Below are 115,373 nucleotides of genomic sequence, written 5' to 3'. Positions count from 1 at the left end.
AACTGAGCCGATCTAGGCATCTCAGAAACTGGTGATTTTGTGTTAATTTGTGAGTTCGTAATAATGTACGAGTTGAAGATGACTCAATGTAAAAGAATACATGATATATCGTTGAAGTCGACGGCAGATCTGTGGACAAAAGTATTGTTTCGTTCATAACTTCTGATCCGCAGTCCACAAATACGGTAGTTCGAACATATCACTTCCAATCCATTGATTCATCTAGTTGGCCAGTCCGATGAAGCATCGATGCAGCAGTTCGTATTGACGACTGAAATGGCTAGTGCCGCCCCTAAGCAGAAGCTGCCTGGGTAGTAGGGGGAGAGGAGAGTCTGCAAAAGCTCCCCCCCGCCCCTCCCCGACATGATCCCAAGAAGAGAGCTTGCTCACTGAGATCACGTGCAAAACCTTTACAAGCAATCAGAGGGCGGGATAGTACCAGCCTCGCCCCAGGCTCCTCCTTCTTCTTCCCTCGAGAAAGGACCCTGGTTGCGGCTGGTCACTTGTCTCTTTACTGAAATTAAATCCCCAGGGAGGGTGGGTCTTTGATAAAGTTTTGTCGTTGTGACAATGGAAAACTATTCAGAGGAGGGAGAATTATTATTATTATTATTATTATTATTATTATTATTATTATTATTATTATTATTATTTCTTTTGTTGTTTATTCTATCAAGCTCGTCACCTCCGCCGTTGGGATCAGTCTGCCGTCAATATTTTGTATTTGATTAAGCTAATCCTGGATTAAAGTTAAATTTGATTGGAGTTTAATTACTAATCAATAAAGATTCTCACAAAAGAGTTTTGTCCCTCAGTTTTAACTTAGACTTTTCTTAACCTTCAGCTTGAAATTAGCCTTTTAAACCATTTTAAACAAGCGAGACTGGCGGAAAACCTCGATTAACTTTCCCTGGGGAGCATGGCTCAAAGAGCTGTTATTCAGTGACTTGTGTCAGGAGTGAATGTGGTAGATTAAAGTTCCTTACGAATTCGCTTCAGTTTTTGTTCAATTTGTATAGAACGCAAAACTGCACGCGTGACTGCAGCTTCGGACGGCCGTGGAGCAAAATTGAGAATGTTTTGTCATTTGGTAAAACTGTACATTAGTCAGAAAATTCTCACCACAATCTCCATCCAAAGGGTAGGCGAAAAACGTGATTAAGATGTTGTTTTCAGAACGCTTGTTTGTTTATTTGTTTCTTCGAAAAATAAATAAATTCCTGTTTCCCGCGTTATCGCAAAAACGCTTTCTGATTGGTTGATCCCAACACTTGGTCTCAATCTTCCGTCTTCTTCTCTCCTCCCAGTCAAAATGGCGGACGAACTGTACGAGTGATCTCCAATCTGTCCTTCTTTCGCGACAAAAATACTTGTGTGGAAGAAATGAAAAAAAGCTAAGCAATCAGATAAAATTTCGGTGTATTGGACCGATCTCTAAATATCTGTTAAGATATTAAAATCATGCAGAGGCGACCTAGAAATCCTGGATTTGGTCGACAACCTGCTCAAGCGAAAGAAGGCGATGTTTCGGAAGCTCTTCTTCGCCAAGCTCGTAAATCAGGGCAGTTGAATCTTTCTAACCGTGGACTTACAAAAGTACCGGACAAGGTGTGGAGAGTGAATGTGGACGTGCCGCCTGAGGCAAGGAGCGTGTCTCTAGATTGTGATGAAGGCGATAAGTGGTGGGAAATAGTGGACCTTACAAAACTCATATTGGCTTCTAACAAGTTAACCGAGATTTCAGCGGAAATCATCCAGTTTCCTGCTTTGGCTGTTTTGGATGTAAGTATTTGTAAAATGCTGTTCACAGTGGCGGATGTGGTCCCCACCTTATTTTCAAAGACAAGGCTCTGAGGACCAATTAATTTTTTTTTTTTTTTGTAATATCTTCATGCATAAGGTTTGATCCGCCTCTGATAAAATTCCAAATGTAAGTGTTCCCCCCCCCCCCCATTGCCAATCAGTTCAAAACTATACCACCTCCCACCCCCATGCATTTGTGTTTTCAGCAAGACTAGTGACTTCCAAAATAGAATTTATTTGGAGGAATTTCGATTTTAAGGCAAAAAATGCAAGTTTATGCCTTCATTTGCACTTTTGAAGTTTGAGCTTGCCCAAATTCCCCAGGGTCACAAAGTTGTTCCACAGCCAACCCATAAGTGCTCAAATGTCAATCCTCAAGGACACATTTTCCAGCTTCTGTCAATCACCATTCATTCTAGATGCGGGAAAAGATGTATCAGTGACACCCTCCAAAATGGTTTTTGAAATCCTGTCCTTGAAAAACTCTTTGACTCCCACAAAGCAGGAGAAAAATCCCAGTCGCTTATTCCACCAGACGAAGAGAAACATGTAAATCTTGTTCAAATTCCCCACCCCTTCTGGGCAAAGAGCAAATTCCTCACCCTCCAGTATGGTGCATGGTCAAATGCCTAGGGGAGGGGATGGAGGGGGGATGTTGAAGGTTCAAATATTAATAGACAAGGGCCGCGTTCTTCAAAGCCTTGTTAAACTAATCCTAGGTTAACATAAACTTTGATTCAAGTTCAATGACTAATTGATAAAGATTCCTCCAAAAGATTTTTATCCCTTAGTTTTGACTTAGACTTTTCTTTACTGTTAGCTTGAAATTAGCTCTTGAAGACATTTAAAATACATGTCGGTTAATGTTTAATCGGGGATTAGCGTTTATCAGCTTTCGAACAACCGCGTCAGGCACTTTAACCCAGTTTCCCATTTTCTGTAGCATAAAGTGACAAGGAGTGGATAGGCTGCTAGTCCATCACAGGGCTACCTCAAGTCCTCTTTTTGTTTGTGACTTTTTTTAGCCTTGTTTCTTTGTGCATGTGTTTTTTTTTTTTTTTTAGTATCCATTGAAAAAACTGAGTAGACACAAACAACACAGAATTAATGTTGGTCCCAGAGGGGGCTTTGCCCCGATGTCCAAACCCCTACCATTTTACTTATCATTTTTGACAGAAAACCTAAACCTTTCCTTTTCCTCTCATGGAAAATGCTACCCCTTTCACATAACTACAGTATAAAATGACAGCATTGCTTTTTGGTTGGTCCATTCAAGATATTTTGAAAGGCTCTTTTAAACACCTAAATGACAATTTTCCCTACCCTTTTCTATTCTTTGGCTCATGAAATCCCTACCCTCTTACAGGTACCCCCTTTGGGCAGCGCCTCCCTGTGTAATCTATTATGGAGAGTACCCTCCCCCCCTTCCTGGATTTTCCTACCTGAAGAAAAATTAATATGTAAATATACTGACCAACCTACATGTATCATTGAACTACCAACTTTCTTAGCGCCACTGTGACTCTACTTTGTTACAACCAGTTGGGGAAAAAACTTTCATCCTTTGATCTAAGGTTTTACCCAAGAATAGACAAAGAAAAAAAAAGTGGGGAACACTGCACTCTAGCACAAAAAATAGTTACGATAAGAGAAAACCATCTGTTAGTTACTTAAAGTAATTTTTTTTCAATTCATTGTTGAACATTTATTTCAGATCCATGACAATGTTTTAACTTCTTTGCCTGAAGAAATTGGGAAGCTAATGAATCTTAAAAGACTCAACTTGAGGTAAACTTTTATGTACAACATTAACTAAAGTGATAATTGTAAAAATGGTATAATTTTTATTTTCAACAGTAGCAGCTTACTGGTTGCTACTGAAAACGTTAATTGGTACACTTGAACATAAAGTAGGTACTAGGTAAAAAAAGTTGTGTATTTAAGTGTCAAGAAGTGTTTATGATCAATATTTTTTTTTGCTATTATCTGGTATGTTTTAAAGCTTTGTGTATTGTATATAGTGTTTTAAATTGCTGCTTTTATCTATTATTCTGTTGTTAAGCAGTGTCCCCGATATATGATTGTAGTAGATCTATGGTCATCTGGAAGATTTGACACTTAAATAGTTACAGCTGTAGTTGAATTTGATTGATTGATTGATTGATCGATTGATTGATCGATTGATTGATTGATTGATTGATTGATTGATTGATTGATTGACTGATTGATTAATTGACTGACTGACTGACTGACTGATTGATTGATTGATTGATTGATTGATTGATTGATTGATTGATTGATTGACTGACTGGCTCATTGATTGATTGGTTGATTGATTAATTGACTGACTGACAGACTGATTGATTGATTGATTGATTGATTGATTGATTGATTGATTGACTGACTGATTGACCGACTGACTCATTGATTGATTGATTAATTGATTGATTGATTAATTGATTGATTAATTGACTGACTGACTGACTGATTGATTGATTAATTGGTTGGTTGTTTGATGGATAGATTGATTGATTGATTGATTGATTGATTGATTGATTGATTGATTGATTGATTGATTGATTGCCCTTGTTGCTTTATAGCCATAATAAACTGTCGTCTCTTCCAAGTTCGTTGGGTTGCCTCAGCAGCTTATCTTCTTTGAAGCTGGATCATAACAGTCTCACAAATCTTGGAACTGAACTGGGGCAAATGAAGCAATTGGAAGAAATGGTGAATAAATAAACTTTATTACTCTACAAGAGGTTACATTCTACAGCTCCACTAAAGGAAAAGTCACAAGAAAAATTCAAGATAGGTGAAATGACCTGGGGAGCAGGGATGGGGCAGTGGTGAGAGCACTCGCCTCCCACCAACGTGGCCAGGGTTCGATTCCTGGACTTGCCATCATATGTGGGTTGAGTTTGTTGTTGGTTCTCTTCCTTGCTCCGAGAGGTTTTTCTCTGGATATTCCAGTTTTCCCATCTCCTCAAAAACCGACGTTTCCAAATTCCAATTCAATCTGTCCCCATGCTGTAAAGCATATTTGATCTTGTCATGGAAATATGCCCTATACAAATTGACAAATTTATTTATTTAAAATTTATTTATTACAAAAGAAGGCTTGCAAGTGACAATAAGTTGTTTTCATTATCAGATCCTCTAAATTATTCTATACCGTCTACAAATATTCCTGCAAGAAGCAAAATTGGTCAAAATTAACACAGTAAAGAGTTGGCAAATGAACAGTTATGAATTGTTGGAGACATATGGGCCTATCAACCCTAATTTATTTGAGTCTTTTCTGCTAACAGCAAGCCAGTTAACTGCATGCCATTTTCACACAATTTAAATTGAGTATGTTAATCACTTGATTACTATGTTATAGGATTTATCACACAATTCGCTCAGCAATCTTCCAGCTTCTCTGGGTAGCTGTCAAAGTCTACGGAATTTGAACTTGTCTCAAAACACCTTGGAATCGCTTCCTTCTGAGATAGGGCGCTTGGGAGGTAAGTAATCACATAAGGACAGTGCATTGTGAGAATGTACGAGAAACTCAGGTTTCTTTTTAACCCTTTAAACCCTAAGAGTGCCAATAATGGCACATAATGCCATAACTCTTTCAATATTTGGCAGATTTCTATGAATGTTTGATACCAAGATGGTCTTGGGAAGATCTACTTATTAAAATGATGAAAACTTTACCCCCTCCCATATGTGATATGGTTGACCACCCCCATACCTTTTCAACTTTTCCCCCCTAGAAGTTGTGGGTCTTAAAGCATCTCTTACATTAATGAACACGTTGAGAACTGCAAAATAAGCTATAGTTTAGGGGTGTACCTAATATACACAAGGATTGGGATGTTTTTGAACTTTTAATTTTTTCGTTTTAAGGCCATTTATCTCAAAGCCATTAACTTTTCTCATTCATAATTATAATCAGTTATGAAATACAATCATTAGTAGCTGTAAATAGTATATCATTCATGGACATTGAGTTTGTAGTCCTGCATCTGGTGAAAATGTCGTTTTGCTTTAGGAGTTAAAGGGTTAAGGGATGGTACCTACTAAATATAGAAGGTATTTTGGGGTAGTTTATATCTATACCGGAAAAGCAGATCTTATCTAGGGCTTATTGGGATATAAAAAGAAAATTGCCCGGGGGTTAACCACAAATCTCGCAAAGATAATTAAGATTCAGTTTGGGAAAAAATGTCCTGTATTGTTCTGTATTTTAAAGCTTTTAAGAATGATGGTTGTTTAATTATCTCTGAAATGCGCATGATTACACCCAATTTTCCTTTTTGGATTCAAGTTGTGGCCCTCTGCTAAGATATTTTGCTTTTCTCACACACTTGACTCTGAAGATGACTTTCACTCAGGTTGTTGAAACATCAGTCAATGTCACCGCAAACAGTCTTTCTCAGGGCTACATTCACCCGGATGATCATAATTTACCTAGTTACGACATGACTCCTGGGTTCAAATCTTTTTTTAATCTCTCAGTTAGTAGTCGCAGTGTGATTGGAAAGTAGTTCCTTTCCCGCCCTACTAACCTCGTTTTCCTTGTCTGTACTGCAAGTTATAGATCCTCGTTTTTTCCCATTGATTTATGGCCTGCTTGCTTTGCGCTTGGGCCATCAATCAACAGAAAAAAACACGGTCTGTAACTTACAGTATGGACCTCAAACTCGGTTAGTAAGAGGTATTTATCGTCATAAACTGCGTAACATTACCTCTGTCCTTAAGCAGGTAGGGAAAAAGAAATTTTTTTCTAGCTATAACGACAAAATTTGAACTCAAAGGGAAAATAGCATCAGCTGTTTACCTCAAATGATTTGGTAATTAATTCATAATATCTTAACATTGGCCTTTTCAGCTCTGCCAACTTAAATTTCATGTTTTTGAAAATAGATATTGAATAAATAAAATAGGAATTTACAATGAAAACTCCACAGGGAGGCTCTCTATCCACTGCTTCCTGGTCAAAAAGAAAATGACTTTCAAGAAATATTGATAAACCAGTGAAATTGACTAAAATGTATTCAAAACCAATAAGAGAACACTTTAAAATTTCCTATGGGAATATTTCAGTTTTTTTTTTGTTTAATAAAAATCATGGTAACAAGAATGGATATCATATTCAATAAATCTCCCCATTTGTTTTCAGCGTTAAGAGATTTAAACCTGAGCAATAACAAGTTTTCTGAACTTCCTAAAGGTAAGTCTGTACCTGTTAAAACTCATTAAAATTCACCATGACTTATCTCCTCCTACTTTATCGTTCACTGTAAGGGTCTGGACAAACAATGCAACATTGCAAGCAACATTGTGCATAAAGAACTGCTGCATGTAATGGAGAACTCATCAGTGTATGTTGCATGCATTAATTACAAAGTAGAATGACCCATTATTATCTTGCTGAATTGTTTCAGGATGAGATGCAAGTGCGGATCCAGACCAGTTTCCACCATTTTATGAAAAACAGTCAGATTTTTGACAGTAAATAGGTAGTTTTAGAATAAAACAAAATTCCCAGATTTAAGTATGCAAAATGCTTGTCAGGATGACTTGAAAACCCTGGGATGACACTATTAAGGGGAGCATGCCCCTGGACCCCCCTAGAACCTTGCGCCTTTGGCATTTGCATTATCGGAAGACGGTCACACTATTTCTTGGATCCAACCTGCGATAGAACGTTGTTGTTGGTTTTCTGAGTGGTATGAATAATTATTGAAGGGCTCCATGGAAAAAAGGGCGTAAGTGACGATCTTGCTTGAAAAAACTAAGTGCTCAAAAATTGCTGAAATTTAGCTATACAGACCACTAAGATGGTCTGCTCACAATGTGACACCATTGTGAAAATGGCCCACCAATTCAATACATGGTCATCCGAACCATTTGCAGGTGTCCAGCAAAGACAGCACCTTCTCTTCTGCTGTCTTAAGACTGTGAGTGTTGGTCCAAACCTGTGATCTCTAGCACAGCATTCAGGTGTTGTACCCAACAATTTCTGACCTACATTTTAACTGGGAAGCTCTTGTTGAGAATAGTTTGGCTCACTGAAATTCTTGTAGCATGCATTTAAAGCTTTTCATTCTCTTTTCAGATCTTGGAAGGCTAAGTAATCTTGAAAGGTTGGATTGTCGTCACAATCAGCTTACCAATGTGCCCATACTGACTTCTTGTCAATCACTCAAGGTTTGTGCATCACTCATCAGTAGTTTTTGTTTTAATTTTTAATAACTGTTTTGTTTTGTTCATTTTGTCTTCTTCTTTATATGCATTTTACTACACTTTTCCTAACCAAACAACGTTAATGAGCAAATCAATGGCAGTTTCTCTTATATCTTATAAATTGTTTAATCTTACAGGTCTATAATCTTATAGATTCAAATGCTTTTTATTATTTATTCAAATATTTTTATCAAATTTGCTTTTATTGATATTGTATTTCGTAAATTGTTGTACATTGTAAGAGCATTGAGATTTTAATGTAGTGCGCTAGAAATAAATTACTATTATTGTTATTAATCAAGTGGAACCACGAGCCATAGGCAAGTGGTTTCACTGCCAATTTTTGAGCATTTTACCGACGGCATCATTTTAATGTCTATAAGACCATATACATTGTACCATAGAAACCTACTGTCTATTTGATTTTTTACAATAACATGGAAAAAATACAAACAGAATTGGCTTTATGTCCCTCAAGAAATTGCATGCATTACATATGATGTCATTTTAATTGTCTGTAGTCTAAAAGACAATAGCTATGGGCCAATCAATGTGTGAGAATTTTGACCGTTATTGTAAAAAGTCCAATGGTCAGATTCTCTAGAGCTCACTGAGAGCTGGAGTTTTTCTTGGTTCCAGAACTCTGGAGCTGGAATTAAGACTCCAGAATTCTACTGGATTCTGCCTGGAATCCATCATGGACCTGAACTCCAGTGAAATTCTGGTCCATTTTTACTTGGCATCCAAGTTTCCAATGAACATCAGAAATGGCAGCTAATGGCTCACGGAAGAAAAAAACTGTCGGTTTTTGCCTAGAAAAATTCCTGAGAATTTGAATTGAGTCAGAACTAACACATCACATCATAATCTTGCATTTTCATGTAATAGCTAGGAAAATCTCATCTCACCTTTGGTGATCATTTGCTTTATTCTCCTGACCTGTATGTTTGATTGAGTAGTGATATTGTAAGGAGAATTTAAATATGGTCACTATGATTGGAGTTTAAAAGGCTTAAATGCTGATTTAACGTTACACCCGGTCTACATCAACAGGAGCTGTATCTGGGCAACAACAAGATGACCAGGATAAATGGAGAGAGTTTTGCTTACATCAGTTCTCTGTCGATATTTGATTTCAGAGACAACAGAATCAACAGGTAAGGAAATTTTTAAATATGTGAATATGAATATATGAAAACAAATATTTGAACTGCAGGTGAAAGGTTAAATAGAAGAAAGACCCTTGAAATTATTTATGCAACTTAAGCAGGTACAACAAGAAAGCCATAAAATTCTGGCTTGAATGGGATCCTGAAACACTTCAAGCCTGAATTTTTTTCAGGTTTTCTTTTTGCAGCTGCTTAAGTTGCATAAATAACTACAAGGTTTTTTTTTCTATTTGAAATCTATTATTTCATTCATATATCATTTCTTTTGATTCATAATTTGGAGAATAAAAAGATCTTTGCTCTAGCAATAGCTTAAGTTTTATAAGCTAGGCTCCTCCTCATCCTTTCTATAGTCCAGGCCCCAGTTGTTCAAAGGCGGATATCTTTATCCAGTGGATAAGTCACTATCCAGGGGTGCAAATGTACTCTAAACATCACTTCTGGCAAGTTTTCCACACAACCCCATACTTAATATAGACAAACTTTATACACAAATTATAGGGCTATAGGGAAATTCTTGCACACATTTAAATTTGCTGCATAGCGGCCTATCCAGTGGATAATATTATCTCTTCTTTGAACAATCGGGGCCTGGTATTTTATAGTGCTGTCAGAAGGGTGTCAGGCTTTCCACTTTTTGAGCAAAGTCATTGAAAATTTAGAAAATAATATGGAATAGATGCTCCTTGGATGCCCAGTTTTGAATTTCTGGTAAAAAAAATCTCTTACTGACATTAAGTATTTTTGTAAACTTTATTTGTAGCCTTCCAGATGAGATCACAGTCCTGAAAAAACTAGAAAGGCTTGATTTGGCAAACAATGATATTTCTGGGTGAGTACTGTGAAGGTCAATGAGTTGGTGATGTCATTAGTGGGCCACACTTCAACATGTCTGATCTCCTTGTTTTGGCAACCAGCTCAGGGTTCGTACGGGCCATAGAAAACCTGGAAAGTCATGGATTTAATTGTGGGTCATGGAAAATATTGCTACCTTTTCATGTTTTTAAATTTTCATCTTCGTGCTTTTTTATTCTCTAAAAGAATGCTTTCTTAGTGTTTTTTCCATAAACATAATTTTCAATGATTTTCCATTAGAAAGAGATTTTCACTCAGTAGAAATAAACACTGCACATTTTGACACTGTAAAATGCAAACACTCTGTCATGGAAAACTTAAAAAACATCATGGAATTTTAAAAGCCCAAAAGGGTATGAATCCTGCAGCTTTATAAATTTCCATTAAAATCAAACACTATACAACTTATTTAGGATGCCTTCCAGGCTGGAGCAAGTTGCTATTTTTGTAAAAGTTAATGAATTTGCCGGCTACATGTTTTGAAAATGTAGCCTTAGTCTTGTTTCTTCAGCCACTATAGCACAAGATTAATTTTAGTAGGATAGACATCTATTTGTTTTTATGGATACAAATACAATGAATGAACATTGTATCAAATAGAAGAAAGATCCTTGTGGTAACTACGCAACTTAAGCAGTTGCAAAGAAAAGCCTAAAAAAAAATTCAGGCTTGAACAGGATTTGAACCCATGACCTCTGCGATGCAGGTGCAGTGCTCTACCAACTGAGCCTGGGAACTGGTCATATTGTGAGTACATGTAATTTTAAAATGAATGTTGTGCGGTGCAGCACTAATGGCACAAATGGTGAATCAAGTAATTAACGATATGATCTGTAATGAAAGTTAAAGTATCAAGCTGAAGCCATAAATTTCCAGCTGAGCATTAGTCCCAGGAAGGAAATGGGAAACCACTGGAGGCAAAGGAAAAAAAATTTCAGACCTTGATGGGAATCAAACCCAGTGACAAAACCTTTGCTTCTTTTTCAGTCTTCCATATACAATGGGCACCATGGAAAATCTAAAATCTTTAGTGCTGGATGGAAACCCCTTGAGGAGCTTACGTAGAGATGTCGTTATGGTAAGGTACACAACTGACTGGCATTTATTGATCTAGCTACACTGTAAAATTAGTTTCATGGCTAGAATGCATACTGCAAAATCAGATTTTTCTGTACTTGTAATTTTAAAGTACCTGCTGTCTTTTTAAGTTATGTAATGTATCAGACACCCCTTGCACTTGGGAAAACAAGTTACATACATGAATAGTTAGCAAAAGTGAAGTTGTTCTGATTACTTACAAAGTAACACAGTCTTAGAAAATAAATACAGATGTCTAGGGGATCTGCATTGATAGCAGTTTTTTTCAAACTGATGCAGTTATCCTGGATAAAAATGCTATTATTATTATTATTATTATTATTATTATTATTATTATTGTTATTATTATTATTATTATAGTTATTGTTATTATTATTGTTATTGTTATTGTTATTGTTATTATTATTATTATTATTATTATTGTTATTATTATTAGTTAACAAAATTGTACTTGAAAATAGCTCTGTTGTGTTTGAAAATGAAGTCTCTTTTTTATAAATACCTGACTTGTAGATAGCAATTTTGCTTGGAAAATTTTAATGAAGAGATTATTATTTATTGTTATTATTATTATTATTATTATTATTATTAAAACTTTTAATAATAATGTGATAACTTTATTATTTACAAGAATAAAATCTACTAGATACAGTTTGATTCTATTAAAACCTGAGTGATTTTACAGTTTGCTGTCATAAAATTGTAAAATATCAACAGCTCATATATAAAAGCTTATTCATATGGGTTTGGTTCAGAAGATATTATTATTATTATTATTATTATTATTATTATTATTATTATTATTATTATTATTATTATCATTATTATTATTATTATAATTATGCGCAGTAAAACTATCTGTATGCACAGTATAGGAAGCACCACAGGGCGCGTAGCGTAACCTGTGAGCCAAGCGAAACTTAAAATATCACATAAATAAATCAATTAAATATGTATACATATATGAAAAATATAAAATATATAAAAATATATAAAAGCCATAGTCTAAAAATATAAATTATATAAAAATATCTAAAAGTCATAGTTTATATAAAAATGTATAAAAGTCATCGCTGGTCTATTCATGGCTGGTCTATCAATCTTGGTATAATAAAACATCATGTTACTACTTTGAAAGTTCTTGCAATCTTCAGCGTCGCCGATAAAACCGCCTTCTGCATTTTCTCTAGGACTTGAGTAGTCTTCCGCCCAACCAGTGATCGCACACCAATCTCTGTCTCTTCCGACCAGCCGCCTAGCACATTTATTATTATTATTATTATTATTATTATTTTTATTATTGTTATTGTTATTGTTATTGTTATTGTTATTGTTATTATTATTATTATTATTATTATTATAACTTAGAGTATCAGTTCTGAATATGGTGCCTGCCTTTGGAGAGATTAAAATGAAGCCAGTTTAAACAAGGCAAGTTAATGACAGGTGCACATCTATTACATCTATTCATCATTAAGAACTCTCTTGTCACACAAATAAATGAAACTACTGGATTTTCTGTACTCAAGTAGCTATTGTTTGTGTCTGTTTGTTCATTTTGTTTTTGTGACTGTAGAAAGGGACTCAGGCTATTTTGAAACATCTCCGAAGTAGAATACCACGTAAGTAACGCCGTGAAATTGATGTTTGCGCCATTTTATTTACTTGCAAGTGGTAGTCTAGGAAACAAGTATATAATAAATTTTTTGTCTTTTATCAGAAATATGAAACATTTTAAACCTCCAATAAGCAGAAACATTTTGTACAAACTCTCAGTTGTAGCCCCGACCATGCACAAATACTACAACTACATGTAAAAAAAAAAACAAGCGGTTAGGTTTATTTCATTGTTAGGAAAGTCCCAATATCGAATCAATATATTCCTCTATACAGTGTACATAAAATCAGCCATGCTTATTTATTGAATTTGTTTGATAATTTATTGCTGATTGGATTTAATTGAAGCACACAGTGTTTTTGTTTTGTTGTGGTGATCCTTACAAAATGCAACAAAAGCACTTACTGGTTTGGAACAAAAATGACTACATTTTTTGCATTTCCATAAGTGGGCAACCCTCTTAAGCAGACATTCATGCATGGTCCTGTTGTTCACTCACATAAAGTTTGACTTGGGCCTTAATTTTCTTTCAGAGGAAGAGAAGCTGGACACCACAGATGCACCAGTGATGTCATTACCAGTCAGTTCAGCTGTGCCAACTGCTTCAAGTGGACTGGATGTACACACTATCACCAGCACAAGGACACTCAATTGCAGGTCAGATTTTGTAGATTAATATTATTTGTGTACTTCCCTTGGGTCGTGGGGATGGAAACTGGGGGAAAGGGGATGGCAACTGGGGGAAAGGGGATGGCAACTGGGAAAGATGGGGGTGGGAACTGGGGGAAGAGGATGGGAACTGGGAAAGATGGGGGTGGGAACTGGGGGCAAAGGGATGGGAACTGAGAGAGAGAGAAGTGGGAACTGGGGGAAGGGGATGGGAACTGGGGGGAAGGGGATGGGAACTGAGAGAGATGGGGATGGCAACTGGTGGGAAGAGGATGGGAACTGGGAGAGATGGGGATGGCAACTGGGGGGAAGGGGATGGGAACTGAGAGAGATGGGGATGGGAATTGGAGAAAGGGATGGGAACTGGGAGAGATGGGGATGGGAACTGGGAGAGAAAGGGGATGGGAACTGGGGGAAGGGGATGGCAACTGGGGGGAAGGGGATGGGAACTGAGAGAGATGGGGATGGGAATTGGAGAAAGGGATGGGAACTGGGAGAGATGGGGATGGGAACTGGGAGAGAAAGGGGATGGGAACTGGGAGAGAAGGGGATGGGAACTGGGGGAAGGGGATGGCAACTAGGAGAGAAAGGTGATGGAAACTGGGGAAAGGGATGGGAACTGGGAGAGAAAGGTAATGGCAACTGTGGGAGATTTGGATGGAAACTGGGGAAAGGGATGGGAACTGGGAGAGATGGGGATGGGAACTGGGAGAGAAAGGTGATGGCAACTGTGAGAGATTTGGATGGAAACTGGGGAAAGGGATGGGAACTGGGAGAGATGGGGATGGGAACTGGGAGAGAAAGGTGATGGCAACTGTGAGAGATTTGGATGGAAACTGGGGAAAGGGATGGGAACTGGGAGAGATGGGGATGGGAACTGGGAGAGAAAGGTGATGGCAACTGTGAGAGATTTGGATGGAAACTGGGGAAAGGGGATGGGAACTGGGGAAAGGGATGGCAACTGTGAGAGATTGGGATGGAAACTGGGGAAAGGGATGGGAACTGGGAGAGATGGGGATGGGAACTGGGAGAGAAAGGGGATGGGAACTGAGAGAGAAGGGGATGGGAACTGGGAGAGATGGGGATGGGAACTGAGAGAGAAGCGGATGGGAACTGGGGGAAGGGGATGGGAACTGGGGGGAAGGGGATGGGAACTGAGAGAGATGGGGATGGCAACTGGTGGGAAGAGGATGGGAACTGGGAGAGATGGGGATGGCAACTGGGGGGAAGGGGATGGGAACTGAGAGAGATGGGGATGGGAATTGGAGAAAGGGATGGGAACTGGGAGAGATGGGGATGGGAACTGGGAGAGACAGGGGATGGGAACTGAGAGAGAAGGGGATGGGAACTGGGAGAGATGGGGATGGGAACTGAGAGAGAAGCGGATGGGAACTGGGGGAAGGGATGGGAATTGGGAGAGAAAGGGATGGGAACTGGGAGAGAAGAGGATGGCATAACAGGCTAGAACTGGGAATAAAGTGTGTGACAAACAGAAGTCTGGAATCCCTTTCCACCCCACTCCAGATAGTTTTGTCAAGAACATTTCTGTTTATTTTTTGATACAGTAACAAAAAAGCCAGTAGTATTCCAGATGATGTGTGGGATGCTGCCATCTCAGGAGATGTTACCACTGTTAACATCAGCAAAAATGTTCTGACTGAGGTGCCAGCCAGGTGAGTAGGAAGCTCTTTAGTGCAGAACAATATCTACTGTTAGGGTAAACAGAAAAATTAACAATGTTTGGTTTATCAGCAGAGTTGATAATTAAAGGTAAATTGGTCACTGTAAACAGATTTAAGTGCTGATGTTTCAAGGGCTAATGCTTGAAACATCAGTACAGTAATAGCTCGTATATAAGAACCTGGGTTTTAAGAACCTGTTAGGCTAAAATTTTCATTTTAAGCCCCCTCCACATAAGAACTTATTTAGGCTAAAATTTTAAGTAAGGTTTTTATCAGTGGGGTTGCTGTGAAAGTGTATAGGTAGAAACTGCTGAATTAAGATCATCATCTATTTAAAAGTTACTTGACATAACTTTTTTTTTCTTTCAAGCTTAAGTAGCATGTTGTATGTCTATTGTGTTTGCCATTATACTGTAGTATGAGATGATATTTATAATATATATAGTATATTCAGATGAAATTCATATGAAAATATAAGAACCTATTTTAAGAACCTTGGTAGCCTAAATTTGCTTTAAGTACCATTTATATAAGAACCTATTTAGGCTAAATTGAAAAATTCAGGTTCTTATACGTGGGCTATTACTGTACTTGAATCTCTCTATAGTGGCCAATTTACCTTTGCTTCTGTCAAAGGGCTAATGTTCAAAATGTCAGCACTCAAATCTCTTTACAGTGGCCAATTTACCTTAGTTTAGTTATCGACTCTGTTGATAAACCAAACATTCGTAACTCTCCCCCCAACGCAGCACCACAGTTACTTTAGAAACTAACTCCCTTAAACAGAAAATAGCCTGAGCTGGGCAAGATTACCACTGAGACAGAATAGGCCATTTAGCTTTTGCCTTATTCACCACTAAAAAGCTGGTTACAGACTACTTGAGACTTGTTCTATGCATACACTTTAAGGGGCACAGTCACTGAGAGTTTGCTGTATGTTGGTCAAACCTGCTGAAATATTTGACAAAGAACCTCTTCTCTAACTTGAAATTGTTAGATTAGAGCTCTGACGAGAAAATGTGAAATGATTTCCCTAAGGAAGGACTATAATCAGGGTTAAGCGACTTCCCAGGATACAAAGCAAGAATTTGAAAACAATGGCCAGTGTTTTCAATGATCTTTTTTGTCACGAAGGGATTGACTGTTTGGCTAATAACAATAGGTCTTGTTAGAGACCATCCTAGGAGACCCAGGGGCAGATAGTTGGGTCAAAAAGAAGTCGAAGCAGCTAAGTTTACAAGAACGAAAGAGCGATCAGGGCATTCTTGTAAACTTAGCCACTTCCACTTCCTTTTGACCCAACTAACTGCTCCTGGGTCTCCGAGGATGGTTAGAGACAACCATCTGGCGTGTTTAGACAATAGACGTACACCTTTCAAAAATTCTATTTTCACTGGACCCTGATAACTCGCAGCTTGCATTGTTTTTAAGGCCTGGAAATATTGTTTTGTTGTTTGTTCTTTTGTCCTCTCAACCAACCATGTAAGATGTTGCAAACTGTGCAAGTCGCTCCTGTTTAGTCTGAAAAGAAACCCTGCTGGTATAATGCCCAAAGAAAATGTGAGCAGTGGTTTAGCTGTAATGCAGTACAATGGAATCTTAATGAAGGCTTTTTTCATTTCTCTTTTCTCTTTCCTCACAGGTTGCTCTCCTTGGGCAAATGCCTTGCAGACCTGAACATGTCAATGAACAAAATTTCCAGTCTCCCATCAGAATTTGGATGCTTCTCAAAACTTTCTTCGTTAGATTTAAGGTAAATTCATAATTTAATATTGGTGCTAATGTTGAGCTCTTTAATTCATACTGCCTCTCTCTACATCAGTATATTGAGGTCTAACAGATGTTGTTGGGTGTCCTCTGATTGACTAGCGTCCAATCACTGGGAGAACGGGGAGTGGGGGGGGGGGGGGCAATACTTCTTGTCACTTCATTCTGGGTATCCTGCGATGGACTAACATCCAATCCAGAGAGAGAGAATACTCCTAGTCACTTCATGCTGGGTAACTGTTGATAGACTAGCAACTCATCCAGCAAGGAGTAGTAATATTCCAAGTCACTTTATGCTGGGTATCCTGTGGGAGACTAGCATTCCATCCAAGGAAGCCTAACTAATGTTTTCAAGCTAAATGGCATAAAAAATTATTACCAGGCTTAAAATATTCCATCACATTTATTCCATATTTGTGCATATGTCACACATGACATTCCAATCCTATCAGTATGCAGGATATTTGTCCCATGAACCTAGTTTAACGGCCTTAGCTCCCACGAGTCTCCTGTAGCTTAGTGGTAGAGCATCCGAACTAGTAATCGGAAGATCTTAGGTTCGACTCCTGATAGGAGTATTCGGATTTTTTTTTTCCGAGTATGACTGTGTCACTTATCGAATAATATAAATAATACATCATTCTCATAGTCTGACTTGTTTCATATTTTCATATTAGTTTATCACTGTTTTACAGCATCAACCAGTTGAGTGATTTGCCTGACAGCTTCACCAGACTGACAACTTTGAGAGAAATAAACATCTCCAATAACAGGTGAGATATTCTTCAGTCTTCTTTCCGCATCACAAACTTTAACTGCGGTGTTACCATGTAGCTGGATGATTATATTTTAACACAGGTTTACTAATTAAATAACTGACTGACAGGTTGTCAGTTGTCAATTGTCTCACTGACTCACGCCCTGATTTATTGACCGACTGACTGACTGGCTGGCTGGCTGGCTGGCAATCTAACTTATTAAGAGATCCATTGGCTGACTAACCGATCGACTGACTCGATGACTGATTGAGTTAGCACTGACAACCAGTCTGTCTGTTTTGCTTCGTCGAAGGGCTTACGCTCAAAACGTGGGCACTTAAATCTCTTTACGGTTGCAAACCTTACCTTAACAAAACCAAACATCCGTTTCCACGTTCCCACCCACACTGCACCGCAGTTTCTCTAGAAACTAACCCTCTTAACTGACTGACCAACTGACTCGCTGACTGGCAGATTGACTGATTGACTGACTGACCGTCAGATTGAAATGTTGACTAATGGGCTGATTGACTGACTTGTTGACTGACCGACTTGTGGCTAACTGGCTGACAAACGAATAGCCTGACTGACTGATTGATTGACTGACTGACTGACCGACCGACCGACCGACTGACTGTCTAATTGACTGACTGACTGACTGACCGACTGATTGACTGATGAGGTGACTAGTTCACTGACTATCTAACGACGCACTGACAAACAGATGAACAGAGAGATAAATGTCATTTATGACTATGATAATCGGATAACTAACTGACTGACTGACCGACCGACCGACCAACTGGCTGACTGACTGTCTAATTGACTGACTGACTGACTGACTGACTGACTGACTGACTGACTAATTGACTGACTGACTGACTGACTGACTGACTGGTGAAATGATTAGTTCACTGACTATCCAATTACGCACTGACAAACAGATGGACAGAGATAAATGTCATTATTTCATGACTATGATAATCGGAGAGCTTTAAACATACATTCTACAACTGAAACCACTATTTCTCTAAACTTTAAAGCAGCAAATAAACAGCATTGTCTTTGGTATCAGAAAAACTACTTCTTTTTTTGAGTACTTTGCGTTATTACTTAAAGGTATATATATTGTTCTTTAACCTTGACTTTTGGTTTATTTTCTTTAGATTTAAGACTTTGCCTTCGGTCTTGTACCCGTTGAAATCCTTGGAAATCATCATAGCAAGCAGTAATCAGGTAAGGAAATCGACGCCTGTACAATTCGAATGATAGCCCTATTTAAATCATTGGTTTGATTCGAGTTGGGTTTAGTCCCGGAGTATTTCTTTGCCTCATGTTCTTGATAAGTTCAACATTACATTGAGGTCTTCTTCATTTCATGACAGAGTTTGAAATCTACCATCTTTCTTTATCACTTTTTTATTGTTTTAAGCCCACACGAGTAATTCATTCGCCTTTTCCCGCCTTCTGTTTATTCAGCATTTCGTTTTGCTGGGACCTGATAACACAAAATTAATTTTCCAACCATATAGTTTATCACTGTTGTAATAGTATCAATTTTAAATGTTTCTGTTTTCGTTTCCTTCGTAGATTCAGATAATCGAGGTTGATAAGTTACTTCCTATGTCCGCTCTTTCCACGCTGGATTTGCAAAACAACGACATCGGTCAGGTTCCTCCTCAACTTGGAAATGTTACTCAGCTAAGGTGAGATCCCGGACATCCATGTTTTCTGTAAATAAGGAAAAAATCTGGATTCTTTAAGGTGTCTCCTTCAACCTCGTACCCAGGGTCTCTCCTCTTCTTCGTGAAGAGGAGAGACCCTGGGAACGAGGTTCTGCCTCCTTTTGCTAGTCAAGAGTGGGCACATGTTCTGCGCATCAAGTAATGCTCTGACAAACGCGGGATTTTTTTTCAGCTTGGTGCCGCCTAACACAAAGACATTTCTCACCTACCTCACTCTTGCCAGCAGAGCAATAAAAAGCATTGCTTGCTTTTGTTTCCGTGGTGCGCAAAGTCAGACTTTCATAAGCGGTACAAGCTCAACAGTCTACGCAGAGCGCTTCGAATTCACAGACAAAAGCGCTGCTCAGGAGTTCAAATTTTGCAGGGAAAATTGGCTCGCCGGAAGGGCAATGACAGACCTAAGTAAGGCGTTATTCCTTCCCATGAGCGTCAATCAATCATTCCGCGTTATGCATAGAAGCAAATGTACAGTATCTTGTCAAGGTACACACATGCTAATAAATTTTCGATCTTAGACAATATTAGAACACTGCGACTATAAGACGGCGACGACTAAGAGTGCGTTCCATTTGTTAGAACTAGCCAGCTACACCGGCCAGTCTGTAAATCAAATGCGTCATTTTGAAGGAATGGTGCTGCAAAGTCTTGAAAAATAATCACTCCAAAATGGTACGCGCTATTCTGAAGAAACTCGAAAGACTAGGAAAAAGCTTATCCTTCAAATTGGTACATTCCGTTTACAAACTGAGCGATATGGCCGCCAAGTTATGACAAATGGGAAAAGCCTTAAGACAATGATGGTGATAATGACGACGACGACGATGGCTTTCGCGCTTGTTTCGCACAACATTACACCTAATATCCTAGCGCTTTACGTTCGTCGCGCTTCGGAAACACAGCTCAAGAGCAATAAGAAATTTCAATTGACTGAAAACTTATCCCTTGCCAGGTCTTTGCAGTTGGAAGGCAATGCATTCAGAAATCCCAGAGCAGCGATTCTTGCCAAAGGAACCCAGGCACTCCTGGCTTATCTCAGAGATCGTATACCCACGTGACATTTGTGGCGGACACTGCTGACCGAGGGAGAGTGGGGTGGAGTAAATGAGGTCACCCTCGCTGAGTCTTTTTCACAAAGGGCGAATGCTTTTGGACAATTCTGGTTATTCTTACTCCGGTGGAGAAAAAAAAGAACAGAATACTGATGCAGAATATTATTTCCTACAAAAGTGCAGGGAGTTCCTTCCGTTTTAAACCTACGTAGCAAGTGGTTGCTTTGGGGCTTTGTGCGTTTTCCGCTTTTTGATCGCGCAGGTATTGGACGAGAGCGAAAAAACGGAGGAGGGGGAGAGGAGAGTGTTAGGAACGCTTGCCTCTCTCCCCCCTCCCCTCCCCCCTTTCTCCGTTTTTTTCGCTGTCGTCTCAATTCCCGCGCGTTCAAACAGAGAAGAACGCACCAAACCTCACAGAAACCCTTGCTATTCTAGCTTGCTAGGTTATTATATTCTGAGTAAACCGTATCCCTTTCATTCTGCTATCGGAGGTAGAATGCGCGGAAAATTATTCTGTTCATTCCGACGAAAAAAGTATGGGTCTCGAAAAAAAGACGAATACCGTCTACAGCTATTTCAATTAAGGTTGTCGGATCAAAGTGTAAAGTTATTGTAGCCGCTGCTAATCACTCAGCTCTCTACTTTCACTTTATTTGATATTTTCACCATTGCAAAGTAACTCATCCCGACGGTGAACAAATCCGTACCAGAACGGTTCTTGAAATACAAAGATTAAATAAAAGATGTTAAAAATAATACTACAAGTAAACGACATGGAATGAGCAACTGAGAAACAATAGAAAACGAACGACTAACACAAGAACGTACCTTATCGGTGATTCTACAGAGAATTAATCAAGACGGGAAGAACGGCGAGACACAACTATACAAAACTGAAAATGATGCGCACACTGAAAACTTATGCAAAGATAACTGGCTTAAAAAGGGTAAAAGAGGAGTGACAGAAAGGCTATTTACATACATAATGATCTATAAAGGTGTGGGGGCGAAAGGTATGAAAGATGTAACACACAAATAAAACAAAAGTAGGTGAAAATTAGCAGCGCAGAAAAATAAAATAAAAAGCTATAACTCGCTGTAACAGTTATAAGACAAGACCTCAAGATTCTGTGGATTATTTTATGAATACGTTCATCAAAATCAGCTATACCGCGTCCGTCCAGTGAAGATATTCGATGGCGAGCCATTTGGATGAAAGAAATGTTAGGATATCAAGTGGTATTATTTGGTACTTACTGTGTCTCCAATTAGCAGGTATGCTAAAGTACTTTGACACAAATAAAGTTACTGTTGTTGTTGTTGTGGATGAGGCGGTAGCCTCTTTGAAGATGGCTTTAAGCTTTCATCCGACAACGTTAATTAAAAAAGCTGTATTCCGTGTATTGCTATTCTGCGAAGTGTCCCAAAAGAATGCGCCCTAAAAAACTGGCTGGCCCGGAAACATTTTCGCCCCAACTGGAATTTATGATTTAGCGGTACTGCTATTTACATTCTCGATGACGATAATGTTGATGGGATGTGATTTTAAAATAACTGAGTCTATCAAGTCGATTGTGTTTATCATTTGGACCTTTAGCTATGAAGCGTATGCGAGTTGTCTTAAGAAGCTCTTAAAATCACCACAATAGGTGAAACCACGACCGCGACTTATGAGATGGGCCTGTTGGATGATAAAGTGTTAGGCTTGTGGGATGTGCCTGAAAATGTTAGAGTCTCAGGTATGTTACGGTTTGTACGTTGGTTGGTAACTGGATCATAGCTTGACATTAAATAAGAGTTAAATGGAAAACTAATCTTGACAGTACAAAAAGAGATAATAAAAAATTGTGCAATTTTAGAACAAATTGCTTTCTACCTCCGTCCTCCGCTCGATCTCCCGCGAATTTTGTCTTTCCTTCAGGTCATTACCCATCCCCCACCCATTGAAGGGTTGGAACGCGAAGGGCGATCGTCGCTGTGGTCAAAGTATTGTGCCTCGTCCATGAATTCCTCCTCTCCTATTGGTGATTTTGTGAAGGCCATCCCAGAGCTGAGGGCGCTTTCCATTTCTCATTGAATGCGTCATTTTGAAGGGATGGTGCTGCAAAATCTTGTTAAAACATCACTCCGAAAATGGTACGCGTGCTATTTTGAAAAAATTCGAAGGACTAGGACAAACAAAGCTTATCCTTCAAATTGGTACATTCCGTTTAAGAACTCACCAGCCTGGCCGACCAGTTATGACTAATAGAAAGCGCCGTTAGGCGATTCCATCCTTGTTCGTCACCTTAAGCGAGATTCACAACGTCAATAGGCTATTGTTTAGAAGTGGGCTTTTGTTTCTGACTACTACACCAGGTGACCTAATTAACTTCTGCCGTGTGGATGAAATCCTAAAGTGTGACCATTCGATACCGTGTCTTAAAACGGGTCGATTTCTTTTTTTTTTTTCTTCGTCGTAGCCACAAATCGGTACATTAATTTATTCATTAAACTCCTCCCTCTCCTACTCGGGATGTATTATTCTGATTGTCTTCAACAAAAGCAGGCCAATCAAAATCCATTCTTGTCGCGTATTTCGCGAGGGAGGGGACCCACTCACCCCTACTTGTGTGACTTCAAAGCATCATTTGATTTGTTCATTAATCTCACATTAAATTTGTGGTGCCAAGTTGTTAACATGTAGTGGACTCAAGTGTGCTGTGTAAAACGGAAAATTAACCATTTTGAAGCGGTAAATCGAAAGAATAACTTCTAAGGAGCACTCGACCTTTAAAACGGTGGAAATTAGAGAGTTCCTGGTGAATGAATCGTGCTTTTATTTGTTTGACAGTTCTAGAACACAATGGGACTTGAGAAGAGGTCATTGATACGCTTACGTTATCGTTATGCAATTTCCGAAATTTCCGGTAGAACCTTAGTAGCGTAACACAAGGGAAACAACATAACGCAATCTTCGTGACTCAAAGTATTCCATTAGCAAGGATAGTTTTATCAATTTGCGAAACATACAGTTGGAATAAATGAATCAGACCCAGCATCACGCGTACATGCAAGTAAGGGCATCTTGTTAACATTGAATCTGTTGTGGAAATCTAAAGTGTGACCATTCAATTGAAAGTTACTAAATATAGTTTTCTTTAGCCCTGCTTGTTAAAGTTGAATGTGTTGTGGAAACCTAAAGTGTGACCATTCAATTGAAAGTTACTAAAAATAGTTTTCTTTAGCCCTGCTTGTTAAAGTTGAATGTGTTGTGGAAACCTTAAGTATGACCATTCAATTGAAAGTTACTAAAAATAGTTTTCTTTAGCCCTGCTTGTTAAAGTTGAATGTGTTGTGGAAACCTAAAGTGTGACCATTCAACTGAAAGTTACTAAAAATAGTTTTCTTTAGCCCTGCTTGTTCAAGTTGAATGTGTTGTGGAAACCTAAAGTGTGACCATTCAATTGAAAGTTACTAAAAATAGTTTTCTTTAGCCCTGCTTGTTAAAGTTAAATGTGTTGTGGAAACCTAAAGTGTGACCATTCAATTGAAAGTTACTGAAAATAGTTTTCTTTAGCCCTGCTTGTTCAAGTTAAATCTGTTGTGGAAACCTAAAGTGTGACCATTCAATTGAAAGTTACTAAAAATAGTTTTCTTTAGCCCTGCTTGTTAAAGTTAAATGTGTTGTGGAAACCTAAAGTGTGACCATTCAATTGAAAGTTACTGAAAATAGTTTTCTTTAGCCCTGCTTGTTCAAGTTAAATCTGTTGTGGAAACCTAAAGTGTGACCATTCAATTGAAAGTTACTAAAAATAGTTTTCTTTAGCCCTGCTTGTTCAATTTGAATCTGTTGTGGAAATCTAAAGTGTGACCATTCAATTGAAAGTTACTAAAAATAGTTTTCTTTAGCCCTGTTTGTTAAAGTTGAATGTGTTGTGGAAACCTAAAGTTTGAACATTCAATTGAAAGTTACTAAAAATAGTTTTCTTTAGCCTTGCTTGTTCAAGTTGAATCTGTTGTGGAAACCTAAAGTGTGACCATTCAATTGAAAGTTACTAAAAATAGTTTTCTTTGGCCCTGTTTGTTAAAGTTAAATGTGTTGTGGAAACCTAAAGTTTGACCATTCAATTGAAAGTTACTATAAATAGTTTTCTTTAGCCTTGCTTGTTCAAGTTGAATGTGTTGTGGAAACCTAAAGTGTGACCATTCAATTGAAAGTTACTGAAAATAGTTTTCTTTAGCCTTGCAGTTGCTTGTTCAAGTTAAATCTGTTGTGGAAACCTAAAGTGTGACCATTCAATTGAAAGTTACTAAAAATAGTTTTCTTTAGCCCTGCTTGTTCAATTTGAATCTGTTGTGGAAATCTAAAGTGTGACCATTCAATTGAAAGTTACTAAAAATAGTTTTCTTTAGCCTTGCTTGTTCAAGTTGAATGTGTTGTGGAAACCTAAAGTGTGACCATTCAATTGAAAGTTACTAAAAATAGTTTTCTTTAGCCCTGTTTGTTAAAGTTGAATCTGTAGTGGAAACCTAAAGTGTGACCATTCAATTGAAAGTTACTAAAAATAGTTTTCTTTAGCCCTGCTTGTTAAAGTTGAATGTGTTGTGGAAACCTAAAGTGTGACCATTCAATTGAAAGTTACTGAAAATAGTTTTCTTTAGCCCTGTTTGTTAAAGTTGAATCTGTAGTGGAAACCTAAAGTGTGACCATTCAATTGAAAGTTACTAAAAATAGTTTTCTTTAGCCCTGCTTGTTAAAGTTGAATGTGTTGTGGAAACCTAAAGTGTGACCATTCAATTGAAAGTTACTGAAAATAGTTTTCTTTAGCCCTGCTTGTTCAAGTTAAATCTGTTGTGGAAACCTAAAGTGTGACCATTCAATCTAAAGTTACTAAAAATAGTTTTCTTTAGCCCTGCTTCCTAAAGTTGAATCTGTTGTGGAAATCTAAAGTGTGACCATTCAATCTAAAGTTACTAAAAATAGTTTTCTTTAGCCCTGTTTGTTAAAGTTGAATCTGTAGTGGAAATCTAAAGTGTGACCATTCAATTGAAAGTTACTGAAAATAGTTTTCTTAAGCCCTGTTTCTTAAAGTTGAATCTGTTGTGGAAATCTAAAGTGTGACCATTCAATCTAAAGTTACTAAAAATAGTTTTCTTTAGCCCTGCTTGCTAAAGTTGAATCTGTAGTGGAAATCTAAAGGGTGACCATTCAATCTAAAGTTACTAAAAATAGTTTTCTTTAGCCCTGTTTGTTAAAGTTGAATCTGTAGTGGAAACCTAAAGTGTGACCATTCAATCTAAAGTTACTAAAAATAGTTTTCTTTAGCCCTGCTTGCTAAAGTTGAATCTGTAGTGGAAACCTAAAGTGTGACCATTCAATCTAAAGTTACTAAAAATAGTTTTCTTTAGCCCTGTTTGTTAAAGTTGAATCTGTAGTGGAAACCTAAAGTGTGACCACTCAATCTAAAGTTGCTAAAAATAGTTTTCTTTAGCCCAGCTTGCTAAAGTTGAATCTGTAGTGGAAACCTAAAGTGTGACCATTCAATCTAAAGTTACTAAAAATAGTTTTCTTTAGCCCTGCTTGCTAAAGTTGAATGTGTTGTGGAAACCTAAAGTGTGACCATTCAATTGAAAGTTACTAAAAATAGTTTTCTTTAGCCCTGTTTGTTAAAGTTGAATCTGTAGTGGAAACCTAAAGTGTGACCATTCAATCTAAAGTTACTAAAAATAGTTTTCTATAGCCCTGCCTCCTAAAGTTGAATCTGTAGTGGAAACCTAAAGTGTGACCATTCAATCTAAAGTTACTAAAAATAGTTTTCTTTAGCCCTGCTTGCTAAAGTTGAATGTGTTGTGGAAACCTAAAGTGTGACCATTCAATTGAAAGTTACTAAAAATAGTTTTCTTTAGCCCTGCTTGCTAAAGTTGAATCTGTTGTGGAAATCTAAAGTGTGACCATTCAATCTAAAGTTACTAAAAATAGTTTTCTTTAGCCCTGCTTGCTAAAGTTGAATCTGTTGTGGAAATCTAAAGTGTGACCATTTAATCTAAAGTTACTAAAAATAGTTTTCTTTAGCCCTGCTTGCTAAAGTTGAATCTGTAGTGGAAATCTAAAGTGTGACCATTCAATTGAAAGTTACTGAAAATAGTTTTCTTAAGCCCTGTTTGTTAAAGTTGAATCTGTTGTGGAAATCTAAAGTGTGACCATTCAATCTAAAGTTACTAAAAATAGTTTTCTTTAGCCCTGCTTGCTAAAGTTGAATCTGTAGTGGAAATCTAAAGTGTGACCATTCAATCTAAAGTTACTAAAAATAGTTTTCTTTAGCCCTGTTTGTTAAAGTTGAATCTGTAGTGGAAACCTAAAGTGTGACCACTCAATCTAAAGTTGCTAAAAATAGTTTTCTTTAGCCCTGCTTGCTAAAGTTGAATCTGTAGTGGAAACCTAAAGTGTGACCATTCAATCTAAAGTTACTAAAAATATTTTTCTTTAGCCCTGCTTGCTAAAGTTGAATCTGTTGTGGAAACCTAAAGTGTGACCATTCAATTGAAAGTTACTAAAAATAGTTTTCTTTAGCCCTGCTTCCTAAAGTTGAATCTGTTGTGGAAATCTAAAGTGTGACCATTGAATCTAAAGTTACTAAAAATAGTTTTCTTTAGCCCTGCTTGCTAAAGTTGAATGTGTTGTGGAAACCTAAAGTGTGACCATTCAATCTAAAGTTACTAAAAATAGTTTTCTTTAGCCCTGCTTCCTAAAGTTGAATCTGTAATGGAAACCTAAAGTGTGACCATTCAATCTAAAGTTACTAAAAATAGTTTTCTTTAGCCCTGCTTGGTAAAGTTGAATCTGTAATGGAAATCTAAAGTGTGACCATTGAATCTAAAGTCACTAAAAATAGTTTTCTTTAGCCCTGCTTGCTAAAGTTGAATCTGTAATGGAAATCTAAAGTGTGACCATTGAATCTAAAGTTACTAAAAATAGTTTTCTTTAGCCCTGCTTGCTAAAGTTGAATCTGTTGTGGAAATCTAAAGTGTGACCATTCAATCTAAAGTTACTAAAAATAGTTTTCTTTAGCCTTGCTTGCTAAAGTTGAATGTGTTGTGGAAACCTAAAGTGTGACCATTCAATCTAAAGTTACTAAAAATAGTTTTCTTTAGCCCTGCTTGCTAAAATTGAATCTGTAGTGGAAATCTAAAGTGTGACCATTCAATTGAAAGTTACTAAAAATAGTTTTCTTCAGCCCTGCTTGCTAAAGTTGAATCTGTAATGGAAATCTAAAGTGTGACCATTCAATCTAAAGTTACTAAAAATAGTTTTCTTCAGCCCTGTTTGTTAAAGTTGAATCTGTAATGGAAATCTAAAGTGTGACCATTCAATCTAAAGTTACTAAAAATAGTTTTCTTTAGCCCTGCTTGCTAAAGTTGAATCTGTAGTGGAAACCTAAAGTGTGACCATTCAATTGAAAGTTACTAAAAATGTTTTTCTTTAGCCTTGCTTGCTAAAGTTGAATGTGTTGTGGAAACCTAAAGTGTGACCATTCAATTGAAAGTTACTAAAAATAGTGGAAAAAAAAATTATTATGACAATTCAAATAGCAGCTATCGAGTAGTGTCATTCTTTGGATTTTCTGCAGACAGAGAATATTATTATGCACGAAAATGACATCATGTGTTGGAAACAAGACAATCGCGTTGTACGTTTGATGTCTGTCACAATAGAATAATAATATATGTTATTATTGATTGATTTATATTTGCGAAACAATAGAATCGTACTTGCTAATCAGTTTATAAATATTCGACTACTTGAGGCCGAGTTAACTTCAGTCGCAGACGCTCTTTTAGCTATTTAAGAGTTAACATTCGAAATACCAGCGATCGGCAGGACTTCACGGCACTGCAGTTAAGGGAAATTGAGGGTTTACAATTTCACAGTGTGAAAGGCGTTGTATCAGTTCTGAAAAATAGCAAATTTTGCAGCCTTGACTAGCCAGCCGGAAATCTGTTAGGACGGGGACAACATGCGGACAAGAGTAGCTTTCCATTTACTCAGCGTTTCAACTTTACTCGTGGCTTTCTTCGTTCAGTCAGGTAAATGTTTACAAAGGTCGGGTAGATCTAATATGAAGTAAATTAAAGAGGTCACCGATTTTTTGTGGTACTTTGAATCGCCAAAAAACATATTTGAATCGATGGAATCGTTAAGACAATGGTCCAGTTTTGTTAACAATAACCAAACTAGTGCACCGAAACTAGTATATATCATGTTTGGCGGATAGCTAGGATGGAAATGGATTGCAACTTGGAAAAATTGGCCAATTTTTCAAGTTTTTCCTGTGTATGTATATGCATGTATTTGTAATTTAGTGAAGTCGCTTAAACCTGATATCCCGTTCTTCCTCTGAGAAATCCTTTAACATTTTCGTCCTGGTGTTCTAAGAGCAATTTCATGTTAGGGAAGAGGTTCTTTGACAAATACTTCAGCATTTTTGTACCAAAATACAGCAAATTTGCCGTGACAATACATGTATTCAAACTTGTTGTCGCCACAGTTATCCCGATGCGATAGTCGTTCGGTTTGTTAAAAGCTAGTAGTCTTCACAAGTGTGCGTACAGCTTGTTCTATCACTTTTTACTTAAAGTTGTCTTGATTAACCACAAAATTAATATGTGAGTAAGGGATAATTCCTTGAAAAATAAAATGAGTAAGATTGTGCTTTACTTGCAGAAGTGATAGCGGTTGATCCAAACTTTCAACACGTGTTTAGACATTAGGCGGCCATATTAAAGCCACAGTTTCGCTTCCTGTTAATATTAGTGCTTTCTTTAACAAAAGTATAACGATTTTATATCAAAGACAAGAGATTGAAGTTATTTTTTATAGAAAATCAACACGATTCTTCATCGTTTATAAACCTGTAATATTTATGCCTCAAGCCAAGCGCGCGCGTCCTCCTGGGAAACGACATCACGTGACTGGCAGAAAAATCACGCAAATTCGCGTGGTGTGTTGTAAACAGTTCCTGACCGCTTGCCTTCGATCTCGCGTACGTCCAATGACCTAAAGTTATTGCATCATTTTCTAATAAAGTGCTACTATGATCAAATTTTTACTTCTTGAATTTTAAGGTTTATCACATAGAATTCTAGAAAAGATTAAAAACGCCGTTAACCGTTTCTAAATATCTTCATTGGTTCCGGAGATATTTAAGTTTGAAAAATGTGTAAAATATGTAAATGAGAGGACCGATGACGTCATATTCTCAACTCAATATAACATCAAGTATATAAATAGAGCTATCTCAGTCAATTTACAGCAGAGACCATTCAAACCTGGCAGGCTAATAGTTCTAAAGGTAATACACCCACGGCTGTAAAAAACTCGGTTCCCATGGCAACCCACTCTTTTCCAGTCCCCTCCAACCTGATTTCAATACTTTAGTGATTTTTAGCTTGAAAAACATTTAACAAGGCCACTAACTCGCCCTAACATATTTATACGCTTGCTGGATCATGCAGATGAGGCACCATTGGCACATATCAAAATGGAATGCCAAAGGTGGCCAGCAAAGCCTTAAGCATCAGGGAGGACTGGAACCCAGTATGTTGCCATGGTAACAAAACTGGTAACCTCATATTGTGAAGCACACCTAGAACAATGTCACTGCAAAGAATCAAGCATTTCTGATACAAATTGGCTGAGATATCTTTTTTTATAATATTTGATCAAAATTCGGTTGAGTTTATGACGTCATCATTTGGCTAATTTGCATATTTTAAAAACTTGAATATCTCTGGAACAAAAAGAGATATTTGAAAATAGTAAACAGTATGCTTTTTCTCGTACATATTACTTGTTCATGTTTTAAAATCGCTTAGATTGAAAAGACGCGAATTTCATCATAGTAGCACTTTAAATACTGCTCTAAAAAGACTCAGAAAACTAATTACATACGAAGAATAATAAACCCAAAGGTTAATTTGAATATCTTTTCGAATGGCCTTAAGGACGGTGTCTACTAATACCGAAGTATTTTTGCGCGGTTTATGGCTATACTGGAAAAGCAGATCTTAGCAAGGGCTAATGGAATCCATAAAGAAAATTGGGGGTAACCATGCATTTTTTAGAGAAAATAAGCAACAATTATTCTAAATAGCAGTAAAAGCAATGTATCGCTTTAATTTTTCCAAATTGAAGCTTTATTATCTCTGAAAAATGCATGGTTACCCCAATTTTCTTTTTGGATACTAAGGACACTTTCTAATTTCTGCTTTTTCCACATAGTTTTAAACCGTGCAAAAATATCCCTGTATTAGTAGGCACCACTCATAGGAAACCCGAGTATTTCGAGATGCGCAGAACGTATGCGCAGTAACAAAAGTAGACATTGTCCTTAATCACCTCAAAGACTGAGATAAAAGAAGATCTAAAGTTTCCATAATACTGGAAAACTAATTCCTTTCGTTTTGGGAAGGGCAAATATCTCGATAAAAATGCGAAATATAAAGGTCAGTTCGCATTTTCATAAAACCCACAACAGCTTGTCAATTTGAGGAATGAGGTTTCTGTGGCCTTTATTTTCAGCTAAAGTATCCGTTTCTGTCCGAACAAATCATATTGTTTTAGCTTATGTGATTATGGCTTTGAAAGGAAACAAAACAATCTTGGAACACAGGAGAGAACTTTTGCGTCTTGCTGAAGCCTTTCACTCCCATGGGAAATGCCATAGTTTTGGAAAACGACAACTCTGAACCCATTTACATTTAATGTAACATACCAATTTTATTGAAAGGTTTTATATCATTCTTGCAAACACAAAGGAAGTAACCGATTAGATTGAAAAGTACCAAAAACAAAAAAAATTTAAAAAAAACTTAAAACAACATGTCATTCCTCGTGTGTGTTGTGTATACCCCTAAACTATAGCTTAATTTGCAGATCTCAGTATAGTCAGGAGCCTGGTATAGAGTAGTTTCTTGTTGACTCGCTTGGTATTAAAAGTGTGATAGGAAAAACGTTTCACCAAGATCTGTTTGGTGTACAAATTTCAAACAAATTGACCCAATATTGAGTAAGTAATGACTTCTTGTGCCATATGGCACTCTCGGGAGTGAGCGGGTTTAATGTTCTCATTGGGTGCCCCTGGTAAAAGAGAAAGTGTAGGAAAGTATTTTATCCAAATCAATAAGCCATTTTACAGTTGTGTGCTAAGTGACCTGGCATTGGATTGGAAGAGAGGCTGGGGGTGACCTTGTTTTGATACAAACCTCATTGCTTTTCATATGTAGATCATGCTGTTCTAATGCTATCTAGTTGCATTTACATATGAAAAGCAGTCAGGTCTGTATCAAAACAAGGTCAACCCCAGCCTCGCTTCCAATCCAAGGCCAAGTCACTAAGCACACAATTGTAAAATGGGTTATTTCCTGTAAGGACTGTTTGTTCAAAGGTAACTTGACTGTTCGTTGGCAGCAGCAAAAGATCTCGTGCTCTGATCTCCCACGGTCAGGCAAACCTGCAGTGACTGAGACCTGGGTACGAGATTATGTCGTTACTGGTTAACATTGTTGGCCATAAAAAGTTCGCAATTTTTGAGGTTACACACAACATTTATGTTTTCATATGTCGGGAAAAGTCGCCGACCATCGTAGAAATCCGGGTCGCGTCGGGTAAAATCAAAACACTCCCGATTTTTCTTGAATTATCTTCCTGGAGTCGGTAAAATCTGGGACGGTCGGGAAGAGTGAAACCCTTGATCGTCTGCGATTTTCCGGACATAGGAAAACCAGCTGGCTTTAGTCTATTTGAAAAAGCAACGTTTTATCAACTGCAGGTTCATCTATGTTAGTGTTTGAAGCAGAAGGTATATTACATACAGTTGACCTGCACGACGTAGGAGTCATAGTGAAACAGGGGAAGGTCTCAAATTTCCCGACACTGGACATTGAGCTAGACAAGAAAGGGAAAATCTGGCCTTGTTTACATAACGGCGTCAGCGAAGACATGTCCATTGGGATTGATGCCGATAGCTTGGCTGTAAACAATGTGGTTTTGGGGGCTTACTTAGGAGATTCGAAAGATGATGAGGACAAACTGGCTCTTTTAGCGCCGGGTTTTGAGTGGTATGAACGGTAAGTGAGAGAAATTTTTTTCATTCGAATTATTCTGACGCTTTAACACGTGCGACTGAAATAGAAACAAAATACTAAGCGTAAGCGGTTCTAGAAACGGGGGGGGGGGGGGGGGAGGCAGTGGGTTGTGCTCTCCGGTTCGCGCCTTTGACTAAGCCCCCCTTTCCTCCCCTTTCGAGCGACTGGTACGTAGGCTAGCGTTAGCGTAACAATTTCCAGTCATGTAAACAGACGATTTTGAATTCGAACCGACCTTCGCGGTGAAGTGTCTCATTATGCAGAGAAAGCAATATGGCAGAGGTTGTTTGTTGTACTGCCAACTAAGGACGGTGCTTTCTTTTGTTACTACGTATACGTTTTGTGCAACTACAGATTTTCCGAATAATTTGTGTTTCATATAGAGCGGTTTTCAATCGAGTGTCGAAAGTAATTTCGCGTTTGCTTTGGTTTTCCATTACCACGCTCTGTGATTACAAAACTCGTGCCACTTTCTCAACCAATACGAATCCAAACCAAAACCAATCGTGTTTTGGCCGCACGCGTTTTTCCCGCGCTTGGCGCCAATTGCATGTATTTGCTTCGAATTCTGATTGGCTCGTTGTGTTGTCTACATCTGTTGCGATTGGCCAGAGTAATTATTTTGGTTTTGGTTTTACTGACTGACTCAATTGGAAACCGCTCTATAAGGAGGGTGCTAAGTAATTCAAAAGGTATTTGTGCACGAGTCATGACTATGTGGGAAAAGCAGATTTTAGAAAGTGTTATTGGAATTCATGAAGAAAATTAGGGGTAACCAAACATTTTCCATTAAGAATAAAGCTTTTGGAACAGAAATGTCATTTAGTGTATTTTAAATCTTTTCGAATTATTGTTGCGTCATTGTGTCGGAAAAATGTGAAGTTATCGCAATTTTCTTTTTGGATTCCAATAACACTTGCTAAGATCTGCTCTTCCCACACAGCCATAAGCAGTGCAAAAATACGTCTGTATTAGGAGACACTGTGATATCGTTTTGTGAGCATTAAACACCGTAATAGACCATATTCGTATTCTCGGTATTGAACTGGATCGAGCTTACAATGGAGGCTCTTGCAGGGGAATATATTACAAAAACTATTTGCATGTGAAAAGATTCCCCCGCATAAGCCTCGTGTGCAAGCTAGTTCCAGTTCAATACCGAGAATACGAATACGGTCTATTGTTTCAACAGCAATATATCCTGGACGCCTAAGGGGCTCTTCATTAGCCGGGCGAGACTTGACGGCTTTGATAAGAAAGCATTCATTAGCAATGGAATCTACACCCCAAACGCCCTTGCATTCGACGTGTCGAACGAAATGTTGTACTTGGCAGGCACCGACGCAAATAACCACGGGATAATAGAGGCTGTCTCGCCGGACGGATTAGATCGTACAGTTATATTCAACCGTACGGGTTATCAACCATTCAGTTTGGATGTACATAAAGGCTTTATTTATTGGAGTGACTGGGGAAAGAACGCCATCTTGCGCATCCGCAAAAATGACGGGGGCGGAGAAGAGGTGCTTGTTGATGGTGTAGACAAGCCAGTGGGATTGAAGATTCTTCATCCATGGGTGGGACATTCAGGTAGGAAACTTGTTTGCAATTGTAAAACACATTAGAGGGCCCTAAACAGGACGGGGGGGGGGGGGGGGGGGGTAAGGAGTCCAATTTCCAAGCCCAAATTCGAGTAAAAATGAAAATCCATATATGCCTACGATTTGTGTTTCCTCTATAGGGACTAATCCTTGTAAAAACAACAATGGTGGCTGTGTGCATTTGCCGCTTCTTTCAAAGCAGAAATGTTTCTGTAAAGAGGAATTCACTCATCACTCATCTGAGATGAACAAAAAAAGGAAGACAGGCGGGAATAAAATACTCCAAGGTAACTTGTGTTCACCTACTTATCAGGGCCTAGTTGTTCAAAGCCCGATTAAGCTAATCCTGGGCTAACGTGAACTTTGATTCGAGTAACTATAGGCCTTATCACGGTTTTCGACGCCATTTTGACGAGTAGGCAAACACGTGTGAAATAACAGTGTTTGTATGGAAATCCGATGTCAAATAATTTTCAAAAAACAGCGCTTCTGAAAAATTAATGAATTGGAAACTTTTGGCACTAGGAAAGCGATTTTAAGAAAAAAAATTGGAGGAATGTAGCTGTGCCAGAAAGCGCCCAGTCGAGTTTTGAACTTTCCATACATTTGTCTGTATAGCGAACCAGCCGTGAACTGCTACTAAAAATAGTTCGCGGGAAAAAAATACAGGGAAATGTATGGAAAGTTCAAAACACGACTGGGCGTTTTCTGGCACAGCTACATCCCTCCAATTTTTTTCTTAAAATCCTTTCCCCAGTTCCAAAAGTTTCCAATTCATGATTTTTTTCAGAAGCGATGTTTTATGAAAATTATTTGACATCGGATTCCCATACAAACACTGTTATTTCAGACGTGTTTGCCTACTCGTCAAAATGGCGTCGAAAACCGTGATAAGGCCTATTACAAACTAATGGCGATGCTTCAAAAAATTTCGTTCCTCGGACCTTAATTAATTTACCACTAGTTTAAGATCAGCTTTTTTTTAATTAATGACCTAGATGAAAACCTTGGCGAATTTTTAATCATAGATTAGCGGCTTTTGAGCGACCGTCAATGAGGAACTATACTCGTTCCTCAGAGCAATAGTACGTGAACTTGTGGGCTTTTGCGAACATACTATTTATTTCCTGAAGTCTGAAGGTGTTTAGGCATACAGGCCCAGTCTATATGTTTCCATGTTTTTGATAATTTTTATATCAAAACGAAAAGTTTTTTATGCGACGAGGCCTTCTGTGAGCACGTATGCAAACAAAAACCATACGACACTCCCCCGAATCCTACCACCCCCTTCCCCCCATCTCCAAAAACATGAACGGTCCTTACTTTTTCCGTGCAATCTATTTTTTGGGGTACTGAGAAGAATTCTTAAAAATTACAAAACTTAAAACCCAGCCATTTTTAAGGATTATGACACTCATGAGCCCCTGTCCTTCCTTTCCTTACAAGGAGAGCGCGCAGCCAAGCCCTCTGATCCAAGCGCTCCACCAGTGATGATATTGTTTACTATCATAATGATTCTGCTCGCCATATTTCATGGTTTGTCGAGAAAGCACAGCGAGGATTCATCGGTCAAGGTGAGATGGCAACATGGCGAAACCGTCAATAACTAATTAGTATAATAACACACGCCCTCTGACTAGGGCTCCTTTGCTCAATAGAAGGTTAACGTGCTTCCCGTATTAATGGTTTAATAATCACACCCAGATGTCGAAACCTTTAGTAATCTACACGCACTTAAAGGTTAAATTAACCAATAATAAGTGGATACAAAGGCAGGATATACAAGCCAATAATTAGTGGATACATAGAAACAGGATATACAAACCAACAGCTAGTGGATACTGGGAAGACTAGGAAAAGGTATTAATGTGCTGCATTTGGAATTAATTCTTACCATCTGTATTTTGATACTGGCTTCTTAAATGGTTTAGAGAGCCGTTCTACTTTTCTCCAAGATTTTTACAGTGCAGCGAACTCAACCGGGGCCACCCAACATTGATCAGCCAACACAGGTCACGTTCACAACAAAGGAATCAAATTTATGCAAGGCTGGACTGCGTAGAAAACTTAACACGACAGCGACATGATAGAGACCAAACCGAGAATCAACAGAATGCGGCAACCGTGGACAGCTGTTTCGAGCTGGTTGGCTCTCGTCAGCACGGTGTAGCACAGCAAAAAGTAGACCACCAACGCGAGTCGAGTGTTCTACCAAATGCACGTGGTAGCCGATTTTGGATGGTCCCAAATTCAGACATCCGTCCACGTCATAGCGCGTGACTACGAACAATGAACAAAAGAACTGAAATATCATGTCGCTGTCGTTAAGTTAAATGAGAAAAGCAAAACTTTCCTTCACAGGTACATGGCCAAACCATGTTAAAAGGTACAGCATATCGGATCTAAAAAGATCTACGGTCCAAAACATAAAAGCAAACTATAAGCAAGGAACCGCACAACGAAAATGCTGTAGGTATACGAAGGAGTCTGGTTTTGGTAGCTTGTAAACCAATCAAAAACGAGAACATTTCTTTAAATTTCAAAGTGTCGGTTTTTTCGGTGGCCCCGGTTGAGTTCGTTGCACTGTAACCATCTGTGCAAAATAAAAGCGATGGCGATGTTGACGATAGGGCGGCCGAGTTCGAGTCCCAGAGTTGAAGCCATATGTGTGTTGAGGTTGTTGTTAGTTCTCGTCCCTGCCACGAGGGTTTCTCCTCGTAGTATCTGGTTTTCCTCACTCCACAAAGAACACCATTTTTGGAATTCCAATTCGACGAGGTAACAGTCAATCAAGAACCACTCTTAGGATTTGCCACTCAGGAAATTCCTATCATCATCATCATCATCATATACATTCCCCAAAAGTAATGACAGCACTATTTTTAGCTTTAAACACGAAGTTTTTCATTGAATTTTTGTTCTGAGTCATGGTGGGCCATTTTCTACCAATGAACATTTTCTAATTCGAGTTTTAAGTGGCGAGACACGAGTAATAATGGGTTTCTTAAAAGTCAAGTGTTCCGCGCGGTTTTGTCTTTTGTTCCTTAAATTGCTTTAGGTACAAACTAAGAATGCGCATAAAGGAACTTTGTCTCCACACGCATTCCACAATGGGAACCAAGGCCACAAAATTCGGAACAAGAGGTTCCTTTTGTAGCAAACTGGAACACAAAGTTCCTTTTTATGTTAGTCAAAAGGAAGAGATGGTTCCTTTTTTATCCTTTTAGGAACAAAAGTTCCTCTTTCAACGGTTCCGATTTCTGATCTGTTCCTTTTGGATGAAAGGAGAACAAAGGTTCCCAATGTAGCTGCTCACTTAACACAGTAAGGAACACTATGTTCCTGTTAACTGTCTGTACAGAAAGGAACAATTGTTCCTGATGGCTCCTCTATGATAAGCTGTTCGGAGCGTGTCGTTCCCTTACAGTTCAAATCGTTCTTATTCATGCCACAAAGGAACAAAAATGTTCCTAATCAAGTTGTTCTTTATTTGCAAGATGGGAGTTTATCCGGAACGGTGCTAGTTCCGTTGTTGTTTTTCAAGTCTGTCAATCTATTTGCACACCCCTTTTGTCTGTTTATCACATTTTGGAAACCCGTTTGGATAGTGGCTTGCCCAAGCATGTCCTATCGCAAACAAATCTGATATGCCACATGTTTAATGGCGTTTGGGCAAGCCCGTGTAAGTTCAGACTTGTCTCTTTGTTCCTTTTCATCATGCGTGTACCAAATACAAAAGTGACAATGCGGCAAGGGACAAAATTGATCAAGTGTGGGCCGAGATGATATTACGAATAATATCTCATTGGCGTAGTGTCTCTTGGGGAATTATTTGCAAGTCGGCTAGTATGAGCAGGTTTGTCTCTTGAGAAACAGTTGAAGTTGGTGTTTAAGATGAGCAAACGCGGAGAGGAGGTCAACTGGTCAAAATTGCCAAATGCATCGCCTAAACCCAAGAGGCTTCACTTAGAAGAAGACGATTGTGATGGCCTTTTTCATTGTCCAGTGCAATCCTGTAATCACGATGGATTTACTACGCAAAGAGGCTGCAGAAAACACGTAAAGAACAAACACCGTTGGTACTATTATTTCGACGAGAAGCCAGACAGCGCTCAAGTTAAATCGCTTCACGATCAAGAAAACAAAAATGAAGCCAATGAGAAGATTTCGCGTAAAATCAGGACAGTTGCCTCTTTTGACACGACAAGCGACATTGCTAAGAATTTTTTGTCATGGCTCACTGGCAGTGGCGGGGGCTGTAAAAGTGATCGACAAGCACAGCAAATTGTCAGCAAGTGCTTAAAGTTTCTCAAATTTTGTTGCGAAGACGAAGAAGAGCTCACGTTGGACGTTGTCGACTTTAGTTTATGTTCGCCTAATCTCCTTTTCAAGTTTGTTGACACCATGCAGGATGATTGGAAACTCGGACACGCAGGACGCATAGGCTACTTAGACGCCATTGCAGAATTGGGGGATTATCGAAAAGTGAATGGAGCATCGGAATCGGTATCAAGAGGGTTGACTTCGACAGAAATGTACTTGAAGAAGGTGCGCAAAACCGTTTCCAAAATGATGCGATTGCAGTGGACCAGCGAACTGGACATCGACGCCTTAGAAGCCAAGGGACACTGGGCCACGCTTGAAGAGCTTTTGGAAGTGGTGGGGCGTTACTTGCCGCGCTACGAGAGCGTGCTGAAATCATGCAAGGACAAACCGGGTACTGTTTTGCCACTCGATTTGTCATTTGCTACTAAATTTCTAGCCGTGTACTTGTTCATAAAGGTGAAAGGCTCGCGTCCGATGACATATCAGTATTTAACCGTGGAAATGGTGAACAAAGCCAAGACCAACGGTGGATTTATAGATCAGAAAATGTTCAAGACAGCGGGAAAATATGGCTTCGATTCTCTTTTCCTGACTGACACCAGCATGCAAGTGTTAGATGGCTACATCAACCACATTCGCCCTCTTCTCAAGCCTAACTGCGATTATGTACTAGTAACGAGAAATGGGGGACAACATAACAAGCTAGGAGAACTAATGAGTAAATTGGTCTTCGATGCAACAGGCAAGTATGTTCACCCGACTCGCTATCGCCAAATAGTCGAGACCGCAAGTTGCAGAAATCTTAGCAGCAGCGCGCAAAATACGATCTCCGAAGACCAGAAACACAGCTCCGTCGTTGCAAGGGTCCACTATCAAAAGCAGCGATCGCGCGAGGTTGCAAGCAAGGCGCACGAATTTTTGGAACGACTGCATGGGGACAAGGGTTCGGAGCTAGAAATGGACGTGCGCTCGAGGCTTTCAGACAAGTCGACGTCTTCACCAGAGCAAAACGGTACAAAAACTGATACGTCTTCAAACGACGAGGGCGAAACGATCGCAGAAACACCGCCAGGGCGTCTTGCAGGCGTCCCGAGACTAAAGCGGGAAAATGCGTTCAAAGTGACGGAATTCTCCGCGAGAAAAAAGAGTTTGATGTTCACCCCCGAGGAAGATAGTTATCTAAAAGCAGGCATTAAGCGATACGGCTACGGTCAATGGAAAGCGATTCTCAGAGATCCCGAATTACGTTTTCAAAAGGGACGAACAGCCAACTCTCTGCTGAGCCGTGCAGCGCGAAGATTTGGAGGATCACTTTCTAAGTTGCCCTACCAATAAACGTTAAGGACTCGGAATTCCAATTTCACGAGGGGCAAACACTGAACTCTTTTTAAATCATAGAACGATAAACGTGTGTGCATGCTTTAACACATGGTAGGAAATAGGAAAGAGACAAAATACAGTGTGTAGGTTAAAACGGCATCACATCAAACCGTAACATCAATTTGTGACACAAAATGCTAACTTTATTCAACTACCATTTCTGACAACGTGGAAATTTGAACTGCTCACTTCGTCTTTTCTGTGCAGTATAAGGCATATACACAGAAACTCAAGTTATGGCATTTATTATTTTATCATTTCAAAGAAATTGAATTCATTTAATGTACTAGCATTTGACTGACAGTGGCCAATTTACTCTTACTAGTTCTACTAGTTCTTACTAGTTCTTACTACTCGTTCTACTAGAATGTCACTGCTGACTCGGCCTGAAGAAGTGGGTTATCCTTCCCTTCTTTGAAACGGGAGTACTTGTCTGGGCTGGCCGTTTCCTGGAATTGCGTCCTTGCACAGGCTGGCTGCTCGTTCCCCTTGACGTCGATCTCGGTGACTGGGGAGTGATGAAAATGTCTTGCTCATCGGATTCGTACCCATCAAACGGATAAGGCATAGGCGCCCATACACTTGTGACTCGTTGGGCCTGTTGACTGGACAGCCACTTCATGTCCATTGCTCTTTTCGTTCTTTCCGCGACGACCAATTTGCTGAGGCCTGGTAGATCGTCCCGCTTGAAGTGCAACTTAAGCGCCTCCACCGTGACTCCGATCATGTACTGCAAAGCGCGTTTGACCTCCACGTCCGTTGCTGTCTCCTCCTGCTCTTGCAGCTGTCGAAGTTCCTTCTCCTTCTCCCACACCCATTCGTTCTCGAAGTATTTAGCTGCTTTCTCCTCCAACATCTTCCGTTATTCCTCTTTCTTTTTCGCGAAGTACTCGTCCCTAGAACGTTCGATTCTCGGATGGTACGGGCCTTCCACTGTCTCTAGCAAGTGCGCATCTTCTTGTCTTATCATCCCCAGCAGGATCCAGCGTTCCCTTGTTTCTTGTAGCACACGCATTCGTGCACGCTCTTCCAGGCTTTCCCGTTCTTCAACGTTGCGTTTTACTCCAGCGGCGAGTAGACCGAGTTGCCTCTCCTTGAGACTGTTGCAAGGCTGTCGTTCTCGCAGACGTGCAATGTTCTCCAGACTCTCCTCCCATTGTTGCAGATAGGTAGAACCAGTGCCTCCGTCTTCGCTCTCGCACTCTAATTCGCTGTCTTCTATGACCGTGTTCGGTTCCGCTTGTTCACTTTCTTCTTGCTCGCTTTCGCTTTCGCTTTCGTCCAGTTCGATGTTTCTAATTCGCTCCTTTTCTTCTTCACCCAAGTCGTCTTGCTCTGAACTGGTCCGCGGCATGGGAGGGGGTAACTCATCTTCTGGAGTGCGTGCAAGGCCACATGCCCAGGCAATGCAGTCCATTGCATTTTCTCTCAAGAATTCTTGTACGCCTGCTACACGCGGCGAAGTCAGGCTTTTAAAGAAAAACTTCCTTAAACGGACGTCCATGGCGTTGTTGTGCTCCACGCCGAAATCCATGTCCTTCTGACAGGTAATGAACATTGGGCACCTTATCATGGCTAGACTCGAAGTCTTGTACTTGCGGTCGTGTGCAGTTAGTCCTCCTTGGGTTAAAATTTTCCAATCGTCTGGATCCATCAATTTTGTGTGCGCCTCGTCCAGGAAAATGATCTGAGTATTTTCATCGACTAAGCTCTTGTTAAACGCTTTTTGCTTGCTTATCATTGCAATGTATCTTGCTGGGATAAGGCGAGTGATTGGGGTGAAAAGGCTTGTCTTGCCGCTGTTAGGCTCTCCTATGAGGCACATGACCTTTTCCTTGTGCTGTTTAATGCGGCAGTTGAGGAGTCGAATGTAATATTCGCAAAAGTGCGCCATTTCCAGCTCGTTGAGGCTATTCTGTAAGATTTCTTTGAAGTATCCTGGATCTGGTGTTTTATTGTGATCGTATTCGATGTACGCCCTGGGAGACTCTTTGCCAACGTCCGCGTCTTTCAAGGGATGTAAAACGAACTTTCTCTGGCTAATTGAGAAGCACCATCCTCCATTCACTTCTATCAAGTCGTAGTTGATACGCAGCTGCTTCATAAACTCGCATTCTCTATCGCCAAGGATTTCTACGAGCTTGTTCAGATGCTTGATGATGGTGTCCTTAAACTTATCATTGCTTCCCAGCAGAGAAAGGAATTTCTTCACGGAACAGCAGTGCTGATATGTGTATTTAGATTTCTTCACCTTTTTGAAAACTTCCCCACTGTACAGAGCGTAACCCAATTTTCCCATGGCTCGTTCGATGTCATTGATCGCTACCACAATCGGCGATGCGAGGGCTTTTGTGACGTTTGGGACGTTCGAGGGCAAATCGCATGCTTCTATGCCAAACACATCAAATTGGAGGCCAGAACTGACAAGAGAGGGTATTAACTTGTTTCGCAGCTTTGCAGTAAACACGCTACAAACAACTTGTAACCTGACGACACGCTCACTTGCGTGAAGTGACTCCAAGGGCTCCTCTATCAGTTGATCTTGTAACAGTTGAAGACCGTGGGAAAAAGACGCGTCCACTTTAGTCTGTATAAAGTGGTTGTTGTGATCTTTCAGCGTGGTACATAACGGTGCGCATGATTCCTCTTCACCTCCTCTTTTGCAGACTGGCAGGGCTTTAGCTGTCACTTCCATGCCTGTTTCCAATAGGGCCGAATGCAAGGGTACTGTTGATACGCGCATGCCGTTGGAGGACTGCACTGCAATCCAGTAGGTTATTGCTGGCCAATACTTTTCTTGTAATTCATCGTTCTGGTCGTCCTCTTGTTCTTGGTTGTTTGCCTTTTGCCTCTTTTCTTTATTTCGTCTCTCAAGGGCGGCGACAGAGGAGAAGAAAAATGCTACCCCTTTCATTTTCTTAATCTTTTCGTCACATTCGTCACGCTTCTGGCATATGTTTAGCCACAGATCATCATAAGACATTCCCTCATGTTTGCTGTACGACAATTTAGCCGATAGAAGCGAACAATTCCCTTGGACAGCTGGCAAGACCTTGCTAAGCAGGGCACTTCGGATTCTCTAAAATGTATACAAGGAAAACAGAAGACCAGAATCAGTACAGAATGTGACTAACGTTGACGCAATAATCTTGTAGGAAATGTATCTTCAGGCTTCGCTTATTACAAACAACACTGCCTCTCAAATAACTGGTTGAAAGGCCTAAGTAATATACCATTTCATTCCTGATTCGTTACGTTTTAGGCTGAACTTCCAAAATTCGTCCACTAAAAGAACTGAAAAAGCCACGAAGAAGGAATATCAGATCTAGTACATACCTTATTATTGAGCTGCCTCGCTGGTGCTGTGGCCATGACTGTCACCGAGTGAAAAGAGAACGAACTAGTTTTGCACTCTACTTTTATAGCATGGTAGCTAGATTGCTAAAATTCCTCGGTGTGGTCTTTGTTTTCGATAAATTCCAGCCGACAAATGCCCGAACAATTTACAGTGATTACGTAACCAGTGCAATCGAATTCTCTTCGTTTAGTTTTGTCAAACACAAACATAGTTTTGTTGAAAATTCACAAGGACAATGAGTTATTAATCAAATGTAGCATTGCCACAGTTGGCTTTAGAATTTCTTTTTTTTTCCTTTGTGCTTCAAGTGTGTTCAAGTCATAGGCATTAGTTGTACAGTCAACGCAAGCGTTTAACAATTTCAAGCAGGTTGTATAGTAGGTGCTTCATTATCGCAGAAGAGGAATGTCGTTATTATTTAAAGAGCTATTTAGAATGCAAACAAAAGCGTGGCCTTTGGTTGGTATGTCATTGGGAATAATTTTGCCTTGGCAAAACGTGCAATAAAGAACCTTGCAGCGCAGAGAAAACATACATGCAGGTATATGATCAATGCCTTAAAAGCATGCCATCTGAATACTTTTGCAGTGAACAAGTAATCCCAGAATCAACGAAAACCTTACGGACACTTTGAAATATCAACGAACTAATTTGTTATCCAGATTATCGCTTAAATGAATGGAAATCGCATAAGACAATAGTACTGTCTTAAAAGAATTCATCCTGGTTGTATCCGCTGTATCCGTCACACTTAGAAAATATGTGAATTCTCTGTGATATCCCGTTGATCAAAAGATCTCAAGTATAACTTCAATAAATTAAACAACCTCCAAGTATTGTTCGCCGCTGTTTCCGTTGTATCCGTCACACTTAAGAAATAATTGGATTTGCAGTCAGAACTCAGTAGTCAAAAGATCTCAAGTATAATGGGGATAGCGGATAGAAAACAGCAAAACGGAATATCAACTTAAACAAGCCCCAAGTACTGTTCCCCGCTGTTTCCGCTGTATCCGTCACACTTAATAAATAATTGGATTTCCAAACTCAGTAGTCAAAATATCTCAAGTATAATGGGGATAGCGGATAGAACGGGGAAAGAACTTGCAGTACAACAGATCTGCTTCAAGGAATATAAAATAGATCTAAAGTTCAATGGAGATCACGGAGACGGCGGGGACAGAACTTACAGTAGATCAAAACTGCATAAAAGAAATATATTACTACTACTACTACTACTACTACTAATAATAATAATAATAATAATAATAATAATAATAATAATAATAATAATAATAATAATTATAATAATAATAGTAAATTATTATTATTATTACTATTATTATTATTATTATCATTATTATTTTTATTATTATTATTATTATTATTATTAGTAGTAGTAGTAGTAATAGTAGTAGTAGTAGTAGTAGTAACAATATATTTCTTTATGCAGTTTTGATCTACTGTAAGTTCTGTCCCCGCCGTCTCCGTGATCTCCATTGAACTTTAGATTTATTTTATATTCCTTGAAGCAGATCTGTTTTACTGCAAGTTCTGTCCCCGTTCTATCCGCTATCCCCATTATACTTGAGATATTTTGACTACTGAGTTTGGAAATCCAATTATTTATTAAGTGTGACGGATACAGCGGAAACAGCGGGGAACAGTACTTGGGGCTTGTTTAAGTTGATATTCCGTTTTGCTGATCCCCATTATACTTGAGATCGTTTGACTACTGCGTTTTGACTGGAAATCCAATGATTTCTTAAGTATGACGGATACGGCGGAAACAGCGGGGAACAGTACTTGGAGCTTGTTTTAGTTGATATTCCGTTTTGGTGTTTTTCATTGATCGTGAGTTCTTTCCTTTTTGTGTTTCTAATATGTGTCTTACTTAAATAGATCTGATCTGCCCAATTTTGTAACTTAATCGGGTACAACGGACACACCGGAGACAACCCTCACTTTTGTATCATGGAACAAGATCGCGTTGGGTTAACCTTTTTCTTTTTACTGATAAAAATTTTAAGGACAACATCTCTCAATACTGTTATAGGAACAAGTGGGCCTTTTCATAGCTGTTCCTTTTAAAAGAAACACTTTTGAAAATAAACCATCCAGTTTAAGCCGTTTTTGGCATAAAAAAGGGAAAATGTAATTTTTTGCATTGCCCTTCATAACACTACATGGAGACATAGTTGTGGAAGGATTTGCGCGATGGTTCACATTATTTTCGAGTTTTTAAAATCGGGAACTGAAATTTTGGGAAACGATCATCATCATCATCATCATCATCATCATTATCATCATCATCATCATCATCACCACCATCATCATCATCACCACCATCATCATCATCATCATCATCATCATCATCATCATCATTATCATCACCATCATCATCATTATCATCATCATCATCATTATCATCATCATCATTATCATCATCATCACCATCACCATCATTATCGTCATCATCATCATTATCATCATCATCGTCATCATTACCATCACCATCATCATCATCATCATCATCATCATTATTATTATTATTATCATAGTTAAAAGCAAAAGCAAACAAACAAAAAAAGAACACCCAGAGTAGCACTTTTGTTTCTTTGGGTTTTTTTTCCTTGCTTTCTGTTTCCACTGAGCAACATTTTTCCTCCATTTCAGCGACCTGTTTACGTTTTCGTGACCAATGTCGTGGACCAACATGGCGGAGTAACGATCGTGGGAGGCGATGCTAAAGTTAGTTATCACTATCCACCTCAGAACTGACGATATTAAGGCCTAGTTACACATGCGACTGTTTTTGTCGCACTCAAGTTGTAGTCGTGTAAACTAGCGGCGATTTCAGCGCGATTTATCGCTGCAATCATACATGTGTGAAACTTGATGCAAGTTTGCAGGATTTCTCAGGAAACGTACAACGATATATCGCTAAAAATTTCAGCTGGTTTACACGTGTTATTTGACGTCGCAGCCATGCGCGACAAAAATTGTAGATATAATACGACAAAAGTTAAATGTTAAATCAAACCATAGTTAATAAGGGCAATGGTTATGAAACCTGCTAAACTTCTTTGTTATAAGTTTTTATTTGCCTTTTTGGCTTGACTGTGTACAAATAACAATAGAATTTGGAAAGTGTTGGAGCAACTGACCAATAAAAACGTTTTTGTTAAGATATTCAACTGTGGTGTGAACGTTAAAAGAAAGGAATGCGCAGGGTCGCGGCCCTTCCAATATAAATTGCAGCACCATTGTTTTCATGGCAAGGTTTCACAACCAGTCCCTCAATTAACTATGATCAAACGTTACCTTACATGGGTGAACGTGACTAAACGGTAATTTGGCTATAATTTATAGAAAGTTCGCTTGCGTTTGCAGCACACCTGCAACACTTGAAATCAGATTGTTGCAAGTAGGTTTAATTAAAAAAATTTGGAGTTTGGAAATGTTGTTCATTAAAACCCCTTTTTATAACTTTGATCAGGTTTGCACCTTTGTAAACTAAAACAAATGTTACCTTTTATCATAACTTAATCTTAGCTGACTATGAGAGTTTTATATACTTGGTATTATAACAGAGATGAATAAAGTTGCGAATTGCTCGTTTATGATAATTCATCTTGTTTGTTTCATGTTTTGATCCACGTGTCGAAACACTCTGCGAGCAGAGCCTTTCAACATGACCAAAAGGGCGGCTCTTTTTTTCTTGTGGAGCCGTTTACAAATGCCCTGCTAGGTCTACTAGCTAGGGCTAGGTGCTTCTTCAAAGTTAATTCTCTGGTCTATCGTTTGTGCTATATAAAGTGCTAGTGACATAACATTTTCATTGTACCCTTCACATTGACATCGCCGCAAAAGGCTCGGGAAATTATTAGAATTTTGGCAAGACGCAAGTGAAATTAGCTAGAATTTTAATATAAATATCGCCTCCTTTCTCGTCTCCTACGCGACACTTCTGTACTCTTACTTGACGGACTATGGCGGGCAAGGTGGGGTGGGAGAGAGCATTACCAGTCGCTGACCAATATGGCGTCATGTAATGCAGTCCCTTATTTGTCTCGCTCGAGCATGAAAGAGGGCTCCGCGGCTTAGAAAGGACCTCAGACATAATTCCGCTGTTTGAGAATAGGCCATTTTACAGTTGCGCTAAGTGACCTGGCCTTGGATTGTAAACGAGGCTGGGGTGACCTTGTTTTGACACAAACCAATCTCATACCCGGAGTCCTCAGGCTCTTTGGCCAGCGGATGGTCGCCAGGAGAGACTCTGGGGTATGGAATTTTATTACTGCAGGATTTTTGCGGTAAAACAATGCAAGCCGTTACGAAGCAGCCAATCAAAAAAATCTACATTTTTTGAATTCTCCAGAGACTCTCCTAGCGCCCTCCCGCTGACCAAAAAACCTGAGGACTCTAGGTACGAGATTGGATACAAACCTCATAGCTTTTCATATGTAGATCATGCTGTTCTTATGCTAACTAGTTTTCGTTTACATATGAAAAGTAGTGAGGTTTGTATCAAAACAAGGTCACCCCCAGCCTCGCTTCCATCCAAGACCAAGTCACTAAGCACAACTGTAAAATGGCCTATTCTCAAACAGCGGAATTATGTCTGAGGTCCTTTCTAAGCTGCAGAGCCCTTTTTCATGCTCGGGCGAGACAAATAAGGGACTGAAGAGAGTGGAATGATGAGGAGTGCAGGGAACGCCACTTTTTCTTCTCATTTCCGACTTTTCGCTCTTTTTGTCTGAAGGAGCCTCTGTAGAGGAAATAGTCTGAGGTAAGAAACCACCATGCGCTCCTGTTCCCATCTATTACATAAGCCTCTCTACGTTGTTTACGTGATGCATGATTGAAATCATGCATGCCTTGATGCGTGATTAAGGCTTTTAAAATTCGACATTTGTCAAACACAAACCGATCCTGTTGGAATCGTGCCCCGTATTCAAAAGCGGGAAAAATCATCCCATCGACAATTAGAAGGCTGCCTAAACGAAGTCTGTTTCGAAAACCTTGTTACCCAAAGCATAAAAATACGTCGAAGTAATGTTGTTGTATTTCCAAACTGCGGAAAACGTCGTTACATAGATTGCCAGCAGTCTCTGTTTCGCTCGAAAATCCGCGGGAAAAATCAAGCACGGTATTCGAGGGGAGAGTCGCGCGCGCGAGCGACGAACATGCGAGGAGACGCGGGAGCGGCTTTACCAATCGTGCTTCGAATTTCGTGCTTACTTTCCCGAGGATTTTCGAGCAAAAGAGAGACTGGTCGCATTCTAGCCCTTATATGGCCCCCGTCAAAACGGAAGCATATCGTGCTTCTGAGGCGGAGCTGACAGCTATGCAGTGTTTTCTAGATAGATGTTCCAAACGTAAATATACATCTAAATCTTTTCTCTATCAAGAACCTTCTAGAAAAGCAGGATAGAAAAGTATTTAGTAAGGTATCTGGCATAGACAGACACCCTCTAAGGGGACTATTATCCAAGAAGAAAGTATCGACTTACAATTTAAGGAATCAAACAAGTCAGTATCCGAAAGTTAATACAGATAGATTCAAGAACTCTTACGTTAATTGCCTAATTTTTAAATACAATTTGGCTATGTAGGTACTTTTTTACTCAAATACTCAATTGTGACATAAGATATGTATTTTTTATCTTGTGAAGAAATAAAGACTTTTTATTTATTTTATTTATTTATTTATTTTGGTAAGTTATCAGCTGAAGGCAGAAACTTTTAAAAAAGGCATCAGAGTGGATGAGATTCAAAAAAATTTAAGGTAAGTCAGTATAATTAGGCATTTTGTCATTTGTTTTGTTTGTTTCTTTGTTTCTTTGTTTTCGATTATGATAGAGAGGTGGATACAGTAACCCAAAGTGGTGGCGAAAATGAAACAAATGGCTAAAACAACTGAAATCCCTTATTCTTACTAATTTACGATAATTTAATTAATACCATATTATATAATAAAACAATAAGAATTTTAAATCTTCTTAGTTAACCGGGCCTTGCGGTGAATTGTTCTGAATTAAAACTGTAACTATCTGCCCTTGAAAACATTTTCCGGTCTTGTTTTTGTGACAAGTGCCGTCAGCTCAGGGTTTAAGAAAATAAAACACTGACAAAACCGCGAAATTTAGTGCACTTTTGCCCTATTTTTCTTGCAATCGCGAAAATTAATACTCGCGAAATTCGGCTCCCGAATGTTCGAAAATTAACAAGATTAAGGCATATTACAACACTAATAAGACCAACACAAACGTTCCTCGGGAGCTGAAAGGAAAACAAGTGAGAAACATAAAAGGATCGTTACAATAAAAGGTTTGAAATTTAAATTGCGTAACAATGCGTAACATTCGTAATATATTTCAGTTGTTCTAGTCATTTTGTATATTTTTCGCCACCTCCGCCGCTAGGATCAGTGTGCCGTCTATATTTGTCGTTCATTATGTTGTACAAGGTGGTTCTAACTGACTTAAGAGTCTGGATAAAATCCTTACTAGCAATATTTTTCTGTGATGCTGCTTATTAACATCAGACCCCATTTCTGGACCGCAGGAATGTCACGAGTCACGAGACAGGACAATCGCGTTCTGTGTTTGATGTTTCTTTAATCCAGAATAACTTTGTAAACCCAATAAACAGTTTTTACCTTACAAAGCATCTCTTGACCGTCATAACATCTGTTTGTTTTGGTAATTCTGTCGTGAACATAATGTTTGATTCGTAAGATGACCACCGTGAAGTAGTCGGTAAATTTGTTTCTAAATCATCAGTCCTTACGGGGAATCCCCCGCATTCCACCCCGCATCCAAAATGATCTACGCCATACCCTGAAGAAGAAAGGCCGTGCCTTTCGAAATATTGGAAAAATATACTTCCCTGACCGTGAAATCAGCCTTGCTCTTTTTTACGTTATTTGTTCTACAATTTTTTTGCTGATTAGTTCCTTCATTACAGGATCCGGTACTTTTATTTTGTCGCGGTGGCCCTTGGCAAACACAGTTAGTTACTGGTTTTTACTGAAGAGACAAATAAGGGACTGGAGCGAGTGGAATGATGAGGAGCTCAGGGAACACCACTTTTTCTTCTCATTTCCGACTTTTCGCTCCTTTTGTCTGAAGGAGCCTCTGTAGAGGAAATGGTCTGGGGTGGGAAACCACAATGCGTTCCTGTTCCCATCAATTATATAAGCCTCTCTATGTTGTTTACGTGATGCATGATTGAAATCATTTATTTTCCTTGATTCGTGATTAAGGCTTTTTAAATTCGACATTTGTCAGACACAAACCGATCCTGTTGGAATCGTTCCCCGTATTCAGAAGCGGGAAAAATCGTCCCATCGACAGTTAAGGCTGCCTAAATGAAGTCTGTTTCGAAAACCTTGTTACCCAAAATACGCCGAAGTAATGTTGTTGTGTTTCCAATCTGCAGAAAACGTCATTAGATAGACTGCCAGCAGTCTCTCTTTCGCTCGAAAATCCACGGGTAAAATCACGCACGATATTCGAGGGGCGAAGTACGCGCGCGAGCGGCGAACCCGCGAGAAGACGCGGGCGTGGCCTTGCCATTCGCGCTTTGAATTTCGTGCTCACTCTTCCCGCGAATTTTCGGGCGAAAGTAAATATTGTAAAGCTGAATTAGTAAGTAATTTGATGCTTTATCATCAAATTCAGTCCTTTCGATGTATAAAAGCGGGGAATCCCCGGCGCATTCCTTTCGCACGCCACGCTTGATCGAACGTTTTAACTAAATCATAGCATTTGAAAAACATTTGTCATTCACGGCACTGCAGTCAAGTGATATTGAATGTTTACACTTCCACAGATCTAGAATGTAGAAGGTTTTTGTTTTCTGACGAGTCCCAAAGTTTGCAGCCCTGCGAGGCAGTCACGAGCCAGCGAGATCTGTGCACTGCAACATGCCGACAAAACTTGCCTTCCATCTGTTCAGTATATTCACTTTTCTCGTGATTATGATTTACTGCTTTCAGTCAGGTAAACGTTTATAAAGCTATTTAATGATAATCGTGTTGATCTATAAGTAAGTTAGTACGTGTAAAATACTTACGATTCTGTGCGCACTTGAGGTAAATATTAAATATTCATATCCTAGTTATTTTAAATTTCCTGATGGATTACATTTCTCGTTTGGTTTCGTCAAGCATGTTGCCGCCATTCCACGTGAATTTGGGCTAATCTTCAAGATTTCGGGGCTAATGTTTATTTTACTTCTGTTAGGTACTGTAATGGGTTTGACAAACCAAATGAAAATCATATTAGAGCTTATTTGCGGGAATATTAATATGTTTAAGGAATAATTGCTTGAAACGAATTGACAGGTGGTCAAAGAATGTGCTTCGCTTGTGCCTTCCTGAGATATTTAACAGCCTGAAAGTTTCGTTTTTCGAAAATCGTAGTGCCTTCCTTAACGAAAGTATAACGATTTTATATCAAAGGCAAGTAATTGAAATTAATTTTCAGAAAATCATCGCAATCTTCGTGCTCAAACTGATGCCTCGCACGTTGCTCCAAATTTTTCGAAGTGTGTGCGTCCTCCCGGAAAAGTTTGCGCGACATAAAGTGACTCGCGGTCACGTAAAGTAAATATGGTAATTCGCGCAAATAGGCCATTTCCGAGTGCTTTGAACCTCATTTTGAAAGCGAGGCTAAGTGCAAAGTTTTTATTATGAGAATTAGTTTTCATTCATATGCAAAGAAACTAATTTTCATATGAATAACTTTGCATTTAGCCTCTAAAAATGAGGTTCACAGCAACTCGGAAATGGCCTATTCGCTTGGTGTGGTACAAACAGTGTTTGATCGCTTGTCTTCTATCTTGTGCACGTCCAGTAACTTAAGCCTATATCATCAATTTATAGTAAATACTGCTCCAAGGAGACGTGTCACGCAACCTCCAAAGTTCCTTCAAGCTCCTCAGCATAAGCACTACGTGTCACGCAATCAACCTGCCAATCTGACATGGGTAGCTACGAACGTCTGCAAGATGCAGATTAAATGTAATGGCAAGAAATTTGATGAAGGAAGTACCAGAGTTTGCGGGAGAGATTGTAGGAAGTGTTGGACAAGAAAGCAGACAAAGGTTATTACCTTCTCGGATTTTCCAGAGGATATCAGATCTATGACTTGCCAGTGTAAGGTCTGGGGGACAATTGCTAACCGAAGTAGGGAGATTATCGTCGAGAAAGCTTGTAAGTAACTAAGATCAAGAGAAAATCATATTCTCTTGCTAAGAGATAAGAAATTTTGTTTCAAAAATATCATAAGAACAAACAACAATACAGAATAGTACTGCTCAATTAGCTTTAGATTGAATGGTCAAACAAAAAAAGACAGTTACGAGTACAGTCAACTCCCTTTATTACGGACACCCTCAGAACCGCGAGTTAGTGTCCTTTAAAAAAAAATTGCCGGGGATTTAGCTCCCGTCCGTATTATAGGGGTTTCCGTTAAAGAGAGGTGTCCGCAGAGGTGTCCACTGTACTTTGCATAGCCTGCATAGCAAACGTTTCCGTGGGGCCTTTGTGCATTTTGTGCACCGCGAGCAAGTAGGGAAGAGAATGAGAAAACGGAGGGCGTTCTTCGTTTTTTCGCTCTCATCCCAACTTCCGCGCGGTAAAAAAGCGAAAAACGAACAAAACTCTTCGGAGATGCTCGCTATGTAAGCTATACTTTGCACGGCATAATAAACAGCGCCACACTAAGATTTGATGGTCAATAGCTTTCATTTCAGTGGTCACGCTTAAAGGTTTTATCTGCAGAATCATAAATTAGAACTACCATGCGTGGCATAACACCGAACATTACCAAACTACCTGGATTCCAGTCAAAGTAAGAGCCCCCCCCCCCCCCCCCTTCTAGTTACTTACAGAAGCTGAGCGCCATTGCCGATAATCCCCCGAGCTTGTGTAAGCCATTGCAATGACAAGGCCTCATAAATTTCTGCTTAATCTTTTTGTAGTTCTTCGTCGCAACTTTGGAAAGGTGCAGTTAAAACACGTAGCGTCTCTAAACACTACTGTCGTACTTCGGTGCAAGCCTCCAAGCGGTTCCCCACCACCTATTGTCACGTGGTACAAAAATGGTGAGCCACTGATCCCTAGGCGTGGCAAACGCGTGCAGGTAACATACAAAAATGATTTAGTCATTCGGCGCCTGCGTAGAAGTGACTCGGGCAAGTATCAGTGTGTTGCAGAGAACATGGCGACACGCCGAGAGGGACTGGTCATGACACTTGAAGTTCGAGGTGTGTAAATTTTATTAGTTTTCTCCTCAGGCAGAAACAGCATTTTGTTTTCTGTTGACTATCTTAGAACCAGAACAAAATTTTCCTGGACAGTAATGTTATGTAATGTAAGTTAATGTAATAGTCTAATCAGAACTCGTAAAAAATCTATTTCCGACCGGTACCAAGCATGCCAGAGAAAACGTGTAACCGATGCCAAGCGTGGGAAAACACGACCGAGAGATAGCGGACCAATAAAGCGCGGGAAAACATGTAACCAGCGCCAAGCAAAAGAAACAGGCGACTGATGTCAAGCACAGGATGCAACCGGTTCCAAGCGCGGGAAAACATGTAACTGCTGCTAAGCGCGCGAAAACAAGTAACCGGTGCCAAACGCGGGAAAACGTGTAACCGGTGCCATGCGTGCAAAAAGAGCAAACGGTACCAAGCGTGGGAAAACGTGTAACCTAGTTCCAATCCTCGGGAGGATTTAGTTTTAACAAATCTCACGTAACGATAATTTCAAGCACTTAGTTTTCATACTTCAAGACAAAATTTGCCCCATACCTTGCTCTAAAGTGGAATACCAAACAAGAAAAAAACAAAAAAACAAGATGCTTTGCACGCGAGCCGCTTGTAAGTATTGTGTCTTTTGTTTTCAGAGAACATCTCCACTGATGTTTGTAATGAGAGTCAAAGTCTTTCCACCAGGGAGTCGTCAGGCAAATGCAGGAATAGATCGAAAAGTAACGCATCACCTTACCGTGGTAAGTACAATTACATCAGGGGCACCCAAACAACATTGGGCAAAGTAGTTTTAAAACATTTGGTTACCTGTTTTGTTTTGTTTTGTTTTTTGTTTTTTTTTTTTTGCCTTTTCAAATGCAAAATTGTGTAATCTAAAACAGTTTGAAATGTTCCTTTTTTTTTAATTTTAGGAAACTGAATTTTATTCTCCGAATTTACCAGCTGTCGTGGGCTTTGCGAAAATGCCAGCTGACATTTTTTTCACACTTTCAACGATGTATTTGCTTCTCTGAAAACAAAAGAGATCAGTTCTTCAGCGTTGCGTAAGTCTCAGATGAGGCCTTTCTCAGCAACCGGTTTCCGAGATCTCGACAAACTTTCAAAGGAAGGGAAGGCCAAACGTCGTAACGGGCTGAAATTTGTCATATGAACAGAAGACAAAATTCGTCCCGACTGCCGGATTTATTTGAAGAGGCCCTTAGCCTTATGCGATAGAATATAACTAACTCCTATGGACTTTGAGTTGTTATTGGTGGCAATTAGTCTGAATAACTATTTGCAAAAACCCAACATCTTTTTATCAATGTAAAGTATATGAAATAATTCATATATGAACTGCGGATATAGATGAAAGTGAGAAGTGATCATCGCAGTGAATTTTCCAATTTATGCAATTGGAAATTGGAAGCCTGAAAAAAATTCAGGCTTCAACGGGATTCGAACCCGTGACCTCCGCGTTACCGGTGCGATGCTCTACCAACTGAGCTATGAAGCCACACATTGGGAGCAAGGTCAATTGTAGGTTCCCATTTTCCCGTGAGAGGAGTGAAACGATGTAAAGTATATGAAATAATTCATATATGAACTTGCTCCCAATGTGTGGCTTCATAGCTCAGTTGGTAGAGCATCGCACCGGTAACGCGGAGGTCACGGGTTCGAATCCCGTTGAAGCCTGAATTTTTTTCAGGCTTCCAATTTCCAATTGCATAAATTGGAAAATTCACTGCGATGATCACTTCTCACTTTCATCTTTTTATCAGTTGCTTTTCTCTTTGTGCCACCAAATTTTAATTTAAAATGTCCAGTGTTTCCCATCGTGGTACTGACCAGAACAACGCTGATAAATCCATTGCCTGTACTGATTCAGTTTCAGGTCCACTTGTGTTAGTGTTTGGAACACGCAATGGATTGTACGCAGTTGACCTTTCCAACACGTCGTATGTGAGGCGATTCAAAGCCAAGAATGTCGTATCACTGGACTTTGGTTTGGACCCTAACGTTATTTACTGGACAAGCAAAAACGGGATAAACCGGTTTTCCTTGCATAATGGCGTCAGTGAAGACATGCCGTTTCGCCTTGATACCGACAGCTCGGTAGAGGGTCTTGTTGTTAGTTGGTTGGACCATACCTTATTCTGGACAGATGCTAAGCATGATGCGGTTTACTTAGGTGATCTAAGAAATGGCAGGAAAGTTAAGCTGGTTTACGAAAAACTGGATTCCCCAAGATCAATCGTCTCGAGTCAGTCTGAGGGGTAAGACAGAGGGATGTGTGGCAGTTTGGCTCCAGATGCATGCTATCTGCAGACTGCAACATAATTAAAGGGAACCTCTGCCCCGAAAACAAATGGACGGTAAAGTGTGCTTAAAATTAGAATGATATGATTTTAGCACGCGGCCTTCTTGGATTTCATGACGTAATTGCATTGCTCTATTGTTTCACACAAAAGAACTTCTCCTTACTAACAATAGCGGCAACGCAATGACGTCATATAATCCAAAATGGCGGCGCCCGGGAAATTTAAAAGCGAAAATCATATCTAATTCTAAGCACAATTGAATGTTATTTCTACTTTTAAAACTAAATTTAGAATTTAGACACTATTTCCAACAATTTACCGTAAATTTGTTTTCGGAGCAGAGGTTCCCTTTAAAAGCCAATTTCACACACCGATCCAAGACTATGGCTGTAGTAGCTATTATTTGTCGAGATCCTCCTAATATTTGCTGCAGTTTGATAGCAAGCTGCTTCTTAATAGGCCATTTCCGAGTTGCTGTGCCGGAACCTCATCGTGGAAACGAGGCTAAGTGCAAAGTTTTTGATATTAAAATTAGTAATGTTTGCATATGAATGAATTATTAATATTCATAATAAAAACTTTGCACTCAGCCTCCCTTTGATAATGAGGTTCACAACAAATCGGAAATGGTCCAGTCAAACGTGCGAGGCAAAGAAGCGAGGCTTCTCTTCCCCAGTCTCTTCTCGTGTTGTTGCCCACTTCCAGAAAGGGGCTCTAGACTGCTACCAATTAGCCTGCGAGCAAGCTCTCTTGGGGGTGGGGGGTGGGAGGGAGAAAGAGGAGAGAGCTTGCAACGATGTCTCATGTATTTTCATTTCTGCGTTGAATTTTTCAACGCAAAATGCTGATTGGTGGATATTGAATTTGGTGCTTGCGTCATTGCTCTTCGCGTGCGTCGTGTTGACAACGCAAAAATGGTGGCGGAGTTTCTATCTGTGAAGGTTGCGAGAATTTCTCTAAACAACTTAGGTTTTCTCTGGAATTAAAACCCAAGCAAAGACAAGCTGCGAATGCTTTACTTCAAAGTAGCGATGTTCTTGCAGTTTTACCTACGAGATTTGCCCATTGCAAAGTATCATTATCGATTACTTGATCGCAGAAGCAAGAAGAATGGGGATGCCTGCCGCTTCGATTGCCGATATTTCTGATGGAGAGTCAAGGTCGGCCAAATTTAAGCTTTTGTTTGGTGTTTGGCTCAGCCGAAAACTGATATGAACATCTTTCAGCTTACGCCACAAATTAAAGCTTTCTGAATATATTGACTCAATTCCGAGTGCTTCGGTACGGCGTTAGCAGCGAACTGCCAGTTTTTTAGGGCAACGTTCTTTAGAAGCGCAATGATTTTCTTTTGATCTGGCACTCTCACGTCTGCTTTGCTACTCGTTCACAACATCACAAATTTCACACGAGTTGAGTGTTCCAATGAAACCACATATTGAGAATTGCGTCCTCGTTCTCGGAGACCCGGCTGCAAAATTGAGATCCTTCCGATTTCCTTGCACCTCTTTCTCCATCCCGCCCCCCACCCCCAAGAGAGCTTGCTCGCAGGCTAGCTACCAGTGAGTGTCTTGTCAAACTTAACTACAGTCAACTCTCTCGTAAGCGACTACCCTTGGTGCACGACAAAGTGGTCGCTTACGGGAGGTGGTCGCTTACGGGAAAGATCAATAAAATAAGCCTAATGCTGGACTGATAAATTAATTACCTAAAAATATTACCCTAGCAGCTAAAATTAGGCAAATAGAAACTAATTTATTTGATTTTTTCACATCTATTCATTCTTCTGACGAAACTTTGTGTAACATTTTGGAACAGATCACTGTAACAACTCCCATTTACCTACAGATCTAATTATAGTAATCTTCTCTGTCTGTAAACTGTCAGTTGTCCGGGGTAGCGTCATTAAAAATTGAACTTTTGTTACTTCTGAGTAATTATTTACTCAGATCATACGCGAATATGTTGGGTGGTCGCTTACCGGAAACAGAAAACAAAAGAATATGTCAAATTTCTGGCCTAAAAAGTGGTCGCGGTCCCTTGGAAATTTGAGTGGTGGTTGCTTACGAGAGAGCTCTTGAAACAGTATTTAACTGAGAAACAAAACGGTTGTTTACGAAGTGGTCGCTTTGAGAGAGTTCACTGTAGAAGTAGGAGCCGTTTTCTCATTGTCGAAGTCATTACATATTGGCATAAATCTACTGGGGTTCTATCACAAATGCTGTTATGTTACTGGATTTACTACTGTAATTTTCCCGACTAATTTCCATGGTTTTGGTTTTACTTGTATTGTTTTTAAAACAGCTATGTATACTGGACAGACTGGGGTCCAACGCCAAAAATTGAGCGAGCGAGACTGGACGGCGCTGAAAGAACTGCGCTGATAGAGAATGGAATCCAGTTCCCAAACGCCCTTGCACTCGACGAGTCGGACGAAATGCTGTACTGGGCAGGCACCGACGCCAATAAATACGGGGTTATAGAAGCTGTCTCGCTGGACGGATTAAACCGTACAGTCATATTTTACCGCAAGGGTTATCATCCTTTCAGTTTGGATGTACATGAAGGCTTTCTTTATTGGAGTGACTGGGCAAAGAACGCCATCTTGCGCGTCAGCAAAATTGACGGGGGTGGGGAGGAGGTGATTGTTGATGGTTTACACAAACCAATGGGATTAAAGATTCTTCATCCACGAGTGGGACAGCCAGGTAGGAAAGTCACTCAGAACTGAAAAAACACACATCTTAGTCCTGGAGCAGTTTTCATTAAGTGTTTTTTTATACCTCCCAATTACAAAATGTTATTTCGTTGACACGGTTTCAAAGTGCACGATTTGATCACGTGTGAGTCGAAAGTTCAAGTTGTCTCTTTCCCTAGGGAATTAGTGAGTTTTGTTCGCCCTAGGGAGTTGGTGAGTTAAACCCATGGCACGTGACACGTTCTCCTCCAATCGGAAAAAATCTTAGCACTCTGAACGTTGACCCCGCTTCAATTTATCGCCATTTTGTTACGTCATGGTAGGATGCTCACCATTCTGGAGCGAGAACACTGACATTGGCACTTCAACTTCATTCTGACACTCGTCTCCAAATATTCCTTTTTTTGTTGTTGTTGTTTTGGTTTGTTTTATTTTTTAAAAGTAAAAGTTAATATTTTTTCTGTAGGGCCAAATCCGTGTCATAACAACAATGGTGATTGTGAATACTTGTGTTTGCATTTGCCGCTTCTTGCAAAGCGGACATGCTTTTGTAAACAGGGGTTCAAGCTGGAAGAAAATGGGAAAACATGCGAGAACATAATTTTCCAAGGTAACTTGTATTCACGTACTACTCATCAGCTAGGGCCCAGTTGCTCAAAGCCCGATTACGCTAACCCTACGTAAACGTGACCTTTTATTCGAGTTTAATTACTAACTATTATAAAATAGCCAGGGTCAAGCAAGCACTGTGATTGGTCAAACTGAGTTCTTTATAACTCCACAATGCACGAAGCATACGTATGGTGCGTGCATTATAATTGTACATATGCACGGAGCACACGTCAGATTTTTTGCCTGTGAAAAATCTGAGAAATTCAGAGACATAATGCGCTGTCACTCCAGCGATTCACAAAAAACAGTCTCTTGTACTGATGTTTCCAGACTTTTAATTAACTTCAACTTGTCTCTCAACACCTTAAAACTTAAACTTGACTTGGAGTTAACTTCTTGAATTGCTTACGATGTGACGAAAAACTAAAACAGTTTGACTTTTTACTTGATTGCGCGCGCTATCGCGTGCCCTGTCGTGATCGTGTCGTGATCGGCAAGAGCGCGCGCTATTAAATTACGCGTTATCTCGTGTAAGGAGAAACTTGATGTTGATTCATTAAAATTCGCACTTGTCTGAGGAGTTGCGATTGTTTATATTTTATAAAAGAAATAAAAAACTTGTTCCTCGTTCATTGTTGAGTTATATAAGCACTTGGGAATTTTTAAGAACACTCGAGAAGTACAGAGAGGCACTCGCCTACGGCTCGTGCCTCTCTGCACTTCTCTCGTGTTCTTAAAAATTCCCGCGTGCTTATATAACTCAACAATGCACTCGGCGCGTTTTTTATTTCTTTAATAACGATGCTTCAAAAATATGTTTCTTTTGTTACTCATTTTTGATTCAGACTTTAAGTTATCACTAGCTTAAAATTAACTTTTTAAAAAAATAATAATGATCGAGATAAGAACCTCGGTTAATTTTTAATCATGGATTAGCTGCTTTTGAACGACCGTCCCTGAGGAACTACTCGTTCCTCGAAGTTAAGTTACGTTGAACGGAGGGCTTTTGCGAACATACTACTTATCCTCTGAAGTCTGAGGGTGTTTAAGCTTACAGGCCCAGTCTATACGTTTCCGCGTTTTTGATAGTTTTTATATGAATCAAAGGCTCCTGTGAGCCAACTCGTGAATGCAAATGACACATCAGTAATTGAAATTAAGACGGCTACGGACACTTCACTTAAAGCTAAAAGAAATTATATCTTTGCCCGATCATGTTACGAGAAATAACCATTCTTGTACTATAAAAATGATTGTAAACTTATTCCCTACTCATTGAATAAGGTTATTGTGATGAGCCGATTAAAAAAAAAATTCACGTGCTTTTTTTATTCAAGGTTCATGCCGACACTTCACCAATTGAATTTAAGACACCGAACTTTGTGGAGAAACGAAAAAAGATTATTCTGATGCGCCGATTAAAACATTTTCACGTGTTTTTTTGTGGTCCAAAGTTCATGCCGACACTTCACTAATTGAATTTTTAAATTCAATTATTTAAATTAAATTATTTTTAAATTCTTAAAAAACATCGCACTTTGTGGAAAAACGAAAAAAAAACAATAACTTTGCTCAGATTCAACGAAAAATCTCCATTCTTACACTAAAATGATTGTCAAATTATTCTATATAGATTGAATAAGAATATCCTGATGCGCCGTGAACAAAAAATTTTCGCGTGTTTTTCCACTGATTTAATTTAAAACTCATTCACTGCGCATGCCCGAAAGTTAACAACTGAACCAACCAACCAAGTGAAACCGCACCATCGCTATAACTCGTTCATTGCGCATGCGCGCATTCACGAGTTAAAAAGGAGACTTTTTTATACGACGACGTCTTCTGTTAGCATGTATGCAAACAAAAACGATAAAACGCTCAGAGCCCTGTTCGAAGTAGAGAATTTCGAATGGGAAATTTTTCTTTTGCGTGTTGATGGGAAACGGACAAAACGAAAATTTGTATATGCTTCGGCCTTCCGTCCACACGTAAACGATACAAAACGCTCGAGATAAGATGAGACAATAAGTTATAATGTAAAAACAGTGGAAAAAGTCGAGAAAATAGCAAATGACTGGATGTGGTGGGCGAAAAACTGTACTGAAAACTTTGTGAGAGCCTAGCTCTCACGAGTCTCCTGTGGTTCAGTGGTACAACATCCGAACTCGTACTCGGGAGAACTCGGATGTCTTTGTTTCCGAGCCGAGTATGTCTGTCCCTCACTGGATAACGCATGGTTCTTAACTTTAGTTTTACATATCATTTGTTGAAAACGAGATTTTAAAAATCTCCATTTCGAAACGAAAACGGACACATACGGACAGTACTATAGTAATGTCATCATTTTGTGCTATTTGATACGCTTCACCACAGCAATTTTCCGCTTTTTCCCAACTCCATGAAATCTGTTTTTTGTGGATTGTGAAGAAGTTCTTTAAAATCGCAAAACTACAGTTCACCATTTTTTATGGCACATGGCACTCATGACCTACTCTCCTCCCTTTCTGTTCAAGGAGAGCGCAAGAGCAAGGCTTCTGATTCAAGCACTCCACTTGTGGTGATACTGTTAATTACTATCATCTTGCTGCTGGTCGCCATATTTCTATTTCATCGTTGGTGGAAGAAGCGCTCCTCAACACCAGCAGATCCACCGCGCATGTCAAGAGAGGAAATGGAAGATCAAGACATACGTGACGATTCTCATGTCACTGACCACACAGAACTCATGCGCGCAGACTCACAATTGAACGACCAGTCGCCTGATTTGAATCAGCAAGTGGGTTGTGCTGAACCTTCAGTGGAAAACGCAGATCGCAAGGATTCATCTGTCAAGGTGAGAAACTTATTGACAAAGTAAAATCTTGACACATGCCCTCTGATCCCCTCCCTTTCCCTCACCCCTTACAGCCTTACCCACAATTCCCCAGGGCTCCTTTGCTTAATAGAGGGTCAACGTACCTTCTATATATTAATATAACAAATAATCTAAAGAAAAGCAAGGCTGATTTTACGGTCAGGGAAGTATATTTTTCCAATATTACGGAAGGCACGGTCTTTCTTCTTCAGTGTATGTGTAGTTTTATAATCACACCCAGATGACGAAGCCTCAGTTTAGTAATCTGCACGCACTCAAAGAGAATCGTATGCTTGATTTTACCGGCTGACTTGATAAACAAGGGTCGACGTGAAGAAAAGCAAAAGCTGACGTTTCAAGGGTTAGCCTTGTGTCAGAGCAGAGATATATGCTTTGGCGAAGGCTACCGCTTCAAACGTCAGCTTTTGCATCTTTTTGTGGTCCACTGACACAGCACAACATTTTCTTTAGCAACTATCCCCTCTTTCCAAACGAAATCTTAGTTAGTTTTCGATATTTTACGATGTCAGTATAGACATTTTTCAAAAAAGTCAAATTATCCAATAAATAGTGCATGCAAAGAAATGAGGCGGGTGCTCTCACCACTTCGCCACCGTCATCGGTCTTAGGCTATACCGACAGCACCTCTCCTTCTTTGTTTGTTTGTTCGTTTTTTCTTGCTCTTTGTTTCTACTAAGCAACATGTTTTCCTCTGTTGCAGCAACCTTTAGTCGTTTACGTGACCAAAGTGGAGGTTGAACAACATGGCGGAGTAACGATCGTGGGCGACGAGGCTAAAGTTAGCCATCACTATCCACCTCAGAACTGACGACACTATAGTCACCATCACAGCCGTTCTGTGTCTCGTCACGCAACGCTCTTCCCGAGCTTAACTTAAGAGGAGCATTGCGTGACGAGACACAGAACAGCTGCGAGGGAGACTAACGATACTAAGGCCTGGTTACACTCTGCATGCAATTTTTGTGTACTTTTAGTCGCGTTCAAGTTGTGGTTTTAAATCGCGTCATGGTGTAACCTAGCGCCGTTTCAGCGCCATTTGTCGCTGCGATTGAACATATGTGAAATTTGGTGCAAATTTACAGGATTTCTCAGAAAACGTACAAAGATATGGCACCAAAATCTCAGCTGGTTTACACATGCGATTTGACATCACAGCCTTAGATTTAAGGTCAAATTAATTCCATAGAGTTAATTATGGAATTCAATGGAAGTTAATAAACTCAAGGGGCAGTTCACACTTGCGTTCGTTTGTGCTTGCGTCTGTGTTCGCAACGCACGTATAAATTTATGATATATTAAAGAAAAAAGGAATACTTCCACAAAATTGGAGTTTGGAAATGTTGTTCATATAAAGTACTGTATATAGCTTTGATCAGTTTTGCACCTTTGTGGACTAAAAAAAGTTACATTTTATGATAATTCAATCTTGGCTTAAAAGAAGAGTTTATACCCTGTATATTACAAAGATTTTATTTCCTGAATAAAATTGTTAATTGCTCCGGCTTTAATGGGAATTCGTCGCGTTTGTTTCATGTTTTGATACATGTGTCGAAACACCTAAAAGGGAGGCTATTTTTGGCCTGGAGTTCACCCCCTCCCTCCGTCCCTGAGGTATTTTTCCTTCGTCAATTTCCCAGTCTTTTCCCTGCATCGTTTCTTTTCTTATTTTTTTCTCACTCTTCAAGGATGGGTTGTAGGGTAAAGGTTGGGATCAAACTTTCGATTCCCATTTTCACGGGTAATGATGTTGTGAAAACCGATTAACATGGCTAAAAGGATGTTTTGCAGGTCACGTTTCTCGAAAAGAAACATTAAGTATTACAGTGAAAAATTCTAAATTTGGCAAAAACGACAGTGACAAGACGTTGAGAGACCTTGAAAGATCAGGCCGGATTTTTTACAGACCTTGATCAGTAAAATACTTCAGATAATCAATTATAGACGGTAATGTTGATCCTAACGACAGTAAAAAAAAAAAGACGAAAACAAACAAGTTGGGTATATAAACGGAAACACTACACGTATACAAATTGCCTGATACATATTGTTTCAGCTATATATCCAAATTTTTTGGTTTTCGTCTTTTTTACTGCGGTTTTATATTTGCTGTCTATAATTTATTACAGTACACCACGATAATTTGAAGTTCTGGGATGAGTTGCTCTAAGTATGGTTAGCGCTAACCTTTGGTTAAGAGGGATTAAAACCTAAAGGTTGTCAAGGCATTTTATAACCCGGGTTTAGCGCTAACCATGCTTCGTCTTCTGCTAAGCGATGAGCCATTACTTTGGCTCGTCTAGCCTGCGTAGCAGGTGTAATCGGAAATAGGAAGGGGGAGCGAGAAAAGGTGAGGGATGAAAGGGGACAGTCCCCTCTCTCTTCTCTTTTATTTCTCGTTCCCCTTCCCAGGCTCGTCATGCGACACTTCTTTACTCTTACTTGACGGACTGTGGCGGACCAGTTTTCCCCAGGCCGTCCCGACATTTATGAAGGTGGGGGACCAACATGGCGTCCTGTAATGCATCCAAAAGGCGAGCATCTCGACAGAAAGCGGCAAATGATGTCGTACAGACAGCTCCGATATGCAAACTTCCTGCAAATATCATGCTACAAGTGTTCAAATTCCTTGATGTGAAGACACTTTGTGCTTCATCAGCTGTATGTCGGCTGTGGTATCATCTTGTCTGCGATCGTTCCTTGTGGAAACTTGTCGACCTTCGCTGTTGGCCCCTTTCGTTAAGGACTTTGTGGAAAATTGTGAGGAATCGATTGTCAGATTCAGTTCTAGAACTTCTGATCAAAGGATTCATTGGCACTACTAAAAAGAGCGAAAACATTTCGCCCTCCTTGTTGGAGGAGATCAAGACAAAATGTCCAAGTTTAGAGACTCTTGGTTTGTGCTACTGCGATATGAGAAATGTTCCAGCCCAATACTTGCCGCGAAATTTAAAATCTCTGCTTCTGGACCATTCCATTGTACCCCTTGGCTGGTTTGAGGGGTTGCAATGCGACACATTTTTCCCAAATCTCCTGGAATTGAATCTAACATACTGCACAAGGGTTGAGAATTCCGATCTTCGGAGTGTAACTAAGCTGACAACACTCGAGAATTTAAACCTAAGCTACTGCTATCGTGTTAGTGACGAAGGTATTCAACATATTGCCAACAACCTATGCAATCTGACAGCCCTTGATCTATCAAACTGTCCCAAAATAACAGACCTGGGATTGCATCACATCGGACGACATCTCATAAGCTTGAAAAAGCTCAACTTGTTGGCGAGTTGGAGAATCACAGATGATGGGGTTCATTCACTGGTTCATAGTCTCACCAAACTGGAATATTTGAACCTGTCGTCATGTAAGGAGGTGACTAAAATTGGTCTTAGTGAAATCACCGACAAGTGTAAGAAGCTCAAGGTCTTGGACATCACAGGTTGTAGTGTTATTTCAGAAAAGGATGTGAGTGAGGCAAGATTGATTTTGCCTTGTTGTGATATTCAGTGGCCCTAGGCCTGTTATGTTTAATACATGATGCTTGCATGGCATTTTAGTAATATGCCAAACACTCCAAAGAGTGCTTTATCTGATTTCGAAACAATGAGAAGTGGGAGGTGCAGCCAATTTCTTTAAGCAATTATCAATAATTCTTGGAGAAATTCAAATCAAAAGTTCACCAAATTTTATCATAATGGGCTTTTTCAAAAAATACCATAACATTCAACAAGCAGCTTAAGTCACGCACTCAAGAGTTGTGCAAATTTGCATCTGCTTTGTTATTGGTACAAAGGAAATTTCTACATCTAGTACATGCAGAAACATTCTACTCTCAAATTGTATCAAAAAAGCCATGAATATCCTCAATAACATTATTTATCTAAATGCCATTTTTTACTTGACATTTCCCCTTGTTTTAGAATGTTGAATGTAGCCTTGATTTCCTTGTATCTTTTTCAGAACATGCCCAGCAATTGATTCTCACACATCCCGTTCTTGAATTCTTTCACATTTGTGATGAGACAGGACAAGTAAGGTTAATGTATAATTTATGCACATTTCCTGATCACAAGGCTAACCCTGCTCATCGCAGAATATTATAGTACTTTTTGAAAAAGCCTATTAAGATTACATTTCTAAACCTCATAAACAATATTCATAAACAATATTCTCATCATAAATTATTAATGAGTTTGAAAATTCATTTCCAGTCCCCTCTTGTTCCTTTGTATTTGCTTATGTGATATCAAACTGACAGGAGGTCACATGGTTCATGTAACTGCACCAGATCAAGATTCTCATTCCAAAACGAAAACTACAATCCTGGCCAATTTCTGGTGGGAAGGGTAGAAAACAAGCCTGGTTTAGCAATTTCTATTACTTACAATGTATGTTTGTTTACACCATTTTTTTTTTTTGTTTTGTTTTGTTTTTGGTTTTTTTTGTTTGTTTCCCCTGCCCCCTATTCATGCTGGATTCCCCAAGAAGAAGAATTTGTAAAGATTTACAGTTAAAACTTGACATTGACACAAGGGGAGGCGAGGGAAAGGCAAGGCAAGGCAAAACTTAGCAATCTTTCCAAGAGTTTTTGGCATTTTGTATTTCTGGTATCATGTTACCATGAAATGACTGTCTGTTCTTTTAGTTCCAAGATTTTCATTGCAGAACAAAACTTGCACTGCCTACATAAACATATAATTAAATAGATGAAGGACCATCACCGTTATAACCCAACTTAAGCAGTTGCCAGAAAATTCAGGTGGGAACAGGATTTGAAACTGTGACCCCTGTCATACCAGCCACTGAGCTATCAAACCAACTGGGAGCTGGGTAATTTGTCAGTTCATAATTTAGCAGTGGAGGATGAAAAATGACAATCCATGAAATATATGAAAATTTGTTGACATGAACTGTGGATAAGATATTAAATGTGATGTGGAACTGTCACAGTTATTAACACAACTTCTTTAGCAGAAAATGTCTATTATTAAAACATACAAATGTTCATACATGTACCTTCCACATCATTTCATTTGTCCTCCACAAGTGTGTTATGGATTCACAAAATGACGAGCTCCTGGTTGGCTTGACAGCCCAGTTGGTAAGGCAATATACCGGTATCGCAGGGATCGTGGTTTCAAATCCCATTGCAGCCTAAATTTTTTCAGGCTTTCTTTTTTTATTGCTTAAGTTTTATTCATAACTGCAATGGCTCTTTATCTATTTAATCTTTCATACACAATTCATATACACTTGATTGAAAAAAATGTCATCCAGGCTTACAAAATATAATTATGTAACCAAACATAGTTAAATTTTCTAAAAAGAATGAAAATAATGTCAAAATGCCAAAGTCTCTTTAGAAAGCTGTTGGGTTTTATTTTTCAGGGTTTATGACTTTTATCTTACAACATTTCTTCAATCAAGTGAATATTAATGTTTATATATTTTACATATAAAAATTAAATAAGGGACACCTCCATACATTACTCAATAACAACAAAGCTAATATTAAATATTACAGGCAACTCCTTCCCTTTATTGCGGACACCCTTGGGACAGTGAGTTAGTGTCCTTAATAGCAAGAGGCCATAATAGCGGGATTTTATTTCAGTCAAACATCTGTAATTTATTTTGCCAGGGATTTAGCTGTTGTCCATATTATCAGGGTTTCTGTAATAACTAGGTGTCCACAAGGCGAGAGTTGACTGTATAATGAATAAGTGAACGATCATCACAGTTATGCATGCAGCTTAAACCATTGCCAAAAGGCTTTCTTTTCGCAACTGCTTAAGTTGGATATAATATTATAACTGGGATGGTTGTCACTTATTCATATTTGTTCATGCACAATTCAAATGTATAAATAATTTTGTATGTGTGACTTTCAATATTTATAGTGTTGTCAGGTAGGTATACTAATCTACAAAAACAACCAACAGATATGAAACAGCAAAATAATAACAATAACAATAATAATAATTACAGCTACACAAGGCAAAAGAAATTAATGGCAATCCACAAATCACAATCCACTTGAGGAACTTGAAGTCCTTTCTCAAAGTTTTGGTTCATTTTTGGTTTTGACTGAAAATACAACCAAACGCTGGGAAACGGTTGGCCGAAGTTTCTTAAATAAACTGTTGTTGGCCATGCCAAAAATGAGGGCAATTCAAAGAAAGAGGAAAAATCCAAACTTTAGGTTTTTGGGGGACAATAAATTAGTGATAGATCCAGTTGCAAGCAGTACTAACCAACTACTAAGCATGTTAGAAAGATGGAGTGTACATTACGTCATGCAAGAAGGGAGGGTGACTCCATGGAATGTTTGGTGGGGATGTGTGGCTGCGATTGGTCTCCAGGAGAGACTCTGAGGAACTGGAATTTTATTACCGCAGGATTTCTGAGGTAAAACAATGCAAGCTGTTAGGAAGCAGCCAATCCAAAAATTTTAATCTTTTTTGAGTGCTCCAGAGTCTCTCCTGGCGACCAGCCACTGGCCAAAGAGCCTGAGGACCCAGGGTACGAGATTGACCCATGAGCTACCCACACAGTATTCAAATGATCTAACTGATGAGTTTCTAGGAAGCTCATTGTATGCCAGGTCATCTTCTGTAGTACTTTTGATCTCTCATTCCAGCTGTAGTGCGAGAATCATACAGCGAGGAGCAGCCAGGCAGTTTGAGTCTGGTTTCTTGTGCCATGTCTTCGTTTCAGTCAAGGCATTATACTCCATTTTATCCCTCTCTACTCAGGTGTACAATTGCTCTGAACAACAGGGAAGGGGTTGGGAAACACAATAATTTTATAGAATCCTAGCCAATGGTCTGAGAGTTGAGTACTAATTTGAGGAGTGTTGGCTGCTTGTATCCAAGTGTCAATCTCAGTATAATCTCCTGCAGAAAACAGTCATCAGTCTTAAATGAAGGGTAAATTTCTCTCCAAAATTTCTCTCCCAAGGGCGTACTGTACATTAATGTACAGTACGCCCTTGGGAATCATTCAATATAATAAAGTGTACACATCGCTACAGTTGTCTTGTTTCTTGTAAATTACGCAATGTCCAGACCAAGTCAGCTCTAACAAACGACCTAGACAGCTTAAAGGGGAAGTATCATGGGGTTTTTGACCTCTTTTGTTAAAAATGGTGAAATAAGACCTTCACTTTGCTACAAAATAAATCTAGAACAACGAGAGGAGAGAAATCAACTAAATTCTTGAAAGGAACAACTCGTACTATGTTCTAACGCAATTTGGAGACAAAAATACGAAAACTTGAAAAACATTAGCCAAACATTTTTCAAGTTTCAATCCATTCCGACCTACTCTGCCTTTGGCCAGAGGCACTAATCAACAGTTTTATTGCTCTGAGGTGATAATTAATAACAAATCTAGACAATTATTTTTTTTTTTGTTTTTGTTGTCAGACAAACATTTTTGGGTTTTGATATGAAATCAAATTTTCATGATACTTCCCCTTTAAAATTGGCTCAATTTACTCGTGAATATTAAAATAATAGAAGTTGGTTAATGAGATTGAAACTGGTCTTCTACAACTTGAGTACCTCAGTTTTACTCATTAACACTTTTCTTTTATTTTAATATTCATAGACAATCTTTTTTCTGTTTCCAAAACAGCTGTACCCTTGTAACTTTTACACCATATTCAAACACATTCTTTCTAAGGCAGCAAAATATACAAGGAAATCCTCTTTTTCAACGAGAAATTAACACGTGAATATTGAAACAATAGAACTCAGTTCATGAGCTTGAAAAAAGCCTTCTACAACTTTTGGCAAACTACCTCAATTTTGCTTAATAACCAATTTCTATTCTTTCGATATTCAAAAGCTATTTTCTCCGCTTCTACAAGAGCTATACCCTTCTATCTTTTACACAATATTGAAACACTAACATTTTATCCAAGGCGCACAAAAAATCCGAGGAAATTCCCTCTTTCATCGAGAAATTAACACGTGAATATTGAAACGATAGAAGTCGGTCAATGAACTTAAAACAGGCCCTCAACAATTTCTATTGTTCCATTATTCAAAGGTGAATTTCTCCGTCAAAAAGAAGATTTTCCGCACCAATTTAAGCACGTTCAATAAAATATCAAAGCGTCAATGTATTGTAAAGGGTGTCAAGATTAGAGCTCTCTACAAGCGGAGAAAATCGCCTATGAATATTGAAACAATAGATATTTGTTAATGAACAAAAGTGACCCGATTTTCAAAAATCGAAGAGTTCCGTTTTCTACCTAACAGTAGATTTTTTTATTCGACGAAATAAATCTACTTTCTTTCTAAAGTGTTCCAGCGAAAAAAATTTTTGATTTGGTTGAATCCTCGATTTTCGGTGCTTCAGCAAAGGTTTGAAAATCGCACCATTTTTGTTGCGCGGCCGTGTTTTGGCGGGGAATGGATCGAGCTGCTCTGTGACGTCACGCCAGGGACGAAGGATCGTTCGCTTTCCAGTCTTTCTACTCATGTTTTGCAATTACATGACCTAATATGCCTTCCCGATGTGTTGTTGGAGGCTGTGGTAACGAACCAAATCTAGAAAAGGGGAAAGGTCTCCATTTACTATCATATTATGGTGACGATCGTCCCGTTGCCTTGAAGAGACAGGAACGATGGGTGGATTTTGCAAAACTCAAGCGAGCGAAGTGGGAACCGACGGAATATTCTCACATTTGCTCGGCTCATTTTGAGAAGGACTGTTTCACAAGACAGTTCCACAATTTACCTGGCCAAGTAAAACCATCCTGGCCACATTTAATAAAAGATGAGATGGGATTCACTGTCTGGCCATCAATTCATGCCGTTGGAGCCCCAGTCGATGTGCCTCAGTCTGACCGAAGCAATAGGAAGGTGAGAAAATCTTGGATTCTTTGTATATTATCCAATGTTGTGAAACCAATTTATTCCCTTCATTCGATCCTTTCGTTTTACTTTTGTTTCTATAGGTCTTAAAACACTTGTAGTGTTTAGAAAAAGATGTATTGCTGATGCGCTATATATTACTGAAAAAACATGTTTAAGCTTCAAAACATCAGAGGAAATGTCGCTGCGGGCGAATTTTTCGAAAGCGCTTAAAGACTTCATAACTTTGAAAAATTATTTTGGCTTCAATTCGCTTGGTAGAGTAAAATGAAAGCATCCAGCAATTAATTAAATTGTTCTAGTATTCAGATCAAACAGTGTTAGCGAAGTAGAATCGGAATTATAACAGAAATCGCCGAGCGCGTTGTTTGTGTCCGCGCCTAGCTCGCTAAGGCAAAATTAATTCAGAACAAACAGAATTATCACACTCGAAAATTCATATCTCTGCGAATTCGTGTTCAAATGGTTTCATTTTGGTCTATTTCGAAAGCTTAAGACATGTTCTGGATAGAAAAAGGAACATTCCTGATGCGATGTATAAAAGAAAACTGCTTTTAACCTTGTAAACACGAGAGGAAATGTCACAACGGGCGAATTTTTCGAAAGCGCTTAGGGACTTCGTAACTTTGAAGTATTATTTTGACTTCAATTCCTTTCGCCGAGTAAAAAGAAATCACACAGTAAATAACTTAACTGTTCTAGTATACAGATCAAACAGTCTTAGCGAAGTAGAATCGAAATTGTAAAAGAAATCGCAGAGCGCTCTTTTTGTGTCCGTCCCTCGAGAACGCAAAATTAATTCACAACAAACAGAACTATCACACTCGAAAATTCATATCTGCGAATTCGTGTCCAAATGGTTTCATTTTGGTCTCTTTCGAAAGCTTAACAATTGCAGTATTTAGAAAAGGATGTATTGCTGATGTGCAGTATTGAAAAAAAAAAGTTTTTAAGCTCCAAAACATCAGAGGAAATGTCGCTGCAGGCGAATTTTCGACAAGCGCTTAAGCTTAATACTTCATAACTTCGAAAAATTATTTTGACTTCCATTCGTTTCGCACAGTAAAATTAAGGCATCCAGCAATTAACTGAAATGTTCTAGTATACAGATCAAACAGTGTTAGCGAAGTAGAGTGGAAATTGTAAAAGAAATCGCCAAGCGCGCTGTTTGTGTCCGCACCTCGCGAACGCAAAATTTATTCACAACAAACAGAACTATCACACTCAAAAATTCATATCTCTGTGAATTCCTGTCCAAATGGTTTCATTTTGGTCTCTTTCGAAAGCTTAACATTGTAGTGTTTAGAAAAAGAAGTATTGCTGATGAAACAATATAAAGTGTTTCGTATCTGGCTGTCCATACCGGGTCGGCACGCTGCTCATCCGTATTAAAACAGACCTTCTTCGAGGTCGCTGTTATCGAATGGGTTTGCGCTTGCTGAAGCTTCTTGTCGATAAGCGTCCATTTCGATTTCGAAGATGTAATTCATTTCGGAGTCATCCGAATCTTTCCGGACTCCTCGGGCTCCTTGGACTCTTCTGATAACCGTAAAGAAGAAGACAAACACATTCTGAAACGGACTATGTGGAGTAAATCGCAAAGAAATAAACCGAAAAAGAGACGCAATTGATATCGCGTGGTCCCTGGCGTGACGTATAACCATCGCTCGTCCCAGGCTTCCTAAAACGCGGTGGTGCAACAACACAGTCCCAACTTCAAAAGCGCATAGAAAATCGAGGATTCAACCAATTCAAAAACTTTTTTCGCTGAAACAGTTTAGAAAGAAAGTAGATTTATTTCTCCGAATAAAAAGACCTGCTGTTAGGTGCACTTTAACCAATTTTTATTGTTTCATTACACAAAGGTGACTTTCTCCGCCAAAAAGAGGATTTTCCACACCAATAAGCGCGGTCAAAAATAACCACATTTTCCAGTCGGCATTTTTCACTTCTTTATGTCCCTTGGGATCACCGCGTGTTGTAAAACTCCCTTGGGAATCATTTTAGGTGCAAATAACGCCCTGGGGTGAGTTGCTCTAAGCGTTGTTAGCCCTAACCATTGGTTAAGAAGTATTACACGTGTAAAACCTATAGGTTGTCATAGTATTTAACCCGGGTTAGCGCAAACCATGCTTCGAGCAACTGGGCCTTGACAAAGAATTTTCTGTGTAACTCACCATGACTTCATCAAATTGTGGGCTATTCCTTTGTCCCTGGTCCCTTGAAAGGCCCAAAAAGTGTCTCAAAGGACGTTTTTGGATACACTAATTCGATTTAAAGCTTTTAAAAGAATATTTGTATTTCGTCCAAAAATCGACTTTTTTCTAAGGGGTTAGTCACTTTTTTCTAAGTGGTTTTTGGTCAAAAATGGCCAAATTTTAAAGTTTGCATATTTCACTTGTTTATGTCCCTAGGGATCCCAGAGTGTCCCAAAACGCCCTTAGGAATCATTTTTAAGTGTAAATAACGTCCTGACAAAAAATTTTCTGTTAAATTTTCACCCTGACTTCATCTTTTTGTGGGCTATTTCTTTGTCCCTGGTCCCTTGGGAGGCCTATAAAGTGTCTGAGGGGAGATTTTGGACACGCTGACTCGATTGGAAGCTTTTAAAAGAAAATTTTTATTTCGTCCAAAAATCCACTTTATTCCAAACGTTTTTGGTCAAAAATGGTCAAATTTTGAAGTTTGCATTTTTCACTTGTTTATGTCCCTAGGGATCTCAGAGTGTCGCAAAACGCCCTTGGGAATTATTTTTAAGTGTAAATAACGTCGTGACAAAGATTTTTCTGTTTAACTTTCACCCTGACTTCATCTTTTGCTGGCTATTTTTTTGTCCCTGGTCCTTTGGGAGGCCTAAAAAGTGTCTCAGGGGACGTTTTTGGACACACTGATTCGATTGGAAGCTTTTAAAAGAAGATTTGATTTTCTCCAAAAATCGACTTTTTCCTAATGGGTTTGTCCAGGGTTTTTGGTCAAAAATGGCCAATTTTTGAAGTTTGCATTTCTCACTTGTTTTTGTCCCTAGGAATATCGGAGTGTCGCAAAACGCCCTTGGGAATCATTTTTAAGTGTAAATAACGTCCTGACAAAGACTTTTCTTTTCACGTTCACCCTGACTTCATCTTTTGTTGGCTATTTCTTTTTCCCTGATCCTTTGGGAAGCTTAAAAAGTGTCTCACGGGACGTTTCAGGACACACTGATTCGATTGGAAGCTTTTAAAAAAATATTTGTATTTCGTCCAAAAATCGACTTTTTTCCAAGCGGTTAGTCCAGGGTTTTTGGTCAACAATAGCCAAATTTTGAAGTTTGCATTTTTTACTTGTTTATGTCCCTAGAGATGTCAGAGTGTCACAAAACGCCCTTGAGAATCATTTTTAAAATTAAATAACGTCCTGACAAAGATTTTTCTGTTTAACTTTCACCCTGACTTCATCTTTTGCTGGCTATTTCTTTGTCCCTGGTCTTTTGGGAGGCCTAAAAAGTGTCTCAGGGGACGTTTTTGGACATACTGATTCGATTGGAAGCTTTTAAAAGAATATTTGTATTTCGTCCAAAAATCGACTTTTTTCTTAGGGGTTAGTCCAGGGTTTTTGATCAAAAATGAACAAATTTTAAAGTTTTCATTTTTTACTTGTTTATGTCCCTAGGGATGTCAGAGTGTCCCAAAACTCCCTTGGAAATCCTTGGAATTGATTGGAAGCTTTTAAAAGAATATTTGTATTTCGTACAAAAATCGACTTTTTTCTAAGGGGTTAGTGCACGGTTTTTGGTCGGAATGGTCAAATTTTGAAGTTTGTATTTGTAACTTGTTTATGTCCCTAGCGATCTCAGAGTGTCGCAAAACGCCCTTGGGAATCATTTTTAAGTGTAAAGACCGTCCAGACAAAGATATTTCTGTCTAATTCTTACCCTGAAATTATCTTTTGTGGGCTATTTTTTTGTCCCTGGTCCTTTGGGAGACCTAAAAAGTGTATCAGGGGACGTTTTTTGACACACTTATTCGATTGGAAGCTTTTAAAAGAATATTTGTATTTCGTCCAAAAATCGACTTTTTTCTTAGGGGTTAGTCCAGGGTTTTTGATCAAAAAAATGAACAAATTTTAAAGTTTTTCATTTTTGACTTGTTTATGTCCCTAGGGATGTCAGAGGGTCGCAAAACTCCCTTGGGAATCCTTGGAATCGATTGGAAGCTTTTAAAAGAATGTTTGTATTTAGTTCAAAAATCGACTTTTTTCTAAGAGGTTAGTCCAGGGTTTTTGGTCAAAAATGGCCAAATTTTGAAGTTTGCATTTTTCACTTGTTTTTGTCCCTAGTGATGTCGGAGTGTCGGAAAACGCACTTGGGAATTTTTTTTAAGTGTAAATAACGCTCTGACAAAGAATATTCTGTTTAACTGTCACCCTGACTTCATCTTTCGGTGGCTATTTCTTTGTCCCTGGTCCCTTGGGAGGCCTAAAAAGTGTTGCAGGGGACGTTTCTGGACACGCTGACTCGATTGGAAGCTTTTAAAAGAATATTTGTATTTTGTCCAAAAAACGACTTTTTTCTAAGGGGTTAGTCCAGGGTTTTTGGTCAAAAATGGCCAAATTTTGAAGTTTGCATTTTTCACTTGTTTATGTCCCTAGGGATCTCAGAGTGTCGCAAAACGCCCTTGGGAATCATTTTTAAGTGAAAATAACGCCCTGAAAAAGAATTTTTTTGTTTCACGCTTACCCTGACTTCATCTTTTGTGGGCTATTTCCTTGTCCCTGGTCCCTTGGGAGGCCTAAAACGTATCTCAGGGGACGTTTTTTGACACACTGATTCGATTGGAAGCTCTTAAAAGAATATTTGTATTTTGTTCAAAAATCGACTTTTTTCCAAGGGGTTAGGCCAGGGTTTGTGGTCAATAGTGGCCAAAATTTGAAGTCGGCATTTTCCATCTGTTTTTGTCCCTAGGAATGTCAGAGTGTCGGAAAACGCCCTTAGGAATCATTATTATGTGCAAATAACGTCCTGAACTCTCACCCTGACTTCATCTTTTGTTGGCTATTTCTTTGTCCCTGGTCCCTTGGGAGGCCTAAAAAGTGTCTCAGGGGACGTTTTTGGACACGCTGACTCGATTGGAAGCTTTTAAAAGAATATTTGTATTTCGTCCAAAAATCGACTTTTTTCTAAGGGGTTAGTCCAGGGTTTTTAGTCAAAAATGGCGAAATTTTGAAGATTGGAGCTTTTGTAGAAGCGGAGAAAATCGCAAATGAATATAGAGATAATAGAAATTTTTTAATGAGCAAAAGTCAGCTCGAATTTCAATAATCGAAGGAGTCCCGGTTCAACTCATTAACCAATTTCTATTGTTTCATTATTCAGAGGTGAATTTCTCTGTCAAAAAGAGGATTTTCCGTACCAATTTACGCGCGTTCAATAGACTATCAAAGCGTGAATATATTGTGAAGGGAGAAAATCGCCTATGAATACTGAAATAATAGAAATTTGTTAATGAGCAAAAGGGAGCCCGATTTTCGAAAATCGAAGAGGTCCATTTTGAACTTATTGACTAATCTCTATGGGAATTTTTCTCCGAGAAATTGACGCGTGAATATTGAAACGATGGAAATCGGTTGACGAGCTTAAACCAGGCCGGCTAAAATTTTTCCAAGGTACCTCACATGTTGTGATTAATCTATTGCTATTGTTTGAATAATCATAGGCGACTTTTTCGCGTTTGTACAAGAGAAATTGCTTAATGAGCCTGTTGGAACTTTTGAGAAAGTACCTCAATTTTGCTCATTAACTTATAATATTTCTACTGATTAAATATTAAGAGGTGAGTTTTCGGTGCGCAAAACCATGTGAAGCTAATTCCGTTTTCACGATATTGTCCTGTGAAAAATTACAGGATGCCCCATTTGTTGGAATGGCCATGTGTGTAATATCATATTGCTGAGTAAGATTTAAAATAACTAACAATAAGAACACTGTCACAGTATTTTACTTTTAAAATTGATTTAATCAATGCTGGAAAAACCGTTGTAATGAAACATTGATATTACCAGAGGGAACATAACTTAATATTTAGTTGGAAGGTATATGTCGTGTGACACCCTGTACATTAGCAATACAAATTTAGAATATACGTTTAAATTAAAATTATTTTATACCCAATAAACAAATAGGCATTGCACTGCAACGAAAAACAGCCAGAGGTGAAATTCCTTTATGGGAAAGAGTAAGCTATTTACATAGCTACTGAAATAGTTCTACGTTGCTTAAGACAGCATTTCTGGCGCAGTTTTTCATTAAGTTACAAAAGTACATTCTATTCGCGTTTGCTTTAGTTTGATGTACTCTGCTCTGTGATTGGCTTAAAAAACTCGCGCCACTTTCTCAGTCAACGAGAAGCAAAAACCAATCGTGACTTGGTCGCACGCGTTTTCCCGCGCTTAGCACCGGTTACATGTATTTGTGTCGAATTCTGATTGGTTCGTTGCGCTCTAATCTGCTGTGATTGGCCAGAATAATAAGTTTGAATTTGATTTTCCTACTCAACTGAAAACCGCTCTATTAATACTGACAGTTCCCATGAAGGAAACCTGAAATGCAGAAAAACAAACAAATAAAGAAAAAGAGCAGTTCGGTTATATCAGCTTCAAGGAAAGTCTTTCTGTAACTAGACAACATACGAATCTTCTAATGTTTAAATATCATGACTAAGTTAATGTTTGATATGAATGGCTTTGAATTGTTTAATGTCTTTTGCCCTTAAAACTTTCCATTGAATTTCATTTTAACAAAGATAGCGTTTACTAGATTGCTTCAAAATGTCGACTAAAAAATTGCAAATTGCTTCTACGCAAAATGCATCTACGTTTTGTATTGGTAAAAATAGCTTTTTGAATTCTTACAAACTGGCAATCAATTTTTATCCAAATTCTGAAAGGAAACTATGTTTTTCAAAATTCTAAATCAGTGTCTTTCAACATAAAATGATTGTTTCCAAAACATTGATTGCTGATTTGTTGAAAGACTGAATTGTCTCATTTGCCTAGGCTTATGTCACAAATGCATGGGAATTTAACATACGTTTAATTTGCCTGTAGAATTTGACATTCCTTCCAAAAAGGAACACAAGTTCTGCAAATTTTTCTTTAAGTTCTAGAAGGATGAGAAAGTAACCGTTCAGTTTTCCTATTACAGTATTGGAATGAAATATGTATACTTTTGCCACTTGAAAAAAAGGGTTTACATTACTTTGATCCATTTTTGCTGACAATTTAAGGAGGTTATGATGGATAATAAGAACACAATTCACATTTTTGGGTTAGTTCGATTTGTTGTTCAATATTAAACTGGTTAATTAATTATAGCAAAAAAGTGATCTGCCTCAGTCTCAATATTGTTGAACATTTACGTTTCAGCAAATATTTGTTAACCCTTTAACCCCTAATATCAAAGAACAAATTCTCCTATCTTGTCCTCATAATTTTCTTATAAAAGTACTGGGGAGAAGCTAGTAAAATACCAAGAAAATTCATTTTGGGTGATCGTATTCTTAATTCTCATGACCTCAGGGGTTGAAGAAGTATGATATTACAAAGAGAAATTTGATGCTGATCACTGTTAGGGCTTAAAGGGTTAATTAAAGGATAAACTTTTCAAGTGGCAACAGTAAAGCATATTTCACTGCAGTCTGTAAACACTAACAAAACCTAGAAGACAACATTTGTCATAACAACATAAATTACAACTGGGGTCATCATCTTCCCAGATTAAATGGTTAATGTAGCTCTGAATAGCTAAACTTGAGTAAAGAAACACGGTTTCTTCTTATTACTTTTATAATAACTTCTTTTAGCTTCACAATATACCATCAAAAGATTTTGGGATAAAATATTTCTGTTCATATTTTACAGGTATAAGATAAAATCAGCAGCTCAACTTGTCCGGGCTCTCTTGGCTTCTGGCTCTGAAGAACCAATCCCCGATGGCCGAGTGTTGCTTGTGGAGGTGCTAGAGGCAGCAACCTGGGAAGCATCTGCAGGAAAACGAGAAATTCAATTTTAATACACCATCTTTACTGTTCTGAAAGACCTGACAATGAAAATCAAACAGCTTAGTAAAGTTGCCTTCTTGTCAGTCTTTGCTTATAATGAGGGCTTGTAAGGGGATACTCGCTATTTCAGGTCACATCTAGGAAAGGTACTTCAACATCAGGGCCGGGTTATTCAAAAGCCGATTAACGCTAATCCACGATTAAAAGTGAACTGAGGTTTTTATCTTGCTCATTAAAAATGATTTTAAAGGCTCATTTTTAGCTAATGGAAAAGAAAAGTCTAGGGCAAAACTAAGGGACAAAAATCTTTTGGACGAATCCTTACGGATTAGTAAATATACTTCAATCAAAGTTCACATTAACCCAGGATTAGCTTAAGCGGGCTTTGAACAACTCGGCTCAGATGTATACACACATTCATAACGCTGCATTGCATGTCTAGGGGGCGATGTCCATGAGTTTGCAAGAAAGTGTCTTCTTAGGAAATGCGTCTGCAAGGAAAGGCATCTCCATAAAGGCGTTTGCATTCAGGAAGGGGTTGGGGGTTGGGTAGGCTTCTGCTAGGGGGTAATGTCCACACAAATGGGGGGCCCATTTAGGAAGGAAGACGGTGAAGGGAAGGCATTAATTTTACACCTTAACTTGCGGAATGTGCTACCATTAGCTTTCATCTTTGTCCAGGTTGGTATCTTTTATGGAAACTATCTGCTGAAGGGGGAGGGAGGGGAGGGGAGGGGAGGGGAGGTGTATGCTTGGGGGAGATGTATGTCATTAACTTACATGTTAAGTCAGGTTGCTCTGCCAGTAGGCTGTTATCCATTGAATCCAGACCCATGGACAAGGCTGAACCAAGACCAACAAACTGAAAACAACAAACAGTCAAACTCAGAAATGTTAAAGAAAACATCTTGAAACACTTTGACAGACCAATGCCTACTGCATAATTCAGCACATTTCACCTCAAAGGCAAATTTATCACTTTGTAGAATTTTAAGGAGCAACAGACTCAATAAACATGAAAAGATGGAGCTGAGGGTTCATGGACTTGACAGGCATGGAAATAAGGCTAGATGAACTAGACAGGCATGGAAATGAGGCTAGATGAACTAGACAAGCATGGAAATGAGGCTTGATGGACAAGAGAGGCATGAAAATGAGGCTAGATGAACTAGATAAGCATGGAAATGAGGCTAGATGGACTAGACAGGCATGGAAATGAGGCTAGATGGACTAGACAGGCATGGAAATGTGGATAGATGAACTAGACAAGCATGGAAATGAGGCCAGATGGTCTAGACAGGCATGAAAATGAGGCTAGATGAACTAGACAGGCATGACCAACTAAAAAAGAACTTGGCACCCATAATGGCAAAGGGAGAAAACGGGGGACGGTTTAAAGAATCTATGACATAATGATAAGGGGTTAGTCTCTAGAGAAACTGTCATTGTTGCTGGTGGGGTAGTGGAAACAATATTTGGTTTTATCAACAAACTTGATAGGGTAATTTGGCCACCATAAAACAGGGGTTTCATTAAGTCTTGAAGTAGGGGGCACCTATAGGAGGGTAGCTGGGCAGAAAATTACACTTGAAGTGAATTTCGTCATGTTCAGTTTGAAAGTAGGCAGGTACTGACTCTTGTGTATCCTCTTTGAAAGACCTACACATAATCCTGACATTGACATTTATTTGCCTTTTTTTCCCAATATATTGACAATTTATCCACAGTTTAATGTATGGTGAGGTGACCTCTAGCAACCAACAGGCTTATAGTTGAGGCCACCTCGTACGTAACAATGTGCTTACATAGATACTACTACAAGTGTGCGGCTTTGCCAATTCAGTAATTATTTTACTTAAAACTCTTTTTTCTTAAAGTTGGGAAAACTTGACAGAGAAGTGATTGTAACAGGAAGGGAATTCCAGATCTTTTTTACATCCTATGATGTACTGGGTTGTTTTACTCACCTCTCCCATGACAGCCATTGGTGATGCACCAATTGCTTTGGCGACCTTGTGCTCCACCAAATAAAACATGTACTCATCATACAGAAGTCTGATCAAGTGGAATGAACCAAAGCTGGCTGCACTTCGTAGTGTGAGGTCACGGATGATCATGGAGCTGTGACAACGCAACATAAAGCACATAACTGGATTAGCTAGCCTATTTTCTTTAGAGGTAAAGTTCACACATATAAAGGGCTAATGGTCCACGCTGCAGGGGATCAACCCAGTTTCATGGAGGGTCAACAGGTATTACACTGTAGGTACCAGGGACTAGATTCACAAAGCATTCCTAAGTTAAAATGTATCCTAAGTACTGTTTCTTAACAAAAGCCTATTCTTGGACTAACAATAGGATGATGTCAAAAGAAACTTATGCCCCATTCAAACCACGGCTTAAACAAGTTTAAAAGCTGTTTACTAGTTAAACACAGTTCAAAATTGTTTCCTTCGTAAAAGCTGCTTTCGGATTTTTGTAGACTACAGATTTGGCGGAAAAATAAAAACATAAGTTAACATTTACTTGAATCCTATATCAAAGCCAATGGTTTAGCTTTCTGTTACCAATTTTCATTTTGTTAAACCCGGTTTAATAAAACATGTTTTGTTGGTGTGAATAGGGCTTTAGAAAGGCTTTGTGAATCTGGCCCAGGCATGTCATTAGAAGACTGAGGTTAAATAATAGAGACAAGTGGACTGGTAGAGGAGGTGGGGGTGAGGGGACTTTAAAACATCTAGAGCTCAGTTAAGGGAGGAGTTTGATGAAGGGGGACAGCTAACTATATAAATTACATTTGCCATGCCTTAATCCATATTCGTTACAGTACATTTAAGGACGGTGCCTACTATTGTTACTGCGCATCTCGAGATACTCGGGTTTCCTATGGGTGGTGCTTACTAATACAGGGATATTTTTGCGTGGTTTAAAACTATACGGAGAAAGCAGAACTTACCAAATGCTTTTAGTATCTCAAAAGAAAATTGGGGGTAACCATGCATTTTTCAGAGATAATTAAACTTCAATTTAGGAAAAAATCCCATACATTGCTTTATATTTTGGCGCTTTTTAGAGATATTATTGCTTAATTATCTCTGAAAAATGCATGGTTACCCGCAATTTTCTTTCTGGATTCCAGTAAGCCTTGCTAAGATCTACTTTTCCCGCATAGTCATAAACCGCACAAAAATACTTCGGTATTAGTAGGCACTGTCCTTAAGTCGCATTTGATCGACCCTATTCTTGAATAAGAATATTAATTGGAATAGCTGTTAGATTTCTCTTTCTAGGTAAATGTGGGAAGACGTACTCCAAGGGTTTGGTGATACATGATAATTTAAGAGCCATGTTGTATTCCAGTAACTCCAAAAACCTCTTACCACGGATTTCTTGTCATCATTGTATGTATTCCTGTTCTGGAAAAGGGTCAATCGAACACACCATCAGATGTTAAAACCTTTTTTTAAAGTTTTTTTGAATATACCTGTAAAACGACCACTTAAGGAGAAACTGTCTGGCGGCCTTAGGGAACTCCTCAGTGCCCACGTGTTGCTTGAGAACTTGATCCACCACACCTTCCAACCAGCTGGCCCACTGCTCAAGAGAGTTCTAACAAAGAGAAAACAAGTCAGAGACAAGCCTGGATCAACATCGATAAAGTTAAAGGGGAAGTATCACGCAAATTTGCTGTCATTTCAAAACCCCAAAAAATGTTTCTCTGTCAGCAGAAACAGTCAAGTTTGTTATAAATCATCACCCCAGTGCGATAAAACTGTCCATTACTGCCTCTAGCCAGAGACAGAGGAGGTCGGAATGGATTGAAACTTGAAAAATGTAGGCTAATGTTTTTCAAGTTCTCGCATTTTTGTTTCCAAAATGCGCTAGAACAGATCACAAGTTGTTCGTTTTAAGAATTGAGTTGATTTCTTTCCTCTCCTCATTCTAGAATTATTTGGCAGCTGATTGAAGGTCTTATTTTATCATTTTTGACTAAAGATACCAAAAACCCCATGAAACTTCCCCTTTAAAGAGGCACTGTCACGGAGATTTCTGTGTTTATTGGTAAAAACTGCTCAAAATATTTGACAAGGTACCTTTTCGCTATAAACATCAAAATATTTTCATTGCTCTTAGAGTACCGAGAGGAAAATATTAAGTGATTTTTTCCTGGGAAGATCAAACTATAATCAGTTTTTTAGCGATTTCTCCAAAATTCACTGGAAGAACTTGAAAACAAATTGTTGAAATCCATTTCAATCTTGGCCATCCATTGCCAAAGATAATTATGTTACAGAAATTAGTCAACTAGATTCTGTGTAGTAGTAGGCGTGTTGTTAACAAAACTGAACCATTGTTAATTTTTAACAATTCTGTTGACACAAATATGGTTTTTAGCCATTCAAAGTACCCGGCGTATCCAATCGATGGAAACTGATGATTGGAAATTCAATCGATCAATCGATATCAATCGATAAAATTAGTTAATTGGTATTGATTGGTATCGGCCAATCGATGACCAATCGATAACCACACAAAAACCGTTCATCGATTGCTATCGATTGGCTCAGCAACCTTGAACAGACGTCACGCACGCTACTTGTCCGATCATCCGCCATTTTAGGAAGCCCTGGGGACGAAATTGGTAAAACAAATTCCGACCCAGAATATACCAAACACCAAAACTAAAATGGCTCATCGCTTACTACTAGGATGAAAAAAGGAACGTCTTATAAATCTTTTGCCGCATATTTTATTTCTTTTAGACACAATTGGCGCCTTCATAGATTTTTTAGTTTGTATGTTTGTGATCAGTCTTTGTGTTCGTTATTATAAGGCTAGGTATTGCTGCTTTATTCTTGGTTTTCACATGACGTCATAAAAAACTGAAATTCATAACTAAACACAATTTTGGGTTTTTATCTTCATCATATATAAGAAAATCTCAATTTTCATCGGCTTGCTTGTTTTCAGCAGGATAGCATTCTTTGTTTTGAAAATAGAGCAGTTTGAATTTTAGATTTTTGCGCATTGCGTGACAGAAGGATTGCTGCTCTAAACATGTCACGTACATGAAAACATCGATTCGCATCGTGTTTTTTTTTAGGTCTGATCAGCTAGCATGTAATAGAAGCGTTAATTTCAATGTGTGAAAGTTCAGCAGAGAGAAGAAAGGCTTTGAAATAGCCAAGGAAACCTCCAGATGTTTTTGCTGGTTTCCGGCCGCCATGTTGGTGCCCATCAGACGGGGCACCAACATGGCGTCCCATACTAAACTCTGTAATTTTCCATGGCACATTTTCTCGAATAACTCGATTAGGATATATCGCACAGCCCTGTGGCTTTCACACGTTGTTTATGTATCACTCTTCTACAACATATCAATTTCTTGACTTTATCTATTGAATGGTTGAGGATTTTATTTTTTCACTTGCGTGATGATGTGTGAGGTGAAAACCACCTATTCATTATTTTGCAACAACTCATGCTGCTGTTGTTGGCAATTTCATTGTTTGCAAAAGTACAACTTCTGTTACCAGAATTTTTCTGTGAAGGCACGATGCAACCACTTTCCGTTTTTTGAAGTCTATAGATTGGCCCATGGAACAAACTTTTAATTTGTCAAAAAAAAAAAAAAGGAATCCTGTGGACGGGGCAAAGAACGTTAAAATGTGTTTATAATTTATTACTGCGTACAAAGTTGTGTTTTTTATGCATTGAATCCGGTTTCGTCAATCTGCAACCAATCAATACCAATCGGTACCAATTTATCTATCTATTGGTATTGATAATCGATACCCATCGATAACCACATGAATCTTCGCCATTGATTGGTCATCGATTATCAATATCAATCGATTAATTGATATCGATTGGTATCGATTGTCATCGATTATTGATTCCATCGATTGGATATGCCGGGAAAATAACATCACACATAGGTGACATTGCCCCTTTGAAAGGTGTTAGAATTATTTGAAGTCTGTTTTTTAGAAACCCAGCCACTATCAATGACAAAACTTAGCCTGGTTTTTCTGTCTTGGGATTGGCAATAGTTATGGGTACCTAATGACAATTTTTGGGCATTAGCAAAACAAAACAAAATGCATCAAAACACCTTGCAACAAAATACTGCCCTTAACAGTGATTCTAGATCTGAAATTATGGATAACAGCCCCTTAAAAAACTGAAGAAAAGAACTATTGCCACATCAAACCTGTTGCTGCAGGGTTAGTTTAAAATCCTGCTCCAACCGATAGACCATATTGTCATCACACTGACACACCCATGAGGCTTGCTCCTATAAACAAAACAGTCACATCAGTTCACAGCTAAATGAGCTGCCCTCCCAAAATGAACTGACAGCCAGTGATTTTTCCACCTCAAGATGTGCATTTCTTTTTGATTTCTTTCCTTGTTCAAAAGTAAACAACTTAAATAATTAAAAATGCCACATTCAAGTGACTCCTTTCAACGATGTCTAATGTACATTGTATATAACCATTTAAAAACCCCAGTCTGTTTTCATTTTGTTTCTGCTGTTCATACATCAAATGAATGATAAATCACCATTATCTCTGTTTTCAGAGCATTTTCAACAATTATGTTTTGTGTGCACACAATAGGCCTCACCAGATAAAGTATCTCAATCAGAAAAAGACGCACGTAAACTATGCCTGAGAATTGTAACAAAAAGCATGACAGAGTGTTTTGACCCTTGTGAGCTACACTTTCAATCTTGTGCTTGCACTTATACTTTCATAATTCATCAAAATAATCATCCCTTAGTCTGATTAGGTGATTCTAAAGGGCGATTTACACGGTACGACTTTGTTGCACGCAACAAGCTTACGACAGGCCTAACACAAAACAATTATTGTTTTGTGCAAATTAAACCTACAACTTGCTTATGACTGTTGTGTACGTCACAAAAAAATAGGTAGGTATAGGTAATGTTGAGTGACGAGAGTTGTGTACGATTTTTTGCATGACGTGAACAGCGCACGCTCTAAGCAAAATAGTTGTAAGCAAAAGTTGAACCATCTAAATGGGCCTTAAAGAATGCTGTTCATACCTGCACATTGGCAAAGTCCACTCTATTAAGATCAGCAAGCATCTGACTGATCTGAGAAGAATTCTGCAGCACAGCACGTGCAGCTTGGGCCAAGTGGTTCAAAGATGTGTAACGACGGAGAGTTTGTGAGAATGCACCACAGGTGGACACCTGTCAAATGAGCATAAACAATTTTTAACAAACAACAGATATAAGCTAAAACTTTATATCATCAACAGATTGAAATACTTAACCCTTTAAGCTCTAACAGTGATTAGTATCAAATTTCTCCTTGTTATAACAAACTTATTCAACACCTAAGGTCATGAGAATTAAGGATATGATCACCCAAGGTGAATTTTCTTGATATTTTAGTAACTTCTCCCAAGCACTTTTATAAGAAACGTATGGGGAAAACATGGGAGATATTAGAGGTTAACTGGTTAAGAAGAGCTACCTATGTTTTCAGTGAAAGTTTCTTTAAAATGTGGTTTGGAATCACAACATTGCTATTTGTTTGTTTTTCTCTTTTGTAACGGGCGAAACGTTAACACAACATCACATTAATTTTACTGACACACTCTTCCATAAAAAACTGTGAGCTTGTAGAGAGAGACACTATATCCATGGAGACACTCACTTTAACATCAGCCATCTTTTTTGGAATTTGCTCCAGGCTGTTGATCAGCCAACCCTCAAGACCTTTGGCAAAATTACGCACAGCCTGCGTCAGAGAAGCTGAAAAGGAAAAAAACATCCAATGATTCCTTAACCTGTCTGTGCCAACAAAGCATACACATTCATAGTCACTGTAGTCAACTGCAAAAACCTAATATTGCTATTTTCAGCATTCCTGAGACCAGAGAAGCCATTTTCTAGCCCTGAGTTATACATGTAGCTCTGGACCCGGTTGTTCAAAGAGCAGATATCTCTATCCAGTGGATAAATCCCAATCCAGCAGTTAAAATATAATTATTCCAACCAATACATTTTATCCGCTGGATGGATTTCTGTTCTTTGAACAACCGGGGCCTGGTCATTTCTTGGAAGAGTAGATACTATAAATCTAGTGTCTTGTGACTTTGTGTTTCAAACTCTCAAAACACTAAACTAGTTTATTCATTAGGGTCTCATCAGAACCAAAGGCTAAATTGTAAGTACTGGACAACACACGGCAAGAAACAAGACATTACGTCCAGCCTCCGGCCTAAAACAAAAATGCTGCACGTGGGTAATATCACATGTGATGGGAAAGGTGACACCAACATGTGTCACCAGCTTGAGACTGGAAAACAATTGGTTAGTGCCATTCAACAATGAGATAGAAGTTCAACATATTGCACGGTCTATTTCAACATTCAACACTGCATGACACACTGTTGAACAGGAGCTCCAACATTTGATGCTCAATAAATGTTGAACCATGCGTCACCAGCTTTAAAATCATACCTGGGATTGGTCTCAGCACATCAGGAATGAGTATTTCCACCAGTGTTTGATAGAGCAGGTGATCGCAAGCTTTCACAAATGTGATGATTGGATCGTATTCACACAACTGCATTAGTTTGGACTGAGAAAGTCTGCTTTCATATTCTCCATCATCACTGAGAACATAAAATAAAATAAAAGAATGTTAATTACAACACATTAACCCTTTAAAGTGCATACGAAGGAAAATTGTTGTGCAGTTATAAATAAAATTAATATAATGTGTGAAAAGCATGATTCCAAAGTTTGAGTGTATAGCGTGAAAATTGATGAATTTTACAAGTGCTGAAAGTTGGACTTTTTTGATCCAAAAAATGAGCCGGACACTGGGTTGAGTTTATTGCAAACTTCCCTCTTGTTACGTAGTGTTGGGGGTCAATCGTCTTGTTTATGTTCAATGATTTCTTACTACAAGGGAAATTGGTGCATTCTAACTCCATTCGTTTTCCCACTGTTTTTAAAACTGTTATTGTTGGGGGCGCCAGCAACGCAAAATCTCCCTCCTCTAGCCTTCTCTTTCGTACTATCCTGTTTTAAAGCTAGATAATTTTTATGCAGCTAAATGTAATTTAGGCTAAGTTAGACTTGAGCCAATGCTGTCCTGCGGTATTTGGGCGGGCATGCGCGTTCTGGATCACATATGGGTTTTTGCAGGGCCTGATATGTGATGCTTTCCAGCTGTGTGAGGGCGCGCATTCTGCATCGTTCAGTGAATCTGCTCGTGGCGTGCTTTTGTTATTTGCGCAATATTTTTTTTATGTAATTAATAAGCAACAAGCTTACCCTCCATCTCTTTGATTACCATCATCCTCTGCTCCAGAACCAGATTTATCTGATGATGGGTGTCGCCAGAACGTCTGCCACAAGGACTCGACCAAGGTAAACTGCAAATTGACAACAACATCGAGGAAAGCCTACAATGGAAAACATCAAAACATTAGTACATTGATTTATACAATCACGCAGAAAAGTAAGTAAGTAATCTTGATTTATTGACGGTAGATTCAGTCAGGTTTATAAAAAATTTAATATCTGAAAAAACATATACACTCAGTTTAATTACAATACTATACTACATAATATTATGTTAACCATATTTACTAAAACCTGTTCTCCGTGAATGCTGTTCCCCTAGATTTCGAAAGTGGTCATTGGTTAAGTTAAGGGGGGGGGGGGGGGGAGGGGGGAACGGGGATAAAAAAGAAACTCCCCCCAAGGAAATCCCAAAACTCAGATTAAATCCTGGCCTGCCTACCTCACAATGTTCCCTGTACATGTCAACAAACGTGTCCAGATCATGGTCTGTGATCCCCTCTGCAATTAACATAAACAGACTAATTTTAGTTGGACGTCAAATTAAACACTACTGTCAGAGCTTGAGACTACTGTAGCCAAAAAGCCACAGTCTAGAAAGAATTCAGTTTCAGCTAGTAAGTTTTGCTCTTTCACTAGCCATTTTGGCTGGTAAAAATTGTAAAGCACTGCCAGGTCAAACAAAAATTAAAATCATTTATGAGAATACAGAGAAAACAAACTAATTAAAACAAAGACTGTTTGCAGACTTCATAGACTTCACTCCTTTAATTAAAACAAGAAGTTGAAATCGCTAAAAAGGAAAACAAAAGATTCATTTTTCTGGGTTTTCCCGTTACAAAAGTGACAGAACCTGCTTCCTGCCACGTGAATAAAAAGTTCATTTTGGATAGTAAAATCAGACCTGTTACTAACCACTAAGCTAGTGAGCTAAAAAGTCAAGAGTGCCTTCCATTTGCCAGAACTGGGCAGCTAGACCGTATAGTCTGTAAATTGAATGCATCATTTTAAATGGATGGTGCTGCAAAATCTTGAAAAATAATCACTCCAAAACTGTTACACACAATTTTGAGGAAGCATGTTAAACCTCATACTTAAAATTGGTAGATTCCGTTTACGAACTGACTGTTCTGGCTTGCCAGTTCTGACTAATTAAAAAGCGCCCTTAGTCTCAAGCCCTGTTTTTGATACTTATTTGAAGACCTCTTGTAGTTAAATGCGCATCTTTTCAGGTTTTGAAATACAAGTGACATTAACCTGGGACAGGCATATCCTTGAGGTCTAACTCTTCAAACTCTGGAAGCCCTTGTGTCACATCACCCAGATACTGCTGATGTTGCTGCATCTGAGACTGCTGTGCTTGCTGGTCAGCTGACACTGTTGGAGACTGTGATGCTGATTCAGCGTCTGACGAGTCTAACCTCGCAGCTGGCTTCAGTCTGTAAAAACAGAGGTTAGTTTACAAACGGTAACAATGATAAAAACATGGTGAGGAATGATTGCCAAGAAACCAGACAAAATGTTACAAGAACCTAATTTCTGCAATTCAAAGTTCAGTTATAATAACTTAGTAGTATTAATTAAAGATTAGGAGTTTGACTCAACAATCTCAATCCTAGGCTCTCTCTCTCCTTTGCCAAGTTGATGATGACATCATCCATCCCTGTAAAATCTGTGGGGGATGCCAGATATGCAACCCAAGATCCGTTGATTGTCCCATACAATCTTGACTCCAAACGCAATTAGGAGTGCGTTCTTTCTACATCGGACGTAGTAATATATCACTTATTCAAGTGTCAATGTATTTCTGCAGAGCACTAACCGGGGACAGTTTTCAGATCAAATTAGAATTTAGTGTTAGTTTTTGAGGAGAGGGGAAAACCGGAGTACCCGGAGAAAAACCTCTCGGAGCAAGGATGAGAACCAACAACAAACTCAACCCACATGACGCCGAGTGCGGGAATCCAACCCAGGACCACATTGGTGGGAGACGAGTGCTTTCACCACTGCGTCATCCATGCTCCCCCTTATTGTGCCTTTCATTAACGTGAACTCTAATGTGCAGTTCCAGAAAAAGTCCATACCCACCCCATGGAAGGTCATTGGAAATTCCTAGGGGGAGATGGGTCTTAGAAGCCAAAATTAAATTTTAGAAGCAAAGTATGAAGCTAAACTGAACTTTCCTGGGGGAAGGGGGGTGCAAAACAAAAACCATCCATGGGGGGAGTGTGGATATTTTCTAACATGGGAACTGGGGGGTCTTAGAAGCCAAAATTTTAGAAGCAAAGTATGAAGCTAAACTGGAATTTCCCGGGTGGAGGGGGGATGGGGGTGCAAAACAAAAACCTTCCATGGGGGGACTGTGGATATTTTCTGAAACTACACAATCTTCAAAAACCAACTAATTTTGCTAACAATAAATTACCTTTTCTGAGTGGATGGTGATTGTCTCATGGCCACTTGGGAGTCATCAGACAGTGCATTGAGTGGTGAGCTTGGCTTGATGCGTATACCATAATAATGATACTTGGAGTTACCCCTGTGAAATGACAACAGTGAATAATCAACATTATTACTCTTCAAACAAGACCCAAGCGGTCTGAAAGTTTTGAAGGAGAATTAAGGTAAAGAAATGGAAAAAAATGGCTAACTCAAGGCAAGAACTACAAGAGGCAGAGAGGTCAAGTACTCAATGTCCACCTTTGATTTAGAACATTCGCCAGCACTGCCTAATACATTTCTTCACTATGACTGGCTAGGTAAAAGTACCAATAATTAAATTTTAAGTCACTGGTTCCATAATTTGCAGGGACGTCACTCAGCTTTAATCCTTTCACTCCCAGTATTTTTGGTGTTAATTCTCCTTACTGACTACCATACATTCCTTTAATGTTAGTTCTGAGAATTTGGTGTTACATCAGACAATATGCAGTAGTTGATGATTTTCCTTATAATTTCTCATTGACTGTCTTCTTGATAATGCATTGACACTGTAATAAGAAATTACATATTGACCACTCTTGGGAATCAAAGGGTTAACTCTGAGTAACCAACTAGGGACAACCCTACAGAAACCACCAAGTTATCATTAGCAGCCAAGCATGCTGAAGAGTGGATGCTCCAAAAAAAAATAAATAAAAAGAATTATGAATCAAAGGAATCAATCCTTTTTACAACCACAAAAGTAAGGAAAAAACATATTTTGGTCAGTGAAACGAGATCAAAAGGACCAACAAAGAAATTTCAGTACAAACTCATTCTCACCTTGTGCCAAGACGCCGTGTTCTCAGACCCATGAAAACGGATCTGATCAGCTTTCCAAAGCTTGCAGCATTCACAGCATCCAGCTTGTTTGCCTGACAGTGTTGTAAGTAGTGATTATACAGAGTGCTGCGTGGTAAGCTTACTCCTTCTGCTGTCTCGTAGTTGTCAACCAACCATTGTACCTTAAGAAAAACCACAACATGTCAGTGAGTGAGTGTGTGTGAACTCTTGCCCTACAGGCCTGCACACACAAACGCACTTCTTCTTGACACTAATCCTTCGGGACAAATCCCCCGTAGAGTTTACACAAGGGGATTGGTTGCACAAACTTACAGTGCGGCTACTGTTACTGGGGTCACTTAAACAAAACTGGCCAATCAGATTGCAGGACAAGAACAACGAATTTCAATCAAAGCCGATTGAACCAATCCCGAGTAGATGGAAAACAACAGTTAAAACCAAAAATTTTAGAATTATTCACTGTTTTTATCATACTGTGATCTGATTGGCCAGTTTTAAGTGACCCCGGTAATAGTAGTCGCACTGTAATGAAATTCTGTGTTTGAACAACTCGGCATTCCCCTTAGCATACAACCAAAGGGTAATGTTGTAGCACAGGGTCCGAAATTAACTTTTTTAGGCAGGCGCCAAGTGGCGAATGAAATTTTTTTTTCAGTCGCCACATGGAAAAATGTGGTCACCAAAAAGTGTCAATAAAATTTTTCCTTTGCAGCGAAACACAAACCAAAATTTTTGGTTGCCAGATGGAAAATTCTGGTCGCCAATTTTTCTTTTAAGAATCAGAACGAAGAGAACGCGTTTGGGGCTGCAATGGCGATATATACACCTACCACTGAAAAACAACGACGAACGAATCGAATGCCGGCTATATACGCAGTTTCATAAGACTGCCAAATGTTTCAAGTCAACTTTATACCTTCTCTTGTCTCTACCTTTTGGAGAAGAAATGTACCAGATTGAAAACTGCCATTTGGTTCTTTGCTCTATGTTCAAAACGATCTTTCCTTTCGCGTTCTGTCAAGACGATCGACAGATCGCCATATTGCTCGCACCAGGCCACAACCATGCAGCATTTCTCGTTGAAAACAAAAAGGCGGTGAAGCTTCGCACTGCTTGAGCTGTGAAATGTTGTGATAGATTTATAATTACAGGAAAATCGGTTTTATACTTCAAAGGCAGTGGAAAGGTAAAAAGTAAGTGACCAATTGGCGGGCGGCTTTGAGTTTTATTTTTATCGATTTGACTGAAAATCAAGTTATTGTTTGTTTAATGATCGTGGCATGAAATAGTTAATCGCCTGCTGGCGACCAGTTGTGAAATTCTGGTCGCCAGTGCAAAATTTTTAGTCGCATTGGCGACCAGGAAAGCGCAATTTCGGACCCTGTAGCAACAGTTTAATATGGTGTGATGACGGGTTAGTTTTTAGAGAAAATGTGGTGCTGCATGGGGGAGTGGAAACTATATTAATGTTTGACCAACAACTGAATTACCCTCTTAAAAATAATTTGTCAACCACAAAAGGGGACAGTTTTTTTAAAGAATTTATGATGTACTGATAAGGGGTCAGTTTCTAACAGACTCCGGTGCTGCGTCTGCAGGGGAGTGGAAATGAATACTTTGTTAATATCAACAGAGTAGATAAGGTAATTTGACCACTATAAAGAGATTCAAGTGCTGAAGTTTCTAGCATTACATTTAGCTTTTCGTCAGAGCGGAGGGATAACGTGAGCCCTGGTGCACTTTCTCATTTTGTTACCAGGATGTGAAAATTTCTCCAGCTTACTTCTACACAAATTTTAACCCCTAAAAGATATATTGTTTATTGATACCGCTTTAAAGTGCGATTTCCCAAGCCTAAGTTTACTTACTGTAGCAGGGGAAGCCCTTGTCGTGTGTGTTATTGGGTGTCTTTGTGCCTGCATGGCTGTTCCAGCTGGCGTAACCTGTAGGTATGTCTGTCCACTTGTAACAGCACCTGGTGCCGTTACAGCTGTGAAATTCTGCTGTTGTTGTCCTGCATCCAGATAAGGAGCCGTAGCTTGCTGTGCAAACATTGTGGCATCGGTGTAGGGGTAGGCATTGCCCCTGGAAGGTACAGTAAAAGAACAGTCAAGACAAGTTACTTTAATATGATTATTACTGACTGTTAAATGACTGACCTGTCTGAATAATGCGCAAAACGTGTACAAATATGGTGCAATATTCATGCAGTTGGTTATTTTTACTGTAAATAACTAGTTTTCTAAGACGAGTGCTCATCTTGTTTGTGTTTTTCGTTGTAGCTTTCTATACCACATGTACCTTAGTATCGGAAAAAATAAGTTGGATAACAAATATCTTATTTGATGTTTTGGTGTGTACTATCACTGTATATTGTAACTTGCTGGTTGTATTTTGAAGGGCAATTCAGCACAACTCATAAAAGTATACAGAAATATTTCACACCAAAACATCTAATTAACAATTATCCTGCGAAATTACGCACAATATCGCCTGTTACTTAGCCAACAAGTTCTCAGATCGAGTTAGTTAAAATCAGGGGGAAATTACGCAAGATTGTGCAGGATAATCATTTTATTATTCAACAATGCGTCATTAATAACAAAGCACAGTTTTATTGCAGAAACGCAAGAGACTTTATTTTGCCATTTTTTGCCCCGACACACAAAATTACGTATATTTATAAACAACAGCCTCCATTTGGCGCGAAAAATATGCTCAGATATTTGTCTGCGGACATTATCTGTTCCGAGAAGCGAACAGTTTTCCGAGAGCAAAGCTCGAAGAAAACTGTGAGCTTCGATGAGCAGATAATGTCCAAGAACAAAATTTCTGAACATATTTTTAAAGCCAAATGGGGGCTATTGTGGTTATTATCCTTCATATATTTTTCGCAACATGTAGCAATGAGCTTGAGTATTTGAACATTTCGTTTAAGAAAAGTTCACTGTCAAAAACGTTTACAGCGTATGTTGTTTTCTGATACTGCTTTATCGACCAGCAGGTTTATCTCTCCTTCTGTCACAAAAGCAAACCGTTCCCCCATCTTGACATTAATTTTAATTGTAAACAAGACGCGCCTTGAAGTTTTTGAAATTGGGGAATATCACTTGGGGAATATCATCGGATATTCCCCAGTTTTTGCTGAGGTATATTCGGTCACGTGAGGCGTTTAGACCAATCGCGCATGAGCGAAAATATTTGATGGATTATAACACCGGATATCTATTGACCACAGACTATGAATATTCATTGCACCATGACCACATTTTGGTAGTGTTACTGCAATGCGTTGAATACTAACACGATATATCTACAGGTGCACTATGTCATTTTTAGGACTCTTTAGGTCACACTGAATCAATTTTACGTGCTGTTTAGCCAAGGAAGTAAGAAGACTGTTGTGAGTCAGCAAAGAGACATTAGCATGCATGTAAAAGATCAATGTCTTGTATATACAAGCATGAGTCACACATAACGTTGAGAGTTGGCAGGTGTACAAGTGATTTCATCTTTTTGAATAAAGCACTGATTCCGAAATGATTAAATTTTTGCTCTGATAAATTCTACAGTGAATTTAACTGTCGTGTGGGGACCCAAATTCTTCGAACATGATTTTACTGGCCATCTACACTCATGACGATTCTACGAACAGGAACAATGAAATTGGTTGCAAGTTTTCCTTTGTTGTAGTCAGCGGGTCGAGATAAGTGCATTCTTTTGTATAATAAAAATGAAATTATTTTTTATTTGAAAACAAATTAGTATTAAAACTTTCATTTTTGGATTTTCGGTGCAGTGCCTAGAGACTCACTGAATCACGACTGCGAATCATCTGATAAATCAACGTTTCAAAACTTCCGATCTGCAGGACACAGCAATTAAGTGAGCTATAATTATATCTAATATTTGCAACATTTTAATTTTTGATTTCAAGCCACTGTGAAAATAAAATGAAACAGATAATTAATGGATATTATTTTCTTCAGCATGTTGGTAGATTTTGAATCACCATAATACCAACAACAAATCATGATATACACAGTGCAAAGAAATTTCCTAAGTTTAGAAGCATCAAGGTTCCTTGCTTTGAGTTTTGGCCTATTAAATGACGCAAACATTTTGGAAATTATGGACTTGCATTAACTTTGGCAAATTTTCTACAATTCTAGCTATTTAATTTTAATCAGTGGTAATCAACAGCTTTGGTAAAAAGTGTCATGTTCACTTTCATCCACAGGCCCAAAGATAAAACCACATTGTAAAACACTGGCATTAACCACTGAAAAACACTACTATGACGTCAGGACTCAGGAGTTTGAAATACATTGCTACAGCATATCACGGTATTTAATACTGCTCAGTATCTTACACTTGAATCGTCACACTTTAGGATTTCATCCACAGACTCAAAAGAAAGGATCATGTTTAGAGCTAGCACCTGACTCAAGATTTAAGTTAAGGCAAGAGAAAGAATTCTCAACTGTTACAAAATATATTTAGACAAAGAACAACATGCTGTTTTCCATCACTGTTTCCTTTACATACAGAAATCAAAATATCTCCACTTCAAACAAAACATGAAATCCTAAGACTTGAATAACTTTGACTGAGGCCAGCCTTTCGGATGAAGAATTAACTGAATCAAGTCAAGAGTTAGAATAATCGCATAAGAAGCAGCAAAACCCCCAAACAATATCAGATGAAAATAAAATATTAACCAGTTTTAAATCACTAGCCACAATTCATGAGTGTAACAGGTTAGTAAAGGAGACGAAATGAAAGAAAATGCATTCAAAACTCACACATATGTTGAGACTGGCATCATGTGAGACAGACTGGCCATAAAATGAAAGGAACAAAGATCAAAGCCCCTTTCTGGTAACTTTGATCCACCAAGTCAACCAAGCTCACAAAATTGATTCTTCTCCCAATCAATTCATTCACAAAGGCTTCAAGTGTTACCATGGAAAAAAGTGTGGTACCTTGGTAAAAATGCTATATCCTGAATATTAATCGCACTTTGATAAATAAACATGGCTCAATCAATGGACGAGATGACTGATTAATGCAGAGGTCGTTCCAACATCGTGTTGGGAAAAACAATATCCAAGAGTACTAGAAATTTCTATGGTGATTGTCACAGCAGAAGTTCAAAATAAATCTTGAAATTTTTTGCTCAATTTCTCTACAGCTTCCACATAAGTCTCAAAACTTTCTGTATTTTTTAAAACTTTTTCTTTGGATTAAAACTTTTTTCAAAATATCGCCTATTGAAGTTAGCTTTTCTTGTGCTAATACATCTAAGTTCTTCTATAAATATTCAGTATTTTGTTTCTCCTGTGGATAAGTATTGAACTCCCATATATGGTGACTAATTATCATAAATTAACATTCGCGGTTATACTAATTTGAATAATAATCTAGTTATTTTCCAATTGCACCGAGTATCAGGTGAACTTGGCTAACGAAGGGGCGAAAAAATTACGTAGAGTAGAACAAATGTTTTATTTTATGGCTAGAACTGTCGTTTACCATAAACAGTTGGTCTGAAGAACAACGAAAAACAATGAAATTCGACAATTCATTATATCGCTTGCATGTGTTTCCTTATTGATCGAACCAGGTGTTCAAAACGTGTCGACATCCAAACAAAAGAGTGTTTGGCCATCGATCAAAAAGGAACGGAGATGCAGCTCTGATCGTGATAAAAGGCGTTTTAGACTCAGGGAATTGAACATCAGGAAGAACACTTACGTTGTCCCGTTCGGGAAAATGGTATGTTCAGAGGGGGCTTCAACATAATGTACTTCTGTGGTTTGAAAACCTACATTGAAATAAAAATAAAAGCAATGATTCACTACATATTATTGTATCTTTGAAAACGGCTCTAGAGTTTTTTAACACCAGAGCAATATAAGCTAACGATGATACATTTAAATGCGGAATCGACCGTACAAAGGTCCATTTTTTACGGACCAAAATAACATATGAGTTCCATGATTCAATATATACCTTGATCCTTCGCCTGGAAATCGTCGCCAGGTATAACACTAGCCGTGATAATCTGCGGTTGTATCGTGGCTTGCGGAGCTTGAATCTGAGATGGTTGGACAGTTAGAGTTACCGTATTCACCGGCAAACTAGCTTGGTGAGGCGAGGGGGACACATTTTGCGAAGTCACTACGATTCCGTGGGAGATCGCGCCGGCAGCACTCGCAACTTGTTGAGAGAAGTCTTGTGGGGTAGAAACCACATTGCTAGTTGCAGCGGCCTGAGATTTCACTTCGCCAGAATCGAAATTCTGCGCGACAAAGTTTTGCTGGGGTTGAGTGGTCGCCATACGGCGATCTAAGAATCAAATCGAACAAAAAAGGTTTCTGTATTTGTATTTATGTACATGCATGTCAACATGAACTTCAAAGATCAATCGCGCGCGGACGAACACATCGCTTCGACTACATACATGTATATTTAGCACTTACGCAATTAGCTGCATGCGAGTTCAAATCTAGTGCAAGGCAAAATCCATCGAAAGCTAGCACAGAAACTAACACTAAACAACAACAGGCTGTCATAGAAGTATAATCTTTAGGTTGAAACAGGATTAAAAACGGGAAATTTCTCCATCGTCATGACGAAGAACATGCTGGAACAACACGCGAAAAACGCGGGCCGAACCAACAGAATCGATGGTGGCAACATCGAGCGAAAATAGCCCTAAATTCACAACAAAACGCAGCAATTTCTACTTCAAGCTCTACCCTACCAGTTGTGGAATAATTACTCGAAGGAAATTCTGGGAAGGACTTCGTAACCTTGACTACACTGTCGCCTTGGAGAAGACTTTTAGATCGTTGTTGCTGACAACATAGACGAACGTCGCAACCGCTTTTCTTCGCCACGACAACCACTCGCTCCCTGCGCCTCTTGGGGGCGGCCCCAGCTAACTGCAGGGCTTCAAGAAATTAAAATTCTTTTGTTCTTTGGAATATAAGTACCCGGATGAAACAATATGGAAAAAATAACTGGAATAAAATTTTCTATTTTGTTTTCGCGCGGCTCGGCAGACTTTGCTTTTCACCTAAATGGAAATTTTCTCGACCGCTTAATTTGGCGAATAAGAAAGGCTTTTTACAATTCACGTAAAAAATGGGGCTGATTATTTTTAAACTTTGTGATAAATAATCGACTTTTTTGTGCTCGTCCGGGCGACTGTTCGCGATTTAAATTTAAAGTCTCGAGAAAATCACAGAAAAATTAAACATTTAAGCAATATAGGACTTTTTCCGTGTTTACATAGCCTCATCTAAACACGAGGGGGGTTGGGAGAACTCGAGACAGTTATGCAAACCCGAGACGTAGTCGAGGGTTTGCATAACTTTCGAGAATTCTCCCAACTCCCTGAGTGTTTAGATGAGGCTATGTAAACACGGGAAAAAAGTCCTCTATTGCTTTTAAAAAATATTTCTAAAAGATATAATTTGACAAATGAAGGGAAATTTTGTTTATTTATTTCTTGATTGAAATAGATGTTCTCAGCACACGCTCTGGACAATCACATTTGCTACTAGCCAATGAAAACGCGCAGCTGACAACACATGAACCAATCAAAATTTGCGTTATAAAAGTCAAAATCAAGTTAAAATTTGTGGCAAGCGTCAGCGAGCCCCGTGTGGATGACGGCGATTTCAGCTTTGAATTCTCGTAAATCTTACAGAAAAATACCGAATATTCAGTGAAAACTAGAAGAAATGTTCAAAATATACGATTCTGTAAGGAAAGAACTTCAAGAAGAGGAGTTTATCTAAGCTGAAAATCAATGTCACTGCATGGTCGCTCTTGAAAGTTACGTGAACTTGCCCGATGTGACAGCCTGAGATGTGAAGTTTTGCTGTTTAGGAATCATAGCAGAAGCAGCGGATCCAGACTGTGAATTCGAAGTTGTTGCTGGTAATAGTAATTGTAACAGTATATTATTACGCTGAGAAAGTCTCAGAGAAAATACATTTTATACAAATTTGACAGCCAAAACACGGCAACCGGCCGTACAAAGTTTGATTTGAAACATTTATTGTCTGTAGCATATATTTTTTGTTCGTTTTCGTGTACATTTTTTGAATAAAGAATGTCTTTTAGAGAATTTTATTGTGGTACTCAGGTGCAAAAATTACCGTAAAAAACGATTACTGCGTATTTGTTGAATATTTTGTCGTCTTCACTTAAGCTCCCTCGACGAGGTCGTCTAGCGAGGCAGGCAAAGCGCTGTGGTTCTTTTTTCTTTTGCTTTTTTCCCCTCGGGTTCAGGGGGGAGGAGATAGGCAAACCCCGATCAAAATTTTGGGAAATTTTTCACTATTTCCTTTAATAACAGTTGTACTTGAAATTACTTTGCGGGTCTTGCGAAAACTTTGAAATGTTTTCAAATTGTGCCGGGAGACACAGAAAGCTTGACGTCACAACCGTGTTTACATACTCTCATCTAAACACACCTATCGACCAATGAGGGCGTGCGTACTATCTCAAATATTTTATAAAAAAAAATTTGACGCCGCGGAAACTAACATGTAATGAAATGATCAAGATTTAGTGGTATTCCTGTTGGTCGCCATAACACACTTCTTCCACATGGCCTGAATATTCGCGAAGAAATTTACTAGCTTTTTTTTCTTTTTTTTTTTTTTGTTATTATTATTTCATTTGCTCTATCTTTTATACTGTCAATCACTTTAGTTTTACGTAGTTCCGTTATTGCGCAAATACTTGTAATATAAGCGCAAGTTCCAATGCAAATTCTCATTGTACCTGAAGAAGGCAATATAGTACGCTCTAAAACGTATTTCTACGTTGTATCGGTCTCTGCTTCTCTTAACAGAAGAAATTCCACTTCACTTGAACTTGCGATACTGGGGACAGCCTCCAAAGTTTCGCTGATAAGTCTGATAATGCTAGGTTTGAAGTTTCCACAACTTTTCTGTTTGTTTAGTTCTATGAGCGTTTTTAGGGTTTTCGTATGCTAAGAATTATAGGTAAATCACGGCACCAGTCACCATCTTATTCGTTACGATGGATTTGATAGTCATGTACACTACATCCCTACTTTTATATCAATTTCTTGTTCTTTCTTTTTTCTAATGATTTATTGTGATGATTCAGTAATTACAAAAGAAAGCGGTGCTGTCTTGTATTTGACTGCCTTAAAGGAACTGCATGTTCTCCATTTATTTTCAAAGATTGAATCATAACGCTTTAAACAATAGAAACATTGGGAAACCAGCAAAGCTGCCCAAGGTCAAACTGGATTTTGGGCGCCGTTGTTTTTATTTTTTAGGTGCCTCGATATTTAATTCATTGTCTTTAAGTTTAGAAACATTAATTCTAGAGTCAGTATAGGAAGCCTTGGACGATTGTTACCTGTAAATTTTTACTGTAGTTCTAACTTCTTTTATTGTAACTTTTTACTGTTGTTCTAGTGCATATTTTGCTTTTACATATTTTAGTTATTCTTATTTGTAAGCTTTTCAATTCTTAGTCAACAGGACCCCGTTGATAACAGTACTGTATACTGAAGGGTTATCCTGTATAAATATTCCATTATTATTATTATTATTATTATTATTATTATTATTAGTAGTAGTAGTAGTAGTAGTAGTAGTAGTAGTAGTAGTAGTAGTAGTAGTAGTAGTAGTAGTAGTAGTAGTAGTAGTAGTAGTAGTAGTATTCAGAGACATGCAAAAATTAACGATAAAAACCGACGTTTCGGTGTCTTCATGACGTCATTGTCAAGGAGAAATAAAAAAATTACAGAGTCTGCGGTAAGGTGTAACAATAAATTAGCATATAGTGTTTAAGGCTAATTAAGTAAATACTTTTGCGCGAATAGAGTCAATAAGGCCAACTTCTTCAGTTCGACGGGGCTCTTTACGAACAGACGGATGGCGTTGCTATGGGGTCCCCTCTCGGGCCCCTATTAGCTAACGTCTTCATGTCATCCATCGAAGATACCCTTGAGCGGCAAGGAAAACTGCCATCCTTTTACCGTCGATATGTCGATGATACGCTCACTGTAATGCCTGATTTAGCAACAGCAACTACTTTCCTGCATACCCTCAACAGTGCCCACACTTCGGTCAAATTCACCATGGAGGTGGAAAAGAACGGCAAGCTACCTTTCCTTGGCACCGAGCTACTCAACCATGCACCGCGGATTGAAACCAAGGTTTATGTGAAACCAACAAACACAGGTCTATTATTACACTATCACAGCCATGTAGACAATCGCTACAAACGGAGCTTACTGACAACAATGCTTGATCGCGCACACCGATTATCTTCCTCCTGGGCCTATTTCTCTGAAGAGTGTGATCGCCTAAAGAACGTTTTCGCACACCTTAAATACCCTGAATGCTTGATAAATTCGACCATTAACACCTTCCTACACTCAAGAATAGTTTACCAGCAGCCCCCACAGACGCCGAAAGAACCAAGAGCCATTGTTCGTGTAGTCATACCGTTGAAAGACCAGGAATCGGCAAATTATGTTAAAAAAAAACTTAAGGATCTCAGCATAAAGGTGCAGACAACTGTCCAGCCAGTATTCGTTAGCCGCAAAATTGAGCAAGATCTAAAAGTGCGCGAAACCAAGCCACAGATCGTCAACCAACAACGCGTCGTTTATCATTTTCAATGTGACCTTTGTGATGCGGGTTATGTAGGCTATACGCGCGGACACTTACACACACGTGTGGATGGACATAAAACAGAAAGCATCTTCAGTGTATAAACACTACCACGAACAGCATGGCGAAGTCCCGAAAGACCTACTGAGGCGTTTTAGCATTCTGAAAAAGTGTAGAAATAAGTTCGATTGTTTGGTTAACGAAATGCTTTTCATCAGAGACCTAAAACCCACTCTGAACGTGCAAAACGACTCTATTCGCGCAAAAGTATTTACTTGATTAGCCTTAAACACTATATGCTAATTTATTGTTACACCTTGCCGCAGACTCTGTAATTTTTTTTATTTCTCCTTGACAATGGCGTCATGAAGACACCGAAACGTCGGTTTTTATCGTTAATTTTTTGCATGTCTCTGCATTACCAAATCTTTATTGATAAGATTATTATTATTATTATTATTATTATTATTATTATTATTATTATTATTATTATTATTACTATCGACGCTTTTTAAACTATTGAAAGTGAGAAATGAAGTAGGAAATAGAGCAGAGGAGAGAAGAAGAATATCGCGTTGTATTTTTAGGCTGGATAATGCAATGTAAACTGAGAATGTCTTGAGTTGTTATCCATTTCACGATATAAATAGTGTGCAAAAATTGATTTCAATTATGTTATTGAATTTTATTGCATGCAATCATACTTGTACAGTACGCTTAGAGTCATGTTGATTGTAAAATTTATTTTATTATTTGTTATTCAATAAAATTATTATTATTATTATTATTATTATTTATTATTATTTTTTATTATTATTACTGTTGACAAGACAGCACCATTTTCCCGCGTATTACTAAATGGCACTTGTAACGGACTTCAGTTTTTGTGGCCGCTTACAACAATAATTCAAAATTTTTAAAGAACTTTTTGAACAATTTGAATTTGATGTTTATGAAGGACGTGCATGCCAAGAAAGTCAACCGTGGTTGATGCGTTAAGTTTATAAAAATGAACAAAGAATGTTAACGAATAAAATTTAGGGAAAAAAAGGTTTTTATCAAGTAGTCTCCCTCGCAGAAGCTTTTTTGGCTCGTCACGCAATCTTTCCTCCCCAACGGACGCTAATCATCAAGATCGAAACGTTTAGTATCCATTAGATAACTTTTTTAACATAGATTTTATTCATGTTTAACCAGCTTATTTGTATACTTAAAAACGTTCAATTTGCCTTTTTTTCCAATCGTGATACTAAAAATAGGTCACATGACCCCTATTTAAAGTGATTTCCGCGAAATAAAAATTGTCATGAAATTTTTCCCACACTTTCTCTGATTATTTACTACTATATCTGATTTTGAAAAAATGCAATAAAAAAGATAGGTTACCGTGTCCGCGAAAGAGTTACGATCCACTCAAGTTACCCCATAATTGCTCGCAATATTCGCTTTCAAACATGAGTCTATTTGATCAGTTATTGTCATGTCTGGTGGTAACAGAAATTACATAGTTGAAGTAGAACTTAGAAAAACTTAGATAAAATGAGGTAAAAAAGATGGGTCATCATGCTCGTTTAGGAGAAAATTACAACTTAAGAATTAGCTGAGCTTAGCATCAAGGAACCGCATCACGTTTTCAACTTGTGCGCGCGCTAATGACCGAAAACTTATGCGCAGTGAGAATGCGCAATGCAATTCAATGGCATCACCTTAACAAATTGTCAAAACATAATCCATTTGGCCGTACTATGATAACGCACAGATGACGTCAAAACGTAGTAAGAACAAAAAGGTAAGCTATTAGCCGCAGGCGAGTAGTGTAACTGGTGTTCGTACCACGGTTTGACGTCCTCTGTACGTTATAGGGAGCTTAAGCAACGACGACGGCAATGGCGACGAAAACGTCACCTGAAAATATAACTTTATCTCATTTGTGCTACTTCGTAATTATTTCATCTCGCTCAACTTTTACAAAAATGACGAACTATCCAGGAATCAAATTGGTAGGAGTGGCGTACAAGTTAAGAAAGAAATTGAAAAATTCACGCTCGTCCATTAGCGTTCTCCACAAAACCTTAAATGTGGTCATTTCACGTTCTTGTTTTTCAGAGGACGGCAATGAACTGTACCACAAACGGCCAAAGGAAATCTGTTTGTTTATTTTACATGGTTTTGATATTGGTTACCCCGCAAAAAATTAGGAATGTTTTCAAGAGTCGTCGTAGAGATGTTTTGCATGAAGATTGATGGCAAATTGGTTTTTACTGTGTCATTTATGATTTACAATAAGAAAGCACGCGTATTGGCTAATGTGAGATTAACAAGACTTACGTTGGGCTAACAAATTGTCACTGACCTTATTTTTGCCAAATTTTACGAGGAGGAAATACGAAAGCCTTTAGTGGTTTATGACTTCATTTGTACGTCGATAATTTAGTCACAAACTCCTCTAGACTGATCGAAACGCGAGTTGTATAAAACGTATTAAAACACAAAAAATGCTTTCTATTTCTAACATGTTACATAATGCCATCAGATCATAGTCAATATTTGGTAGATATCTTACAACGACTCCTCCACCCTGGGCCTGTCACCTTGTCGCAGTGGTGGAGCTTGTGTGTCTCAGTGACCCCAAGAGCTATGCCGGTGGGGACTCAGTCCCTGGCGGGTGCAACCGTACCGGATTGGTCGAGGGACAGAGACCTGACAAAGGACAGCCCCTGGCCCTCCAGGTTGGGGGTTGGGCGTTAGGCTAATCACCTAACCTCGTAAAAAATGAATGATTACAGAAACCCTACACATAAGAGGCAATCTACCGAATCTTGGGGGCCGAGTGGCACACAACATGACGTTCCAGAGTGAAAGCCACATGGAAGCTCTGGAACCGAGGACGCCAATAGTGCACCCAAAAACACAGTTGAGGATAGGAAACTGGAACGTGAGAACCTTGTATGCACAAGGGAGGACAGCCCAAGCGGCGAAAGCAATGAGAGAGGCTAAGTTGCAGATAATGGGTATAAGTGAAAGCAGATGGTGTGGATCGGGGAAGTTCATTCTAAGTACAGGTGAGACATTACTGTACTCTGGCAGGGACGACGAAGTTCACCAACACGGCGTGGCCATCATGCTGAGCAAAGATGCGGCGGAAGCATTGACCGACTGGGCACCTGTCGATGGGGGAATAATCCGAGCCAGATTCCATTCTAGGCATGTCAAGTTAACATTGATCCATGTATATGCCCCCACCAATGACACTGACGAAGAGGCGAAAGATCATTGTTATGAGAAGCTCCAGGCAATAGTGGACAAAACACCGAAACACGACTTGCTGGTTATCACTGGTGATTTGAACGCAAAGGTTGGAAGCGATGTAGAGGGATATGAACGAGTAATGGGTAAGCATGGAGTCGGAATCAGGAACGACAATGGCGAGAAGCTATGCGATTTTTGCGGCATGAATGACCTGGTGATCACAGGTACGATATTTCCACATAAGGAGATCCATAAACAAACATGGATATCCCCTGATAGGCGCACCTGCAATCAGATTGACCATGTGTTAATCAACAGGAAATTTAGAACATCTGTGCTGGACACAAGAGCCATAAGATCAGCTGATATCGCCAGTGACCACCACCTGGTTTGTACCAAATTGAGGCTAATGCTATCGGCAGCTCCTAAAAGACGTGGAATTAGAAGGACAAGATATGATACTCAGAAGCTGGAGAGCGGCGAGTGTAGGAGGCAGTTTCGTTTGGAATTAAGGAACAGGTTTGAGATATTGCAGAGGGAGGAGCAGGAAGATGATGAAATAGATCAGCCAGAAGCCATGCTGGAGAAGGCAAACGACATCCTTGAAAAGACTTACAATATGACAGCAAAGAAAGTCCTAGGATATAAGACAAAGAAAGTTAAGCCATGGATCAGTAAAGAAGCGTGGGACCTGATTGAGCAGAGGAAAGAGATAAAACTAAAACTTGATGGAACCAACTCCAAGAGACTGAAAGAAAAGAGGCGAGTAGAATACAAAGCCAAAGACCGAGAAGTGAAAAGGCAAATACGCAGGGACAAGAGGAATTGGTCAGAAGGGATAGCAAAAGAAGCGGAAGGAGCAGCAAGTAGGCAAAACATGAAGACTCTCTACAGCTTAACTAAAACGATCTGCAATGATAAACCAAGGCAGAGCACAGTAGTCAACGACAGAAATGGTAACGCCTTAACCAGCAATGAAGATAGAAGGAAGCGGTGGAAAGAGCATTTTATGGAGATACTTAATAGAGAAGAGCCAGCCGACCCGATCAATGAAGACGTCAACGAACAGCAGGACACAGCTGACATAGACACGGGACCTGTGAGCAAAGCTGAGATAAGAAGGGCAATAAAGACTCTTAAGAACGGTAAAGCCCCTGGCGAAGATATGATAACAGCAGAATTACTGAAGGCAGACCTTAAATTTACAACTGACAGAGTAAAAGAACTTATAGACAAGATTTGGAGCCTGGAAAAGGTCCCACTTAAATGGAAGAGGGGACTCATTATTAAGATACCGAAGAAGGGAACTTAAGGGAGTGTAAGAACTGGCGGGGAGTGACTCTCCTACCAGTTGTAAGCAAGATATTGGGAAGAATTATAATCGAGCGCATTCGCATAGGGATTTACCACAGGTTCCGTAAGGAACAGGCTGGATTTAGATCTGGTAGAGGGACGACGGAGCAAATTTTCATCTTACGCAATATACTAGAGCAAGTGAACGAATGGCAGGCAACTCTCTATATTAATTTCGTGGATTTCGAGAAGGCGTTTGACTCAGTGCACAGAAATGGCTTATGGACGATAATGAGCCAGTATGGTATCCCACAGAAGATCATCAACATAGTTAAAGCGATGTACGATGGCTTTGAATGTGCTGTTGTCGAGGAAGAGGCAACCTCAGAATGGTTCGAGCTAACGACTGGTGTCAAACAGGGATGTACAATGTCTGGCTTTCTTTTTCTGCTTATTATAGACTGGGTAATGAGGCATACTGTGAAGGAGGAGGGAACCGGACTGAGGTGGAAATTTACATCAAAACTTGAGGACCTTGACTTCGCGGACGATGTAGCTTTAAATTCCTCAACGCAAAGACACGTGCAGTTGAAAACAAACAGGCTGGTAGAGAATGCAGAAAAGGCAGGCCTTCGGGTAAATGTCGGGAAGTGCAAAGTCATGAGAGTAAATGCGAGGAATAACGAAGCCATCACAGTGAACGGTGTGGCGTTGGAAGATGTAGAGAAGTTTACTTACCTGGGCGCCACAGTATCTAAACAAGGGGCTGGCGAAGAGGACATCAAGGCTAGGCTAGGGAAAGCGAGAGGAGCGTTTGCGAAGCTAAACCGAGTATGGAGCTCCAGCAGTGTGTCGAGGAGGACGAAGATCAGGCTATACAAAACATTGGTCAAACCAGTTCTCATGTATGGTTGCGAAACATGGAAAATGAACGAAAGTGATGCCAAGAAAATCGATGTGTTTCAGAACCGATGCCTGAGAAGGGTAATGAAGATTAAATGGCAAGATAAGATCAGTAATAGAGAGCTACTGGAAAGGGCTAACGTGGAGACGTTGAGTGAAGAGGTAAGAAGAAGGAGATGGAGATTCATTGGACACATCCTGAGACAACAACCTGACAATGACAGTGTTACAGCCCTAACATGGACCCCAGAGGGAAGGAGAAAGAGAGGCCGGCCAAAAACAACTTGGCGGCGCACGGTAGAAAAAGAGAGGTCCAAAGCAGGGTGGCAGTCCTGGAGTGAGGTGCGCACTGCAGCGCAAGACAGGAATCGCTGGAAAGCCCATGTGGAGGCCCTATGCGCCACCTTGGCACCAGAGGACAAGTAAGTAATCTTACAACGACTTATCGTAAGTATGAAATTTTGCCGTCTCCTCATGGTGAGAATGATACAAGATATCAAGTTTACAAGGTATCACCTAATGCCTTTAAAGATTGGGATGTTTAAAACTCCTTCTTTTACGTTTGTAACTAATTTCTACCAACACTATAATTTCCTTTACTTTTGTTCGTGTGATTTCTGAAATACTAGCACTGAATAGTGCCCCTCAAATGGTATTCCACAAAGAAATGAACAGCTTGACATCCCAGCTGAACTGCTGAAAAACAAACAGCTCCACTTTACACCTTACAATTTCATCCAGATTCCAAAGTGTGAACCACTTTGCACAGCATAATAAACAGCACCACATGAAAGTACTGCTCAGTAGCTGTCATTTAAGGTCAAACTGTAGGATTTTATCCACGGACTTAAAAACTAGAATCACCTTGGACAGCATAATAAACAGTACCATAGGAAAGTAATGTTCAGAAGTTTTCATTTAAATAGTCACATTGCAAAGGAATTCATCCACAGACTCAAAAGTTAGAACCACCTTGTACAGCATAATAAACAGCACCACAGGAAAGTACTGCTCAGTACCTTTCATTTGAATGGTCACACTTTAGGATTTCAACCACAGGCTTAAACGTTAGAACCACCTTGTACAGCATAATAAACACGGCACCAGAGGAAAGTAATTCTCAGTAGCTTTCATTTCAATGGTCGCAGTTTCAGATCAGAGTTCAACCACAGATTCAAAAGTTAGAACCACCTCGTACAGCACTAAACACAGCACCACAGGAAAGTACTTCTCAGTAGCCTAAGTTTAAATGGCCACTCTTTAGGATATCATTTTCAGGGGTAAAAGTCAGAACCACCTTACAAAGCACCATAAAAAGTACCACAGAAAAGTAATTTAATACTACTTTAACTGGTCATACTTTAGGATTTAATCCGCAAATGGACACCTCAAACGACGTAATCAAAAGGACCTCAATGGCATACTTCTCATTTGTTTGCACGTCAGAATATCACAATTCAGAAATTCATCCACCGGTCCCTTTTATACAACTCGTCAGAAGAACCCCTTTACTAAAATTAAAAGTAGAGGAACCTATTCAGCTTGAGAGCAGTGAGCCCATTTGAATACCGCCGAGGAACCCATTTTACCAGAACAATCCATTACAATAAACCCACTCGAATGCATACTGAAAACTACCATTTGAGTGTAGAGTGGAAATGATTCGAATGTAGAAGAGCCCATTTGTAAGCAGCTGAGGAACTTATTTCACCGGAAAATTACCTTGCAGAGGAAACCGACTTGAACGCAGGTTCACCAAAGCGTTCAATGCAATACAGAGGAACCCATTTTAGCTAGTGAAGAGTGGAAATGTCGTTAGAATAGAGAAACCCATCTGAATGCAGCTGAGGAACTCAACTCACCTGGAAATTACCATGTAGAAGAACACATTTGAGTGCAAACTACTTTAATTTAAGTAATCCATTTGAATGTAGCTGGGGAACCCATTTCACCTGGACATTACCCTGTAGAGGAATCCATTCGACTGCAAACAATTTTAATGTAGAGGAACCTACTTGAATACAGCTGAGATGATCATTTCACCAGGACATTTTACCATGTAGAGGAACCCTTTGGAGTCCAAACTACTTTAATGTAGTGGAACCCATTTGAGTGTAGCTGAGGACCTCATTTCACCAGGACATTACCATGTAGGGGAACCCATTCGAGTACAAACTGTTATAATGTAAAGGAACCCACTTGAATGCAGCTGAGCGAACGTAGAGGAACCCACTTGAATGCAGCTGAGGAACCCATTTCACCAGGACATTACCATGTAGAGAAAGCAATTCGAATGCAAACTATTTTAGTGTAGAGGAACCCACTTGAATTCAGCTGAGGAACCCATTTCACCAGGACATTACCATGTATAGGAACCCTTTCGAATGCAAACTACTTTAATGTAGAGGAAGCTACTTGAATGCAGCCGAGGAACCCATTTCACCAGGACATTACCATGTAGAGGAACCCATTCGAATCAAACTACTTTAATGTAGAGGAACCCACTTGAATTCAGCTGAGAAACCCATTTCACCAGGACATTACCATGTATAGGAACCCTTTCGAATGCAAACTACTTTAAGGTAGAGGAAGCTACTTGAATGCATCCAAGGAACCCATTTCACCAGGACATTACCATGTAGAGGAACCCATTCGAGTGCAAACTACTTTAATGTAGAGGAACCCACGTGAATTCAGCCTGGGACCTCATTTCACCACGACATTACCATGTAGAGGAACCCATTGGAGTCAAACTATTTTAATGTAGAGGAAGCCACTTGAATGCAGCCGAGGAACCCATTTTACCAGGAACTTTTGTCATGTAGAGGACCCTATTCGAGTGAAAACCATTTTAATGTAGAGGAACCCATTTAAATGCAGCTGAGGAAACCATTTCACCTGGACATAACCATGTAGAGGAACCCATTCGAGTGCAAACTACTTTAAGGTAGTGGAACCCATTTGACTGTAGCTGGGGAACCCATTTCACCAGGACATTACCATGTAGAGAAATCAATTCGAGTGCAAACAACTTTAATGTAGAGGAACCCACTTGAATGCAGCTGAGGACCTCATTTCACCAGGACATTACCATGTAGAGGAACCCATTCGAGTGCAAACTACTTAAATGTAGTGGAACCCATTTGACCAGGACGTTACCATGTAGGAGAACCCATTGGAGTACAAACTATTTTAAGGGGTAGAAGAACCCATTTGAGTGCAGCTGGGGAACCCATTTAACCAGGACATTACCATGTAGAGGAACCCATTCGAGTGCGAAATACTTTAATGTAAAAGAAACCACTTGAATGCAGCTGGGGAACCCATTTCAGGCCAGGACATTACTATGTAGGGGAACCCATTCGAGTGCAAAGTGTTATAATGTAAAGGAACCCACTTGAATGCAGCTGGGGAACCATGTAGTGGAACCCATTCGAGTGCAAACTATCTTAAGGACGGTGCCTACTATTGTTACTGCGCATACGTTCTGCGTATCTCGAGATACTCGGGTTTCCTATGGGTGGTGCCTACTAATACAGGAATATTTTTGCCCGGTTGAAAACTATACGGAGAAAGCAGAACTTAGCAAATGCTTTTGGTATCTCAAAAGAAAATTGGGGGTAACCATGCGTTTTTCAGAGATAATTAAGCTTCAAGTTAGGAAAAAATTCCATACATTGCTTTATATTTTGGCGCTTTTTAGAGATATTATTGCTTAGTTATCTCTGAAAAATGCATGGTTACCCCCAATTTTCTTTTTGGATTTCAATGGCCCTTGCTAAGATTTGCTTTTCCCGCATAGTCATAAACTGCACAAAAATACTTCGGTATTAGTAGGCACCGTCCTTAAGGTAGAGGAACCCATTTCTCCAGGACATTACCATGTGGAGGAACCCATTTGAGTGCAAACAACTTTAATGTAAAGGAACCCACATGAGCGCAGCTGAGGAACTTATTTCACCAGGACATTACCATGTAGGGTAACCCATTCGAGTGCAAAGTGTTATAATGTAAAGGAACCCACTTGAATGCAGCTGACCGAATTTGGAGGAAACCACTTGAATGCAGCGAAGAACCTACTCTTTCCACTGTAGAGTGAAAAATACTTCAACGTAAAGGAACCCATTTGAGTGCAGAGGAAAAACCATTCTGAGATCCGAAATACTTCGAAATCAAAGCCGGAAACCATTTCAGAAATCCATTCTAGTAAAACCCATTTAACTACAGAAATCCATTCGAGTGCAAATGAAACCTTTCCAGATGTACAGGAGTGCGTTTTTATTTGCATTAAAAGTGTTTTCCTGTTTCTTAATTGCATTATCTTATTATTGTAGTATCTTAGTTACGGCCTCATTGCTAAACCTACATCTTCCTAATGTATCTAATTTTACGATAACTTCGCATCTTGGAAGTTTTTGCTTCAAATAAAACATGTAAATATCTCCCATTTTTGGACTGGAGGTGTCTTGCGCGCTGTCGACAAAACAGAAACTAAGTTTGAGAACGACCTTCCCGAAAATCCAACCGTGCTGCGCGGAACCTTCTTGGCGATAAAACTGGCACTTATTACTTGATATATTTTTAGCTGTTTGTTTTCTAAATAAAGGTTTTTCTAAGTTCAGTTCCGAGCTGCAGTTCGTTAAGAGGTACCAGCTTCAACTAGAATGCGATGGGGGCACGTCAGTTGTAAACAAGACGAGCGTTTATATTTCTATTTAATCCACGGCAATATTTCACTTCTTATTGTTACATTTGAGGATGCGATGAGTCTGTTGTTTTTAGTCTGTCTATTATTTAACTTTAATTTCCGGCATTTTGCAATTATATTTCTAAATATAGGCGTCTCGAAACCTGATTTGCTAAATCCACGGTGTATTTTTTTCGAGAATGTAAACGAAACAGTGAAATAAACGAGCAGTTATGCGGTAGGCAGTATTGTTCGGCAATGTTCCAGGTCATAAACCAATATTCTTAAGAGGATCTGTAAGAGTTCGAAACACCATAAATTCAGTGTCCTTTGATTTGGCAAGATTGTGGACGAAATTTTCAAACTTAAGGTAATCAGGAGTTTCATTAAATTTTTAACAGCTGGGCAGGATGTTTATGCACCTGGGCAGGACAGTGGACTTTGCTACGTTCTTTTACGGAAAAAGTCCATCAAGATTTTACGAGAGCAGCCGCGCGAAGTGTGTTCACATGTAGTCAATTGACCCGGAATCAGCAACCCTTGATTTACAAAGTTAATGGAAAGTCATTGAAGTTTTAGGAAATTTCGAGACTTTAACGCGAGTTTATAAATCAACACACAAACATGGTGCAATTTTATCAGAAGGTAGATGATATGCGTGCCATTAGCAGAACGTTCGCAGACGTTATCAAAGACATAAATGTTCAGTTTAGCTCACTTAAGACTTCAACCCAAAACAGTCTGTAAGAATTGAAAAATCATGGGCGACATTTTTCGAAGTTTAGACTCGTTTATTTCTAAGTCAGCGACGCCTATCTGAAATACAATTTGAACCTGTTGAATTTTTGGTGGACTACAAGGCGAATTAATAAACTCAGAAATGGATGGTAAACTTGTTTCAAGCGACAAGAAGTCAAAACACATGACCAAAGTCATTTTGTCAGCTGGACGAAGTAAAAAAGCTACGTTGAGTAACTTATTTTCATTTATTCAGGTGTGCTAACGAAGTTTTATGTTATTTTTTCAATTAAACCAGATGATCCTCTTAAACTTGACCTCTTAAAGAATCAACAACCTATGTCGCAATTTTGCGAGAACACACCGTAGATAAAACAAATTGACGAGGAAAGTTCAACACGTGTTGTCGAAGAACTAGGGCATCTTGCTCGATCAGTAAGAATTCCGGCTTAAGCAATGACGCAGTTTGCTTAGTATTGGATTGACAAAAGTAGTGCAATTAAAACTAGTGCAAAACAAGTTCCCCTTGTCGAACTTGTAGACCATTTAAAGCAGCTATATTTTCTAATGTATGCTACATATTTTTTTCAAGATTCAAAAGTTAATCACCATGAATAACCTCCGTTGAAAAATTGCGCAAAAAAAAAAAATTATTATTGATCAATTGCAATATAACTAATGAGACAATGATTTAGTGAACTAACTCGACTAAGGCGGAAGTCAGAAAAATTCGAAACCTATCTCCACTCAAGGCTTGCTAGTAGTTAGAGTTCAAGATATTAGAGTCAAAATCATTGTAAATAATTTACAACAACAGCGTGCAGCATTATTGAAAGTTTTAGCCGACTGAAAACATATTTCAAAGCTTGTGTGGTACTGTAGAAGTATTTTGAAATAAATTGACGGAATTAAACCAACACGAAGCTGCGTTGTAACACGAGGTGCAAGAGGGGATTTGTGTTAAAAGAATATTCTCCTTAAAATAATATAACCATTTTCCGTAAACAAGGTTTATATTCTTCGATGATTGCTGGAAGAACGAACTTTCTTCTGTGGGATAATAATAATGATAGTAATAATCGATAAAAAGAAGATGACGTAACTAAAACAATAATAAAAGATTTCATGCAAGGGCATGGAAAAACAATATAGTTTTCATAAGATTTGGCCAAGTTTCAACTATTGCGCGCGTATAGCTTCAATATAACAAATTTGGAGCCACGTTGAACAAGTCACAAATCAAATTAGTTCTTATATAGCAAAGCTAAAAACATCTTTAAAGTAAATCCGGTAATACAGAAAACAAAAATACTAATACAACTTACGATAATAAGATGGATCAAGATGCGTCAATCTTGAAGTTGCAGGGAACGAGAAAGGTTGGCTGCCGGGAGGTACTCTTGCACAGGCTGAGGGGCCCCAAGACTCGGGCTTCGAAAACGTGACACTGGGCACAATATCGGAAGGGAAATTTATAATATCCTCTATGTCAAACAAACAAGCTTTTCTCTCCTCTTTCTTGAAGGATGAAAAAGGTGCATTCATGGCTAAATAGTCGCAATTGAAGTCGAGGAACTCATATAGCATCGCCATTATGACCACATGCTAAATCCACCGAGTTAGTCTGAATGAAAACAATTCGCGGGTGCGAAGGATGTTATGGCCAGTTTAGTTAGCATAATGTTGCTAAGCCAAGTAGCGTCCTTGGTTACCCTCGGGGCAGGGAAGTTGTTTTGAACGATCTCAAATGAACCGCGGTAATTTCTTCAATATCAACATTCTGTTATCCAGTTGGTCTGCACAAAAGAAACACTTAAACAAAAGTGGATGAAATTTGGACCTAAAAGTTCGAGAATATGATTGTTTTGGATAGCAACAAATCGTCATTTACGACCACCTCCACTTACTCGAAAAACGAAAATCACTTTTTAATAAACTGAACAGTGATTCCCTTGAACAAAATTTTCTCTTCCCCTTTTTAATAATGTGAAAAGTTAATCTAAGTTTAATTTTGTGAAACTTTTGGGTTTAACAACGTTCATGGATAGCCCACGAGTTAGTGTTTACATGTTCCGCAACGGCAAACCCTCAAAATAGCACTTTACCGACAAAACGGAAGTCCACGTAGCGTAAACCAGCAGAGCGCGAAATTAAAATTCACCTGCTTGACGCAGCTTCACGTAGTAGCGTGATGTAATGACGCAAAATGAGTCATTATTTCTCACCGGCGGAAAAAAATACATAGTTAGAAAATTTTCAGACAAA

At 39.0% G+C, this 115,373-nt stretch overlaps 6 protein-coding genes and 1 pseudogene across 9 annotated transcripts; 6 read left to right on the top strand and 1 right to left on the bottom strand.

Annotated features, from left to right (window-relative positions):
- The first annotated feature begins 1,238 nt into the window (after nucleotides 1-1,238).
- Nucleotides 1,239-22,318, top strand: LOC146475572 (leucine-rich repeat-containing protein 40-like). Its single transcript, XM_085115978.1, has 18 exons — nucleotides 1,239-1,782; nucleotides 3,518-3,591; nucleotides 4,404-4,533; nucleotides 5,189-5,312; nucleotides 6,977-7,027; nucleotides 7,916-8,007; nucleotides 9,097-9,200; nucleotides 9,976-10,044; nucleotides 11,055-11,145; nucleotides 12,742-12,787; nucleotides 13,317-13,440; nucleotides 15,018-15,125; nucleotides 16,777-16,887; nucleotides 17,597-17,674; nucleotides 18,826-18,895; nucleotides 19,250-19,365; nucleotides 20,354-21,059; nucleotides 21,559-22,318. The coding sequence occupies exons 1-17, from the start codon at nucleotides 1,462-1,464 to the stop codon at nucleotides 20,457-20,459; spliced, it is 1,815 nt and encodes a 604-aa protein (XP_084972104.1). The 5' UTR covers nucleotides 1,239-1,461; the 3' UTR covers nucleotides 20,460-21,059; nucleotides 21,559-22,318.
- A 5,911-nt stretch (nucleotides 22,319-28,229) lies between these two features.
- LOC146475570 (vitellogenin receptor Yl-like) lies at nucleotides 28,230-46,870 on the top strand. Its single transcript, XM_085115989.1, has 6 exons — nucleotides 28,230-28,520; nucleotides 32,264-32,561; nucleotides 33,772-34,169; nucleotides 34,321-34,467; nucleotides 35,627-35,754; nucleotides 45,918-46,870. Exons 1-6 carry the CDS (start codon nucleotides 28,451-28,453, stop codon nucleotides 46,020-46,022), a joined length of 1,146 nt encoding a protein of 381 aa, XP_084972115.1. The 5' UTR covers nucleotides 28,230-28,450; the 3' UTR covers nucleotides 46,023-46,870.
- On the top strand, nucleotides 37,072-39,841 carry LOC146475571 (uncharacterized). Its single transcript, XM_085115979.1, has one exon. It carries the CDS (start codon nucleotides 38,075-38,077, stop codon nucleotides 39,839-39,841), a length of 1,767 nt encoding a protein of 588 aa, XP_084972105.1. The 5' UTR covers nucleotides 37,072-38,074.
- A 4,173-nt stretch (nucleotides 46,871-51,043) lies between the features above and the next one.
- Nucleotides 51,044-63,514, top strand: LOC146475569 (uncharacterized). The gene is made up of 9 exons (XM_085115949.1): nucleotides 51,044-51,250; nucleotides 52,135-52,464; nucleotides 53,235-53,519; nucleotides 54,161-54,265; nucleotides 55,393-55,780; nucleotides 58,127-58,530; nucleotides 58,987-59,130; nucleotides 61,646-61,965; nucleotides 62,708-63,514. Exons 1-9 carry the CDS (start codon nucleotides 51,175-51,177, stop codon nucleotides 62,813-62,815), a joined length of 2,160 nt encoding a protein of 719 aa, XP_084972075.1. The 5' UTR covers nucleotides 51,044-51,174; the 3' UTR covers nucleotides 62,816-63,514.
- Nucleotides 63,515-64,511: 997 nt separating this feature from the next.
- LOC146475568 (F-box/LRR-repeat protein 12-like) lies at nucleotides 64,512-69,053 on the top strand. Its single transcript, XM_085115948.1, has one exon. The coding sequence runs from the start codon at nucleotides 64,513-64,515 to the stop codon at nucleotides 65,518-65,520; it is 1,008 nt and encodes a 335-aa protein (XP_084972074.1). The 5' UTR covers nucleotide 64,512; the 3' UTR covers nucleotides 65,521-69,053.
- Nucleotides 69,054-76,858: 7,805 nt separating this feature from the next.
- LOC146475567 (DNA-binding protein RFX2-like) lies at nucleotides 76,859-98,551 on the bottom strand. 4 transcript variants are annotated; one of them, XM_085115972.1, is made up of 17 exons: nucleotides 98,347-98,551; nucleotides 97,575-97,910; nucleotides 97,317-97,386; nucleotides 93,428-93,644; nucleotides 91,539-91,720; nucleotides 90,700-90,813; nucleotides 89,532-89,713; nucleotides 88,717-88,775; nucleotides 88,245-88,375; nucleotides 87,423-87,577; nucleotides 86,614-86,711; nucleotides 85,995-86,144; nucleotides 85,137-85,220; nucleotides 82,407-82,531; nucleotides 80,890-81,043; nucleotides 79,703-79,784; nucleotides 76,859-78,904 (listed from the first exon to the last, which is right to left on the bottom strand). In XM_085115972.1, exons 2-17 carry the CDS (start codon nucleotides 97,900-97,902, stop codon nucleotides 78,804-78,806), a joined length of 2,232 nt encoding a protein of 743 aa, XP_084972098.1. In that variant the 5' UTR covers nucleotides 97,903-97,910; nucleotides 98,347-98,551; the 3' UTR covers nucleotides 76,859-78,803. The 4 variants fall into 4 exon arrangements, with proteins under 4 accessions (XP_084972098.1, XP_084972097.1, XP_084972099.1 ...); XM_085115971.1 differs by having other exon boundaries at nucleotides 98,329-98,550; XM_085115973.1 differs by lacking the exon at nucleotides 98,347-98,551 and adding an exon at nucleotides 98,045-98,320.
- A 2,907-nt stretch (nucleotides 98,552-101,458) lies between these two features.
- On the top strand, nucleotides 101,459-102,673 carry LOC146475566 (uncharacterized; annotated as a pseudogene).
- The last annotated feature ends 12,700 nt before the right edge of the window (nucleotides 102,674-115,373 follow it).

This window comes from Pavona decussata, unplaced genomic scaffold (assembly GCF_977016875.1).
Source record: "Pavona decussata unplaced genomic scaffold, jaPavDecu1.1 SCAFFOLD_84, whole genome shotgun sequence".
NCBI classification, from domain to species: domain Eukaryota; kingdom Metazoa; phylum Cnidaria; class Anthozoa; order Scleractinia; family Agariciidae; genus Pavona; species Pavona decussata.
The sequence above is the reverse complement of the archived record's forward strand: the minus strand, read 5'-3'. Positions and strand labels throughout refer to the sequence as shown.

What these genes read in the sequence shown, in the direction of transcription:
- LOC146475567 (XM_085115972.1), bottom strand. Translation starts at nt 97,902, where the DNA reads ATGGCGACCACTCAACCCCAGCAAAACTTTGTCGCGCAGAATTTCGAT. An exon ending in TGTGCTGAGACCAATCCCAG is followed by an intron (nt 86,712 to 87,422) that starts GTATGATTTTAA and finishes TTTCCTTTTCAG; the next exon opens with CTTCTCTGACGCAGGCTGTG. An exon ending in AACTAACCCTGCAGCAACAG is followed by an intron (nt 82,532 to 85,136) that starts GTTTGATGTGGC and finishes TCTCTTTGTTAG; the next exon opens with AACTCTCTTGAGCAGTGGGC.
- LOC146475570 (XM_085115989.1), top strand. Translation starts at nt 28,451, where the DNA reads ATGCGGACAAGAGTAGCTTTCCATTTACTCAGCGTTTCAACTTTACTC. An exon ending in GGCTTTCTTCGTTCAGTCAG is followed by an intron (nt 28,521 to 32,263) that starts GTAAATGTTTAC and finishes TATCAACTGCAG; the next exon opens with GTTCATCTATGTTAGTGTTT. An exon ending in GCGAGGATTCATCGGTCAAG is followed by an intron (nt 35,755 to 45,917) that starts GTGAGATGGCAA and finishes CCTCCATTTCAG; the next exon opens with CGACCTGTTTACGTTTTCGT.
- LOC146475568 (XM_085115948.1), top strand. Translation starts at nt 64,513, where the DNA reads ATGGCGTCCTGTAATGCATCCAAAAGGCGAGCATCTCGACAGAAAGCG.
- LOC146475571 (XM_085115979.1), top strand. Translation starts at nt 38,075, where the DNA reads ATGAGCAAACGCGGAGAGGAGGTCAACTGGTCAAAATTGCCAAATGCA.
- LOC146475569 (XM_085115949.1), top strand. Translation starts at nt 51,175, where the DNA reads ATGCCGACAAAACTTGCCTTCCATCTGTTCAGTATATTCACTTTTCTC. An exon ending in CATGACACTTGAAGTTCGAG is followed by an intron (nt 53,520 to 54,160) that starts GTGTGTAAATTT and finishes TTTTGTTTTCAG; the next exon opens with AGAACATCTCCACTGATGTT. An exon ending in GTCTCGAGTCAGTCTGAGGG is followed by an intron (nt 55,781 to 58,126) that starts GTAAGACAGAGG and finishes TTTTTAAAACAG; the next exon opens with CTATGTATACTGGACAGACT.
- LOC146475572 (XM_085115978.1), top strand. Translation starts at nt 1,462, where the DNA reads ATGCAGAGGCGACCTAGAAATCCTGGATTTGGTCGACAACCTGCTCAA. An exon ending in AGAGACAACAGAATCAACAG is followed by an intron (nt 9,201 to 9,975) that starts GTAAGGAAATTT and finishes CTTTATTTGTAG; the next exon opens with CCTTCCAGATGAGATCACAG. An exon ending in TCTCCGAAGTAGAATACCAC is followed by an intron (nt 12,788 to 13,316) that starts GTAAGTAACGCC and finishes ATTTTCTTTCAG; the next exon opens with AGGAAGAGAAGCTGGACACC.